The sequence below is a fragment of the Oncorhynchus tshawytscha genome, linkage group LG03, assembly GCF_018296145.1.
Source record: "Oncorhynchus tshawytscha isolate Ot180627B linkage group LG03, Otsh_v2.0, whole genome shotgun sequence".
Taxonomy (NCBI): domain Eukaryota; kingdom Metazoa; phylum Chordata; class Actinopteri; order Salmoniformes; family Salmonidae; genus Oncorhynchus; species Oncorhynchus tshawytscha.
This window is the reverse complement of record NC_056431.1, coordinates 54,849,991-54,994,169: the sequence shown is the minus strand read 5'-3', so window position 1 is coordinate 54,994,169 and position 144,179 is coordinate 54,849,991. Positions and strand designations below refer to the sequence as shown.

Sequence of the window (144,179 nt, the reverse complement as noted above, 5' to 3'; positions counted from 1 at the left end):
CTTCTCTGATTCAAGATCACTTTGAGTCTAAATGCAAGTCGAGATCTACCACTCAGATTTGTTTTAACGTGTCTGAAGTGTAAGCCTATGCAACATGAACCTATTAAAAACAGTGCTATAGCAATGAGGTTTATGCAGTAGGCTATAGGCCCAATATATTATCACCGCATATTGGCTTTGGTTGAATCGCCCTGCCAATGCTAGGACCATTTAAAAAAATATATATTTCAAAATATGAGGCAGACTATAACATGATCACACCGATAATAGATCCGTTTTTAAATCATTTTATTTTACTGGGCTTTTAAGGTCTCAATGGAGGAAGAGAGCAGCTCTCAACATCCTTCCGCTCTCCCTTTCCTCCGCTGACACCGTCTTCCAGCTGATGACAAAACTCGAGTCGCACCGCATTATTTCTGCCTCATGCACAAATTCATGTTGTTTTTCCTATTAACAGAAAAAGTATTCCTCAATATTACAAAAGACCCAAGCTGCTAATTATAATAGTGCAAGCCTATCATTACAGCTGCAGTGCTGGTTGTAGCGCAAGTGGAAGTAGGAAGAACGCACATTTTATGGTTTAGAAAAGTTTGAATAAAAGGTGTTGACAGTGCTGATGTCATGTTCGTCATAACGAGGAGACCAAGGCGCAGTGTGATATGAATACATTCTATTTTAATTAACGAATAAGCACTAACCAAAACGACCGTGAAGCTATTTAAACCGAGTGCTGACACAGGCAACTATACATACACAATAACCCCAAAAAACAAAATGGAAATGGCAACCTAAATAGGATCCCCAATCAGAGACAATGGTAAACAGCTGTCTCTGATTGGGAACCAATTCAGGCCACCATAGACCTACAAATACCTAGACATACAAAAACCCCATAGATATAGTAAAACCCCTAGACAAGACAAAAAACACACATACTCACCCTCGTCACACCCTGACCTGACTAAAATAATACATAAAACATAGATAACTAACGTCAGGGCATGACAGCTGACTAAGAACTTAAACATGAACTCACTCATAAAAACAGCATCTCTTTGCTGTATTTGTTGACAGTCTCTCTCTGGTCATGGTTTTAAACATTTTGAAATCTCATTGTATTAACTTTGCTGTAGCTTTCTTTTGCGCCTGCGACGTTACTGCAGACACAGTAATCTGAGTCATCTGATTGGCCAGTGGTAGGCCTATAGTGCACTTGATTTGCTATCTGGGCCCACCGGGAAGGCAGAGTTTGTACCTTCAGACACATGTACTGGTTCAAAATGGGAACACTTCGCCTACCCAGCGAGGGAGGCTGAATTGGTTGCACCTACCTCTAACAGCACGAGACAAAAAAAAAATAATAGGAATGCAAGGCTTCATCGTTGGGTTTTTTACAGAAATGTTTGGCGATCAACTAGGAATATCTTGGAGATCGACCAGTCAATGGAGATCGACCAGTTGATAGCGACCGACGGGTTGGTGACCACTGCTATAATGTATAAGTATTTCTCAGGGTTGTGCATCATACAATGTCTGTCCCTCTTTAGTACTAAGCTACAGTTTATAAGCCTTTCTCAGGGTTGTGGATCCTGCAGCCTTCCATTTTTATTCAGTATGTTCTTTGGAAAGGTAGGGCAGTAGTTTTGACCAGAGCGCTATGGGCCCGGGTCAAAAGTAGTGCACTATATAGGGAATAGGGTTCCATTTTGGACGCAACCAAGTTCTCCCACCTCTTCGGCCTTGGAGAGTGTTTATGTCACCATTCTCATCATTCATTACAGAGACCCATTACTCTGTCAGGCCTCCATCCCCTTTCACAGAACTGTTGTTATGGGGATTCAGACCTTCTAGAGAGCACCAATGACTTCTGTCTGTCAACCTGACACCCCATCCTGGCTCTAGTTATCTCCACCACATGTAGACACTGTTCCAACTTTCCATGTAGGTTTACACCAGGGTTGGTATGGGATGTGGATACACAGACCCGCGAGCCACTTCAGCCCCTCATGATGACCAGATTTTTTGTGGCCCCCACCCCCATCAAAGTTGCCCATCCCTGGTCTACACACTCAGGCTTTGTCCCAAATGGCACCTTGTTCCCTATATAGTGCACTACTTTGGACCTTGGTCAAAGTAATGCACTATATGGAGCCCTATGGACCCTGGTCAAACGTAGTGCACTATATAGGGTATAGAGTGCCATTTGGGATGCACACTTACAGGATACAAGAGCCTGATACATATACAGGCATGTAGCATAGCAGAACCTATACAGTACTTCCAATCAAGCCAGTACCAGTAGCAGACCTACAGTATCCCATATACAGTACAGTGACTCCCTCTGTACCGGTACCCCCTGTATATAGCCTCGCTATTGTTATTTTATCGCTGCTCTTTAGTTATTTGTTATTTGTTTTTTGTTTTGTTTTTTAAATATGATTTAAAAAATGTAACTGCATTGTTGGTTAAGGGTTTGTAAGTAAGCATTTCACTGTAAGGTCTACAGATGTTGTGTACGGCGCATGTGACAAATAAAATGTGATTTGATTTGATATGGAGATCGCTCCTACGCATGGTCTCTCTCATCTTATGTCTGTCTGCTGCACACAGTGTGACATGGGCCCACATGCCAGCCAACGACCCACTGGTATACAGTACCTCCGTATACCAAGCCCCTCTTATCCCCTCACACACATGCCAAATCTTGGTAGGAAGTGAAGTACGTCTTGGACCCAGAGTTTATTTCAGAGTACTTTTCTATTTGTTGGTGTATCAAAAGGCTAATGCTGTATTCTACCACCCCTATATGGAATGATAGAAAGGGTCATGAACTCCACCTACATGCTGTATCTACTGACATATCATCACTGTAATGCAGGATTCCCCAACCGGCAGCCCGCTGGACGAATTTCAACTGCATAGATATACTGTATGTGATCATATACAAATGTAAGCAAAGTTTGAAATGATTATGTTTTTGTTATACTGTATCTCATTTGGCCTCTTGTGGTCAATTTGCGTATGAATCTAGTTGATGATCCCTGCTATAAAACATGTAAGCCTCTATTGAATCTCCATTCAGCACTCCTCTGATCATCATCAGCAGTTGTCCTGCCTTCATACATATCTGTTCTCTTCATGTTGTGCCGAAACATCTCTTCCATAACAAAGAATAAGCTAAGCATCCATCCTCATCCCCACCTAAATAGCCACATTAAATCTCTGTATTTCCTCTAGATTCAGATTTTAAACAAGAAGCTGGACTTCAGTCACGTACAGTCAAAATGTGGATCCAAGGATAACATGAAGCATTCTCCTCGTGGAGGCAATGTATGTACCTGTACCTACCGTTCTGCTCCCACTCTCCCTTCTCCTCTCTCTGGCCTAGTTAGTCCAAACTCAGATCGTACAACTGATGCACTGATGGAGACACCCCTGGTCAAAATTGCAAAATTCATGTAATGTTCCAAAACTTTCCTGGAATTTGGGGAAAGTTCCCAGAAATCTGCAACCAACCACACAACGGTTATGCAAACTGCCATACTGCCTAGTGCATCAGTTGTACAACCTGAGTATGTACTAGGCCTCATTTTCTGTCCCTCTATTGGGAGATGAGTGGACTGTGTCCCCCTCTAGCACTCGTCCGTACAGGGGGCACCTCCACCCTCAGCCAGTATTCCAATTAGAGGGGTGTGGGGGAGACTGGGCAGCCCCTTAATAAATCAGGGTCCCCACCATAATCATTTAAATATCAAGAAAATGGTATAATTCAAACCCTGCCTCCACCCCTGCTCCTATCCTTCTCTCCAACCCCAGCCCACAGTCTTAGATCAGCCTGTCTGCCTACATGCTCAATCTGGTCCTCGGTCCTCCACATTGATTTGAACTTTTATTAGGATCACCATTAACCGACGCCAATAGAGACAGCTAGTCTTACTGGGGTACGACAACAAAAAAGACTTTATAGACCCAGAACCAAATCTGTAATGCAGTTAGCTCTGAGATGTATCAACTCCCACTTTGGTATGTTCACACAACTCTCCAATCTGACTGTGAGTGATGATCTCTCCTGGTCTCTCCCTTGAAGAGCATACTGTATCTATCTAGCTACTGTATCTATCTAGCTACTGTCTAGCTACTACTAGCTAGCTAGCTACTGTCACGGGAGTATAGTTCCATCGTTATGTGCACAAGACTAAAACTACACAAATCACTAAATCCCTTTCCTGAGCACTTTGCCCTGTATGGTTCAGTATCTTATCTGAACACCCTGATGATCAAAACTGAAGTCTCCACTTCTTGTTCGTCATTCATTTGTAATATATACCCACTCTAGTGATGGATATATATATATATATATATATATATATATATATATATATATATATATATATATATATATATTCACATGCAACAATGAGGGTGTTGATGCAGTATCATCAACACTTGTGCATCAATCTTCCATGCAGAGTCCACGTACTTGTGCTCCGAATCCAACAATCATTTGTACCTCGCTGTACCTGTTATGAGATGGAACGCAATATGGAATATTCAAACCTAGAGAAGTATTACAACTTCACAGTATTGGCCTTAAAGTGGCGTAGGCCTGTAGAGACTATGCATATGTATAAGGATGTGTGTTGTAAGCATACGTGGTATATAGAGAAGTACAACACGAGAGGATATATCCAAATGTTTGTATTGTGGTGAGAGAAATGCAACAGGAGGAAAAATGTGTTCTACTTGTTTGCTGTTTCTATGAGGCTCCAGCTGTGACCGCCAACCAGATTACCCCGTTGCCTATCTCTCTCTTCTTCCTCTGCTCTCTCTAACTTTTTCTTTCTTTCTTTCACTCCGCTTCAATCCACTGGTCACTGTTTCTCTTCTTCTCTTGACAATCTGCTGGCCTCTGACTTTCCTTTCGGTTCTCTTCCCCACTCGCTGCATGTCAAGCGTGATACATGTTATGAATGTTGTAAATGTCTTAAGATGTTTTGTACTCCGCAGCCCGACCAATCCTGCTATTTCATGTTTGTTTCGCAATCAAACTTGCCTTGTCTCCTTACAGCTATAGCAGGCCCGGCCCGGCCCGGCCCACAAACTGTGACTGTTTTAGAAAGAAATCCTGTGCCTTAGCCATTTTTGATGCATCCCAAACATCACCCTATTCCCTAAATAGTATACTACATCTGACCAGGACCCATAAGGCCCTGGTCAAAAGTAGTGTACTACATAGGGAAAATGGTGCCACTTGGGTTGCAGAGCAGGCACAGTCTCTGTTTGGAACAGACAGTCTGAGTAATCGTGGCAGATTCAGCACCTTGTCTCCCTGCTGACAGGCATACAGTACATACAGCATGTCAGGGGATGTTACTTTACACGCATAGAATTAGATTCACTAGAACGGATCCATCCCCATTTAAGTCAATTGCTGTGCTCTCAGGGGCTTTTTTCCTATTCTATTCATTGTACTGTATATCTACAGTATGTTTACACTAGCTAGCTTTCCCTGAGGATCAGACTAGCTCAGCTGTAGACACAAGGCTCAAAGATCACCATTGGTTACATAAAGAAAGCAAACACAAAGTGTCATGGCCGTCAGTGAGAGACAAACGGGTCTCTCTTGGCTGATATTTTCTAACTGTAAAGATGTAATGACCATGCTAGCCATGGGGAAGTAAGAGGGGCTGTGTCTGATGTCAGCTAATATGAGACAGTACTCTGCAGGAGGAGGAAACGTGAGTTTCTTACTCCTAATACACTTGGTGTCTCTCCTCCATCCATCCCTCTCTCACAAACACACACAGCATATGTTTTACTATTCTCGTGGGGACCTAAAATTGATTCCCATTCAAAATCCTATTTTCCATAACCCCTAACCCTTAGCTTTACCCTAACCCTAATTGTAACCCTACACCTAACCTCTAAGCCTAAGATAGCCTTTGTCACCATGGGGAACTGGAAAATGTCCTCACGAGAGAGAATTGTTCTTGTTTGACTATCCTTGTGGGGACTTTTGGGGATTTCCAGTACCCACTTGGATAGTACCCACTTGGATAGTGAGCCCCCCCCAGCACACACATTCCTGTTCTCTCGTTGTAGTATGCACTCTCTTACACACATACCTCCTCTCTTTCTTTGTGTTATGGTACCCCTTTCTCTCTCTCTCTCTTTCTCTCTCTCTCTCTCTCTCTTTCTCTCTCTCTCTCTTTCTCTCTCTCTCTCTCTCTCATTTTATGGTATCTCTCTCACACAGTCACCCATTAGAGTGCTAGGGAGATGCAGGACTGGGGACTCCAGGGTTTCTATTCTGGTCCCAGACTATGTACAGCATCTCAAAGAATCACAACCTATTCCCTATTTAGTGCACTACTTTTGACCGGGGCCCATAAGACACTATATAGGGAATAGGGTGCCATTTGGGATGTGACCTGTGTTCACCTTTTCACCTGGTTCTACCTGGCATTGACACCTCTATGAAATTGTCATGCCAGACTGTTTGGCTTGACAGTGAAAGCAATGGAGTTGGAAAGAGCACAAACAGATCTGAGACCAGCCTATCTCCTTTACAGCTGTAATTTCTGTTTCTTAGAGGTGAAAGGGCTAGCTAGTGTAAACAATGTGAAAATGAAAAGATTGATGGGTAGATTAGTTATGCAGAAGCCAGCCAACTCACACCCATTGTTTTCACTAACACAGCTCCTTCTTTTTCAATACATTCACTAGCATTCTGCATGGTCAGGTTCTAGTATAGCGTGTGTCTATCAGGTACTATTGCAACCCAAGCCTACATGCGTGACGGTACAAGATTAGAAAACAGGTAAATTGATGGTAGACCACACAGTAGTCATGCTCTATTAAATCATCTTAATGTTTCCCTTCTGATTTGTCACTGTTTTATTGACAGATGCGTATGCTTCTGTTGTGCTTGCTTTCCCATTCACTCATTCACTCACTCATTCACTCATTCACTCACACTGTATCTGTTGTGCCTGTTGGATGTTGGTTTCCTTCCTTCCTTCTCTCTCTTCATATCACTTATGTGCATAATTGCTGCATAACCTCTTCTGTGTCTTTGCCTGTGGCTAATTCCAGATGTGCATTTTTATTGGCTAATATTCTATGGCTAATATTCTGCACTTTTGTCTTTTCAGCCTCAGTTTTCACAGATAAAGCCAGAAGTAAAATGTCTCTTTTTCATTCCTGACCGCGGTTGGGTTGGTTGTCATACGGCAACAGCTCTTCATAACAGAATGAGAGGGTTGTCGTAAATTGTCTTTATGTGCACCTGACGTTTACTACAAACGGATAATAGTCCGTGCTTGACTTGGGCTGATAATAATACATACACTGAGTGTACAAAACATTAGGAACACCTGCTCTTTCCAGACGGACCAGGTGAATCCAGGTGAAAGCTATAATCCCTTATTTGTGTCACCTGTTCAATCCACTTCAATCCGTGTAGATGAAGGGCAGGAAACAGGTTGAAGGAGGATTGTTAAGCCTTGAGACAATTGAGACATGGATCGTGTATGTGTGCATTCAGAAGGTGAATTGGCAAAACAAAATATGGAACGCTTTCGACACCTTGTAGTCCATGCCCCGACGCATTTCGGCTGTTCTGAGGGCAAAAGGGGGTGCAACAATTAGGAGGGTATTGATAACGTTTTGTACACTCAGTGTATTGTAGTAGATATTAGGTTTTGCTACACTCTTGTCTCTGATGTAAATGACTGGATCTACCCATCTATGTATCCAGTTGACTAGCTATGTAACACCTGTGGGAATGAGAGACATCTACACGGATTGAAGTGGATTGAACAGGTGACACTAATAAGGGATCATAGCTTTCACCTGGATTCACCTGGTCCGTCTTCACAACACTGTCTATGTGGGTGGACCAATTCAGTTTGTCCGTGATGTGTACGCCGAGGGACTTAAAACTTACTACCCTCTCCACTACTGTCCCGTCGATGTGGATAGGGGGATGCTCCCTCTGCTGTTTCCTGAAGTCCACGATCATCTCCTTTGTTTTGTTGAGTGTGAGGTTAGGTTATTTTTAGAACCTAAAAGGGTTATTCGACTGTCCCCATAGAAGAACCCTTGGATGAACCATTTTTGGTTCCAGGTAGAACCCTTTTTGGTTCCATATAATACCCAGACCACACAGAGGGTTCTAATAACCCTTTTGTAATCGATTTCTCTATGAGTGTGGGAATGTGGACAACAACTGAGTATGTAGGTCCACTTTTACCAATACCACTGTTACTTAGCTGGATAGATCCAGTCCTTTTCTTCATAGACGGGATGGTAGTGCAGTTCTTCAGTGGATGGTAGTTCTCTTCCTCTTGGTCCTCCCTACTAGGACCATGGGTATGATGATGCTTTTAACCACTGAGTGCTGGGCCAGTAACTGAAAGGTTGCCAACTAGGTGAAAAATTTGTCGATGTGCCCTTGAGCAAGGCACTTAACCCTAATTGCTCCAGGGTCAATAATGGCTGATCTCTGGTCGTGACCCCACTCTCCTAGGATATTTCAGAGGGAGTGGGATATGCAACAACAACAAAAATAGAACAAATGTAAGCACCCACCCACCTAAGCCATAGTATAACTGTCTAAAACACTGTTACTTAACTAGTCAACTGGGTAGTCCCGACCTTTACAGCATGTCAGAGACAAGAGATGGTAGTTCTCTGTCTCTTATCCTCCCTCATAGCACAATGTGTATGACGAGTAATCATACGATCAGGAACCAACTCTATCACAGATCATTCTCACAGGCCTTACATTGCTAGTCAACTGGATAGATAGATGGGTAGATCCAGTCATTTTCTGTAGTTCTTTGAGGTCGTTGCCTCTTGATCCTCCCTCGTAGGATAATGGGTAAATAGGTGATCACCAGAACCAGGCACCGCTGACCAGGTGTTCCTCTACAGGTGCAGATCCAGACCAAGAAGATTGACCTGAGTCATGTGACCTCCAAGTGTGGATCCCTGGACAACATTCGCCACCGGCCAGGTAAACAACCTGCTCTACCTGTGTACCGGTATTATAGGTGTATGTGATGTGTTTCTGTTGATTATTTATGTGATGTGTATTATGTGATGAGTATTTTATATTGGAGCAGCAGTGCTTGTATGTCCAAGGCATATTTCTCTGTCTTGGACAATAAAGTTGGACAAAATATTGATCTTATCTACCTTGGTCACCCCACACTGACAGTTGAGATATATGGGAACCTACAGTCAATCTACAACGCACTAGAGCCATGTTAGGCTTGTATAGGAATTAGACTTCTACCTGACTGTAGATAAAGGAAAGAGTGATAGAGCATCATAGGATGCATCTCAAATGGAACACTAATTCCTATATCCAAATCAAATCTAATCTAATTTTATTTGTCGCATGCAGATGTTAATGCGAGTGTAGCGAAATGCTGGTGCTTCTAGTTCCGACAATGCAGTAATAACCAACGAGAAATCTAACCTAACAATTCCACAACTACTACCTTATACACACAAGTGTAAAGGGATAAAGAATATATATATAAAGATATATGAATGAGTGATGGTACAGAACGGCATAGGCAAGATACATTAGATGGTATCGAGTACAGTATGTACATATGAGATGAGTAATGTAGGGTATGTAAACATTATATTAAGTGGCATTGTTTAAAGTGGCTAGTGATACATGTATTACATAAAGATGGCAAGATGCAGTAGATGGTATAGAGTACAGTATATACATATGAGATGAGTAATGTAGGGTATAAAAACATTATATTAAGTTGCATTGTTTAAAGTGGCTAGTGATACATTTTACATCAATTTCCATTATTAAAGTGAGCTGGAGTTGAGACAGTATGTCGGCAGCAGCCACTCAACGTTAGTGGTGGCTGTTTAACAGTCTGATGGCCTTGAGATAGAAGTTGTTTTTCAGTCTCTCTGTCCCTGCTTTGATGCACCTGTACTGAAATCGCCTTCTGGGTGATAGCGGGGCGAACAGGCAGTGGCTCGGGTGGTTGTTGTCCTTGATGATCTTTATGGCCTTCCTGTGACATCGGGTGGTGTAGGTGTCCTGGAGGGCAGGTAGTTTGCCCCCGGTGATGCGTTATGCAGACCTCACTACCCTCTGGAGAGCCTTACGGTTGTGGGGGGAGCAGTTGCCGTACCAGGCGGTGATACAGCCCGACAGGATGCTCTCGATTGTGCATCTGTAGAAGTTTGTGAGTGCTTTTGGTGACAAGCCAAATTTCTTTTGGTGACAAGCCTCCTGAGGTTGACGAGGCGCTGTTGCGCCTTCTTCACAACACTGTCTATGTGGGTGGACCAATTCAGTTTGTCCGTGATGTGTAGGCCGAGGGACTTAAAACTTACTACCCTTTCCACTAATGTCCTGTCAATGTGGATAGGGGGATGCTCCCTCTGCTGTTTCCTGAAGTCCACGATCATCTCCTTTGTTTTGTTGACGTTGAGTGTGAGGTTATGTTCTATATAATGCACTACTTTTGGGTATGGGTATATGGGTATGGGCTGTAGTCAAAATTAGTGCACTATAAGGAAAATGGTGCCATTTAGGATGCGTACGTACAATAAATCACGTGTAGTGTGTGATGCGGACAAATCCCCCCCTGCTCTGAGAGAGTGGTGACTGACTGCTGCGTCAGAGTCCTACACCGCCATCTGGTGGTCATACTGATGATCAGTATCAGTATGTTCAATATAATACATTCACACTGCTACACTCAATACAATTCAAAGGGCTTTATTGGCATGGGAAACATATGTTTACATTGCCAAAGCAAGTGGAATAGATAATAAACAAAAGTGAAATAAACAATAAAAAATGTAAAGTAAACATTACACTCACAAACGTTTCAAAGGAATAGAGACATTTCAAATGTCATGGTATGGCTATGTACAGAGTTATAAAGATGTTAGTGGTAATTAGTAGTAATAGTTCAAGTTTAAAAGGGAAAATAAATAACCATAAATATGGGTTGTATGTACAATCATGTTTGTTCTTCACTGGTTGCCCTTTTCTTGTGGCAACAGGTCACAAATCTTGTTGCTGTGATGCACACTGGTATTTCACCCAAATGATCAAATCAAATCAAAATCTAATTTTATTAGTCACATGCGCTGAATACAACAGGTGTAGACCTTACAGTGAAATGCTTACTTACGAGCCCCTAACCAACAGTGCAGTTTAAAAAAATATGGATAAGAAATAAGAGATAAAAGTAACAAGTAAATAAAGAGCAGCAGTAAAAAATAACATTATACTGTATAAAGGGGGATGCCGGTACAGAGTCAATGTGCGGGGGCACCGGTTAGTTGAGGTAGTATGTACATGTGGGTAGAGTTATGGGAGTTTATTCAAGTTCTATTTGTTTTCAAATTCTTTGTGGGTCCGTGTAATCTGAGAGAAATATGTGTCTCTAATTGGTCATACATTTGGCAAGAGGTTAGGAAGTGCAGCTCAGTTTCCACCTCATTTTGTGGGCAGTGTGCACATAGCCTGTCTTTTCTTCAGAGCCATGTCTGCCCACAGCGGCCTCTCTCAATAGCAAGGCTATGCTCGCTGAGTCTGTACATAGTCAAAGCTTTCCTTCATTTAGGGTCAGTCATAGTGGTCAGGTATTCTGCCACTGTGTACTCTCTGTTTAGGGCCAAATAGCATTCCAGTTGGCTCTGTTTTTTGTCAATTCTTTCCAATGTGTCAAGTAATTATCTTTTTGTATTCTCAGGATTTGGTTGGGTTTAATTGTGTTGCTGTTGCTGTCCTGGGACTCTGTAGGGTCTGTTTGTGTATGTGAAGAGAGCCCCAAGACCCGCTTGCTAAGGGGACTCTTCTCTAGGTTACGTGAAGGCTTTGTTATGGAAGGTTTGGGAATCGCCACCTTCCTTTTAGGTGGTTGTAGAATTTAACTGAACTTTTCTGGATTTTGATAATTAGCGAGTATTGGCCTAATTCTACTCTGCGTGCATTGTTTGGTGTTTTATGTTGTACACGTCTCAAATTGGTATTTGATCCATTTTGTGAATTCTTGGTTGGTGAACGAACCCCAGCCCTCATAACCATAAAGGGCAATGAGTTATTTAACTGATTCAAGTATTTTTTTGCCAGATCCTAATTGGGATGTCAAGTTTTATGTTCCTTTTGATGGAGTAGAGGACCCTTCTTGCCTTGACTCTCAGATCGTTCACAGCTTTGTGTAAGTTACCTATCGTGCTGATGTAGGTTGAAGAGTTTTTTGTGTGCTCTAGGGCAACGGTGTCTAGGTGGAATTTGTATTTGTTGTCCTGGTAACTTATGTTTTTTGGAACACCATTATTTTTGTCTTACTGAGATTTACTGTCAGGGCGCAGGTCTGACTAGGTACTAGGTTCTTCTGTAGGCCCTCCTTGGTTGGGGACAGAAGCATGAGATCATCAGCAAATAGTAGACATTTGACTTCAGATTCTAGTAGGGTGAAGCCGGGTGCTACAGACTGTTCTAGTGCCCTCGCAAATTCATTGATATATATGTTAAAGAGGGCGGGGCTCTGTGGAAAGAAATGTGTGCTTTTTGCCTATTTTAACAGCACACTTGTTGTTTATGTACATGGATTTTATAATGTCGTATGTCATTCCCCCAACACCACTTTCCATCAATTTGTTTAGCAGACCCTCATGCCAAATTGAGTCAAAAGATTTTTTGAAATCAACAAAGCAAGAGAAGATCTTGCCTTTGCTTTGGTTTGTTTGTTTGTCATTTAGGTTGAGCATGGTGAATACGTGGTCAGTCATACAGTCATTTGGTAAAAAGCCAATTTGACATTTGCTCAGTACAATGTTTTCACTGAGGAAATCAGTGGTGGTCAATGCCATTTAAGATGAGGCAGGATGATTCTTTTTTTCTCATGAGCATGGCCTTATTTCTATTACAGCATAATGGATGATTGTCATTCATATTCCATTCAACCAGTTCAATGTAACATCGATAGGTTTATGCTACTACATGATACTCAAATTTTCCCTAAACCCATCATGAGGTTGCTACAACCTAGCCTATGAATGAAAGTTTACAGCGAAGGTGCACACAGGCCGAGAGGAAAATGTTAGTGACACGTTCAATATCGCCTTGCAAACTTTTGCCTGCATCTAGCTGATCTTGTTTTTTTAACTGCCTTATTGATTAGGGGCTCGAAGGTAAACATTTCACTGTAAGGTACACCTGTTGTATTTGGGCGCATGAGACTAATACAATTTGATTTGATTTGTTTTACACCTGGTAATTTGGTGGATGGGACTACCAGTTCTCTGTAACCTAGAGGGCAACAAATGGGTCCGTCTCCTCTATACAATGTGTCTTGTAGGATGACATTGTCTGAATTTCCCTGTGTCCTAATTAACCCATAGAGGTAATGATTTATTTCTGAAGCACATTTTCAATTACATTATCAAGTGATATATTGGCAGGGTATGGACCCCAGGAAGACTATAATCATGGCAACAGCTAATGGGGATCCTGATAAGGACTAAGGGTCTCGTCTGTCTTTTCATTGGTTTGACTAATTATTGATGATAAAGTAAAATGATTTATTGGAACACCTCTCTTTCTCTCTCACCATCTTACCCTTGTCTTCTTGGGTCTTTCTCCCCTTCCCTCTGCCCCCCCTTCTCCCTCTCTCCATCTGCTCCACTAGGGGGAGGTAACGTGCGCATAGAAAATGTGAAGCTGGACTTCAAAGACAAGGCCCAGCCCAAGGTGGGTTCCCTGGATAATGCACACCACACCCCTGGTGGAGGCCTCATTATGGTAAGTCCCATCATACTGTCACCTCATCACAACGAAGATTGTGTGAGTCCCAAATGGCACCTTATTCCTTTAAAGGGCCCTATGTGCTCTGGTCAAAAGTAGTGCTTGATAAAGGCAATAAGGTCACATTTGGGAAGCACACTGATCAGTCGGACATCAGTCTCAAACAGTCTCCTCCAAGGTTAGCACCACTCGAACCCTCCATATGATATCTGTGTGGGTATCCCTCACTTGTGTGTGCATCTGTCTGTCTATTCCCAACCTGTGTGTTTGTGCTTATCCCCAACCTGTGTGTGTGTGCATATCCCCAACCTATGTGTTTGTGCTTATCCCTGTGTGTGTGTGTGTGTGTGTGCGTGCATATCCCCAACCTATGTGTGTGTTTGTGTGTGTGTGTGTGTTTGTGTGTGTGTGTACCTCCTGTCTATCTCAATTACCCTAACTCCTTGTAGATCGAGAGCCACAAGCTGTTGTTCCGTGACACGGCCAAGGCCCGGGTGGACCACGGGGCGGAGATCATCATGACCCAGTCACCGGGAACGGGCATGTCAGGGACGCTGTCCCCCCACCGCCACAGCCACCTGTCCTCCTCCGACAGCATCAACTTGCTGGAGCCTCCACAGCTAGCCACTCTGGCTGACGATGTCACCGCTGCCCTGACCATGCAGGGTTTGTGAGAGCCTTGACAACCTCTACCTGGATACTTTGACCCCCACCCTGCCTCCAGTCAATCCCAGCCCAGATATCCAGGCACCCAGACACCCCAGGCACCGGCCACCTTCACCCTTCCTCCAGCCACCATATCCCCCAGGCCTGGACCCCCCTCACCCCGTCCTGCCTACAGTCTCCTTCCAGTCCACCCCAGCCCTGAACACCTTCCCCCTGCCTACAGTCTCCCTCCAGCCCACCCCAGCCCTGAACACCTTTCCCCTGCCTACAGTCTCCCTCCAGTCCATTCCAGCCCTGAACACCTTTCCCCTGCCTCCAGACGACTAATCCCAGACTCCTGACACCCTGAACTTGCTTCCAGTTTAACCTGACCCCAAGCCTCGGACTCCCTCACTTTCCTCTAGTCCAACCCAGGCTCCCTCATCAAGCCTCCACCCAGCCTTCAATTTCCCTCAAGTCCACCTCTAGCCTCGGGTACCGAACAGCCCACCCTGCCTCAACCCCACTCTGCTTCTAGTCCACTCTGCTTCTAGTCCACTCTGCTTCTAGTCCACTCTGCCACTAGTCCACTCTGCCTTCCCTTTGCCTCCACTCAGCCTCTACTCTTCCTGCTAGTCCATCCCAGACACCCTCGCCCCACCCGACCTCCAGTCCACCCTAGACTCCCTCACCCTGTCCCAGCCCTCAGACTCAGACACCGCCATCCTGCAGCAGCCTCATATCCGCCGCCCGATGGAGCTGCCTACCCTGCCCTATGTCATCAAGATAAATGAAGAAACAACAACAACAACCCCGAGGGAACTACAGATTATTTAGAAAGTACTTTTGGTCCATTTTTGTTGATATTTCCATTCCAAGTACCTGTATTTGGTGTATTTTTATTTATTTATGCTGCATATAGATAGATAGGTATATAAATAGTTAGATGGTGTCGAAGCACTGACCCCAAATCGGCTTTAGCTGTTTGCACAAAATAATCTGGGTAAGGGCCAGGTATAGAGTGGGGTGGTCTCTGTTCAGTGCTTAGAAGCAGCTTTTTCTTGCCATAGGTAGAAAGTCACGTGGCCATGCCCATACAATACCCGTGCCTACTTGCCAACACGTCTTGTTTTTCTCAGTAAAGTGAATGGATGCCAGACTCAATATTCACCATACATCAAGCATCCTTGAGGCAAATCATGCTTGTCCAACATCCAATATATAATAAATATATAAACAACTATTATATATATAGTACCAGTCAAAAGTTTGGACACATCTATTCATTACATTTGATTTTTTTTAAACTATTTTCTACATTGTAGAATACTAGTGAAGACATCAAAATGTTGACATAACACATATAGAATCATGTAGTAACCAACAAAGTGTTACAAAAATGTATTTTATATTTGAGATTCTTCAAAGTAGCCACCCTTTGTCTAGATGACATCTTTGCACACATTTGGCATTATTTTAACCATCTTCATGAGGTAGTCACCAGGAATGCATTTCAATTTACAGGTGTGCCAATTAACAGGTGTGCCAATTAACAGGTGTGCCAATTAACAGGTGTGCCAATTAACAGGTGTGCCAATTAACAGGTGTGCCAATTAACAGGTGTGCCAATTAACAGGTGTGCCTAATTTGTGGAATTTCTTTCCTTCTTAATGCGTTTGTGTTGTGACAAGGCAGGGGTGGCAAAAGACCAAGTCCATATTATGTCAATAACAGATCAAATAAGCTAAGAGAAATGACAGTCCATCATTACTTTAAGACATGATGGTCAGTCAATCCGGAAAATGTCAAGAACTTTGAAAGTTTCTTCAAGTGCAGTCGCAAAAACCATCAAGCACTATGATGAAACTCTAACGAGGACCGCCACAGGAAAGGAAGACCCAGAGTTACCTCTGCTGCAGAGTTCATTAGAGTTACCAGCCTCAGAAATTGCAGCCCAAATAAATGCTTCACAGAGTTCAAGTTAATGATACATCTCAACATCTACTGTTCAGAGTAGACTGTGTGAATCAGGCCGTCATGGTTGAATTGCTTTAGAGAAAACTCTACTAAAGGACACCATTAAAGAGAGAAAAAACTTGATTGGGCCAAGAAACATGAGCAATGAACATTAGACTGGTGGAAATCTGTCCTTTGTCCTGATGAATCCAAATTTGAGATTTTTGGTTCCACTCTGCCATGTCTTTGTGAGACATGGCAGTAGGTGAACGGATGATCTCTATGTGTGGTTCCCACCGTAAAGCATGGAGGAGGAGGTGTGGGGGTGCTTTGCTGGTGACACTGTCAGTGATTTATTTACAATTGAGGTGAACGGATGAGGTGAACGGATGATCTCCATGTGTGTGGTTCCCACCGTAAAGCATGGAGGAGGAGGTGTGGGGGTGTGGGGTTGCTTTGCTGGTGACACTGTCTGTGATTTATTTACAATTGAAGGCACACATAACCAGCATGGCTACCACAGCATTCTGCAGCGATACTCCATCCCATCTGGTTTGAGTAGGTGAATGGATGATCTCCATGTGTGTGTGGTTCCCACCGTAAAGCATGGAGGAGGAGGTGTGATGGTGTGGGGGTGATTTGCTGGTGACACTGTCTGTGATTTATTTACAATTGAGGTGAACGGATGAGGTGAACGGATGATCTCCATGTGTGTGGTTCCCACCGTAAAGCATGGAGGTGGAGGTGTGATAGTGTGGGGGTGCTTTCTGGTGACACTGTGATTTATTTACAATTGAAGGCACACTTAACCAGCATGGCTACCACAGCATTCTGCAGCAATACTCCATCCCATCTGGTCTGTGCTTAGTGGGACTATCATTTGTTTTTCAACAGGACAATGACTCAAAACACACCTTCATGCTGTGTAAGGGCAATTTGACCAAGAAGGATGAGATGGTTTGGGATGAGTTGGACCGCAGAGTGAAGGAAAGGCAGCCAACAAGTGCTCAGCATATGTGGGATCTCCTTCAAGACTCTTGGAAAAGCATTCCAGATTAATCTGGTTGAGAGAATGCCAAGAGGGTGCAAAGCTGTCATTAAGGCAAAGGGTGGCTACTTTGAAGAATCTCAAATCTAAAATATATTCTGATTTGCTTAACACTGTTTTGGATACTACGTGATTCCATGTGTGTTATTTCATAGTTTTGATGTCTTCACTAATATTCTAACATGTAGAAAATAGTTTAAAAAAAATAAAAACTTAAATGAGTAGGTGTGTCCAAACTTTTGACTGGTACTGTATATATATATATATATATATATATACACATGCCAGCTCTTTGTCAGCAACAACATCTCTTCAAAAAATGATTTTAAAAAAGTGATAAGTCCTTTAAGTTTAACTTATACCTGTACAATTGCATTACTGCAAGCACTAGATAATGGTATGATGAGCATGTATCAATTCTAGTTACGGAAAGAGGCTATTTTCTATTTCAAATAACAGGATTTGAGTAAGTTATTTACTGAATCATTGGATAAAGATATGAACACTTCTTCATGTTTTTGTAGATATTAGTTGACTAGTATGTTATGCTTGTTGAAGTTGACTTCAGACAACTGTGCTGATATTGTTAAGAAGTGCATCTTTCAGGCCTGCAATAGAGTACTAAAGGCCCTGTGGCAGATTAGCTTCCTGTCCAGGGGGTGTACTTGTACATCAAGCTGCCTCACACTACAGAAACAGGAGTTAGGCTCCTGCCCATGTGGGCCATTCTGGCTTGAACAGGGCTTATTTTACTTACAGAGTATTAAATGTACCCTAACTATGTTACTTATCTATCACATTGTCCGAGAGCCCGTGGATTTCGATGATAAAGAGTCAGGTTACAATCAAGATATTTTTTAGAGTTGAATCAATCCAAGCTGCAGCAGCACATACTTTAGTAGCACAACACATTAGAGGCTACATCTCCATTACTTCACTTCTCTGTCACTCACACATCTCTCCCGTGAATCCTCCTCACACTGCAGGTGAGTCTGGGAAGGGTAGTTTCATATTAAGAGTCCCAACATAAAATCTCAATGGCAATGCCATAATACAATTCTCAGATACACATGACATATTTCTGATTATAAAATATATTTTACTTTCAGAGTACTAAATAATGCTACTCTCAAGAGTTCTCTCTGTGAGTTTTTCTTCTAGAAGGCTGGTTTGCCAGTCCTGGTTAAGTTTAAGAGGATGCTGCAGTGATTCTCAGTTCAAAAGAAACTTTGATATAGCTGAAAGCTCACAATCCATTCACTAACGCTAGCTACAGTAGGCATTGGATGGCTGTAAGATCCTTTCGTCCAGAGTGTTTGATGAACAAACCCAAGGCTCTTAGAGCAGGCTGAGAATGCACTCAAGAGGGCTTGCAGTTGTCTGAACAATATTGTGAATGAAACTATGACTATTATTTAAATATTCAATTTAGGAAGCAGCTGTGGAACTCTGGACCCTGTGTCCTTACAGTTCACTTCTAGATGCTAGGTTTGTTTTGTGTAAAACATTTAGGGTGGGGAAATAAAGGGGGAAAATGCATTAAAAAAATACATTTCATATAAACAAACTTAAGAAAAGGAAACTCAAATATTGTTGCATCTGTTTGATAAAGTGTTACGGTGTATTTTTTCTGTTGCCATTGTGGTATTTAGCCCTCCTTGTATTCCTGATGTTTGTTTGCTTCTATGTACTTTCTGCATCCCCCGATCTCCTATCCTCTACCCCAACCTACAGCAACTGTTAATGTCATTAAAATTAGATGTACACAGTTTTTTCTCCTGTTGATAAGGTACTAATAAAAAAATGCTCTTAACAATTAATGACAATAAAAAAACTACGAAGAACACTCTCGTTTTGAGTACTTCCAAACTTTGCTGAACTTATAGTTACCACCAATATTATAGTAAACTAAAACTGAAACATACAAAAACTAATCATGAAAAACAATTTGAGTCATGTCTTTGGTCACGTTTGCGTGGGTCAAACAAAATGACCCTAATGACTGGTTGACAAAGTCTCCCACAATGCAGGCGATGGCTGCAGGACGACTTTGGCGAAGAGCAGCTGCAGAAACCTCCAGTCGACTGCAGACAAAACTTCATGAGTTTTGATCACGCTTTTTTGTAAAGTTCATTCAGTCTTGTTACAGTTTTCTTGTGTCGAAAGAGAGGAGGACCAAAATGCAGCGTGGTTATCTTGAAACATCTTTAATAAAGATAATACCGAACAATACAAAAACATACCGTGAAAAACCGAAACAGCCCTATCTGGTGCAAACAAACACAGAGACAATCACCCACAAAACACTCAAAGAATATTGCTGCCTAAATATGGTTCCCAATCAGAGACAACGATAAACACCTGCCTCTGATTGAGAACCACTCCAGGCAGCCATAGACTTACCTAGACAACTCTACTATACCACAATCCCATAACCTACAAAAACCCCAAGACAAAACACACCACATAAATAACCCATGTCACACCCTGGCCTGACCAAAATAATAAAGAAAACACAAAATACTAAGACCAGGGCGTGACAGTCTACCTGTTTTTTATCTCCAGAATGCAACAAACTTCGAAAGGATCCACCGACTTGACAAAAAGGATCCGCTCGAACGCGTCCATTGAAATGAGCAGATGCAAGACTGCTATCACACATTCACACATAATATCTGCGCATGTGCACGGGTGCGCTTCATGCTGTTACAACATGGTAGCTACGGGACCTAAACTGTGGAGAAGTTTAGTCTCGCACTTCAACGCTTCTGGTTGTTGTGGAAATTGACCCACTACTACTGTTAACTTGTGGATCTACGTCAGTGGTTCTCAATCCTCTCCTCTGGAACCCCCAGATGTTTCACAAACCAACCTGATTCACCCAGTCAAAGCTCTTGATGATTAGGTGACATGTTGAATCAGGTATGCTACCTGTGGAATAGTTGAAATACATGGAACGGCTGGGGGTCTCTGGGGAGAGGTTTGAGAACCCCTGATCTACATTATCTCGACGACTGTATCTTTAAACCGAACCTATGACCTGACCCATCACCTTATGCATTACTGCCCCACAGTGGCAAGAAATGACATCCCAAAAAACACAAACACTATACAAAACATAAAAGGCTCCTAGTCTTAGGCTTCTTTCTGTCCCTAAAACTGAAACTAAATCATATAAAAATGAAATGTTTTTGTAAAACTTTAACTAAACAAAATCTAGTAAAGTGGATCTGAAACTGAATTTCAAACAAAAATCTTAAAACTAATAGAAATAAATAGGAATATAAAAATAAAAATAAACTATAATAACTTTGGTTACCTCCCTCTAAAGTGCAGGACCCATACTTAAAAAAAGAGAGTGACACATGTTTTTAAAATCTTTTAATCATTATTTGAGATGCAACAAGAAAACAAATGTTTCGGCTGCTAGGCCACCATCAGTGTTGTTCTGTTTTAACCTCTACCCTGTAGCTACACTGAAGATGCATCCCAAAGGGCAGCCTATTGGGTACTGGTCAAAAGTAGTGTACTATATATGGAATAGGGTACCATTTGGGACATAACCTCACTGTCTGCACTCTCCCGCAGAGCAAAGAATAAGAGCTGCGACACCAGAGGGTTTTTGAAAAGTTTATTATTTGAAATAGCAGAGGAGATAAATAAATGAAGACTGAGGGGATAGATAGGGAGAGTGAGTTTTGATGGCCAGTCTTGAGCAAAGCCAGTCACCTCTACTGGCCCAATCCAGGCAGTAAGTAAGTGATGGAAGGTTTAGCTTAACTACTGCAACGTTTCAGTGAGTCATCCCTACCTCTTTTCCCTCACCGACCCACGGTGGAGAGGCATACCAGGGGACAAGACAACAAGAGCATCTGACGGTTGGCTGGAGAGAAAAAAGGACAGCTTCCAATGGAGGAAAATAGAGAGCAGAGTCGGAGGTCGGAGTCAGACCAAAAGAAAAAGAATGAAACTAACAACAAAAATTACATCTCATAGTCCATTTTCCCCCTGTCTCTTTATCAGGTGGTGGTGAAGAACCGTGGGGGAGTGGATGTCCTGACACCGTTGGGTCTGCAGATAACACGTTAGCTTCCTCGTTAGCCACTGCAGCTGGAGGATCCTTAAATAGACATGATGTGCTTGACAAAGGCTGCAGGGTTGAGGAGGAGGGAGGAGTGAGGGGAGGCAAAGGAGGGGGGGGAGTAGAGGGGTGAGGAGGGAGGGTTAGGAGGTGGTCACAGGGGAAATAAAAAAGATTGAAACAGAGGAGTGAGTAAGCGCATATATATATATATATATATATATATATATATATATATATCAACAAGTAAAATATATATATATATATATATTTTTTTTTTTTTTACTTGTTGGACATAAAAGACTGTAAAAACACCAGCAAATCAGCTCCAAGTGATTTTAATTTAGGAAATCTCTTCCAAAGTATTCCCACACATAATATAGAATCAACGTGATCGTATACACATGTATGCAAAGTTTGAAATGATAATGTTTTAGTCAAATAATATATCTGTTTGAGCTTCTTCCAGTCAATTTGCAGTCTACAAATGATGTGTCATTATGTTCAGGCCCCCTGACCTTCCATGAAAGAACAAATCATCCCACGGCTGAATCCAGTTGATGATCACTGCTTTACACTTTACTTGCTTGTTTTGTCACATAAACTGAAATCAAAACTAGACGTTGAACTGACGTCTGTGCCCAGTGGGAAGTCACCGACTTATAATGCATATTGTTGAAGAGAAGTATCAAATCACGCTGCCAGATTATAATGAGGTTTATGGTAATTGTTTGACATTGGTTTGGCACTACGAAAATGTCTCCCTATATATAATAGGGTGCCATTTGGGATGTGACCTAATACTTGGAAGACTTGAAAGCTTACCCTCGAAGTTAATACTGCCGTTCTCGTCCTCCTGTCCTTGCATGAGGCCATCAATCTCAGCCTCGCTCATCTTCTCACCTAGAGGGAGGGAGAGGTGAGAGAGGTCAGGTCACCAGCTGGTCTGGTGTCATATAATATACGCAGACAGGAACGCATGCACTCATACACACACACTTCATGTTACAACTAAACCAAGGCAGCCACTCACCCAGTGTTCCAAGAACAATACGCAGCTCAGCTCCCATCACGGTGCCGTTGCCCTCCTTGTCAAAGACGCGCAGACCCTCAACGTAGTCATCGAAGGTTCCCTTGTTTGGGTCGTTGACAATGTGCTGGAGCATGGGAAGGAAGGCCTCGAACTCCAATCTCTTGGCGGCCATGTCTGTGTGCAGCCAGAGTGAGAGGAAATGCACTATAAGTATACAGTACGCTCCGGGGTGAAGTTTCGCCTAGGTACAGACCTTGGATCAGCTTTTTCTCCCCCTATCCTAACCTTAAACATTAGTGGGGAATATGACAAACTGACTCCAGATCAGTGTGTGGGCAACTTCACCCTGGTCCACATCATACAATACACTACTAGCAGTTATACCATTAAGACTAAACTCTCTGTGTGTGTGTGTGTGTGTGTGTGTGTGTGTGTGTGTGTGTGTGTGTGTGTGTGTGTGTGTGTGTGTGTGTGTGTGTGTGTGTGTGTGTGTGTGTGTGTGTGTGTGTGTGTGTGTGTGTGTGTGTGTGTGTGTGTGTGCGTGTGTGCGTGTGTGCGTGTGTGTGTGTGTGCGTGCGTGCGTGCGTGCGTGCGTGTGTGCGTGAGTGCGTGTGTCAAAATATAAGTACAAACATAGATGGGGCGGCAGGTAGCCTAGTGATTAGAGCGTTGGACTCGTAACCGAAAGGTTTGCAAGATCGAATCCCTGAGCTGACAAGGTAAAAATCTGTCGTTCTGCCCTTGAACAAGGCACTTAACCCACTGTTCCTAGGCCATCATTGAAAATAGGAATTTGTTCTTAACCAACTTGCCTAGTTAAATAATGTTAAAAAAATATTTAAAAAGATACTGTACATACATAGTGAAATAACATAAAGGTATATCACGTTTCACACTGGCAGGTATTGTAACCCTACTTCAAAGACCTTCTGCAGCTACTCAGGCTTAACAGCACCGATGGAGGGATCTGTCAGCTATTCAGGCTTAACACCACCAATGGAGGGATCTGACCATCATGACAGGTGCTGAATTGTTACAATGTGCTATAAAATGGATCTGACAAATGCCTAGTCCATTGACTATGATAGACATCGCATCGTTATATCTGTCCCATTATGGCGTCTGTGAGAGCACGAGCAGAAACGGTAGTCAGCTTTCTCCTTCTACTACTTCTATGAGTTGGCAAACAAACTGAAACGGTGCATACTACCTCCGAAGTATGTTGTTTGAACAGGTATAAAGCCAAGGTTGGTGATTTACTACCACCTGCAGTTGTGGAATGTTTGCTCACGAGTATAATTCATTGGCTGATCCCTCCTGATAACCTCGGTTGAATTATATGATCCTTTCCTAACCCATAGGAAGTCATACTCAGTTGACTACTTCAAAATGGTGGAAGTCCTCAATGGCGCAGCCCATACCAAAACCGTATTTTGTCTTCTATCTATCTCTATGGTGTGGTTACTTACTGAAGGACATGTTCTCCTCCCTAGTGTGCTATATAAGGACAAACGTGTGTGTCCTTGTATCCGTTTGTGTATGTGTGTGTGTGCGTGTGTGTATGCCTGCACTTGTGTGTCCTTGTATCCGTTTCCGTATTGTATATGTGTGTGTCTTACCTTCATCGGAGGGGTTGCCCAGGACTTTGCGCACCTCCTTGTTGGTGGGGTTCTGTCCCAGGGCGCGCATGATATCAGCGACCTGGTTGTAAGCCACCTTCGAGTCACCCACCCTGTCAAAGAGACCGAAAGCCTCCTTGTAGTCTGTGGTGTGGTGAGGTGAGGTGAGATGAGATGAGAGAGAGAGAGAGAGAGAGAGAGAGAGAGAGAGAGAGAGAGAGAGAGAGAGAGAGAGAGAGAGAGAGAGAGAGAGAGAGAGAGAGAGAGTTTTATTATCCTCAGAGTACCTGGGCTAGAGGCCAACAGAAGCTATTATAACAAACCAAGAGATCTATGAAACAAACATGCAGACCATTTGGTCTTTGGTGTTTTTGCAGGGATTATTGTAAATATCTCAAATCAATGATGAGAGTTTCGTCCTATACTTTTTATTATTGTATCTTGATGTAGAATTGCCTCCTGTTTATATTTGATTTAACCTGTAATTATCCAGGAAGTCCCATTGAGGTCAGAATACCTCTTTTACAAGGGATACCTGGCCAAATATATCATTTCAATCAAGCAGAGCAGGTAATGTTTGAGAATGGATCTAGGTAAATGGAGAGAAATATCTTTGTAGGGCTGCTTTCTGTGTCAGCACATGCGCACTTGCGCAGCAGCAAGCTGTTGCACTTATCTACTAGGTGGGGTGCGCACTTCACTCTTCATCCTCACTAACAGTGGTGGAAAAAATATTATATTGTCATACTTGAGTAAAAGTAAGGCTTTAATAGAAAATGACTCAAGTAAAAGTGAAAGTCACGCAGTAAAATACTACTTGAGTAAAAGTCTAAAAGTATTTAGTTTTAAATATACTTAAGCATCAAAAGTAAATGTAATTGCTAAAATGTCATTAGGTATCAAAAGTGAAAGTATAAATCATTTCATATTCCTTATATTAAGCAAACCAGATTGCACAATTGTCTTGTTTTTGTTATTGATGGATAGCCAGGGGCACACTCCAACATGCAGACATAATTTACAAAGGAAGCATTTGTGTTTAGTGAGTCTGCCAGGTCAGAGGCAGTAGGGATGACAAGGGATATTCTTTTGATTAGTGTGTGAATTGGACCGTTTTCCTGTCAAAATGTACTTTTGGTTGTCAGGGACTATGTATGGAGTAAAAAGTACATTCTTTTCTTTAGGAATGTAGTGAAGTATAATGTAAAAGTTGCCAAAAATATAAATAGTAAAAGTAAAGTACAGATACCTCCCAAAAACTACTTAAGTAGTACTTTAAAGTATTATTACTTAAGTATTTTACACCACTGCTCACTAACAATTGCACACGTGCAATGGGGAGAGACAACACCAGCACCGGGAGAAGATAACAAGAGTTACCTACCTAGCCTAAACATTTATATGGGCTTATGATGGAAATTTACATTTATATGGGCTTGTGATGGAACTCGATTGAAAGTGATCCGTTGAAAGATTAATAGTTATATTGTGATTTCCTGCTCCGCGCGAGCCCCAGCTGTCTCTTTCTCTCTATTTCTTGCGGGCCGCACAGGACGGGACCAACTTGGAATCGATACTGAAGAGAGAATATGAGCCCCGCTCCTTTATAAGGCAATGCTGTGAATGGACTGAGTAAACCAAGAGAATGCTGACAGTAGCGTAACCAACAACCAGCCAGGGCGATGACTGCGCTATCGCCTGCTGACGATGGACGTGAACAGGGTGCGGTGACCAAAGTTGAACTTTATGCAAATATTCCACAACATCGTTTTACTATTGACCAATCGAAGCTCACTATAGTTTCCAGCCCCTACTGGATTGGCTGTTGATATCTAGCACTACCTAGCGTGCTTGCTAGCTTGCTAGCACCAACATGAGGGCGAAGCAACTATGGATTTCCGAATTTAGGAGTTAAAAAGGATCTCAGTTGGCATCCTCCAGGGCATTCTTTGGTAATGAGCTCAGCTTTATCAAAGGGTGACAATATGAGACAGGAAGCATTTAAGTCTTTGACATTTAGAATGTCAATGAGAATGGAATAAATAAAAAAAATGGAAATCCTACATGTGTTATTAAGCCTATGGATTAAAAAACATTCTGTTCCATATTGCTTGACAACTTTAAAACATTTTACTGCTGTGAACTAAATCAACGTGGGTTTAACACATGGTTATTGGCTTAAAAAAAGAGCATGCCTGTACCATGTCAGATATAGAGTTGAAATGTATTCAATTTTGAGTTTGCATCCCAATATGACACTTTATATACAGTACCAATCAAGAGTTTGGACACTCCTACTCATTCAAGGGTTTTTCTTTATTTTGACTATTTTCTACATTGTAGAATAATAGTGAAGACATCAAAACTATGAAATAACACATATGGAATCATGTAATAACAAAAGAAGTGTTTTTATACTTGAGATTGTTCAAAGTAGCCACCCTTTGCCTTGATGACAGCTTTGCACACTCTGGAATGAGTTGGTGTGTCCAAACTTTTGACTGGTACTGTACATCACAGAATACTTTAATATCACAAAACCAATTAACATAGAAACACCGGATATTCAGCGTTTAAAAAAATAATAATGTTAATTAATTATGAAATGATTACAAATATTTATAACATTCCATCCATGAGGCCACTGGGGGGGCGATTTGGTCAGTTGACTGCAACTAGCCTTATGTTATAACAGGTTATAACTCATTGTGACAGTTTATAACGGGTCAAGTGGTGCCCTAATCTGTGGTGCCGTAATCTGTGGTCCAAACAGATATCAGATACCATGAATTTCATTGAATAGTTTTGTTGTTTGTTTATATAATATATCAGGCTTTTTTGCCCCGTGTTAATTTAGCCATAATGTTTTTACATTCATATAGAGGGGTGAACTGTGTCCTGAGAACCTTAGAGGATTGACCATTGACATTTTGGAACATTTATTGAGATTGGCTGCAGGTGCATGTTATTTGAGAACATTCACCTCTATAGGAAATATTAAGTTGTAAATACCCTCCCGAGGTTGTTTAATGTTACAAGTTCTTTGGGTTATTCAGATCAAAAGTAAGCCTAGTCAAAATATTACTATTGCATTTTATTTGGTATTTGTTATATTTTTAAACACTACTTAGTCCAGGTGTAGGAAAAGTAACATTGAGATAGAAATCAGTGGCAGCTAATCCATGTTGGATAAATACTATGTAAAAAGACCTAAAGTGGATTTTTTATAGTGGGTTTTATTAGCCGTCAGAGGTACAGCCCTGGGTTCAAATACTATTTGAAATCTTTGCTCTAGCCTGCCTGGAGTACAAGGTGAGCGAGGTTTGCGGTTCTGGGATTATTCTATTGGTCCATTCAGCCAGGCACGCTCAGAAAAAGTATTTGAAATGATTTCAAATAGTATTTTAACCCAGGTCTGCGAAGGTGCAGTGTTAGTGATCTCTTTTACAGCAGTGATAGTGATAGTGATAACGTTTTACAGCAGTGACAGCGATATCAGATTTTTTATATTTTTTTTACAGTAATAGTAATATGGCCGATTTTCACGACACATATTTAGCTTATAGTATTGGCCTAAGAAACACTTTCAATAGATAATTTAACATGCCTTTTAAACTGTCCCTTAGTAATATGGTTTAGTGAACATACCCTCATGCTGGTCGGGAGTGAACTCCACCTAAAGAGGAAAGTAGAAAAAAACAATCAGAACATTGAAAGAAAGTGGGGGCCCACTTTGGAACATTTACAGCCAGTGTAGTAATACCATCTCGGCACAATTCCACTGTCTGCTATATCAGATCTGAGACTTTCTATGGACTTAAACCCTCCTATTATACTGTCTAGGGAAATTGATGAGTAGCCTTGACTACAGCCTTTCTATATCTCCCCAGAACAGTTTCTCTCCTAACCTGATTCTGTAACGAGAGTCTTGGTATTGCAAGAATACCAGTGTAGTAGGCTAACTCCACTTTACTTAACTCCACTTCCTGACTTACAGGGGGCTTGGGTCATCTCCTTACTATTTTACAGTCCATCTCACACACCAATGAAACAGAGTGCCATAAGAAGGGGATGGGGTTTTGGGGTACCCGTCTGCAATAGTCTCCCAGTTTTACTTTAGGTCTCATACTGTCTAAAATGTGGGGCAATCTGCTATTGGGCTGTTGGAGTAGGCCTAGGCTATACACACTAGGCTCACTACCTTGAGATCAAACACATAACATGTTCAAGTGATTATGTACCAGTAGATTTCCCTTTGACTCCTTACAATGTAGAAAAACATTTGACAATAATTTTGCAAATGACTAACTGCAAAAGGGATATATAGCCTAATATGCATCTCTTAATCTTGTATTGCTGCTTAAACAATACTGATTGTATTGTAGGTTATTTTGACAATTGGATTTTGCTTGAAAATAACACAGTCAATTGGTTTATAAATTGGACTAATCCAACAAAAACACCACATATCCCACTCTGCAAAGACATAAATCGATTCCACATGGGTTCAAAGTAATTTCGTTGAAATTATGTGGAAACAACGTTCATTCAACAAGCGTGGCCCAGTGGAAAGCAAGTTAAAAAATGTTAAAGAGTTATGCTCCCATCAGCTAAGAAATATTACCCCTACAAATCCTCGAAACAAAATTAGCTCCACAGCTATACTGTCATGATGGTACTCGGTCTTTGAGGTCCATCTTTAGATACTTGAACATGTCCACATTTGGTGACAAGTTCCATTGCCATTTCACCTTGTTACAAACTCGTACAGCCTATCAGGGGAGCCGAGGGGCATAGGGCGTGGCTTATATGAGCGAGAGCACCGAGTCTCCGGAGCTAACATTTGCCATAGAATACATTATGGAAAACATGACAAAATAATCCCAACATAATTATTTGTCAAAATACAACAGTATGCCTACTTTGTTCAAGTTAATTAAACTATTTCAAAACTGTGGTAACTCCATAGGTTGAAATAGGTAGCCTAATAAGTAATATTGGCCTACAATATCCTAACAGCACACAAATATATTGGTTATCAATTTGTATATTTCAATTTAGTAGAGATTTACATTCCCATATAATATGTAGTCTAGGCCCATATGATTGTAGCATCAAGCATGTAGTGATAATGGCCCTTCACTGGCAACCATACCATACTGTAGCTTCAGAAAAACACACTCCCAACGAACGACCAGGCCAAACACCGGCTACATCACACATATGCAACGGAGAGACTATAAAGAAGCATAGTAACAAATAAAGCCTAGTAAATGTAAATATTTTAATTACACTGGGACTCATGAAAGAATAGCATAATCAACCTTTTTATTTAGCAGACAGACAAAGTACCCTATAGGATAGCGGGAGGATGCAGGGCATATGCTAGGGGAGGCAGGGTAAGGCAGAAAGAACATAGTTACCTTGACTTTGGACAAGTCAAGTGCAGGGGGAGCAGCTACCACATCAGGCTCGGGTGCGGGAGCAGGTGCGGCTGCCTTTGCAGGCTCGGCTTTCTTGGCGGGTGCCGCCTTAGCGTCCTTCTTGGGTGCCATTTTAGCAGAGAGTAAGTTAGTTAGCTACTTCACCGATAATTCAGACAGTTCCCGCGTAAGCTTGGAGAAGACTCGGAGCATGAAGGGAGCATCTGGGCGTATATATATGAGTATATTTTACAAAGTACCCTCATCAAAGCAGCCCAAGGGACGGGATTGGACAGCACCAGGAGAAGCGTGGGGGGCTGTTCTATACAAGGAATAGGGACACCCCATGTAAGTCGCGGCCGAGGATGAGCGTCAGAAGATGTTTATTTAAAACGATGCTAGCTGTGGAAAAAAATAAAAACATGGGAAGCGGTGAGTGAGGTCCTCCGGGGTTACCCGGTAGCCTAAAGGGCAGCCGCCCGGTAACGATAGACTAATTTTTACAGCCACTGTTTAATATCGGCTGAGCCAAGGAATGCATCAGTCTTGTGTGTGTGATGACACACAACATCGCTCAATATCTTTCCCGTGTCTCTCGTTATGAGGAAATGTATCTATGGGGGCTATCAGTGACAATAAGATGGTTCAGTTTTCAATGTTAATAAAATGTAAGCTTTCTATTCTTCCAGTCAGGTGTGGGTTATATGCATGCAGTGAGATGCACATTTGTTTATCTCTGACCGTTTTCTCATTCGTGCATTTTCCCTATAGTCAAGGCTACTTGATGAACAGAATATAAATAGAATAGAATAGAAAGCATTACAATAAGTGGGAATAGAATATAACTTTTTGACCAGCCAAGGGTGGATTTCTTTCATGGGCTTCACCAAACCTTAATTTTTCAAAACTACATAAGATAGAGAATAGAGTCAAATAGGCCCAAGTAGAGAATAACAAATCAGGGATATGACTACTTCTAATGTGGTCTATATCTGATGTCACTGCCCCTGTTATGTTATCACTTCTAGTGTAGCCTAGGCTATTTTCATGTCTTGAGACGAAATGTAAAACCGGAATGTAAATGCCTACTCCCCCCCTCTCTCTCTCTCTCTCACGCACACACACAAACACGCACACACAGTCAGAGACATACAATCCCACATTCGGTGACACATCTTATATCTCTCTATGATAAATGACAGTGAAATCAGCTCCTCACTCAGTCATGCTTCATGTGTTGTCAAAATGATTATGTGTAGGCAATCACTCTACTTGGTAGAAATCAATCAGAAGACCTCAGTTTTAAAAAAGGAACAGTTTCTATTTGTAGCTGACCTAATGACAGGGGCATGGCACTTCCTGCAGTTGACCTGAGGGGATGATGGGGGAAATGGGGGAGTGGGTCACACAAGTAGGTCTAGGCTACCAGTATGTGCAAATGTCTATTTCAACTAGATTTTTATGATATTATGTTTGTATGGAGTTCACAAACTGTGTCCTTTATCTTTATTGTAGACTATTAGTTTATCTTTGAAGATAAGAAAACACACTAACACACATAGTAGATTTTAAAAAAATTAAAAAAATGTAATGGTGTCCAGATAGAGTAATACATGTTTTAGACACTTGCTGCAATGGAAGAGAGTTTCATCGGTACATTTTGATAGCCTGTGAATGGGGTAATGATCCACCTCAATGATCTGTCTTCTGGGGATGAAAGTTAAGAGGGTGGACAGGGTAGGCTAGTAATCTGGCAACCCAGAACCAAGACTAGGGTTATGACCCAAATGACACCCCTTTATAGTGCACTACTTTTGGACCAGGGCCATAGTCACCCATGACTAGACCAGGGGAGGCAGGGGAGGATTAGCCAGCTCCCTTTGAATGATCCCATATGGGGTCGCAAGGCAAGGGTGGGGGTCAGAATGACCACTGAGCTTTGGGTGTCCTCCATGTCTGGGAGATGTGCGAGGTATTAGGGGTAGGAGCCTCAGCTGCCGATGCCAGTAACTAGGAAGGACCAACCGAGCGAATTCTAGCTCCTTCCTCTTGTCTATATTAGTCCGAAAAGGCCGGTTGGGGCATTAACCCCACCCTCACCCATTACAAGGGCCTCGTAAATACGATACTGAAGAAATACCTCCACCCTTCACCCTCCGCCCCCTGCTCACCCGCTTTCCCTGACCCCATGGCTGCATGGAGGCAGAGCCAGAGAAAGGCTCACTCCCTCAGCTGTCATCAGTCCTCTCCCCTGGCATCCTACAGCACCTTACTCCAACAGGATCCCCACCTCCACCACTCCCCCAAACCTTACCCCCTCTCTCCCTGGCCTGCACCTGTCCCTAGGGTCAGGGGGCAGCGCAATGGGGGGGGTAGCGCATTACAAACTAGAGCCTCCCAGACTATTAATGTGTTATGTTAAAAATGTCTTTACTTTTATTCAATGCACTGAGGGTGGTTTTGTATGATTGTTGCTCAGCCTGAATTGTCTTGATATTTTTTAAAGCCCTGAAAATAATACAGCATTCGCATACCATCTGTTAGGAAGTTATTTACTGTTACTTTGTAGTTACTTGATTCTTTTAATACCTTTGAAGAATCAAGTGTCAACCATCAATAAACATCCTATAAGTAGTAAACATAGTATATTCTTTAAGATACATATTCATAAGCAACACTGCTCCTCCTTCAGTACTCATTCAAGGGTTTTTCTTTATTTTTACTATTTTCTACATTGTAGAACAACAGTGAGACATCAAAACTATGAAAATAACCAAGAAAGTGTTAAACAAATCAAAATATATTTTAGATTTGAGATTCTTCAAAGTAGCCACCCTTTGCCTTTATGACAGCTTTGCACACTCTTGGCATTCTCTCAACCAGCTTCACCTCAAATGCTTTCCCAACAGTCTTGAAGGATTGTTGGCTGCTTTTCCTTCACTCTGCAGTCCAACTCATCCCAAACCATCTCAATTCGGTTGAAGTCGGGTGATTGTGCGGCCAGGTCATCTGATGCAGCATTCCATCACACTGCTTCTTGGTCGAATAGCCCTTACATGGCCTGTGGGTGTGTTGGGTCATTGTCCTGTTGAAAATCAAATTATAGTCCCACTAAACGCAAACCAGATGGGAAGGCGTATTGCTGCAGAATGCTGTGGCAGCCATGTTGGGTAAGTGTGCCTTGAAGTCTAAATAAATCACTGACAGTATCACCAGCAAAGCACCCCCACACCGTCACACCTCCTCCTCCATGCTTCACTGTGGAAACTCTCACGAAGACAGCGGTTGGACTCAACCGACCAAAGGACAGATTTCCACTGGTCTAATGTCCATTGCTCATGTTTCTTGGACAAGCAAGTCTCTTGTTCTTATTGGTGTCCTTTAGTAGTGGTTTCTTTGCAGCAATTCGACCATAAAGGCCTTATTCACGCAGTCTCCTCTGAACAATTGATATTGTGATGTCTGTTACTTGAACTCTGTGAAGCATTTATTTGGGCTGCAATTTCTGAGGCTGGTAACTCTAATGAATTTATCCTCTGCAGCAGAGGTAACTCTGGGTGGTCCTTTCCTGTGGCGGTCCTCATAAGAGACAGTTTCATCATAGCGCTTGATGGTTTTTGCGACTGCACTTGAAGAAACTTTCAAAGTTCTTGAAATCTTCCGGATTGACTGACTTTCATGTCTTAAAGTAATGATGGACTGTTGCTTCTCTTTGCTTATTTGAGTTGTTCTTGCCATAATATGGACTTGGTCTTTTACCAAATAGGGCTATTTTCTGTATACCACCCCTACCTTGTCACAGCACAACTAATTGGCATTCCAGGTGACTACTTTATGAAGCTGGATGAGCGAATGCCAAGAGTGTGCAAAGCTGTCATCAAGGCAAAGGGTGGCTACTTTGAAGAATCTCAAATATAAAATATATTTGGATTTGTTTAACACTTTCTTGGTTACTACATGATTCCATATGTGTTATTTCATAGTTTTGATGTCTTCACTATTTTTCTACAATGTAGAAAATAGTAAAACAAAGACGAAAAACACCTTGTGTTCAAACCTTTGACTGGTACTGTATATGCTTATTTCGGATCATGTAAACTATTCTATTGTGTTACAAAAGGTTTACAAAATAAAAAGTGTTCCTGATTGACAAGACAGTGTCTCTTTGAAATCATTACTAATTTGGCGCTTTTAAAGGGCTACAGCACTTCTTGATTTGGCCTTGTTTTTTATCAAAGCTCATTAAGAATTGCTAGTGGCTATGACTGTGTGGTTTGATGTGGACATTTATTGGGTGTGTCTTTGCCATTCAATTACAACAAACAAGGCCAGTAGTGAGTACAGTGAGGTAAACTGAACTAGCTTTGCTATGGAGAGAACAAAGTTTTGAAGTTGACGACCTCCCCTCTTGAGTCGCCGTCTCACGATGGTCTGCTAATTCATCCTAAAGCATGCGCTGACCTTGTGTTTAGCAAAGCTGATAGCAGTTGTAGTTGTACTCTACACACAACTCATTTTTTGTTGCTACCCAAGCTGATAGCAGCTAGCTAGCATAGCTTGGTGATAGCTGCAGCTGGCTATCCTATCTATCTGATATTTCTCTGTCAAATCAGTTATGGCTCGATGGCAAGAGTCAATGTCTGGAATGTGTTTCATAAGACACTCCTTCTACAACACCTTGCTAGAAAAGTATGCTTATAAAGACAGTATGCCTACACTTACCTTATCTTGGCCAGGTCGCAGTTGCAAATGAGAACTTGTTCTCAACTAGCCTACCTGGTTAAATAAAGGTGAAATAAATCAATCAAATGAAAATAAAGGGCTACTGACCAATTCTAAGAAGCTTTGCATCGGACAGTGTCCTACAGAGTTTTATGAGAAGAGAGCAATTGCTGAATTCATGTAGATATTCTAAACTAAGTGTTTCATTAACTTTCAAATAAAATAAAATGTTATTGGTCACATACACATATTTAGCAGATGTTGTTGCGGGTGTAGCGAAATCCTTGTGTTACTAGCTCCTATCTAGCAATTCACAACAATACACACAAATCTAATGTAAAAGAATGGAGTTAAGAAATATATACATATTAGGACAAGCTATGTCAGAAGGGCATTGACTAAAATGCAGTGTATAGAATACAGTATATACATATGAAATGAGTAAAGCAGTATGAAAACATTAAAGTGACTAGTGTTCCATTATTAAAGTGACCAGTGATTCCATCTCTATGTATATAAGGCATCAGCCTCTAAGGTGCAGAGTTGAGTAACTGGGTGGTAGCCGGCTAGTGATGGCTAGTGATGGCTAACAGTCTGATGGTCTTGAGATAGAAGCTGTTTTTCAGCCTCTCGGTCCCAGCTTTGATGCACCTGTACTGACCTCGCCTTCTGGATGGTAGCGGAGTGAACAGGCAGTGGCTCGGGTGGTTGTTGTCCTTGATTATATTTTTGGCCTTCCTGTGACATCGGGTGCTGTAGGTGTCCTGGAGGGAAGGCAGTGTGCCCCCGGTGATACGTTGGGCAGTCTGCACCACCCTCTGGAGAGCCCTGCGATTGCGGGTAGTGCATTTTCCATACCAGGCGGTGATACAGCCTGACAGGATGCTCTCAATTGTGCATCTGTAAAAGTTTGCGAAGGTCTTAGTGGACAAGCCAGATTTCTTCAGCCCCCTGAGGTTGAAGAGACGCTGTTGCACCTTCTTCACCACACTGTCTGTGTGGGTGGACCATTTCAGATCGCAATTAATGTGTATGCCGAAGAACATGATGTGTTGTTTCCTACCTTCACCACCTGGGGGAGGCCCATCAGGAAGGACCCAGTTGCACAGGGCATGGTTTAGACCCAGGGCCCCCTAGCTTGATGATGAGCTTGGAGGGTACTATGGTGTTCAAGGCTAAGCTATAGTCAATGAACTGCATTCACAGTCGGTGGCACTGTGTTATCCTCAAAGCAGGCGAAGAAGGTGTTTAGCTTGCCTGGAAGCAAGACGGCGGTATGCAAGGCGTGGCTGGTTTCCCTTTTGTAATCCGTGATTGTCTGTAGACCCTGCCACGTACGACTCGTGTCTGAGCAATTGAATTGCGACTCCACTTTGTCTCTGTACTGACGTTTTGCCTGTTTGATTGCCTTACGGAGGGAATAACTACACTGTTTGTATTCAACCATATTCCCAGTCACCTTGCCATGGTTAAATATGGTGGTTTGCAGTCCGTGTAACAGTATAACTTTAGACCGTCCCCTCGCCCATACCCGGGCACGAACCACACACACATTCTGCACACATCAACAACAGTCACCCATGAAGCATCGTTACCCATCGCTCCACAAAAGCCCCGGCCCTTGCAGAGCAAGGGGAACCACTACTTCAAGGTCTCAGAGCAAGTGACGTCACCGATTGAAACACTATTTAGCGCACACCACCGCTAACTAAGCTAGCGTTTCACATCCGTTACATCCACGTGATCAAAGCAATCTTGAAACATGGATTCCGATTGGTCAGACCAGTGTTGAATAGACCTTAACACGGGTACTTCCTGTTTGAGGGATGAGCATAATGGAGTCATGATCTGGATGGTGTGCACGCCTCCTGAGTCGGATTATAAGTCCACTCCAAGGTAAGTTCAATTACCTTGGGGGGTCGGAACAAAGGATCCAAATCGGGAAAGTCGTATTCCTGGTCGTAATTACCACCACTCTGACATCCAAAAGTTACTTACGGCTGCAAGTAATGTAAGAAATACCACACAAAAAACAAAATATGGCAAAGTTGCTTAGGAGCTAGAAGCAGAGCTGCCATGTCTGTCTGCGCCATCTTGACCAATATCTTATAGTATGTCTATTTGTCTCGTGTAACAGTTCCATGTAGAATAAATCACACTTCACATAATACTGTAGCCGCAGTGGTCTGCTAATATAACATTGTGCAAATAATATACCTCTCTGTATAGTGTCCCATATAAAACAGATGTTCCCTGACATGTTTGAAGATAGTACCGTTCCATTCAATAATAACAAAAGACAATAAAAAGTAATAGATGTGTCTTGTATCATTTTAATACTGAGTGCAAGGTCTCTCCTAATTCAGACATCAGTATCAACCTTTCTTTCAGTCAGTGGATTCCATTTCAAAACTATCTCTTCTGCCCATCTGTAGAAAAGCGAGGTGGAGTTGATGAGTGACACCTATTGAAAGAGTGATATTACTAAACACGTGTGATGTACTGTCTTATAAGTAATCACCTTTTGTCCCTTCGGTGGTGTTTGCCAACGCCTGACGGGCATGGCTGCATAGATCAGCTCCAGTCCCTTCTCGTCACAGATACTGGTAATAATAAGCCCGACCTTGGCCCCTATATCTGACCCAGCTCCTGTATCACAGAGGGATAGGGAGAGTGTGAGAGAAAGACTGTTACCATACAGTCATGGATGCTAACAGTAACAGTTGAACATAGCCAATCAGAGATCCTGATTCACAGCTATCAAGTGCCACTGTTTTTTGTGAGGGGGTGGTCTCAGATCATGTGGTCTCAGATCATTTTGTATTATTCTATATGTACACCCGAGACTCTCCATTGAAAATTATATGTTACATTTCGTATTTTATGTATTCATTTGTGGAAGACCATCATCCATTTTTAATGATATGTTATGAATTACAATTTGTATGATATGTTACGAATTGTAATTTTGAAAATATGTTGGGAATTGCAATTTGTACAATGTTTTTTAAATAATTTGCAAAACATATATTATGTTATGAATTCCAATTTGTTGTGGCTAACGTCATCAACTTATGTATGAATTTTAACCACTTTAAAATGGACATACATCAATCATGTCAAAGCTCAAAAACACATACTGTACAATGATCAAAAATATAAATGCAACATGCAACAATTTCAAAGATTTTACTGAGTTACAGGTCTTATAAGAAAATCAGTCAATTGAAATAAATAAATTAGGCCCTAATCTATGTATTATGGATCCCCATTAGTTCCTGCCAATTAGTTCCTCCAACTATCCTTCCTGGGGTCCAGCAAAAATAAGGCAGTTTTGTCACGAGTACCTCTCCTTGTTCGGGCAGTGCTCGGCGTTCGACGTCACCGGTCTTCTAGCCATCATTGATCAATTTTTTTATTTTCCATTGGTTTTGTCTTGTCTTCCCACACACCTGTTTTCAATCCCATTCATTACCTGTTGTGTATTTAACCCTCTGTTTCCCCTCATGTCTTTGTCAGAGATTGTTTATTGTCAGTGTAGTGGTTTTTTTGTATAGGTGTGCGGCGGGTCTTCATACCCATATTTGTTTATATTCATTTTTCTTATTAGTGTTATGGAGCATGTTACTTGGACATTTATTAAAATACTCAATTTTACACTCCGTTTGACTCACCTGCGCCTGACTTCCCTGCCACCTATACACATATTTCTGACAGAATCTCTGACCCTAAATTATGAAGTCAGCAGGAGAGGACACTACGCTCATGGAGGTGGAGGAACGCGTCCGGGAACAAGCAGAGGAGATTGACTGTTTAAGCTCCGTCATGGATCGCATTGTCCAGAATATGGATCGCTGGGAGAGACGGAGTTTCTCCAGCGCCAGCGCCACCACCACAACCGGAATCTCCCTTGAACGCTTTTTCCCCTCCGGAACCGAAGATCCATTTATCCCTACCCACGGGATACAACGGAGATACTGCCGGCTGCCAGGGTTTCCTACTTAAACTGAATTTATATCTAACCACGGCCTCCCCAGTACCATCTGACCGTGAGAAGAGTTACGCCCTCGTCTCATGCCTCACCGGGAAAGCCCTGGAATGGGCCAGCGCTGTGTGTAGACAGGAGGATGCGGCGTTGGACCATTTTGAGGAGTTCACCCGCCAATTCCGGATAGTATTCGACCATCCACCCGAAGGCAGACCGACGGGTGAGCGCCTCTATCATCTGAGGCAGGAGACGAGGAGTGCACAGGAGTTTGCTTTGGAGTTTAGGACCTTGGCTGCCGCTGGATGGAGCGACAGGGCCCTGATCGACCATTACCGTTGTAGTCTACGCGAGGACGTCCGTCGGGAGCTGGCCTGTAGAGACACCACCCTCACCTTCGACCAGCTGGTGGACATGTCCATCAGGCTGGACAACATGCTGGCTACTCGTGGACGTCTAGATCGGGGTCTGGTTGTTCCATCCTCCCGCACCCTCTCCCGAACCTATGGAATTGGGAGGGATGGTGCGCAGGGAGACCGGAGGGGGTTCCCGCTCGAGCATCATTCATGGTCGCAGAGGGCACACTGCTGGTCGGTGCCGGGTTGGTTCCTCTGGGAATAGAGAAGGCAGGCAGGGCATTCTGGCATCACCCCAGGTGAGTAGGCACCATTCTCATCCAGAGCCCTCTGTTGCACTAATGTTTGTCTCGGTCTCTCTTCCTTTTTTTTTATCCCCTGCATTCCCAGTATAAGGCGCTAGTAGATTCAGGTGCGGCTGGGAATTTCATTAATAAAAGTTTTCTACCGAAGTCGTTGCCTTCTTGTTCGGGCGGTGCTCGGCGTTCGACGTCACCGGTCTTCTAGCTATCATTGATCCATTTCATTTTCCATTGGTTTTGTCTTGTCTTCCCACACCTGTTTTCAATCCCATTCATTACCTGTTGTGTATTTAACCCTCTGTTTCCTCATGTCTTTGTCAGAGATCGTTTATTGTCAGTGTAGTGGTTTTTTTTGTATAGGTTCGGGTCTTCGTACCCATATTTGTTTATATTCATTTTTCTTATTAGTGTTATGGAGCATGTTACTTGGACATTTATTCAAAGACTCCATTTTACACTCCGTTTGACTCTCCTGCGCCTGACTTCCCTGCCACCTATACACATATTTCTGACAAGTTTATACAATTTTAAAACATTAAAATACATCCACAGATTTCACAACACACTGTGTGCCCTCAGGCCCGTACTGCACCACTACCACATACCACTGCCACACACCACTACCACATATCTAAAACCTTCCCCAACCAGAAACTGTGGATTGAAAGAGCAACCACTGCTTTTAATCAGGGCAACCGGAAACATGATCGAATACAAACAGTGTAGCTATTCCCTCTGCAAGGCAATTAAACAAACTCAGCGTCAGTATAGAGACAAGGTAGTCGCAATTGAACGGCTCAGACAGAGGCATGTGGCAGTGTCTACAGTCAATCACGGACTACAAAAAGAAAACCAGCCCCGTCGCGGACACCGATGTCTTGCTCCCAGACAAACTAAACAACTTATTTGCTCGCTTTGAGGACCGTACAGTGCCACTAGCACGGCCCGCCACCAAAACCTGCAGGCTCTCCTTCACCGCAGCCAATGTGAGTAACATTTAAACGTGTTAACCCTCGCAGGGCTGCCAGACCAGACGGCACCCTAGCCGCATCCTCGGAGCATGCGCAGACCAGCTGGCTGGTGTGTTTACGGACATATTCAATCAATCCCTATCCCAGTCTGCTGTTCCCACATGCTTCAAGAGGACCACCATTGTTCCTGTTCCCAAGAATGATAAGGTAACTGAGCTAAACCACTACCGCCCCATATTACTCACTTCCGTCATCATGAAGTGCTTTGAGAGACTAGTCAAGGATCATATCACCTCCACCCTACCTGAGACCCTAGACCCACTCCAATTGACTTACCGCCCCAATATATCCACAGACGATGCAATCGCAATCACACTGCCCTAACCCATCTGGACAAGAGGAATACCTATGTGAGAATGCTGTTCATCGACTACAGCTCAGCATTTAACACCATAGTACCCTCCAAACTCATCATTAAGCTCGAGACCCTGGGTATCAACCCCGCCCTGTGCAACTGGGTCCTGGACTTTCTGACGGGCCGCCCCCAGGTGGTGAGAGTAGGACACAACATCTCCACCCCGCTGATCCTCAACACTGGGGCCCCACAAGGGTGCGTTCTCAGCCCTCTCCTGTACTCCCTGTTCACCCATGACTGCGTGGCCATGCACGCCTCCAACTCAATCTTTAAGTTTGCAGGTGACACTACAGTGGTAGGCTTGATTACCAACAACGACGAGACGGCCTACAGGGAGGAGGTGAGGGCCCTCGAAGTGTGGTGTCAGGAAAATAACCTCACACTCAACGTCAACAAAACAAAGGAGATGATCATGGACTTCAGGGAACAGCAGAGGGAGCAGCCCCTATCCACATCAATGGGACTGTAGTGGAGAAGGTGGAAAGTTTTAGGTTCCTCAACGTACACATCACGGACAAACTGAAATGGTCCACCCTTACAGACAGTGTGGTGAAGGCGGTGAAACAGTGCCTCTTCAACCTCAGGTGGCTGAAATTCGGCTTGTCACCAAAAGCACTCACAAACTTTTACAGGTGCACAATCAAGAGCATCCTATCGGGCTGTATCACCGCCTGGTACGGCAACTACTCCGCCCACAACCATAAGGCTCTCCAGAGGGTACTGAGGTCTGCACAATGCATTACCGGGGTCAAACTACCTGCCCTTCAGGACACCTACACTACCCGATGTCACAGGAAGGCCAAAAGATTGTCAAGAACAACATCCACCCGAGCCACTGCCTGTTCACCCCGCTATCATCCAGAAGGTGAGGTCAGTACAGGTGCATCACAGCTGGGACCGAGAGACTGAAAAACTGTCACTAACATTGAGTGGCTGCTGCAAACATACTGACTCAAATCTCTAGCCACTTTCATAATTAAACATTGGATGTAATAAATGTATCACTAGTCACTATCAACAATACCACCTTATACCCTACATTACTCATCTCATATGTATACACTGTACTCTATACCATCTACTGCATCTTGCCTATGCCGTTCGGCCATCGCTTATCCATATATTTATATGTACATATTCTTGTTAATTCCTTTACACTTGTGTGTATAAGGTAGTTGTTGTGAAATTGTTAGTTAGATATTACTGCATGGTCGGAACTCGAAGCACAAGCATTTCGCTACACTCACATTATCTGCTAACCATGTGTATGTGACCAATAAAATGTGATTTGATTTATCTACAGTACTAAATCCATGTGTATGTATAGTGCATATGTTACCGTGTGTGTATGCATGTTTCTGTGCCAATGTTTGTGTTGCTTCACAGTCCCCGCTGTTCCATAAGATGTTTTTTAAATCTTATTTTACTGCTTGCTTCAGTTACTTGATGTGGAATAGAGTTCCATGTAGTCATGGCTCTATGTAGTACTGTGAGCCTCCCATAGACTGTTCTGGACTTCGGGACTGTGAAGAGACCTCTTGTGGCATGTCTTGGGAATACATATATGCATCTGTTGGATCGGTATTTGTCTGTGAAGAGCACTCTACTCCAGCATGCCAGTGGCCATCGAAGGTGAGCATTTGCCCACTGAAGCCAGTTACAACTGCAGTCAGGTAATAATGGCGCCGGAGGAGATTTGTACCGTCTCTTATGACCGAAAAGAGCTTCTGGATATCAGAATAGCAATTACTCACCTCATACTGGACGAAGATTTTTTCTTTAACAAGGCAGACGCAAAGAATTTACTTCAGATACCAGGCAAGGCTCAAATCCCCATAATTTTCATACAGAAGAGAAGGCAATATAGGGGTCATAGGTCGGGGTGCCTTGTAAAAATAAGACGGTGAGTTGGTAACCCGCCTCCACCATCCCTCCTATTAGCCAACGTGCAATCATTGGATAATAAACTGGATGAGCTGCGATCAAGACTATCCTACCAATGGGATATTAACAACTGTAATATCACCGATTCGTGGCTTAAGGACGACATGGATAACATATAGCTGAGTTTCCGTGCATCAGCAAGATATAACAGCTGCCTCCGGTAAGACAAGGGGTGGCGGTCTGTGTCTATTTGTTAATAACAGCTGGTGCATGAAATCTAATATTAAGGAAGTAGAGGTAGACTATCACATGATAAGCTGCCGACCACACTATTTAACAAAATAGTTTTCATCTATATTTTCATAGCTGTCTATTTACCTTTACAAACCGATGCTGGCACTAAGACCGCACTCAACGAGCTGTATAAGGCCATAAGAAGAAAGAAAATGCTGATCCAGAGGTGGCTCTCCTAATGGCCGGGGACTTTAATGCAGGGAAACTAAAATCTGTTTTACCTCATTTCTACCAGCATGTTACATGTGCAACCAGAAGAAAATAAAACCTTTACTCCACACACAGAGACGCGTACAAAGTTCTCCCTCGCCCTCGATTTGTCAAATCTGACCATAACTCTATCCTCCTGATTCCTGCTTACAAGCAAAAATGGAAGCAGGAAGTACCAGTGACTCGCTCAATATGGAAGTGGTCAGATGACGCAGATGCTAAACTACAGGACTGTTTTGCTAGCACAGACTGGAAAAAGTTCCAGGATTCTTCCAATTGCATTGAGGAGTACACCACATCAGTCACAGGCTTCATGAATAAGTGCATCGATGACGTCGTCCCCACAATGACCATACGTACCCCAACCAGAAGCCATGGATTACAGGCAAAAAAGCTCATCACTAAGCTAAGGACCCTGGGACTAAACACCTCCCTCTGAAACTGGATCCTGGACTTCCTGACGGGCCGTAGCTAACAACACATCTGCCATGCTGATCCTCAACACGGGGGCCCCTCAGGGGTGCGAGCTCAGTTCCCTCCTGTACTCCCGGCTCACCCATGACTACATGGCCAAGCACGACTCCAACACCATCGTTAAGTTTGCAGATGACACAACAGTGGTAGGCCTGATCACTGACAACAATGAGACAGCCTATAGGGAGGAGGTCAGAGACCTGGCAGTGTGGTGCCAGGATACCAACCTCTCCCTCAGTGTGAATAAAACAAAGGAGATGATTGTGGACTACAGGAAAAGGAGGGCCGTGCATGCCCCCATTCTCATTGACGGGGCTGTAGTGGAGCAGGTTGAGAGCTTCAAGTTCCTTGGTGTCCACAACACCAACAAACTATCATGGTTCAAATACACCAAGACAATCGTGAAGAGGGCATGCCTATTCCCCCTTGGAGACGGAAAAGATTTGGCATGGGTCCTCAGATCCTCAAAAAGCTCTACAGCTGCACCATCGAGAGCATCCTGACTGGTTGCATCACTGCCTGGCATGGCAACTGCTCGGCCTCCGACTGCAAGGCACAACAGAGGGTAGTGCATACGGCCGAGTTCATCACTGGGGCCAAGTTTCCTCCAGCCACCCTAGTCATAGACTGTTCTCCCTGCTACCGCACGACAAGCGGTACCGGAGTGCCAAGTCTAGGTCCAAGGGGCCTCTCAACAGCTTTTACCCCAAAGCCATAAGACTCCTGAACAGCTAATCAAATGGCAGTTGGTGCAGAACTTCTTCGGTTGTGCAAACCCACAGTTTCATCAGCTGTCCAGGTCGCTGGTATCAGACGATCCCGCAAGTGAAGAAGTCGGATGTGGAGGTCCTGGGCTGACGTTGTTACAAGTGGTCTGCAGTTGTGAGGTCAGTTGTACGTACTGCCAAATTCTCTAAAACGACGTTGCCACCTGGCAACCTTCACACGTTGTAGAGTACATGCCCTGATGAATTGTTCTGAGGGCAAACAGGGTGCAACTCAATATTAAGAAGATGTTCCTAATGTTTTGTACACTCAGTGTAAGTAATCCATACCCAACTCTCCAGTAAGTTGTGACAAACTAATTTACAAAACTCTGTTTTGGATGAGACTGATCAAAATGATCCTATTTACACTTTGGTCAATTTTGACACTGGAATGAAAGTGTTTGACTCGAGAAGTTGGTTCTTAGGGGCAGTTGACATTTAAGCAAACAATATCTTGGCGCTTTTAGGGTTAAGACACAATGGTGAACACCTAGCCTGGTCCCAGATCTGTTTCTGCTGTCTTGCCAACTCCTTGTCACTCATTGTCACACCAATGTTTGGAGGAGAGCAAGAGAGCAGAAACAGTCCGGCATCCAGGCTAGTGAATATCAGGCTAGATGAAAAACTTGTATACCAAGTTACCAACCATGCAAGCAAAACACCAAACTCGATTTGAGTGTACAGTACAATAAGGACTAGACGAGTCAGCAGTCAGCCCTCTATCTTTGTTGTGTTGAGTTGTTGGTGGTGAGTGGTGGGTATATTGCTGTATTGCTTTTGGACTGTGTTTCGGTTCTCCCCCCCTGCCCTTCCACCACCACCACCTGCCTTCATGTCCCCCATCAACTCCCAACTCCCAACCCCAAGCCATTCAGGCACTCCAAAATGAATGAGGCTGTAACTGAGTCTAGGGGACAGATGGGACCTATTTATAGGGCACTGCGGAGAGGTGTGAAGTTTCTTGGGATTTCTAAGAAAGGGACCATGACTCCTTAAGGGGGCTGAATGATGCAGTCTCTCTGGCCTGCTGTAGGGCTGGTGGCTCACTGTGACACTCACAGCCCCTCAACTGGCCAGACAGTGATTAAACAGGGCCAGGCTAAACAAAGTACAAATCTGCCCTTAGCCTGTGACTGACAGAGAGAAAAAGAGAGAAGAGGGGGGAAGAGAGAGAGAGAGCGGTGGGGAGGGAGGGATTAAAGCCAATTAGAGATTAGACACAATTAAACCCAAACAAATCATGAGAAAACAAAAAGATAATTACTTGACACATTGGCAAGAATTTACAAAAAAACAGAGCAAGCTAGAATGCTATTTGGCCCTTAACAGAGAGTACACAGTGGCAGAATACCTGACCACTGTGACTGACCCAAAATTAAGTACATCTTTGATTCTGTACAGACTCCGTGAGCATAGTCTTGCTTTTGAGAAAGACCTGCATGGCTCACAAGAGAAGACAGGCTATGTGCACTACCCACAAAATGAGGTGGAAACTGAGCTGCACTTCCTAACCTCCTGCCAAATGTAAGACTATATTAAAGACATATATTTCCCTCAGATTACACAGACCCACACATAATTCGAAATCAAATCACATTTTGATAAACAACCATATCTATTGGGTGAAATACCACAATGTGCCATCACAGCGGCAAGATTTGTGACCTGTTCCCACAAGAAAAGGGCAACCAGTGAAGAACAAAACCATTGTAAATACAACCTATATTTATGTATATTTTCCCGTTTGTACTTCAACTATTTGCACATTATTACAACACTGTATACAGATATAATAGGACATTTGAAATGTCTTTATTCTTTTAAAACTTTTGTGAGTGTAATGTTTACTGTTTCTTTTTTATGGTTTTTTTCACTTTTGTTTATCTATTTCACATATGTTTCCTATGCCAATAAAGCCCTTAAATTGAAATTGGGTGGGGGGGGGGGTGGGGGGCAGTGGTAACCTAACACTAAACTGAGGAATGGTCGGAGGGAGGGACATCCACCACCACAAGGGATTTTATCTTTCACTCCAAGAACTACCTGAGGTCCTTTGGGTATAAATGATGTCCTCTGGATGCTTCCCTTGATGTTATCCTCCAGTCACCACACAGGGCTTGATCCTAACTTTATGTTGGCTCATGTACAACTCAGACTTTCACAGAAATCCAAGGTTTGTTTTAGTGGTACTTGTGCACAAGTTAGAAGATAAGAGAGGCTCTCCATTCAATCACTTAGATTTTTTTTATAGAACCCTAATGATCATGAAAAACAAACAATGAAACACAATTAAGAGGAGCATGAGACACAAGTATGCAGCTATTGATAGTATCAGCTGCTGCAGGTACTGAAAAACTATTGCAACAAGTAAGTAAGTGCAACTAGGCCCACCAGTGAGACATCATAGTGTTAAGAGTACCTTATTTCTGCCAGGTTAAAGTAACACTGGATCTTCACAGGATGCTGCCTGCTTTTGCACCGGTCTCACCTGTTGTGGTGCAGTCAAACCAACCCTAACCGACAACAGGCCTAATCTAAGTGCTGCCATCTAGTGCTGTACATCAGTCCTGTATCAGATGGTTTCAGTACTTAGAGAAGTAAAAGCTACTTAAGTTATACTCATACCCGTATATGGGTTGAAAATGGCAGATTTGGGCACTGATAAGCACCTAAATTGGAGCACAGTGGCTGTACGGTAACATGCGATAAATGACATCAGAGCTCAGGCTCTGCACTTCACAGCTCTGTAGGGGTTTTGACTGACAGCTGTTCTGAACTTGAGCACCGCACGCAACAAGAAGTTGCAACCATCCCTCTCACTAATTGGGCAACCTTTGCAGGGAAATGCTGTAAATTAAAGCCTAAAACTGTAAGATCATGTTTTATAACTTAGCTAGCTATGTTGGAAATAGAACAAGCTTTCAAATGATTCCCCCCTGACCCCGTTTGTGATTTAAAATGGGTTGTTTCTGGATTGTGTAAACAACAGTAATTGTGTGATGACGGGATGCAGGGTTGTGTTCTAAACAAAACAAATACAAGTGTGCTTGCTCTAGTTCCCCAACAGCACAGCTATAGGCTAGTTTAAAAAAGAACCGTATGGTTTAAGACTCTTCTTTGAGTAACAAAAGTGCATTGGAATTACTTAGAAACTGTACAAACTTTGGAGAGGTGTGTGGCTACTTGAAGACACCAGTTAGTCCTCGCACCCTGGTAATTTATTTGTCTTACGTTGCACTTACCCCGCATTGTCCGAGAATATTCTTATCATGTTACTGAATGTATCCAGAGTATTTTCAGATTTAGTTATCAACAATTATGGCGAAAAGTACAGTAAATGTAAAATGCACATCAAATCAACAGTCAGAGCCAGTCTTGTGTCAGGTGAAATGTTGTGTCTTCAATTTTGGTCTAATACTTTTCCCATAATCTCCAAACGGTTCCCTGTCAGTTGCTACCATGCTTAACCAGATATTATCCTTGTGCAAGTTTCCCCCCTGCCGTTACATTCCTGTATTGTCTTCAATAATTGTCTACTATTCATATAACTTGAATTCATGTTCAACCTGAATTTCCTTCCTGAAATTAGGGAAGTTATTGAAAAGTAGGCTAAATGTTCTATGAGACGTCAAATGATGGTGTATTATACTGTAATACCTGCTGTTATGTATGCTGGTGAAATGTCCTGTCTCTGAATTTGTATAATTCATGCCAAACCCAGCAGCAAAATGGTCAGAGAGGGAGGAAGACGGGGATAGAGGGGATTAGGGAGCTTGTTGTTGAGCGGAGAGCAGAACATAGCAGAACATACCACAGAGTATTGAAGGCTCTCTTCTCTACTCCCTGTTGCTGTTACTATTCTACTATTATCACTGTGACTGTACCCTATGTCTGTATCCCTTCTCTGCATCCCAGGTGGCATACTTTTGACCAGGGTTTTGACCAAAACTAGTGCACTACATAGAGAATAGAGTAACATTTGCGACTGAGCCCTTCTCTACCAGCAAATTCAAGGCTGGCCATAATGCTGCTCATAAGATGGAAAATTGCTTAGTGACTGGATGGAGAACATGAGAAGGATGAGAGCTGAAACGCATAGGGCATTTACTGACTGTAGGACCTGTGTCTAGATGGTATCATATTCCCTGCAGTGCACTACTTTTGACCAGGGCCCATATACTGTATAGTGCACTGGTCAAAAGTAGTGCACAATGTAAGGGATAAGGCACCATTTGGAGGAAGCCTAGCTGTAATTAGCAACTGTAAGCAATGGACGGATCCCCCTGTGTTGATTGGTTGGCCTTGGTGCTAATGAGGGTCCAGTGTCTTATTGGAGGCCCCTTCACATTATCTGTCAGCCAAGTTACAGTTTTCAGATGTCTGTCATGCGTGAGTGCCTGAAAATAAACCAGGGTAGGCTTGTTCCTCCTTGTTGCCAGATTTCCTAGCACTGCCTTGTCTGGTGTTGGAGAAATGGTAGATGAGAAGGTAGGTTTGTGAATGTTTTACGATGATTTAGTATTGTCCCAAGATAGTAAAACATAGCAGTATGTGGAGAGATATAATTAAAACTCATTTTTCTACCACTCCACAAAGTTCTTGTTAACAAACTATAGTTTTGGCATGTTGGTTAGGACATCTACTTTGTGCATGACACAAGTACATTTTTGAACAATTGTTTACAGATATATTATTTCACTTATAACTCACATTATCACAATTCCAGTGGGTCAGAGGTGTGCATACACCAAGTTGACTGTGCCTTTAAACAGCTTGGAAAATTCCAGAAAATTATGTCATGGCTTTAGAAGCTTCTGATAGGCTAATTTACATCATTTGAGTCAATTGGAGGTGAAGCAACATCTCAAGACATCAGTCAGGAAGTTAAAGCTTGGGTCTTCCAAATGGACAATGACCCCAAGCATACTTCCAAAGTTGTGGCAAAATGGCTTAGAGGCAACAAAGTCAAGGTATTGGAACAAATTTGTGGGCAGAACTGAAAAAGCGTGTGTGAGCAAGGAGGCCTACAAACCTGACTCAGTTACACCAGCTCTGTCAGGAGGAATGTGCCAAAATTCACCCAACTTATTGTGGGGAGCTTGTGGAAGACTACCCCAAACGTTTGACAATTTAAACAATTTTAAAGTTAAACAAGTTAAACAATTTAAAGGCAATGCTACCAAATACTGATTGAGTGTATATAAACTTCTGACCCACTGGGAATGTGATGAAAGAAATAAAAGCTGAAATAAATCATTCTCTCTGCTATTATTCTGACATTTCACATTCTTAATATAAAGTGGTGATCCTAACTGACCTAAGACAGGAATTTTTTTCCAGGATTAAATGTCAGGATTTGTGAAAAACTGAGTTTAAATGTATTTGGCTAAGGTGTGTGTAAACTTCCGACTTCAACTGTACCTTACAGTCTTAAGTATGAAGGGAAGGTCCATGTGCAAATCTGTCCTAGTGACAAGCTGGCAGCTATATAAGTAGCCTCTTCATTTTCACCCTATAACTCATTAATCTACTTATCTTTACATCTCTTACTCTACTTTTCTTTACATTGCTGCCATTGTACCCGACAGTGGCCAAACTGACCATTCGTTATTTAGTCCTCTCCGAGAATGGCCACTGGAGGACACTAGTGCACTACAAGTGAATTGACTCCATTTGCATCCCAAATGGCACCCTATTCCCTTTATTGTGCACTACTTTGGAATAGGATGCCTTTTGGGACTGAATCCATGTGGATAAACTTAGATACAAGGGGAAACCTGACCTGTGTAGTGGAAGTCTACTAGGGTTTATAAATGATCCCATGTCTCTAGAGGTCCATAAAAACTGTTTCTGAGGGAATGGAAGGTGGACAGTAAATGAGAGGAGGTTATTAAGGATGCAAGGTACATTTTGAGTGTATTGACATTTATATAGTAACTAATACCAGATAGTGTTGGTGAATTGAATCTTTCTTAGCCCTTTTTTATTCACTCAAAGTAGGTGTGAGAGCAAAACATGGAGGATTGTATAGGTGAGTCACTCAGATTTTATTTGGATGTTCGTTGTCCATCTGTTTTGGAGTGGATCTGAACGAAGAAGGAGGGAGCAACTTTTGAATCTGCAACTGATATATTGGAACTTGTTTCTTATCATCATGATGTCTACCTAAGGGTCACTGGTCAGGTGACCTGGATTGGTGACCAGGTGACCTGGACCAAAGGGGGTCACTGACCACTCATTGTCCTGAGTGTCTTTCTTCTTCTCTCTTTCTGTCTCCCTCTCTACCTTTGTCTCTCTCTCTCACTCTTTCCAATCTCTCTCTCTTTCTCCTGTCTCTTACTCTTTCTCTCTCCCCCTCCCTCTTTAAAACAGGGTTTAAAGAAAAGGATGCACTTGCAAATGGCCAAAAAGGGGCCTTGCAGAGGAGCACTTATTCTGGTACAGTCCAACCTGTTTTAGGACCATGACCATTCATACTGTACTGAATACCCGTGTGACTGTTAATGTGGATATATTATATTTAACAACCATTTTGTACTCTGCTGCTGTATGATTCATGTCCTAATATTTTCTCATTTCCCCTGTGTCAGGTTGTTAAAACTGCTGCTTTACATACTGTATGGTTTGAAACTTAATGTAATATTGTCAACTTATAATACAGTTATTATACTGTAATAATAACCAACAACATACACAGTTAAAAACTGTTCCAATAAAAAAAGTAGGTATGAAAGGTCAAACTGAAAAGAATCAATCTCCACACTACATAATGATCCAAAAATAAAATATAATCATGGCTGCCTCTGCCCTGCATGAAGTTAACACATGAATGACACCCTCTAGATCAGGGATGGCCCCCTCTTGACAGGGGAGAGAATTTATTTTAGTTTTACAGTTCATTTCTACACATTTTGTCATAGGGTGGAGAGAAATGTTTGCAGTTTTTAATATGACCCAAAAAACTATGGGGGTACCCCGGTCGGTAATCCGACCATGATTGCTACAAGTTTAGTACCCTTTAAGCTCATCATTAAGCTCGGGGCAATGGGTCTGAACCCCGCCCTGTGCAACTGGGTCCTGGACTTCCTGATGGGCCGCCGTCAGGTGGTGAAGGCAGGAAACAACACCTCCACTTCGCTGATCCTCAGCTCAGCCCTCTCCTGTTCACCCTGTTCACCCATGACTGTGTGGCCTCTCACGCCTCCAACTGAATCGTCAAGGCCTACTACACAACAGTAGTAGGCGTGATTATCAACAATGACGAGACAGCCTACAGGGAGGAGGTGAGGGCCCTGGGAGAGCGGTGCCAGGAAAATAACCTCTCACCCAATGTCAACAAAACAAAGGAGCTGATTATGGGCTTCAGGAAACAGCAGAGGGAGCACGCCCCTATCCACATTGACGGGACCCCAGTGGAGAAGGAGGAAAAAGCTTCAAGTTCCTCGGTGTACACATCCCTGACGACAGTGCCTCTTCAACCTCAGGAGGCTGAAGAAATTTGGCTTGGCCCCTAAAACCCCCACAAACTTTTACAGATGCACAATTGAGAGCATCCTGTCAGGCTGTCTCACCCTCTGGCACGGCAACTGCACCGCCAACAACGGCAGGGCTTTCAAGAGGATGGTGCGGTCTGACCAATGTATCACCGGGGGCAAACTACCTGCCCTCCAGGACACCTACAGCACCCGATGTCACAGGACGGCCAAAAAGATAATCAAGGACATCAACCACCCGAGTCACTGCCTGTTACCACTATCATCCAAAAGGCAAGGTCAGTACAGGGGCATCAAAGCTGGGACCGAGAGACTGAAAAACAGCTTCTATCTTTTATTTATTTATTTTACCTTTATTTAACCAGGTAGGCAAGTTGAGAACAAGTTCTCATTTACAATTGCGACCTGGCCAAGATAAAGCAAAGCAGTTCGACACATACAACGACACAGAGTTACACATGGAGTAAAACAAAAATACAGTCAATAATACAGTATAAACAAGTCTATATACAATGTGAGCAAATGAGGTGAGAAGGGAGGTAAAGGCAAAAAAGGCCATGGTGGCAAAGTAAATACAATATAGCAAGTAAAACACTGGAATGGTAGTTTTGCAATGGAAGAATGTGCAAAGTAGAAATAAAAATAATGGGGTGCAAAGGAGCAAAATAAATAAATAATTTAAATACAGTTGGGAAAGAGGTAGTTGTTTGGGCTAAATTATAGGTGGGCTATGTACAGGTGCAGTAATCTGTGAGCTGCTCTGACAGTTGGTGCTTAAAGCTAGTGAGGGAGATAAGTGTTTCCAGTTTCAGAGATGTTTGTAGTTCGTTCCAGTCATTGGCAGCAGAGAACTGGAAGGAGAGGCGGCCAAAGAAAGAATTGGTTTTGGGGGTGACTAGAGAGATATACCTGCTGGAGCGTGTGCTACAGGTGGGAGATGCTATGGTGACCAGCGAGCTGAGATAAGGGGGGACTTTACCTAGCAGGGTCTTGTAGATGACATGGAGCCAGTGGGTTTGGCGACGAGTATGAAGCGAGGGCCAGCCAACGAGAGCGTACAGGTCGCAATGGTGGGTAGTATATGGGGCTTTGGTGACAAAACGGATGGCACTGTGATAGACTGCATCCAATTTGTTGAGTAGGGTATTGGAGGCTATTTTGTAAATGACATCGCCAAAGTCGAGGATTGGTAGGATGGTCTGTTTTACAAGGGTATGTTTGGCAGCATGAGGGAAGGATGCTTTGTTGCGAAATAGGAAGCCAATTCTAGATATAACTTTGGATTGGAGATGTTTGATATGGGTCTGGAAGGAGAGTTTACAGTCTAACCAGACACCTAAGTATTTGTAGTTGTCCACGTATTCTAAGTCAGAGCCGTCCAGAGTAGTGATGTTGGACAGGCGGGTAGGTGCAGGTAGCGATCGGTTGAAGAGCATGCATTTAGTTTTACTTGTATATAAGAGCAATTGGAGGCCACGGAAGGAGAGTTGTATGGCATTGAAGCTTGCCTGGAGGGTTGTTAACACAGTGTCCAAAGAAGGGCCGGAAGTATACAGAATGGTATCGTCTGCGTAGAGGTGGATCAGAGACTCACCAGCAGCAAGAGCGACCTCATTGATGTATACAGAGAAGAGAGTCGGTCCAAGAATTGAACCCTGTGGCACCCCCATAGAGACTGCCAGAGGTCCGGACAGCAGACCCTCCGATTTGACACACTGAACTCTATCAGAGAAGTAGTTGGTGAACCAGGCGAGGCAATCATTTGAGAAACCAAGGCTGTCGAGTCTGCCGATGAGGATGTGGTGATTGACAGAGTCGAAAGTCTTGGCCAGATCAATGAATACGGCTGCACAGTAATGTTTCTTATCGATGGCGGTTAAGATATCGTTTAGGACCTTGAGCGTGGCTGAGGTGCACCCATGACCAGCTCTGAAACCAGATTGCATAGCAGAGAAGGTATGGTGAGATTCAAAATGGTCGGTAATCTGTTTGTTGACTTGGCTTTCGAAGACCTTAGAAAGGCATGGTAGGATAGATATAGGTCTGTAGCAGTTTGGGTCAAGAGTGTCCCCCCCTTTGAAGAGGGGGATGACCGCAGCTGCTTTCCAATCTTTGGGAATCTCAGAAGACACAAAAGAGAGGTTGAACAGGCTAGTAATAGGGGTGGCAACAACATCTCAAGGCCATCAGACTGTTAAAAAGCCATCACTAGCCGGCTTCCACCCGGTTACGCAACCCTGAACCTTAGAGGCTGCTGCCCTATATACAAAGACTTGGAATCACTGGCCACTTTAATAATGGAACACTAGTCAATTTAATAATGTTAAAATAATGTTATCATACTGTTACTCATCTCATATGTATATACTGTAATCTATTCTACTGTACCCAAGCTTTTTTAGTCAATGCCACTCCGACATTGCTTGATCAAACATTTGTATATTTCTTAATTTCATTCTTTTAATTTTAGATGTGTGTATTGTTGTGAATTGTTTTTGATACTACTGCACTGTTAGATCCTACTGCACTGTTGGAGATAGGAACACAAGCATTCCGCTACACCCACAATAACATCTGCTAAATATGTGTATGTGACCAATAACATTTGATTTGATTGGAGTTTTAATAGCTGGTTGGACTATTTTACCAATCTAAACACATTTAGCTGACAAGGGCTAATTGAGTGACTGTCAGTGACTAACATAACAAGAGAAAGACTCCCTATGCAGAACCAAATGTCAAAATTGCACCTTTTTTTCCCCCCTGATTGAGTTGATTGGGTGGAACCATTTTACCGGCTTCTAACATGGACACACACACACAGATACAGGGAGAGAGAGACTGCTGAACCCAGCAGAGTGGCAGGCAGAGGCAGCTCTCTCTAGTGACTGACTGACTGGCCATGTTCAACAAACCCAGTGAGGTACCTCCCCCCATCCTGCTTCAGACCAGTGGTCAGTGGTGGTGGTGGCTCTTCATTGCCAGACAGCAGCTGGGGGCTATAGAGAAATGACCAAAGGTTGGTGGAAAAAGTAAAATGCAATTTATGTCAAAGCACCAAAGCAGTGTTAATAATATATGGTTAATTGGGCTTATTTTCTTGTTATCTGCTCCATTAGAATATAGCCGATGATTCCCCATGGAGACGAACCATCCTGAAACGCAATCACATATAAACATGTACCACACATGTAATAAAGTGCCATGTTTGATGGAACTCACTAAATAAAGAAGAAACCTTTCTGCTCTTAGGTTATACTCAGATGTAGGATCTTAATATTATCACTCTTTTGTTGCTGAGAAATGTCCTGCACAGCAGGAGATGTAAACCTGTAGTGTATTTTAGTTTTAAAAGGGCTTCTAAAGTTTGTAATGACCACTTTGATATTTCAGACTGGATTTTTAAAATGTATTTTATTTAACCTTTATTTAACTAGGCAAGTCAGTTAAGAACAAATTGTTATTTACAATGACCGCCTACCCAGGCCAAATCCTTCTCTAACCCACTGGGCCAATTGTGCGTCAGCCTATGATTTGACCTAACAAACCCCTAACCCCTACAAAAGTGTCCATTAATTATAATCCAGATAATAATGAATATTTCCTGTGGCTGTAGAGTTATTTTCCTGCTAGGGTTGCAAACTAGCTCAAATTAAATCAGCATCTGTAACCTAAACCTATCATAAACCTATTATATGGAGCAAATGGTCAAGTTAGTCATGTTACAGTGAACTGAGTTCACATGAAAGTAATATTTTCCTCGGGAGTTTATGCATACTAGGAATATGTTGGAACGTAGTCGTAGAAGAGCATGCTGTATATAATACAAATATTCTGTGACTGTGACATATGCATCATGCAAAGCAAGCATGGTTGGTTCAACGCTAACAGCGCAGAATTCTTTACATGGTTTCAGCCACCATGTTCACCGATTTGCGGCCAATCAAAATGATGAGCGGAAAGAAACGCGCAGAAGAAAACAACGTGGCAGCCAATTGCAGCCAACCCACGTTGATCGGCTCTTTGCATTCGGAGTTATCTGTCTGGAATCCTTTGGATGAGACACGCGGGCTGCTTGAGCCCAAATTCATTCATTTCAGTGGACCGCTCTTTCTCAATAGAACAACTTTGACAACAACACATTCTGCACGGATTCATTTTTCCCTTGTAGGACAACATCTAACAGAGTCAGAATAAGTGAATTAAAGACGGAATATGACAAAAATATTGACAGCCTGCAACGTCGTCAAATCACTGAGGCAAGGATGGCTCGCAGCCAGAAGAAGCAGCAACCCTGCTTGCTTGAGGTCTGCTAGGCTCTTCAGTGTTAAGGTAATACATTCGCCAGCTAGCTAACTAGCTATATTGCTTTTCTTTAATTCTAAAACGTTAATTGAGCAGTAAACAACTTATTTTTACCGGCTTGCAATAGTTTGCGAAAGTTTTGTCATTGACCATGAATTATAGCTAGCTAGGAATAAGCTAACGTAAGTTGTCATTCATTGTCAATAATAGCTAAAACAATTTATTGTCGAGGTAACTAACGTTAGCTAGCTAGCTAGCTATCCCACTAATAAAGCATGCTCGAACTTGCTTCAGTCAGCTAAATGCAGTTGACAACAGGTCAACGTTCTTTTGCATTTTGAGAAGAAACACATGTCATGGAAACAGTCGTGTTCTTGAGTTGCAGTGGGGCCAATAAAATGAATGGATGCATATGGTGGCCAATCCCCGTGTGGTGTTGCGTCATGTTGATTTACTAGTTTGGGGTGCAGTTTGGCAAATCTGGCTAAGCAAAGATATTTCTCAACATTGCATGATTACTCAATGCAATATATTTCAATCAACTTTATTAGTTATTGGCATAACATTAAATGCCATTTTGTGATTTTTATAAATATGTGTAGGATACGGTATTGGGCTTTAACACCACACGGTCTCACGCGCACACACACACACACACACACAGTGGATAATCCTAGGCTAGGCCAGGAAAAATAGAACAAGAGAATAGTCTACCTCAGCATTCACTACTGACCAGGAGAATATGGCCCCTCATTGAGTGGGTCAGGGGCTGGTGGTAGATAGCTACCTCTAGTTTCCTTTGTTATCGGTGAATTAGGCTAAGCCTTCTCTCATACCGATTTAAGATAGCATGTTACTGTCTATCTAAACAGAAATGTTCCTTGCATCGTAAAAACACCTCATACAAACAGTAAGGATTACCTACAGTGCATTTGGAAAGTATTCAGACCGCTTAACCTTTTCTACATTTTGTTACTTACAGCCTTATTCTAAAATTGATTACATTATTTTTTCCTCTCATCAATCTACACACAAGCTATCCCATAAAGACAAAGAAATTTTTTTTTTTTTTTTTAGAAATGTTAGAAGAAAAAAAAAATCCTTTACTATGAGACTTGAAATTGAGCACAGGTCCGTCCTGTTTCCATTGATCATCCTTGAAATGTTTCTACAACTTGATTGGAGTCCACCTGTGGTAAATTCAGTTGATTGGCCATGATATGGAAAGGCACACACCTGTCTATGTAAGGTCTCACGGTTGACAGTGCATGTCAGAGCAAAAACCACGAGGTCAAAGAAATTGACCATAGAGCTCCAAGACAGGATTGTATCGAGGCACAGCTCTGGGGAAGGGTACCAAAAAATGTCTGCAGCATTGAAGGTGCCCAAGAACACAGTGGCCTCCGTCATTCTTAAATGGGAAAATGTTTGAAACCACCAAGACTCTTCCTAGAGCTGGACGCCCCTGGCCAAACTGAGCAATCGGGGAGGTGACCAAGAACCCGATGGTCACTCTGACAGAGCTACAGAGTTCCTCTGTGGAGATGGGAGAACCTTCCAGAAGGACAACCATCTCTGCAGCACCAATCAGACCTTTATGGAAGCCACTCCTCAGCATAAGGCACGACAGGCCGCTTGGAGTTTGCCAAAAGGCACCTAAATGACTGACCATGAGAAACAAGATTCTCTGGTCTGATGAAATCAAGATTTGACCCTTTGGCCTGAATGCCAAGCATCACATCTGGAGGAAACCTGGCACCATCCCTGCGGTGAAGCATGGTGGTGGCAGCATCATGCTGTGGGGATGTTTTTCATCGGCAGGGAATGGGAGACTAGTCAGGATCAAGGGAAAGATGAACGGAGCAAAGTACAGAGAGATCCTTGATGAAAACCTGCTCCAGAGCGCTCAGGACCTCAGACTGGGGCGAGGTTCACCTTCCAACAGGACAAAGACCCTAAGCACACAGTCAAGACAACGCAGGAGTGGCTTCGGGGACAAGCCTCTGAATGTTCTTGAGTGACCTAGCCATAGCCCGGACTTAAACCCTATCGAACATCTCTGGTGAGACCTGAAAATGGCTGTACAGCTACACTTCCCATCCAATGTGACAGAGCTTGAGAGGATCTGCAGAGAAGTATGGGAGAAACTCTCCAAATACAGGTGTGCCAAGCTTGTAGCGTCATACCCAAGAAGACTCGAGGCTGTAATCGCTGCCAAAGGTGCTTCAACAAAGTACTGAGTAAAGGTTCTGAATAAGGGATGCACACTATATCAGTGAACATATCAGAATCTGCCGATATTAGCTAAAAATGCCAACATTGGTATCGGGCCGATGTCTAGTTTAACGCCGATGCGCAAAACTGATGCCAAAGCTGACGTGCATACCTATTTGACACCACGTAGAAAGTTTCACTACACGTGCAACACAGCGTTCCTAACCTAGCCCACAATGTCTGCTGTGTGGATGAGCAGTTAACAAGTCGAGCAGTCATTTGAAAGAGTAAGAACATTTCAGCCAGACAACTCAAAAGGCGAAATTCATTAACGGCAAGATAATGGAATTCATTGCACGATGTTGGCATTCATAACTGGTCTAGCACCGGTACACACTACCAAGTGCGCTATTTTTCAGATGTTGCTCTACCGGAGTTACACAGTAATGGCATCACTGCTATTACCTTCACGACATACTATGGAACGCCTTTTTGGGTCTTTGCGTGTCAAAAAAGATACACGTCAAATAACACGTTAAATACGCTTTCAATTTGACACGTCAAATAACACAGTTTTATTATAGAATGTTGTTTGTTCTGAATTTGCACGTGCAAGCCAAGCGTCACCACTACTATCAGTAGCACTGTCATAGCTGTACAAAAAAGTCTGCCAACACCGGCCATGAGCGATGTGTTTACAATACCGCATTGGTAATAAAGCATTATTTGTTCAACCGCAACTGCTGTGGTAGCTTTTAGTTTGGTACATAACTAGCACCAATACAACCAGCCTGCAATCCACCAGGAGACTGCGTGGCAGGCTGACCACCTGTTACGCGAGTGCAGTATCAAAAGGACCTGTGGCTGCAAGGAGCCAAGGTAAGTTGCTAGCTAACATTAAACTTATCTCATAAAAACAATCTTAACATAATCATTAGTTAACTACACATGGTTGATATTACTAGGTTAACTAGCTTATGTTAGCATATTAGCATATGTTCTCATGTTCTGAGCAAGGAACTTAAATGTTAGCTTTTTTACATGGCACATATTGGACTTGTACTTTCTTCTCCAACACTGTGTTTTTGCATTATTTTAAACCAAATTTAACATGTTTCATTATTTATTTGATATTGATTTTATTTACGTATTATATTATGTTAAAATAAATGTGTGCATTGTTCATTCAGTATTGTTGTGTATATATAAACATCGGGCGATTTTAATCAGTATCGGCTTTTTTTGGGGGTCCTTCAATAATCGGCATCGGCGTTGAAAAATCATAATCGGTCGACCTCTAATCTGAACTATTTACATTGATTTTACACTGCTGCTACTCCCGCACATTGACATGTATACCGGTACCACCTGTATAAAGCCTTGTTAATGTTAGTTTTTATTAATAAAAAAAAACTTTAGGCTATCTAGTAAATGTTTTCTTAACTCTTTCTATAACTGCGTTGTTGGTTCCACAATTCCTGACACTTAATCAGAGTAAAAATTCCCTGTCTTAGGTCAGTTAGGATCACCACTTTATTTTAAGAATGTGAAATGTCAGAATAATAGTAGAGTGATTTATTTCAGCTTTTATTTCTTTCATCACATTCCCAGTGGGTCGGTTATTGGGTCACCTAATTAGTATTTGGTAGCATTGCCCTTAAATTGTTTAACTTGGCACAAACATTTCGGGTAGCCTTCCACAATCTTCCCACAATAAGTTGGGTGAATTATGGGCCATTCCTCCTGACAGAGCTGGTGTAACTGAGTCAGGTTTGCCTTGCTCGCACATGCTTTTTCAGTTCTGCCCACACATTTTCTATGGGATTGAGGTCAGGGCTTTGAGATGGCCATTCCAATACCTTGACTCTGTCTCTAAGCCATTTTGCCACAACTTTGGAAGTATGCTTGGGGTCATTGTCCATTTGGAAGTCCCTTTTGGGACCAAGGTTTATTTCCTGACTGATATCTTGAGATGTTGCTTCAATATATCCACATAATTTTCCTCCTCCATGTTGCCATCTATTTTGTGAAGTGCACCAGTCCCTCCTGCAGCAAAGCACCCCCACAACATGATGCTGCCACCCCCGTGCTTTACGGTTGGGATGGTGTTCTCCGGCTTGCAAGCCTCCCCCTTTTTCCTCCAAACATAACGATGGTCATTATGGCCAAACAGTTCTATTTTTGTTTCATCAGACCAGAGGACATTTCTCCAAAAAGTACAATCTTTGTCCCCATGTGCAGTTGCAAACTGTAGTCTGGCTTTTTTATGGTGGTTTTGGAGCAGTGGCTTCTTCCTTGCTGAATGGCCTTTCAGGTTATGTCGATATAGGACTTGTTTTACTGTGGATATAGATTATTTTGTCCCTGTTTCCTCCAGCATCTTCACAAGGTCCTTTGCTGCTGTTCTGGGATTGATTTGCACTTTTCGAAGTACGTTCATCTCTAGGAGACAGAACGCGTCTCCTTCCTGAGCGGTATGATGGCTGCGTGGTCCCATTGTGTTTATACCTGCGTACTATTGTTTGTACAGATGAATGTGGTACCTTCATGCATTAAAAAATTGCTCCCAAGGATGAACCAGACTTATGGAGGTCTACAATTATTTTTCTGAGGTCTTGCTTGATATCTTTAGATTTTCCCATGATGTCAAGCAAAGATGCACTGAGTTTGAAGGTAGGCCTTGAAATACATCCACAGGTACACCTCCAATTGACTCAAATGATGTCAATTAGCCTATCAGAAGCTTCTAAAGCCATGACATAATTTTCAGGAATTTTCCAAGCTGTTTAAAGGCACAGTCAACTTAGTGTATGTAAACTTCTGACCCACTGGAATTGTGAAAATGTGAGTTATAAGTGAAATAATCTGTCTGTAAACAATTGTTCGAAAAAATTACTTGTGTCATGCACAAAGCAGATGTCCTAACCAACTTGCCAAAACTATAGTTTGTCTTACAGGAAATTTGTGGAGTGGTTGAAAAATGAGTTTTAAGGACTCCAACCTAAGTGTATAAACTTCCGACTTCAACTGTAAATACTTTTATAAACGACTTAACGTTAGTAAATTACTGTAAAGTAACAATATTAATATAAAAAAATCAATATAACAACTAACAACAGTTCTAACATAATTTCACCTCTGTCCTCTCACTCCATCATACACACTGAGTGTACATGAACCCCCGCTCTTTCCATGAAATATGCAATAACGTTATGTTGGATTACATGGAAATGATATCCATATTTGTGAGTCCATTTCTGTGGCACCATCTTAATACATTGAATTGCATGAACAAAACAACAACAAAAAATCAAATTTAATTGTATTATGACAGGAGATGTCTGGGAAGGGAAAGGCCCAACGAGCCCAAGAAACCGCACTGCTACACCCTTGAACAGCTACAGGTTCCTTACAGGGAGGTGAGGGCAGGGAGCAGCCTGAGGGAGGTGACCTCATGCCTCCTGTCAGTACCTGTTTACAGGGTAGCCAATTGTCCAAAAACATTCCACATAGTTACACAACTATTGCAGTTGGGTAAACATGCCTTTTGGAAGTTCAGTTCATTTTCTTCACCTGTGCACAATCAAGAGCAGAAAGAGAGGCACGCAGGAATGTGGCGTCTCAATTTGGGTTTGAGCATAACATTTGCAAACAAGTTTAATAGATAGCACCCTTTAAGATTTTGGGACATGAGTTATTGAGATTTCACAATTATTGAACACACAGCTCTCGTGAATAGGTTGGCACAGCAAAGATATTTCAAAAAGTTAACACAGCAAACGTGAGAGCAAAAAATAAAATCTCTTGTTTAAATGCAGATCAGAGGATGGCGCAGTGGTATTCTTTTTAAGATTCTGCACATCAGTCTTATGCAATTCATTATTTATTGATTCAGTGTATGTGTAATTGATGACCACATTGCTATTAGCACACAACTCATGACAAATTATTAATATTAATATTTAACTGCCTTGTTCAGGGGCAGAACGACAGATTTTTACCTTGTCAGCTCGGGGATTTGATCTTGCAACCTTTTGGTTACTAGTCCATCGCTCCAACCACTAGGCTACCTGCCACCCCTGAACAAGGCGTTAATGGAATATTAGCCATAATAATATTAATACTAATATAAGTTATGAATAATGAAGGTTTGTGCAGCGTTTTATGGTTAAGCATGTTTTTAATCTGGGAGAGAAGCACCACCCCTGGTGGAAAGACGCTGTTCGGCACACAATGAGCGTCAGAGGGGTCAGTTTTTTTTCATATTTCCTCGAATACTATTGGTCCGTTACCATGTCGATCAACGCATGAATGGAAACATCTACCTACACACAGGCAGTCTCTCTTTACTGTGTCGCCACCATGCTCGATGCTAGGTACAAAGACCACCACTTCGATGCAGACAAGAAACCGGGTTTACGTGAAATGTTAGACACAGCTGGACAAGATGGAAATGGACCCAGTGACAGTGCACACCAAGGACAGACAGAGCTGTAGCTTCACTGCTTGACATGTATGATGAAATCCTGGTTCAGAATGAAATGACTGAACAAATGAACAATGAAACAGCACAGCAAGTAAGTGAAAGAAATAGGTTTTGATGATGTTTTACTGGTAATGGGGACATAAGTACATGCAAACAAAATAACTTTTTGGTCAGTGTGGCGTGTGTGTGTGTTACCTTTTTATTTAACTAGGCAAGTCAATTAAGAAGAAATTCTTATTTACAATGACGGCCTACTCTGGCCAAACCCGGAGGACGCTTGGCCAATTGTGCGCCGCTCTATGGGACTCCCAATCATGGCTGGATGTGATACAGCCTGGATTCGAACCAGGGACTGTAGTGACGCCTCTTGCACTGAGATGTGGTGCCTTAGACTGCTGCGTCCGTGTGTGTTTGTTTAACTATATAACTATTAGAATGCTTAAAGGCCACAAAATTGTTTATATCAGGTATGTTTTGTTTTTATGCCAAGGAAAATATCGGTATCGGCCAAAAATGTAATATCGGTGCATCTCTAGTACTGTTAGGTACCAGTAACATAACACAATTTGGAAAGAGTCAAGGGGTCTGAATACTTTCTGAATGCACTGTGTAGCCTGGCTCAGTGGCCTTGTGATTAAAGTGCCCACCCTAAGGTTGGGAGTTTGATCTGATGCGTCTCTGCTTGAGACTCAGCATTAAAGAGAGAGATGGGAGGTAAGGCCCTGCGATAAACTACTGTCCTGTCCAAGGGTGTACTTGTACATAGGCTCCTGTTCCTATGAGCTGTTCCAGCTAGCACAAACCAAGGCTTGTGCAAGGCTGGCTACTTTTTTACTATAGCCTGACCTGGTTCTATTGAATTATTAACAAAGGGTCATTGTAATATAAAAAGGTGCCACTGCCATATAATAGGTCTGTGAATGTATCATAGTAGTTTTTCCACCACGTTCTTGTATTTACTCAGTAGCCCAGTTACCAGTCCAACTCTTGGATGTGTTCTGTACTGTGTAGGCTAATGTGAAGAGTAATATACCAACGGTTTCTTCTTTTGTCTTCATCCTTGTCTCTCTCCTGCTCCTCCTCCTTCACCTCCTCTCCCAGGCCCAGATAGCCCACCTGGTCCTGGAGGATGGTACCCGGATGAAGGGCTTCTCCTTTGGGGATGAACGATCTGCTGCTGGGGAGCTGGTCTTCAACACTGGCCTGGTGGGGTAAGAGATCAGTCTTGTCTAAATCACCATTAACAGTCATCATCATTGCTAAAGTGCATGGATCACAGTATGTTTACATTGTGGGGAGACAATTTTGTCTCCCCACAATAGGTTACCTATGTATATCTATAATAACTACACATTTCTGAAGGTACCCAGAGGCTTTGACTGACCCCAGCTACAGAGGTCAAATCCTGACCCTGACCTACCCCATAGTGGGGAACTACGGCGTTCCAAACACTCAGGAGCTGGATGAGCTGGGCCTGAGGAGGAACATTGAGTCAGACCGTATACAGGTGGGTCTGTTATGTTATCGTGTGTGTGTGTGTGTGTGTGTGTGTGTGTGTGTGTGTGTGTGTGTGTGTGTGTGTGTGTGAGCATGTCTGTTTTAGTGATGTGTGGGTTGACTCATAACCCACAGTCCCAGTGGGTATATCCGCGGGTGGATGGGTTTAGGGTCATGAAATATTGTGTTTATGAAGGGCAGGTGGGTGGCAGGCAGGTTCAATAAAGAGAAAAATATCATAAATGTATAATTGTGGGCCTCCCGAGTGGCGCAGCGGTCTGTGTCACAGCCGGCCGTGACCAGGAGACCCATGAGGCAGTGCACAATTGGCCAAACGTTATCCGGGTTTGGGGAGGGTTTGGCCGGCTGGGATGTCCTTGTCCCATCGCGCTCTAGCGACTCCTTGTGGCGGGCCGGGCACATGCATGCTGACTTCGGTCCCCAGCTGTACAGTGTTTCCTCCAACACATTGGCACGGCTGGATTCCGGGTTAAGCGAGCAGTGTGTCAAGAAGCAGTGCAGCTTGGCGAGTTTGTGTTTCAGAGGTTGCATGGCTTTCAATTTTCGCCTCTCCTGAGTCCGTACGGGAGTTGCAGCGATGGGACAAGATTGTAACTATCAATTGGATATCACAAAATTGGGGAGATAAAGGGGTACAAAATGAAACAAAAATTAATTAATTAATGTATTATTCTGGGGCCTCCTGAGTGGCGCAGTGGTCGAAGGCACTGCATTGCATTGCAGTGATGATGCGCCACTAAAGCCGGGAGCACCACAATTGGCCCAGCGTTGTCTGGGTTAGGGGAGAGTTTGGGGGATTTCATTGGCTCATCTCGCTCTAGTGACTCCTTGTCGGGCCGACCGCCTGCAAGCCGATTGGTTTGGCTCGCTTCCGGGTTAAGCAAGCCGTGTGTTAAGAAGCAGCGAGGCTTGGCGAAAATGCACGCCAAATGCTTTTGGGAATTTGGGCAGAAAAAGTTAACGTTGATCCACTGAGGCAAAAAGGACAATGTCAAGAGTTTAATTCAATAAGAGAAAAGCTGTGAAATGGAGAATTGAAATTAAATAGGAGGGCCAGAATAGTATAGTTTCCCAAATAGTAATGTTTGGGAAAGATGTGGTAAAAGAGCAGTGTTATGTTATGCTATATTTTAAAGTTGACTGCTCCTTTGCTTCGCTGTTAGTCAAGTAAATATTTTAGGGTATTTAAAGTGCATATTACAAGGTCTCTTTACAGAGGAAATAAATAATAGCTTTATTAGGTTGATAACTCAAGTGTTTGGTTTGTGTTGTGACTCATGTTGGGTTTGTGTTGTGATCTCTGTAGGTATCTGGACTCTTGGTGCAGGATTACAGTCATGAGTACAGTCACTGGAACTCTGTCAAGTCCCTGGGACAGTGGCTACAGGAGGAGAAGGTAGTAGAGACAGCATTACAGTCCCCAGCTGTACAGTGTTTCCTCCAACACATTGGCACGGCTGCATTCCGGGTTAAGCGAGCAGTGTGTCAAGAAGCAGTGCAGCTTGGCGAGTTTGTGTTTCAGAGGTTGCATAGCTTTCAATTTTCGCCTCTCCCGAGTCCGTACGGGAGTTGCAGCGATGGGACAAGATTGTAACTATCAATTGGATATCACAAAATTGGGGAGATAAAGGGGTACAAAATGAAACAAAAATTAATTAATTAATGTATTATTCTGGGGGCTCCTGAGTGGCGCAGTGGTCTAAGGCACTGCATTGCATTGCAGTGATGAAGCGCCACTACAGCCGGGAGCACCACAATTGGCCTAGCGTTGTCTGGGTTAGGGGAGAGTTTGGGGGATTTCATTGGCTTCATCGCCTGCTAACATAGTCAACATAACATAAGTCCCCAGCGTTACAGTTCTCATTAGTGGTGGGTCCGCCCTCAAAAAGGAGATTTTCTTTTTGTTAATTGAGAAATAAAATCACTTTTTTGAGTGCAGACCCACTACTAATGAATTTGATGTTTTACTTTTGGCTAATGCACCAGTTCTGATTTACAGTGGTTTAAAGAACCTTTTGAAAACATGGCACTTCGACTCATTTTCTAACAGCACAAATCTTACTGCAATTTTAATGTTGTCAAATGGCAATTAGTATTTTCTCATATTGTTTGAAAGGTCCCTGCATTGTTTGGAGTGGATACTAGGATGCTGACCAAGATCATCAGAGACAAGGTAAGTGTTTTTACTGTAAGCCTTGTCAAAGCCAGAATGGCCTATAGGGCAGGAGCCTATCTCCTGTCTATGTAGCTTGAGGCAGCTTGATGTACAAGTACACTCCCTGGACAGGAAGCTAGTCTTGTTACTGCTTTACTCTTATTGTGTTTAAAGAAACGTGACTATTGAAGAAAAAAGCTGTTTTTGACAGAAAATGTGTCTCTTTATTTTGTGACCAGGGTACAGTGTTGGGGAAGATAGAGTTTGAGGGCCATCCAATAGAGATATCAGACCCTAACCAGCAGAACATTTTAGCAGAAGTCTCAACAAAGGTACGTTCTGACTGCTATACGATCAAGTGTATGCTGTTATTATGGATATGATTCTGCTGCAAAACATATTCCCCCCTGTTGATGATGATGATATCCTTTCATTGTTCTTGTATGTTTCCAGGAGACCAGAGTGTTTGGGAAAGGTAACCCCATCAAAGTGGTGGCTGTTGACTGTGGCATCAAGCACAACATCATCAGGCTGCTTGTTAAGGTGAGAAAGGGAGACTAGAGGAGAAAGTTCACCATTGATCACTGACCTCATCTCTTCTGTCCGAGGGTTGATACAACTTAGACTACAGTAGGGCTGTCCCAACTAAATCTTGTCCCAACTAAACTAAAAAAATCTTGGTTGACTGAAAGTGGTCTGTTCTTTCGACCAATAGATTGCCTGCCAGTTATGGTTTTCATATGCACATTTTCATGAAACAGTTTCATATAATTTATAATAACTTCTCTATATCTCAATCATTGTCATGTGGTTAATCAAAATCAGATCAAAATCTAAATGAAAATGATACAAACCTAAAAAGTAACTTGTATTGCCATTGGTAACTATGTAGCCTACATAATAAAAACATTGCAGTCTGCTGGTAGAAAATATTCTGATAAAAATAAATATCCTATAAATCACATTGGCTACACATGGTCTGTCTGCAACAAACTTCAAACGTTGTATCAACTAGCCAAATTTCTTCAGCCTCCTGAGGTTGAAGAAACGATCAGCTCCTTTTGTTTAGTTGACGTTGAGTGAGAGTTTATTTTCCTGCCACCGCTCTCCCAGGGCCCTCTACCCCTCCCTGCAGGCTGTCTCGTCATTGTTGGTAGTCAGGCCTACTACTGTTGTGTCGTCTGCAAACTTGATGATTGAGTTGGAGGCGTACGTGGCCATGCAGTCATGGGTGAACAGGGAGTACAGGAGGGGACTGAGCACGCACCCTTGTGGGGCCCCTGAGTTGAGGATCAGCGAAGTGGAGGGGTTGTTTCCTACCTCCACCACCCTGGGGGTGGCCTGTCAGGAAGTCCAGGACCCAGTTGCACAGGGCGGGGTTCAGACCCAGGGCCCACAAGCTTAGTGATGAGCTTGGAGGGTACTATGGTATTGAATGCTGAGCTATAGTTAATGAACAGCATTCTTATGTAGGTATTCCTCTTGTCCAGATGGGATAGGGCAGTGTGCAGTGCGATGACGATTGCATCGTTTGTGTATCTATTGGGGCAGTAAGCAAATTGAAGTGTGTCTAGGGTGTCAGGTAAGGTAGAGGTAATATGATCCTTAACTAGCCTCTCAAAGCACTTCATGATGACAGAAGTGAGTGCTACGGGACGATAGTCATTTAATTCAGTTACATTTGCTTTCTTGGGTACAGGAACAATGATGGACATCTTCAAGCAAGTAGGCACAGCAGACTGGGATAGGATGAGATTTAATATTTGCTGGTCTACACATGCTCTGAGGATGCGGCTAGGGATGCCGTCTGGCCCGGCAGCCTTGCGAGGGTTAATTAAAACTTCTTACTGATTGTGGTCCCTGTACAGGAACCAAAATCAGCGGAAATTTCAGAGCGCCACCTGTAGTACTCGATAAAATTCAAACTTTCATTAAAACACACATGCAAGGTACTCAATTAAAGCTACACTCGTTGTGAATCTAGCCAACACGGCCGATTTGTAAAATGCTTTTCGGCGAAAGCATGAGGGAGCTATTATCTGACAGCATGCACCCCCCGAAATACCTGCACGAGACCTAAACAAAAGATTTAGCGGTAGCCGGCGCTACACAAAACGCAGAAATAAAATATAAAACATTCATTACCTTTGACGAGCTTCTTTGTTGGCACTCCTATATGTCCCATAAACATCACAATTGGGTCTTTTTCCCGATTAAATCCGTCATTGTATACCCAAAATGTCCATTTATGAAGGCCGTCTGATCCAGGAAAATTCACCTTTACAAGACGCAACGTCACTTTTTAAAATTAAAGAAGTTGCCTATAAACTTTTACAAATCACTTCAAACTACTTTTGTAAACCAACTTTAGGTATTAATAAACGTTAATAATCTATCAAATTGATCACGGGGCGATCTGTTTTCGATAGCAGCAAGTCTTGAAATCATCGTCCATTTTTTCACTTTCATAACTTCCTCTGTGCACCCCAAGACAGGAAGTGCCTATATGTCATCCCACCAAGGATAAACATGCAATGAAATGCCAGTACTGGCGACATCGTGTGGAAGCTGTAGGCATTGTAAACGGGACCTCATCTATTTTCTATCGCCTTAGACAATACAAAGACTGGCGGATGAATATTTTTTTGGTGTTTTTGGTGAACAGTTTTCCCTGAGATTTTTACTCCTAAACATGTTCTGTTATAGCCACAGACATGATTTAACCAGTTTTAGAGACTTCAGAGTGTTTTCTATACACACATACTTATCATATGCATATACTATATTCCTGGCATGAGTAGCAGGACGTTGAAATGTTGCACGATTTTTAACAAAAAGTTGCGAAAAGCTGCGAAAATTCGCATCATCCCTAACAGGTTTAAGACGCTTAAATGTCTTACTCAAGTCAGCCATGGAGAAGGAGATCTCACAGTCCTTGGTAGTGGGCCGCGTCGGTGGCACTGTGCTATCCTCAAAGTGGGCGAAGGTGGTTTAGCTTGTCCGAAAGCAGTACGTTGGTGTCCGTGACATGGCTGGTTTTCCCTTTGTGGTCCGTGATTGTCTGTAGACCCTGCCACATACGTCTCGTGTCTGAGCCTTGAAATTGCGACTCCACTATTTCTCTGTACTGACGTTTGCCTGTTTGATTACTACACTGTTTGTATTCGGCCATATTTCCAGCCACCTTGCCATAGTTATATGCGGGGGTTCGCGCTTTCAGTTTTGCAGGAATGCTGCCATCTATCCACGGTTTCTGGTTTGGGTAGGTTTTAATAGCGACCGTGGGTACAACATATATCCTATTGTCGTGTCTTTGACTGATTAAATTATATGACATGCTATTTTAGCAAATCAGTTACCTAGCATTTAATTGATTATGTGATTTAATTAAACCATGCAACAATTCAACCATTAATAACCTGGGGCACCACGGAAGCATTCATTTATATAGAGCGGTTATCTCCCGAATCCACTCTCTTAAAGATCTGAAGATCTTTTATATCAATAGCAGTCAATTATTAATCGTCACCTCGATTGGTCTCATTCTGATTGTCGTAAGTACTTGGTTATCGGCACGAACCTTAGCTAATAAGTTGAATCAGCAATACACAAATTGGCTTAATTATTTATTTACTAAATACCTAACTAATCACACAGAATTACATATATATACACAGGATAGATCACACGTCAATTACTAATCGTGTCATGAAAAGCCCCTAGTTGGCTAACCCGATATGACGGCTGGTTACACAAAGGAAGGGGTTGAGTTTGAATGAAAGTACGGGTAAACTTCGGACAAAAGGGTTGAATCTCTATCGGACCTTGAGAAGCTATGCTACAGTAAATACAGAATCTTATGCATTCTAATAACCGCCCATTCGGAAGAGGAAAATGAAAGATATATATATCTTTACTGCGCTTCGATAGATGGGTCGAAGATGGAAGATCGCCATTGTCCTTTGAATAATCTTTCTGGTGGTAGTGTTGTAGAGTGGATACGTTAAAGTACTCTGTCGTTCTTCGGAGATTGTCCTTTCCTAGGCCACATACGTTTACAGCTAACTCGCTGTCTAGGATGTATCACTTCTTTAGTGAATAATTGTTCAAAGTTCATACCATGAATAGAAGAATACAATTGAACAAAGCTGAATGAAATAGAAAGGATATTTTCTCTAAACGATTTTCTCCAGCTCATGCTGTATTCTGGCTGGTCTAGTTGAAATTCACCATTCCAACGTGGTGATCGTTGCCTCCACGTTGAAATTTGCCCTTTTAAACGTATGGACACCAGTCATCACGCGGTTGGGAACTAAATGTTAATTTTGTTAGGTTGTAGTTGTAATTAGCCCTTTTAAACGTATGGACACTAGTCCTTACGTCATCGGGAACTGAGTTTGACTTCTGTCAACTGGCTTTTGTACTGGAGAAGGGAAGGGCGTGTTTTGTAGTTCTCAACCAATGTCTGTTCACTTGGGCGGGGCCACTGAGTGGGCCTATGTTTTACTATGAAACAATTTTCTTATTTAGGAAGCTAAAATTACATTTGATCTTTTCACAAATAGTTTCATATTTAAACATTTAAATTGCACAACAATTCGATGTGAATCTGATAACTATAATATGTAGACTTCCCAAGATACAATTTATGTCACCCTATCATCAGATATAATGTCCCAGACACTAACTGAGATCTGACATAATTTTCTTTAAGTACCAACGGACACTTTCAACTGGTTGAGAAAGGGAAATATTGTTCCATTCCCCAAACTTTTGATGTTACCATACTCACTCTATGTTAATAAAGGGCTTTCCAAGAGTCCATTCTGTAGAGTGGAGAGAAAAGGGGGAAAGGTATTTATGGGGCGGTCATAAACCTCACCCAACAGGGCAATGTCATGACACTATACACTTCCTGGTGTACTCCGTCACCCTATCCATGTATTCGTCAATGTTATTCTCAGAAGCTTACCCAGAACATATCCCAGTCCGCGTGATCAAACAGTCTTGAAGCTTGGATTCCGATTGGTCAGACCAGTGTTGAATAGATCTTAGCACGGGTATTTCCTGTTTGAGTTTCTGCCTATAGGAAGGGAGGAGCAAAATGGAGTCATGATCAGGCTTGCAGAAGGGAGAGCAGGAGAAGGCCTTTTAGGCATTTCCAAAAGTTGAGTAGCAGCTGTCCAATGTTTTTCCAGAGTGAGTACTACAGTCATTGTGTTGGTAGAACTTCGGTAGCGTTTGCTCAAATTTTCTTTGTTAAAATCCCCAGCTACAATAAATGCGGCCCCAGGATATGTGGTTTCCAGTTTGTATGAAGTCCAGTGTAGTTCTTTGAGGGCCGTCGTCGTATCGGCTTGACAGGGAGAATACATGGCTGTGACTAACCGAAGATAATTATTCTGGGAGGTAATACGGTTGGCATTTGATTGTGGTGGTATTCTAGGTCGGGTGAACAAAAGGACTTGAGTTTCTGTGTGTTATCACAATCACACCATGAGTAGTTAATCATGAAACATACACCCCTGCCTTTCTTCTTCCCGGAGGGTTCTTTATTCCTGTCTGTGCAATGTACTGAGAACCCAGCTGGCTGTTTGGACGGGGACAGTATATCCTGAGAGAGACATGTTTTTGTGAAAAAGAGTATGTTACAATCCCTGATGTCTCTGAAAGAAAATCCATCGCCCTGAGCTCGTCTACTTTATTATCCAGAGACTGAACATTAGCGAAAGAGCTGGAAAGATTTTTCAAATACGTTGAGGAACTATTGTAATTCTCATTGGATGCTCAAATTTGTGCATCTAAATTTGCGCCAGGCCAGGTAGCCTATAGGCCTACTTCTATGCGAGTGCGTCCTGACTCAATATTGACAGGAGCGCTCCAAACAAACGACAATGACTAAATTGACAAAACTTGTAAATGGAATGAAATAAACCAAATGTAATGAACATGAGGGGAGACATAGAGCTGGTTTCAAGCACAGGGCGCAGCAGGTGTTTATTGTAAAGGACCACAGGAGGAGGCAAGTCCAAAAAGGCAACAGTACAGGCAGGGAAAAGGCTAGTAACGTAGTCCGGGAGATCAGGCAATAGCTAGATAACAGGAAATCTGATAGGCTAAAGTACAGGCCGGGAATAGGCAAAAGGCGTCGTTAGTTTTTGCCTGCCTCACTATCATACACGGGAGGTTTCAATTACGGGAAAAACAGAGCTCCGAATAGAAGTGTGTCACAAAACATAAAATACCTCACGGTGATGGGGTGCAAAGAACTGAACTAAATAGTGTGTGATAGTGACATACAGGTGTGTGAACAGGTGATTTGAATTCAGGTGTTTGGGATCTGGAGTGTGAGCTGCGTTCAGGGATCTAGGTGTTTGAGAGTGTGAGCTGGAAGCAGACCTTACACCAAAACTTGTTTCTCACAAGTGTAGCATAGGTTGTGCAACCTGCAAACAATGTGTCCACTCCCACAATGAGAACAGAAAGACTGGAAAAATAATGTTGAATGCATTAAAATAAATTACCATAGCCAAAGTAATATGCTGTAGATTAATTCCAAATGGTAAATGTACTACTGGAATTGATATACCACAACAATTCACACAATGAAGCTATGAAACAATGAATGTGCACAAATTACCTGGAGAGAGCGCATTCTGGAGAGAGAACTGCATTCTGCATCTGGGCGCATGTCAATCCGACGTCTGCATTGGCCATGCAGCATTTACTGTGATAGTCAGGGCATTCATACTTCTTGCTCATTGCAGAGCAGTGCAGCGCTATTGTCAAGTACGTGAGTTTGTGGTTATACAGGATGCACCGCCCCCACCTACTGTCAACCAATCATGTCAATCTGGAGCTATACAGAGCCTTCCGCATAAAAAAATGTGGCGATGCGGTACGGAGCTCGATACGGCCTCTGCATGCCCCTGGAGGCTCTTTAATTGTGTCTCACCCTCCATATGGAGCCTCTGACCACATTTTCGGATAAATAAAGTCTAGGCCTCCGCAATGGATTAGTTCACTGAGATGGGCGCAAATAAATATATACACTACCGTTCAAAAGTTTGGGGTCACTTAGAAATGTCCTTGTTTTTGAAAGAAAAGCACATTTTTGTCCATTAAAATAACATCAAATTGATCAGAAATACAGAGTAGACATTGTTAATGTTGTAAATTACTTTTGTAACTGGAAACGGCAGATTTTTAACGGAATATCTACATAGGCGTAGAGGCCCATTATCAGCAACCATCACTCCTGTGTTCCAATGGCACGTTGTGTTAGCTAATCCAAGTTTATCATTTTAAAAGGCTAATTGATCATTAGAAAACCCTTTTGCAATTATGTTAGCACAGCTGAAAACTGCTGTGCTCATGAAAGAAGCAATAAAACTGGCCTTTAGACTAATCGAGTATCTGGAGCATCAGCATTTGTGGGTTCAATTACAGGCTCAAAATTGCCAGAAACAAATAATTTTCTTCTGAAACTCGTCAGTCTGTTCTTGTTCTGAGAAAGGAAGGCTATTCTAGAGAAATTAGAAATTGCCAAGAAACTGACGATTTCATACAATGCTGTGTACTACTCCCTTCACAGAACAGTGCAAACTGTCTCAAACAAGAATAGAAAGAGGAGTGGGAGACCCCGGTGCACAATTGAGCAAGAGGACAAGTACATTAGAGTGTCAAGTTTGAGAAACAGACAAGTCCTCAACAAGTCTCAACGTCGACTAATTGGGGTCAGCCCTAGACTACATAGTATGACCCTGTGGGTTTGAGTGTGAAATAAAGAATGAAAGATGTTATTTTAGAGAACCATAAATACTGACCCTGGGCTAGTCACTAATAGCAGCATGAATAGAATTGATGATAATAAATGTCTCTCTCTGTCTGTATGCTGTAGCGTGGTGCTGAGGTCCATCTGGTGCCCTGGAACCAGGACCTGATGAGTCTGGAGTACGATGGCCTGTTCATCTCCAACGGCCCTGGGGATCCCTCTCTGGCAGGAGACCTCATACAGAACGTCCGCAAGGTAACATAACCAGCTGCCCATTGCACTAGAGGGAAGAGAATTAGATGAAGAGAACAGTTTACAAAGGACTTATAAAACCATTTAGGTGTGAAGTGTTACCATGATAAAAGATGTTAGCATTACCAGATGGAATTTCATCCAAAACATCCTCAAGGTACCAGCTGCCCATTGGACTACAGAGCAACATTTGTGTTGCGATTGCTCAAAATACATCTGAGTCATACTTTATTAGTATGTGCTTGCCACCTTTTGATTTCTTTTAAAATAATTGTTGTAAACTAGTTGGAAAGGGGTTTCATATGACTACATTATTCTCATTATTGCTCTCCCTCTGGTCTATTCCCCTTCATCTTACCACCTCCCTGGCTGTGTTGTTCATCGCTAGGTTCTGGAGAGTGACCGGCCACAGCCTGTCTTTGGTATCTGTATGGGCAACCAGATCACAGCGCTGGCTGCAGGGGCCCAGTCCTACAAACTGCCCATGGGTAACAGGTAAACTACACATGCATTGCAGGTAGGGCTGTTGCAGTGACCGTATTACCGACAGTCATTAGTTATGACCGCATTCAAGTTCCATGTGACCGTTGAGTCAGTGTTCTCCTCTGACTCAATGGACATGTGTTGGTCGTACCCAATGACCATCATGTCGCTAATGGCCTGATACTGAGGGCTCCACTGTCCCTGTAACCCAGGGATGGGCAACTGGTGGCCTGCGGCCCCCCTTTTGAAGGCCCTCTGATCAATTCCATGACCACCGCAGGACACGTATTAGTGTCCTTCTTGCCAGCTGATTCTTTCATTAGGGTCTTGCTCTGTTGAAGTTAACCCTCTACCTTAGGGGAATTGAAGAGATATTAGAACTCTATAGGCTGGTTTCCTGGACCTAGATTAAGACAAATTCTGGACTAAAAAGCACTTTCAATGGAGATACTCTATTTAGCATTATTTTTAGTGTTGGAGTAGATTTCATCTTGGTCTGGGAAACTGGCCCTCTAAGTCTGTGGCTAGATATAACTACATGTAATTTGTAATTATGTTTATTGTTCTCCAGAGGTCAGAACCAGCCTGTACTCAACGTGATGACGGGTCAGGCCTTCATCACAGCCCAGAACCATGGTTATGGCATTGACAGCACCTCTCTACCACCAGGATGGAGCCCGCTGTTTGTTAACGCCAACGACGGAACCAACGAAGTCTGCTTTGTGTTCTTAATTACTTACTTAGGGGGCCCATCACTCTTCAGGGAGCATAGGCCACTGATGACACGAAACACACTCTCTTGGGTTTTGTGATAGATACAGCATGATTGTTTTGAATGATTAGGTTCAGTTGTATTTATTTGTCTTTAGCTCCGTACTCTCTTGGAAACACTGTTACCGAATGGCTGGACTACACTGGTTAAAGAAAGATGAAGTGAACTTGTACCTAAGTTTATAGCTATGTTCTTTTTACAACAAACTTAGTCGTTCAAAACGTTATCTTCTTGTTGTGTCCCAGGGTATCATGCACGACACCAAGCCAGTCTTCACGGCTCAGTTCCACCCAGAAGCTAAAGGAGGACCTACAGACACTGAGGTAAAGCTGCTCTACAAACGGATACAATTAAACTATTGATCACTGCAAAACACCTCTGCATCCATTATAAGCCCCTGTTGTGCCTTGGCCTGTTAAGTACACAGGAAATACTTTTTCCTGCGGAGGATGGACAGTCCACAGTAGAATTCAGACAAAACTATATTTTCTGTGATTCATAGTTAATTTTCACTGTCTTTTTTGCAGTTCCTATTTGATGTGTTCATATCCCTGATAAAGAATGGGAAGGAGGCCAACATTGTGTCAGTCATGCCCAAGAAGCCTGCTATCCCACCTAGGACTCAGGTAAGATACTAACTAATGAAAGGTACAACACAATCAAAAATGGTTCTACTTCATCAAGATAGAAGCCCAAAAATCTGTATCATTTTTCATGAGCGATTCTACTTTGTGGCTCAGTTGGTAAGAGCATGGCGCTTGAAATGCCAGGGTCATAGGTGAGGGACGGCTCACATTAATGGCTGGAACGGAGCAAATGGAAACCATGTATTTGATAGCATTTCACTGATTCCGTTCCACTATTACCATAAACGCATCCTTCCCAATTAAGGGTGATGTCCAGTATATAAACATACTAACATGTATGTACTAATACTCAGTGCTTGACTTGGACTAAAATAGGTGCCGTTAATCATTTTGGGTGTGGGTACTGTGTATATTTAGGTGCAGGAGCTCCACAATACTTTTGAGCTAATATTTTATAATAGGTGCAGAAACTCAAGCAGTTAGAACATTTGAGGTGTCTGAACTCCACTCCGGTGAGCTCCTGCCCAAGTCAAGCGCTGCTAATACTGTATTATTAATGTGTCTTTGTGGTTTTCTTAATGCAGGTTTCCAAGGTGCTGGTGCTGGGGTCTGGAGGTCTGTCCATTGGTCAGGCTGGGGAGTTTGACTACTCTGGATCACAGGCCGTCAAAGCCATGAAGGTGAGAGGGCCTAGGAGAGCCAGTCATGAGAGGCTGAACCAGATCTAGTTGAGACAGTCAGGAGAGGCTGAACCAGATCTAGGAGAGACAGTCAGGAGAGGCTGAACCAGATCTAGGAGAGACAGTCATGAGAGGCTGAACCAGATCTAGGAGAGTCAGTCAGGAGAGGCTGAACCAGATCTAGGAGAGACAGTCAGGAGAGGCTGAACCAGATCTAGGAGAGACAGTCAGGAGAGGCTGAACCAGATCTAGTTGAGCCAGTCAGGAGAGGCTGAACCAGATCTAGGAGAGCCAGTTGCAGAAAAAAACAATTGTTACTTTACAACAAACAAAGAAGCAGAGGCTCACGTGCATTCGTAAAGTATTCAGACCCCTTGACTTTTCCCAAATTTTGTTACGGTATAGCCTTATTCTAAAATTGATTAAATATTTGTTTTTCTCATCGATCTACACCCCATAATGAAAAAGCTAAAAACAGGTTTTTAGACATTTTTGCAAATGTATTTCAAGTTTTGCTAAATTTTAAAAAGGAAATATCACATACATAAGTATTCAGACCCTTTAGTCAGTACTTTGTTGAAGCACCTTTGGCAGTGATTATATCCTTGAGTCTTAGGTATGAAGCTACAAGCTTGGCACACCTGTATTTGGGGAGTTTCTCCCATTCTTCCCTGCAGATCCTCTCAAGCTCTGTCAGGTTGGTTGGGGAGCGTTGCTGCACAGCTATTTTCAGGTCTCTCCAGAGAAGTTCGATTGGGGTTCTGGCTGGGCCGCTCAAGGACATTCAGAGACTTGTCCCGAAGCCACTCCTGCGTTGTCGTGGCTGTGTGCGTAGGGTCGATGTCCTGTTGGAAGGTGAACCTTCGCCCCAGTCTAAGGTCTTGAGTGCTCTGGAGCAGGTTTTCATCAAGGATAGCTGTCCTTTGCTCCGTTCATTTTTCCCTAGATTCTGACTGGTCTCCCTGTCCCTGCCACTGTACATCCTCCCCACAGCATGATGCTGGCTCCACCATGCTTTACCATAGGGATGGTGCCAGGTTTCCTCCAGATGTGACGCTTGGCATTCAGGCCAGAGTTCAATCTTGGTTTCATCAGACCAGAGAATCTTGTTTCTCATGGTCTGAGAGTCCTGTAGGTGCCTTTTGGCAAACTCCAAGTGGGCTGTCATGTGCCTTTTACTGAGGAGTGGCTTCCGTCTGGCCACTCTACAATAAAGGCCTGATTGGTGGAGTGCTGCAGAGATGGTTGCCCTTCTGGAAGGTTCTCCCATCTTCACAGAGGAACTCTGGAGTTTTGCCAGAGTGACCATCGGGTTCTTGGTCACCTCCCTTACCAAGGCCCTTCTCCCCCGATTGCTTAGTCTGGCTGGGCGGCCAGCTCTAGGGAGAGTCGTGGTGGTTCTAAACTTATTTAGAGTCTCATAGCAAAGGGTCTGAACACTTATGTAAATAAGGTATTTGTTTTTTGATAGATTTACGAAATGTCTAAAAACCTGTTTACGCTTTGTCATTATGTGGTATTGTGTAGCTTGATGAGGAAAAATATTTATTTAATCAATTTTAGAAAAAAGCTGTAACTTAACAAAATATGGAAAAAGTCAAGGGGTCTGAATACTTTCCGAATGCACTGTATTTTACTTGTTTTTTAGGCTGGTTTGTTTGTGCAGTACAGCCAACTCCTATAGTCATTGGCATGATAGCAGAGAATACAAACTTAAACCAGGCTATGTGTGTATGACAATCTCCACAAATGTCTTCAGTCAAAACGCACATCAACATTTCTGTGTGTGTGTGTGTCTTCCCTCCTTGCGTGTGTGTGTTCCAGGAGGAGAACGTGAGGACGGTGCTGATGAATCCGAACATAGCATCGGTGCAGACCAACGAGGTGGGGACTAAACAGGCTGACTCTGTCTACTTCCTGCCTGTCACGCCTCAGTTCGTCACAGAGGTCATTAAGACCGAACGACCTGACGGAATCCTTCTGTCTATGGGAGGACAGACCGCTCTAAACTGTGGTGAGTTAGGGGTGTGTGTGAGTGGACCTGGACTGGAGCGTGGCGCGAGTATCCCAAAAGCTGGAGTGTTGGCCTTCTCGCCCGCTCCAATTTCACTCCAGTTCCACTCCAGTAGCACTCATTTCACTTCAGGAGCTCAGGGCATGACCGGCACTGCTTGCATTTGTAGGCTACTTGTGTGCTGCTATAGCCCCTTGCTTTAGCTACAGCCATGGATTTCACTAAATATTTTCATAAAGAAACTGATAAAACACACAGGTGCAAAATGAAGACGAGTTAATAAGATGAGGACCAAGAGAAAGAGCGAGTGGTGATGTAGTGTCCACAACTAAAGAATCATTGGGAATCTGAAAAGACACTTATTGTAAAAGCATGATGTTGTATTACATGCTAACAGAAAGGAGCAAGGTGGGTAGCTAGCTAAGTGTGTCATTGTAGCAAAATTATTTATAAACAAGCAATCGGATCTCTTAAGTTTCGTTCATTTTTGTTCTATTATCTATACGATAGTCTATCATTGATTTCTGCCCAGTAGGCCTGACATATTACCTCTTTCAAGGAGCTTTCTGTTTTGATAGGGTTAGGTAAACTTTAGGTCTACCTATAGAAAAAATAAATCTAAGCAACTATGTAAGCACTGAGAGGATATTCTCCACTGCTGACCTGCTCTCCAGGCACCATCGCATGAGCCTGAAGCTACAGACTGGCCAAACTCATGTTTCTACAAGTGAATTCAAATTCATTAAGCCTAATTAAGCCTTTGTTTCATTTTTATTTAATTCTAAGTAAGTCACAGCCTATATGCGCAATTTATAAACTATAATTATTTAATACAATGCTGAGCTTTTAATGTTCCTACCAGCCTAGTGTGTTGCACTCGTAAATGCTTCACAATGTAATTCTTTGTCGGCTATAGCCTTGAACTAATAGGCTAATAATGTAGCCAAAACAATTCATTTTCTTTCATTCTCCTGACTTATTTAGTGTTTTATGTGCTGTTTTAATACAACATGTAGCCTATGTGAAATGATGAGCGCTTCTCATCATAATTTGCAAGTAAATTCATTAAAAATCCTACAATGTGATTTTCTGGATTTTTTTTCTCATTTTGTCTGTCATAGTTGAAGTGTACCTATGATGAAAATTGCAGGCCTCTCATCTTTTTAAGTGGGAGAACTTGCACAATTGGTGGCTGACTAAATACTTTTTTGCCCCACTGTATGTGCCTTCTATCTGACTATTACACCTACACTCTGAAGTCACATGCATTCTCCCATATGTTTGCTCACGTGTGTGCATGTTTCCCTGTGTGTCTGTGTGTATGTGTAGGAGTGGAGCTGTTCCAGAGTGGGGTACTGCAGAAGTATGGGGTGAAGGTGTTGGGGACCCCTGTAGAGTCCATTATGGCTACTGAAGACAGACAGCTGTTTGCTGACAAGCTCAACGAGATCAATGAGAAGATCGCTCCCAGCTTCGCTGTGGAGACGGTGAGGCTTCTGGACAAACACAAGCCACATCAACAACAATGTTCAGGGGTAGATCTCAAAATTCTTCCCTCTTTCCTTGCATCCACTCTCATCTCCTTGCTTCCCTTTTTGTGAAAGGGAGGTGAGGAGAGGACGGCGGAAAGGACACGAGGAAAAAAATGTGAGATTAAACCCAGGTGTAGGCATTTTATAGCTGTAAGGTGCAGACCTGGGCTCAAATACTATTTGAAATATTTTGAATTAGCCTTTCCAGGGTGCCAAATGTGTAGCATTTGGAGTTCCAGGACTTGTCTATTGGTCCGGTAAGCCTGTCAAGCACAGCTAAAGTATTTTAAATGATTTCAAATAGTATTTGAACCCAGGTCTGGTAAGTTGCAGATCGGAGTTGAATAGTATAGTGTGATGTAAGGACGTTGTTTGTCCTATAGGTGGCAGATGCCCTGAAGGCAGCGGATCAGATAGGCTACCCGGTCATGCTACGTTCTGCCTATTCCCTGGGCGGACTGGGCTCAGGACTCTGTGCCAACAAGGACAAGCTGGAGGAGACCGCTCGGAAGGTAGGTCAAAAGACTTGTTGAGGACACAAGACCCATTCAGGCCTCTTAGGCATGCATCTTTTTGACAAGCAGGCTAGGCCGGGCATATGAATGGCAAACCGTCTACTCAATCTACTCAGTAGGTCAAAGATCAATTCAGTGTTAGCCTAATCATGAATGCTGGGTTGTGTTCAGGCGGTCACAATGTAGCAAATTGTTTCAAAAAGTTATGAAGTAGAAAACATGTGTATTTGTATGACTAGGCCCTGGCGATGAGCTGTCAGATCCTTGTGGAGAAGTCTCTGATGGGTTGGAAAGAGGTGGAGTATGAAGTAGTCAGGGACATCGCTAATAACTGTGTCACTGTCTGCAACATGGAGAACTTTGACCCCCTCGGCATTCACACAGGTATTACAAGCACATGCGCGCACGCACGCACGCACACCCACACACAGACGACGAGACAGACGAGGAGGAGGTCAGTGATCTGGCAGTGTGGTTCCAGGACAAAAACCTCTCCCTCCATGTCAGCAAGACAATGGAATTGATCGTGGACTACAGGAAACGGGCAGAGCACTTCCACATCGACAGGGCTGAAGTGGAGCGGGTCGAGAGCTTCAAGTTCCTCGGTGTCCACATCACTAAGGATTTAACATGATCCACACACATCAACACAGTCGTGAAGGCACAACAACACCTCTTCCCCCTCAGGAGGCTGAAAAGTTTTGGCATGGGCCCTCAGATCCTCAAAAAGTTCTACAGCTGCGACATTGAGAGCATCTTGACTGGCTGCATCACCGCTTGGTATGGCAACTGCTTGGAATCACTGGGGCAGAGTCCCTGACACCCAGGACCTCTATACCAGGTGGTGTCAGAGGAAGAACCTAAAAATTGTCAGACTCCAGCCACCCAAGTCATACACTGTGCTCTCTGCTACCGCACGGCAAGCGGTACCGATGCACCAAGTCTGGAACCACCAGGACCCTGAACAGCTTCTACCCCAGACCCATAAGACTGCTAAATAGTTAACCAAATAGCTACCCAGACTATCTGCATTGACCCGTTTTGCACAAACTCTTTTGACTCATCACATATGCTGCTGCTACTGTATCGATCCTGTTGCCTAGTCACTTTACCCTTAACTATATGTACATATCTGCATCAATATAGCCAAGTTATCTTTACTCATTGTGTGTTTGTTCCTTGTGTTATTATTTGTACATTTTTCTCTCTGCATTGTTGGGAGTAGTCCGTAAGTCAGCATTTCACTGTTAGCCTACACCTCTTGTTTACAAAGCATGTGACAAATACAATTTGATTTTGACAGACAGACACACACACATTCTTTCCACTCTAAATCAAATAAAATTAAATGAAATTGTATTTGTCGCATGTGCTGAATACAACAGGTGTAGATCTTACCATGAAATGTTTATTTACAAGCCCTTAACCAACAATAGAGTTAATAAAATATTTACTAAATAAATTAAAGTTTTAAAAATTAATTAAATTAACACAAGAAAATTACGTAACCATATCAAGGCTATATACAGGGGGCAAGCGGGGGTAGAGGTTAGTCGAGGTAATTTGTAAAGTGACTATACATAGAATCTATCCTCTCATTGGTCTGTTTGTCCACTCTTCCTCCCCCAGGTGACTCTATTGTGGTGGCCCCCAGCCAGACTCTGTCCAATGAGGAGTACCACATGCTGCGTGAGACAGCCATCAAGGTAGTGCGTCACCTGGGCATCGTGGGGGAGTGTAACATCCAGTACGCCCTTCACCCTGGCTCTCTAGAGTACTGCATCATAGAGGTCAACGCTCGCCTCTCACGCAGCTCTGCCCTCGCATCCAAGGCCACCGGGTAAGACGCTTGTTCTGCCTGATCACTAAAAATAGAAGGAAAATATATCGAAATCGTTTACCCCAATTAGGGTAGGGTTAGGGGAAAATAAAGTCAAATAAATTTTTAAATGTATATTTAAAATAATAAATATAGTTACAAAAATATATATGGGGGATTGGAAATGATGCAGACAATTACATTGATGGAAGCCCCAATCTAGCTACAATATTAATGCTGACCCCCCTGAAACAAAGGGTAATCCATAAAATATTAATTTCACAGTGCTCTACTTTTGACCAGGACCCATAGGGTCTATCTTAAGTGCAGTATCGCAGTACAACAGTATCTCAACTCTCTCCTAACCCACTCCCCATGCCCCCTCAAGGTACCCCCTGGCGTTTGTTGCAGCCAAGCTGGCTTTGGGAATCCCTCTGCCGGAGATCAAGAACACGGTGTCAGAGAAAACCACAGCCTGTTTCGAACCAAGCCTGGATTACATTGTCACTAAGATCCCTCGCTGGGACCTTGACCGATTCCAGGGCATGTCCCGAGAAATAGGCAGCTCCATGAAGAGTGTTGGAGAGGTACGGGACACACACACGCTCCGCTTCAAGGGGGATATTACCATGTTGCTTTCACACCTATTTTATCCTCTCATATCTACATGTAGTGCTTAGGGGGTAGGAGCTAGGGGTTGATTTGGGATTCAGGGATAGCCTACTTAATCTTGACTTACTTCTGTTCAGTTTACCTTCCATTAATAGATGTAGGGAGTGATAGAGATGACTCTAAATGAAACCTGTCTGTCACTTTATCTTCTAGTTTTAACGTCTCTCTCTCTCTCCCCTGTCCTCTCAGGTGATGGCGGTTGGGCGTACGTTTGAGGAGAGCATGCAGAAGGCTCTAAGAATGTGCCACCCCTCTGTGGATGGGTTCATGCCCCGCCTGCCCCTCAACAAGCCTTGGTCTGCTCAGCAGGACCTACACCAGGAGCTGGCTGTACCCTCCAGCACACGGGTTTTCTCCCTGGCCAAGGTAGAGACACCACATACAGTGCCTTCAGAATGTAGTCACACCCCTTGACCTTTTCCACATTTTGTTGTGTTGCAGCCTGAATTAAAAGATGATTCAATTGAGATTTTGTGTCACTGGCCTAAACACAATACACTATAATGTCAAAGTGGAATTATGTTTTTAGACATTTTTGAAAAGGTGAAATGTCAATAAGTATTCACTCCCTCTGTTATGGCAAGCCTAAATAAGTTCAGGAGTAAATATTTGCTTAACAAGTCACATAATTACTTGCATGGGCTCACTCAGTGTGCAATAATAGTGTTTAACATGATTTTTATGTCTACCTAATCTCTGTAAGGTCCCTCAGTCGAGCAGTGAATTTCAAACACAGATTCAACCACAACGACCAGGGGAGGTTGATCAATGCCTCACAAATAAAGGCACCTATTGGTAGATGGGTAAAAAAAAAAAAATCAGACATTGATGATCCCTTTGAGCATGGTGAAGTTATGATTTACACTTTGGATTGAATATCAACACACTTTGTCACTACAAAGATACAGGCATACTTCCTAACTCAGTTGCCGGAGAGGAAGGAAACCGCCCAGGGAATTCAGCATGAGGCCAGTGTTGACTTTAAATCAGTTTTCTTGGTTGTGATAGGAGAACTCAGGATGGATCAATTGATCAACAACGTAGTTATTCTACAATACTAACCTAAATGACAGAGTGAAAGAAGGAAGCTTGTACAGAATAAGGCATCCTGTTTGCAATAAGGCACTCAAGTAAAAAAGAAATACACTTTCTGGCCTGAATACAAAGTGTTATTTTTGGGGCAAATCCAACACATCACTGAATAGCACTCTTCATATTTTCAAGCAGGGTGGTGTCTGTATCATATTATGGGTATGCTTTCATCGGCGAGGACCACAGAGTTTTTTAGGATCAAAATGAAGGGAATAGAGTTCAGCACAGGCAAGAACTTCCGAGAGGAAAACCTGGTTGTCTGCTTTCCAACAGACACTGGGAGACAAATTCACCTTTCAGCAGGACAATAACCTAAAACACAAGGCCAAATCTACACTGGAGTTGCTTATCAAGACGACATTTAATGTTCCTGAGTGGCCTAGTTACAGTTTTGACTTAATGAAGAATAAATAAATAAATAAAAACAATATTAAAATAATAATGGAACTTGTACAGCAAAGTAAAATGGTGGCAGTCTGGAACCCTGGTGTATGTGTGGGAGAGGAACAGAGTGAGGAATCCTTCATTGAGTGCAGGATGAAATGATTGATGCTTGTACGATGTATTAAGAAGTAATGGGCCCAATCGTATCACGCTATGAGACGCCAATAACACTCAAGGTTAGCCTGGCAGCAGAGTGTGTGTGTGTGTGTGTGTGTGTATGTGAGAGATTTCAGCATTTTTTTCTCTCAGTGCCTAATTTCATTGTGAGCTGGTTATGTCTTCTATTAAACAGCCTGTCCATGTGAATCACACATGGCTGAAAGGCACCACTTAGTGCTGCGTGTGTCCTTCTGTCTTGTACTGCGTCCCACACATGCCCAGGTAACAGACAGAGAACGTGTGTGTGTGTGTGTGTGTGTGTGTGTGTGTGGGTGTTGGAGCTGGGCCCGTCACGCCTCATTGGGCCCTGCTTTATATTCCGAAGGCACCGCAGCAGACACAGCTCACAATTACACTGCATCATTCCCTGTATGAGAAGGACTCCACTCAACAATGCCTGATTACTCCATCGCACAACTCAACTGAATGTTTTCTTATGTTCTGCAATAGGTTGTGTTTTTATCATCATGGTATTCATGCAACTTACTTTGTCAGTCATGAGACTTGAATGTCTCATCATAATTGATTGACTGGTTGTTCTTACCAGCAGTTGGTAGCACATTTAAAAGCACAGGTGTTAGAACAGGTTGAATTGTGTTATTATCATGACTGCTTAGAATGATTTGATTCTCTCTCTGTGTGTGTGTGTGTGTGTGTGTGTGTGTGTGTGTGTGTGTGTGTGTGTGTGTTGAGAGTAAAGCAGAAAGTAAGGTGATATGAGTAAAACCGTATTGTATTGACTGACCCTCTCCCGGTATCTCTCTAGGCCCTTCACAGTGGTGTGACTGTAGACCACATCCACCATCTCACTGCTATAGACAAGTGGTTCCTACACAAGCTACGACACATCACAGAGTTGGAGCAGCACCTGAGCCAGTTCAACAGGTAGGAACACACACATGCATGCGCACACACACACACGCAAACATACATGTGCATCGTTGCACGCACACACTCATGCATGCAAACACGCATGCATGCATGCATGCACACACACACACACACACACACACAAACTCACAAATATCACTGTTATGAAAAAAAACTTGATGCATTTAACACTTCTACCACTAGGTGATGCTATGAGGGCACAGTTAAACTGAGACTGTCAGTCCAATGGGGATGTGTTCTTGATGCCCCTTAGCAGCTCACCCACTACTCTATCCCTCCTGCTGTAGAAATATACTCCTACTCCCTCCTCTCAGACAGTCCACCTCTCCTCCTCCAGTCTCTGTCCTCCTCTCCTCAAGTGTCTTAGCACCTCTCTCCACTTCTTTTCTCTCTCTCCACTAATCGTCTTCTCCAGTCTGTCTCATTCCGTCCACCTGCCGTCTCAATCGTCCATTCATATTTGTATGACCCTCCTGCCATGGCTCTGCCCAGGTTGGAGGGATGCTAGAGAGGAGCGATGGAGGGATAGAGGAGATTTTGGGCCCTGTGTGGGAGGAGTGCAGAGCAGACACGTCAATTACCTTAGTCATATAACCCATGGCCTGGCTGTTTGTGTGTGTGTGTGTGCTTGTCTGTACTCTACCAGCAGATAGTAACTATATACACACACCCACGAACGGCCACAATCCTACACAGAAGAAACACACACCATACCATCAGGGCTATTCTCATCGTGTACTCTTAAGCACATCTTGTGATTCACTTATTATTTTCTTTACCTTTTTTTTAGATTTTTTTTCTCTGGACATACAGTGCATTTGGAAAGTATTCAGACCCCTTGACTTTTTCCACATTGATGAGGAACAATAAGGCTGTAACGTAACAATCTAAACACAATACCCCATAATGACGAAGTGAAAACAGGTTAAGCAATGTTAGCAAATTTTATAAAAAACTAAAAACAGAAATACCTTATTTACGTAAGTATTCAGACCCTTTGCTATGAGATTCGAAATTGAGCTCAGGTGCATCCTGTTTGCATTGATCATCCTTGATGTTTCTACAACTTGATTGTAGTCCACCCGTGGTAAATTCAATACATTGGGCATGATTTAGAAAGGCATACACCTGTCTATATAAGGTCCCAAAGTTGACAGTGCATGTCAGAGCAAAAACCAAGCCATGAGGTTGAAGGAATTGTCCATAGAGCTCATAGACAGGATTGTGTTGAGGCACAGAGCTGGGGAAGGGTACCAAAAAATGTCTGCAGCAATGAAGATCCCCAAGAACACAGTGGCCTCCATCATTCTTAAATGGAAGAAGTTTGGAACCACCAAGACTCTTCCTAGAGTTGGCCGCCTGGCCAAACTGAGCAATCGGGGGAGAAGGGCTTTGGTCAAGGAGGTGACCAAGAACGCGATGGTCACTGACAGAACTCTTCCTCTGTGGAGATGGGATAACCTTCCAGAAGGACAACCATCTCTGCAGCACTCCACCAATCAGGCCTTTGTTAGAGTGGCCAGAAGGAAAGCCCCCGAGTAAAAGGCACATAACAGCCCGCTTGGAGTTTGCCAAAAGCCACTTAAAGGACTCTCAGACCACAAGACACAAGATAGCTTTTGTACTTAATGAACAGCAAAGCACTAGCCTGTCAATCTACTATCCCCCATATTGTGGATACATTTTAAGAAGTTATTTGGCCACTTTAGTTGTGATACAAACCTAATGAAAACATATTGGCCTATGGGCTAGGCTACAAGTCGCAAAAAAAGTTATGCATTGCTTCTTGCCTTACTATGGACATCATTCACAAGTGATAATATATAATTCACAAGTGATAGGGTAATATTGTCATCAGAGTATTCTTGATTTAATCTCGTCTTTACATATACTAAATAATATGTGACATGTATTTTTATATAGAATATTGTGCACCTGTCTCGAAACAGGGGCAGCGAGAAAAAATACATGTCATCTATGCACTTAAATACCGAATGGAGGACTCTTTTCCCTGTGGTTAATTTTCATGCCAGCCAGGTTGGCTATACTCCTGATGTAAAGATAAATAATGTGCTTAATATTTGGAAAGTTGAGAAATAAATATAATAGCCTATAGAAATCTGATGGGATCCTCCTTTTAATAGAGGCCATCACTCTTGTTTTCTCAATTTGCAATTGCATAGCCTATAGAAATGTTGAGCAACATGAGCTCATGGGCTCTCATGAAGTGTTTGATTAGATTTTTGATCACATTTGCATGGATGTCAGAGTGATTAGAGGGACAATAGAGTGCTGTGTACCAGGCAGTTAGCAAGTTTAGTAGGCTACTAATGACAAGCAGCAGCATCAGAGCTTGGAGAAGCCTAGTTACCAGGACTAAAAGGTCTCGTGGAATTTGACTGCCTTCTTGACTGCCGGTGTGGCTCAGGACCTCAGACTTGGGTGAAGGTTCACCTTCCAACAGAACAACGACCCTAAGCACACAGCCAAGACAATGTAGGAGTCGCTTCGGGACAAGTCTCTGAATGTCCTTGAGTGGACTTGACCCCATCAAACATGTCTGGATAGACCTGACAATAGCTGTTCCAACCTGACAGAGCTTGAGAGGATCTGCAGAGAAGAATGGGAGAAACTCCCCAAGCTTGTAGCATCATACCCAAGACTCAAGGCTTTAATCGCTGCCAAAGGTGCTTCAACAAAGTGCTGAGTAAAAGGTCAGAATACTAACGTAAATGTGATATTTCAGTTTTATTTATTTTTTATACATTTGCCCAAAAAATTTAAAAACCCTGTTGTTGCTTTGTCATTATGGGGTTTTGTGTGTAGATTGATTGGGGGGGGGACAATTTAATCAAATTTAGAAAACTGTTGTAAAGTAACAAAATGTAGAATAAGTCAAGGGGTCTGAATATCTTCCTGAATGCACTGTACAAAAACAATACAAACTTCCTTTAGATCTGTTTTTCAATGAGCTAATGAGCTAATTGGCATAATGCCAAAAATATATAAATAGTTTATTATTAGTTTTTTATTCTAAATCAAAAAGCTTAATGATCCACGGTATGACCATCTTAAAACAATTTCATATGTTAGCTAAGTAGAACCATCCACCGGTTTAGACTAGAGGGTTAAACGGCTCCAATCACTGACCTGGTGCAGAGGGAGGGGCCCAACACACACGTTTTCCAAGTGCTACATTCAGTGTGTATATGTATTTAACCTTTAAGCTCAGATCTTGGTTTCTCTCCTCAGTGCAACATTACCCCAGACCCTGCTGCTGAAGGCTAAACAGGACGGCTTCTCAGACCGCCAGGTGGGCCAGGCCCTTGGCTCCAGTGAGGGGGAGGCCAGAGTGTTGAGGCTGGCTCAGAACATTAAACCCTGGGTGAAACAGGTGAGCAGCTGCCCCTGGGTCCTGGTCCATGTCATGCGTCCCAAATGGCACCCTTTTTACTACCCTACATAGTGTACTTCTTAAAAGTAGTCCACTATATTGGGAATAGGGTGTCATCTGGGACTCGTTGAGTATTTCCCACAGGAGTTTAAATGAACTTTCAGGCTAACAACGTCCCTCACCTCCACGTGACACCTCTCTGACATCGCTCTCCTAGCGACAGACCCTCCCTTACCTTGGCCTACTAAATAAAAGCATTGTACACAGACATATCACATTGTCACGTGTTCATAGTATTCTAATAAGTAGGTTCTGTATTGTAGGAGACATCAGTTTTTCTTTTCTGTTCAGATTGACACCCTTGCTGCAGAGTACCCTGCTGTGACCAACTACTTGTACTGTACCTACCATGGACAGGTGAGTCCTTATCCTGCTTAACCGATGTGAAAATGTATTTGTCCAATGTCCAGTAATTTCTTGGTGCCGTACGTTAGCTCCTGAATTAGAAAAATGTTTTAAGGCCAATCTGCAGTATAAACAACAACAAAGTGGACACCCCGCCACTTTTTTGGTAAACGGCTGAGGGATGTAAACACACTGCCATTTTTAATAGTATAAGCAATACCTTTATTTGAGAAGATATGAGTATTTGGTCCTTAATGGTTTTTTCCCATGCTTTGTGTTTGTCAAAGTTAGACACTTTTTTCAATCTTTCTAACCTGTGTCATTGTGTCCATTCAACAGGAGCATGACTTGGAGTTCAAGGACCAGGGTGTCATGGTGCTGGGATGTGGTCCCTATCACATTGGTGAGATGTATTATCATGGTGTTTTCAACATACTAATGAATGGTTTACTCTAGCCTGGTGGTAGCAGACATATTTCTATTTGGTCTTTTTTTAAACCTTTTCTATGGTAGCAGATCTGTTTGCAATTCGCCAACTCCTCTGTCATGTGTGTTCGTTGTCGTAACTAACATGTATCAAAACAAAATAAATTAAATCAAATCAATATTTGAAAGTTGTGAGTTAAAGTAATGCAATAATTACGTTTTTGTTATCCCTCCTGTCCACTAGGGAGCAGTGTGGAGTTTGACTGGTGTGCAGTGTCCAGTATCCGAGCCCTGCGTCAGATGGGCATGCGGACAGTGGTGGTAAACCACAACCCTGAGACTGTCAGCACGGACTTTGACGAATGTGACCGCCTGTACTTTGAAGAGTTGACTCTGGAACGCATTCTGGACATCACACAGCAAGAGGTGAGAAGTCAACACACACACATGAACGTTCAGAGACTCACAGATGCGCACAAGCACACACACGTATACGCACACACATTAGTGATGGGGGGGGGAATCAATAGTTGCATATCGGGATGTTATTTTTGACGATATCAAATCAAATTTTATTTGTCACATGGTTAGCAAATGTTAATGCGAGTGTAGCGAAATGCTTGTGCTTCTAGTTCCGACAATGCAGTAATAACCAACGGGTAATCTAACCTAACAATTTCACAACAACTACCTTATACACACAAGTGTAAAGGGATGAAGAATATGTACATAAAGATATATGAATCAGTGATGGTACAGAACGGCATAGGCAAGATGCAGTAGATGGTATCGAGTACAGTATATACATATGAGATGAGTAATGTAGGGTATGTAAACATTATATTAAGTGGCATTGTTTAAAGTTGTTAGTGATACATTTTTTACATAGATTCTTCCATTATTAAAGTGGCTGGAGTTGAGTCAGTATGTTGGCAGCAGCCACTCAATGTTAGTGGTGGCTGTTTAACAGTCTGATGGCCTTGAGATAGAAGCTGTTTTTCAGTCTCTCGGTCCCTGCTTTGATGCACCTGTACTGACCTCGCCTTCTGGATGATAGCGGGGTGAACAGGCAGTGGCTCGGGTGGTTGTTGTCCTTGATGATCTTTATGGCCTTCCTGTAACATCGGGTGGTGTAGGTGTCCTGGAGGGCAGGTAGTTTGCCCCCGGTGATGCGTTGTGCAGACCTCAGTACCCTCTGGAGAGTCTTACGGTTGTGGGCGGAGCAGTTGCCGTACCAGGCGGTGATACAGCCTGACAGGATGCTCTCGATTGTGCATCTATAAAAGTTTGTGAGTGCTTTTGGTGACAAGACAAATTTCTTCAGCCTCCTGAGGTTGAAGAGGCGCTGTTGCGCCTTCTTCACCACGCTGTCTGTGTGGGTGGACCAATTCAGTTTGTGTACGCCGAGGGACTTAAAACTTACTACCCTCTCCACTACTGTCCCGTCAATGTGGATAGGGGAATGCTCCCTCTGCTGTTTCCTGAAGTCCACGATCATCTCCTTTGTTTTGTTGACGTTGAGTGCGAGGTTATTTTCCTGACACCACACTCCGAGGGCCCTCACCTCCTCCCTGTAGTCCGTCTGGTCGTTGTTTGTGATCAAGCCTACCACTGTAGTGTCATCTGCAAACTTGACGATTGAGTTGGAGGCGTACATGGCCACGCAGTCGTAGGTGAACAGGGAGTACAGGAGAGGGCTCAGAACACACCCTTGTGGGGCCCCAGTGTTAAGGATCAGCGGGGTGGAGATGTTATTACCTACCCTCACCACCTGGGGGCGGCCCATCAGGAAGTCCAGTACCCAGTTGCACAGGGCGGGGTCGAGACGAGTTTGGAGGGTACTATGGTGTTAAATGCTGAGCTGTAGTCAATGAACAGCATTCTCACATAGGTATTCCTCTTGTGGGTTAGGGCAGTGTGGTTGCGATTGCGTTGTCTGTGGACCTATTGGGGCGGTAAGCAAAATGGAGTGGGTCTAGGGTGTCAGGTAGGGTGGAGGTGATATGGTCCTTGACTAGTCTCTCAAAGCACTTCATGATGACGGAAGTGAGTGCTACGGGGCGGTAGTCGTTTTGTAAATTTTATTTTACCTTTATTTAACCAGGCAAGTCAGTTAAGAACAAATTCTTATTTTCAATGACGGCCTAGGAACAGTGGGTTAACTGCCTGTTCAGGGGCAGAACGACAGATTTGTACCTTGTCAGCTCAGGGGTTTGAACTTGCAACCTTCCGGTTGCTAGTCCAACGCTCTAACCACTAGGCTACCCTGCCGCCCCGGTTTAGCTCAGTTACCTTAGCTTTCTTGGGAACAGGAACAATGGTGGCCCTCTTGAAGCATTTGGGAACAGCAGACTGGGATAAGGATTGATTGAATATGTCCGTAAACACACCAGCCAGATGGTCTGCTCATGCTCTGAGGACGCCGCCTGGGCCTACAGCCTTGCGAAGGTTAACACGTTTAAATGTTTTACTCACGTCGGCTGCAGTGAAAAGGAGGGCCGAGCACGCCCCCATTTTCATTGATGGGGCTGCAGTGGAGCAGGTTGAGAGCTTCAAGTTCCTTGGTGTCCACGTCACCAACAAACTAACATGGTCCAAGTACACCAAGACAGTCGTGAAGAGGGCACGACAAAACCTATTCCCCCTTGGAGACTGAAAAGATTTGGCATGGGTCCTCAGATCCTCAAAAGGTTCTACAGCTGCACCATCGAGAGCATCCTGACCATCGAGAGCATTACTGCCTTGTATGTAATGGCTCGGCCTCCGACCGCAAGGCACTACAGGGGGTAGGGTAAACGGCCCAGTACATCACTGGGGCCAGGCTCCCTGCCATCCAGGACCTCTATACCAGGCAGTGTCAGAGAAAGCCCCTAAAAATGGACCACCTTAAAAAAAATGTTTTTAAAGACTCCAGCCACCCTAGTCATAGACTACCGAGCGGCAAGCGGTACCAGAGCGCCAAGTCTAGGTCCAAGAGGCTTCTAAACAGCTTTTACCCCCAAGCCATAAGACTCCTGAACACCTAATAAAATGACTACCCAGACTATTTGCATTGCCCCCTCCCCGCCTTTTATGCTGCTGCTACTCTCTGTTGTTATTATCTATGCATTGTCACTTTAATAACTCTACCCACATGTACATATTACCTCAACTAATCGGTGCCCCGCACATTGACTCTGTACCTGTATATAGTCTCACTGTTGTTTATTGTTATTTTTTTTGCTGCTGCTCTTTAATTACTTGTTTACTTTTATTTCTTGTTCTTGTCCGTAATTATTTCAGTTATTACAGTAAGCATTTCACTGTAAGGTACACCTGTTGTATTCGGCGCATGTGACAAATAAAATTTGATTTGATTTGGAGACCAGTGGAAGCAAAATAGCCTCATAACATCAAAGATCCACCACCATATTTTACAGGTATGTAGGTATGATGTACTTTTCTGCATATGCATTTGTTTTACAACACCAAACCCACCACTGGTATGCATGGCCATAGAGCTCTATTTTCATCTCATCTGACAATGGCACCTGACATTTTAGTCATGAACTTGGTTGCTCTGATTGGAGGCTGACACTTGTCCACAAGTAGATCTTCCAGCAAGATGACAACCCCAAGCACATATCAAAATCCACAAAGAAATGGTTTATTGACCACAAACTCAACATTTTCCAGAATTGAACCCCATTGAAAACCTGTGGTTTGTATTGAAGAGGGCAATCCATAAGTACAGATGATGAATATCAAGGACCTGGAAAGACTCTGTATGGATCCCTCCCATTGGAGAACACATTGAGGTCCCTCCCAATCTGTTCTCCAATCTCATAAAATGTTTTAGGAAAAGGCTCAGTGTTGTTATCCTTGGGTAGGGTATGGTGCTTGAGTACTAAAAACAGCGATGCCAATAATTTTGACACCTAAAAAAAAATGTTAAACAAAATGTCTTTCTCTGAGCAATTGTATTAGTATAAAATAATATAATCCCCCCTCCCCCAAATTGCATGCAATACAGCCCAGTATTTGTATAATTTATTTTATACAGCCTTTTTTTGCCCATCTTTGTCATGGGTGCCAATAATTCTGTACCTGACTGTAGTTTAGGTGTTGTTTCAATGGGCCATCGTCAGGCTGACTGCCAGTGAATGACTTGCGGTGAGGGACAGGAGGAAAACATAACCTCTTAAAACCGCTTATAACACAAATGATGTTTGTGATATTCAGATTCTAACAATGACATTGTGTTATATAGACTTGTTAAGAAAAAGTTATGGTTGAGGGGTGACATGTGACTTTAAAAATGGCAGAGTAATTAAAAAGTACATTTGTTTTTGAATCAATATGACGCTCTCGGCTCTGCTAGTTAAACCAAAGCCTTGTAGCCTGGTTTCAGTGAGCGGCTGTTATGACACCATATTCCCTATATAGGGCACTACTTTTCACCAGAGCCCTATAGGCCCGGTTCATAAGTAGTGTACTAAATGCTACACTAAATATGGAATAGGGTGCCATTTGGGATGTACCGTTGACTTTTCCCTCCAGAGGAATGTACTCCAGTTATAGTGGATATGAGATCAGCCTGGTGATTAACTGGTTGTTCATTCAGGGAGATAACATTACCACCATCCCTCCTGTCCTTTGCTCTCTTCGATGAAGGTTTATTGAAATGTATGAAACCTTTTATCAGGCAAATACAAAACATCTCAACAAGCACTCAGTAGCCTATTCAAAACCATCTTATTTCACTTATTTTATTATAAAAATAAAACACATTTTACTCTGTGATTCCAGAAACATGAGAAAAATGGCAGATTTCATTTATAGATATAAATAATGTTGTAACCTGACTAAAGTCCTACTTCTCTACCGTGAGTCTCCAGGGCTGTACAGGCAGCATCGTGTCTGTAGGGGGTCAGATCCCCAATAACCTGGCCATGCCTCTGCACCTGAACGGGGTCAAGATCCTAGGAACCAACCCCCAGCAGATCGACCGAGCCGAGGAGAGGTCAGTGTTCTCCACCATCCTGGATGAACTGGGGGTGGCCCAGGCCCCGTGGAAGGCCCTCAGCTCACTGGTGAGACATGCACACAACACAAACAAACGGTCCCCTTAGTGTCAGAAGTGCAGAGATGTGTAGATCGACTGACTTGCTGAAATGTGTCTGACTCTCCATTCCCTTAGTGTTGTACTGCTCCTGTCTCTCCTGGACCTACAGGGAGAGGAGTGGAAGGGGATAGGCTGTCTCGGCTTAGACAGGGCTATGTACTGTAGAAGGAAACAACAGTTAGCGAAGACATGCTGATATTAGAATGAAGGAAAGAGACAGAGCGAGAGAAAGAAAAACAGAGGACTAGACTTCCTCCGAGACACTTCCTACACATTCCATATTTGTTTTTTTCTCTCACACCTTCTCTCTCCCTAATTATCTACTTACTTCTTTCTAGCGCTCACTTGTATTTTAAGTGGTGAGTCGTTTTTAGACTTAGAGCCGACAGAGCCCAGTATCCCTAGGAACCAATCTGTGTCTCTGTTCATCCTACCAGGAGCTGTTGTATTATGATGGAGAAAACAAAGAGCAGCGAGAGAGAGATTGTGACAGAAAGAGACTGAGTGAAATAAAGAGAGAATGACCTAGGGTCAGGCAGACAGGCATTTGATGCTATAAATATAAGTTGTAATTAGAACCAATGCTTTAACCCTCATCTCCTCTGATTCTGTGTGTTTCAGGAAGATGCTTTTGCCTTTGCCAATAAAGTGGGCTACCCCTGTCTCCTACGCCCCTCTTACGTACTCAGGTAATCTACCCATGTCTCCTACGCCCCTCTTACGTACTCGGGTAATCTACCCATGTCTCCTACACCCCTCTTACATACTCAGGTAAGCTACACCTGTCTCCTGCACCCCTCTTACGTACTCAGGTAATCTACCCCTGTCTCCTGCGCCCCTCTTACGTACTCCGTTAAGCTACTCCCGTCTCCTGCGCCCCTCTTACGTACTCCGTTAACTTCTTGTGTCGAGCCATCCCGGATCCGGGATCATGAATACAGCCTCAAGCTCATTACCATAACGCAACGTTAACTATTCATGAAAATCGCAAATGAAATGAAATTAATATGCTAGCTCTCAAGCTTAGCCTTTTGTTAACAACACTGTCATCTCAGATTTTCAAAATATGCTTCTCAACCATTGCAAAAATAAGCATTTGTGTAACAGCTAGCGCGGCTAGCGTAGCATTTAGCGTTAGCATCAGCAGACAACATTTTCACAAAAACCAGAAAATCATTCAAATAAAATCATTACCTTTGAAGAACTTCAGATGTTTTCAATGAGGAGACTCTGTTAGATAGCAAATGCTCAGTTTTTCCTGAAAGATTATTTGTTTAGGAGAAATTGCTCCGTTTGGTGCGTCACGTTTGGCTACCAAAAAAAAACGAAAATTCAGTCTTCAAAACGCCAAACTTTTTTCCAAATTAACTCCATAATATCGACTGAAACATGGTAAACGTTGTTTAGAATCAATCCTCAAGGTGTTTTTCACATGTCTCTTCATGATATATCGTTCGTTGAAAGCCTCCTCTCTCCTCTCAATCACTGGATGACTGCGTGCAGCTTGTAGATTACGCACCAAGTTAGACAAAGGACACCGGGCGGACACCTGGTAAATGTAGTCTCTTATGGCCAATCTTCCAATGATATGCCTAAAAATACGTCACAATGCTGCAGACACCTTGGAGAAACGATAGAAATGGCAGGCTCATTCCCGGCGCATTCACAGCCATATAAGGAGACAATGGGAAACAGAGCTTCAAAAATTCTGCCCATTTCCTGGTTGAAGTTTCATCTTGGTTTCGCCTGTAGCATGAGTTCTGTGGCACTCACAGATAATATCTTTGCAGTTTTGGAAACCTTAGTGTTTTCTTTCCAAAGCTGCCAATTATATGCATAGTCGAGCATCTTTTCGTGACAAAATATTGTGCTTAAAACGGGCACGTTTTTTTATCCATAAATTAAAAGAGCGCCCCCTATATCCAAGAAGTTAAGCTACTCCCGTCTCCTGCGCCCCTCTTACATACTCCGTTAAGCTACTCCTGTCTCCTGCGCCCCTCTTACGTACTCCGTTAAGCTACTCCTGTCTCCTGCGCCCCTCTTACGTACTCAGGTAAGCTACTCCTGTCTCCTGCGCCCCTCTTATGTACTCAGCTAAGTGTTGGGGTGGGGACAGCACTCTCATAACCATAGGTTGGAGTCAACTCCATTTCAAATCAGTAATTGCAATTTCAGTTTACTTCCTGTATGAACTGAATTGAAATGGAATGGACTAATCTTTCCTTGTTTATGTTGGCCAGGCCTCTACAGTATATCCACAGTAATGGGATGTATTTTCTAATATGATAACTTGTTTATACAGCGACACCATATGTCCAACTAGAAAACACATTTTTGAGTAATTGAATGCATCTCAGAAGAATAAATAAATACGACAGTCAGCGTGAAGAAACGCAAAATGAAATATGGAAGGGAGGGTATAAAAAACAGCAAGAGACTGATTAGCTAAAGCAGAGGCTCAATTTAGCCTTTAAAATGTTGTCACGGCTACCACTGTGATGCTACTCAATTACCAGAATGAAAAGATAGCCTACATCCTGAGAAGAACACAACACAACTTATTACAGTGTGTGTGTGTGTGTGTTAATGCGGTGCTGGTATTGGGGAGGTCTGGATTGCTAATTTGCACAAAATCAAGCAACAGCGTTGGTTTTGAAAGTGTATTGAAAGCATATTGGGTGGCTAATTTTGGTACTCGAGTCAACACAGCTCACACACACACACAACCCCCCCAGCTCACATGCTTAGGAGAAGAGCAGCATCAGACAGATGGGTTAGGCTGTTAGGCTGCTGCTTCTTGTTTTAGTTTGCAAACAGTCATCCATGGTGGAGGGATTAGGAATCTCAGGTCCCCAATGGCTGTCTATGGGCTTGTAGGAACTGGAGGCACCACCCTGTTAACTGTATTACCTTATTGGTTTGTGTACATGGAGAATGAACCTCTCCCCTCACCTCCCTTCCTCTTCCCTTTCTCCTCTCCTACCTGACTGCCTGGCTGTCCATCTGTCTTTCTCTATTATGTCATTGTGCATAGTGTGTTTGGGCCTACCTCTCATCAGACCATTACTAATTATGATTAGCTTGGAAGATGATTGATCTCTAAATGCAGTTCAGCCACTCACACTAGATATCCATTGATTGTTTGAGTATGTTGTTATTCAAAGAATGAACTCACTAAGCCAATGATTGCGATATGCCCATTTAGCCAATGATTTTGTCCAAAGCGATTACAGTCATGCGTGCATGCATTTTCATATGGGTGGTAGTCCCAGCGGTATTCAGACCAACAATCCTGGCGCTGCAACCAACTGAGTCAGAGGAATATTTTTTCCTTGAACCCCGTATAATGTCCATGGCTTTTTAAAGACAGGTGTGGTGTCTGGCTGTTTGGCCATATGTGTGCCTTGTAGCAGTCAGGCCAAAGGAGGTAGGATTTGTGACTGAGCCTGACCCTCCCCTGTCCCTCTAGTCTATGCCTGTGTGCCAAATGGCACCATATTCCATTTATAGTGCATTACTTTTGACTAGGGCCTATAGTGAAACCCATAGGGCTCTGTTTAAAAGTAGTGCACTATGTTAGGAATAGGGTGCCATTTGGGACAGAGACTATCCACTCTCCCTCTGGCTGCGTTCAGGAGCATGTGGATGCCCAACTAGCCGGCCAAAAGAAGAAGGGAGAAAAACATAAATACCCCGAATACTTATTTTTTAATGACTCAGCTCAGAAAGCGAACTCATTCTGTAGAGCCTGGAGTGTTTGCTGACCTACATCTTTCTTTTTCTTTTTCTCCACTTTTTTGTTTTGCTGTTTAAAACCTTTCTTCATCTTGATTATAATGATGCAACTGGGAGATATCAACATTTGAGCTAAAAAACCTTGTTATTTTTCTAATTATTTTCCTCTTTCGCTCTCTCTTCCTCTTCAGTGGCTCAGCAATGAACGTGGCATACGGTGAAGAAGAGATGAGGGGCTTCTTGGACGAGGCTACTCAGGTGTCTCAGGTGATCCAGGGAACTTTATTATCTGTGTTCCGACTTGAACCCTATTCTCTATATGGTGCACTACTTGAAGTAATCAGTTGAAAACCTCTTCCTACTCAACATACAAAATCCTTTTAACACATGCACACTCAGACTCACCCACCCTGTGAGTTACAAATACAATTTCTTCATTATGCACACACACATATATAACCCCCTCTCTTATAAAAAGGCTTACACTTCATTTCTCCATGTATTTGTTCTCCCTAGCCAACCACAGATAAAACTATCTCGTTGTGTCCCAAATGGCACCCTGTTCCCTATATAGTGCACTACTTTTGCACTACAAGACCATTGGGTCTTGGTCAAAAGTAGTGCACAACATTGGGACTAGTTTGCAATTTGGGATGCAACCTTTGTCTAATGTCTACTCACACACACACACACACACACACACACACACACACAGTTCCTCTGAGCTCAATCAGCTCGTGCCCCTCACTGGCACCTTCTCAGTATGGATGAGTGTAGTATGTTGGCTGTGGGGCAGAGCTGATTTTGTTGTTTACCTGTCTCTCTGCCCACACTTACAAACACACTCCCTCTGGGTGCTGGTGGTCCACCTGGCCCCTCAACATGCCCTTGCCTGGGGCTGACAGAGCAGCCGGCCTCCCTGTCATGCTGCTCACACTAAACCAGTCCTGGTCATATGCACACACAAATACACACGTACACCTCCCCTTGCTTACTGTCAGCTAAGCAGCACTTCTCTAGCCAGGAGGAGGAGAAACAGCCCTCTGGCCTGTGACCTGAATAGACATGGCCTGCCTGGCTTTTGACAGAACACAGCATCACACACCTGTCTCTCAGGGGCAGCACACACACACACATACCACTCATCACGCCAAGAGGAGCTCTATCACAGGAGGTTGGTGGCACCTTAATTGGGGAGGACAGGCTTGTGACAATGGCATCAAATAGATCAAACATATGGTTTCCATGTGTTTGATGCCATTCCATTCACTCCGTTTCAGCCATTATTATGAGCTGTCCTGTCCCCAGCAGACTACTGAGCTCTACTCTACTCGACTCACCGTGCGCATCCGGCTAGCTGTACAAATCACACGTGTAACTGGTATAATAGTATGTATAAGGAAGCTGGGGAGCTGGGCTGCTGTAGAATCCCAATATAAACAGGATGCAGACCCCTACTCCAACATAATTGCAGTGTGCTCTGCTGCACTGTGCATCCAAAATGGAATCCTATTCCCTATATAGTGCACTATTGTTGAGAGCCCTACGGACCCAGATTGAAAGTAGAGCACTATATAGGGAATAGGTGCCAATTGAGAGTTAGATATCTGATGTTGTTATTTTTCCTACAGGAGCATCCAGTGGTCATCACCAAGTTCATCCGTGGAGCCAGAGAGGTGGAGGTGGATGCAGTGGCCAAGATGGGAAAAGTAAGCCAGTTTGATATGCCTCACACACCTCACATCATTATGCTATGTGCGCTATATGCTACTTAGAAGACACTTGCTTTCAGTGCCTTTCAGTACAGTGAGTGCATGTGCATATTTTCAGTATGTGTATGTGATTCCTGCTGGAATTGAACCCATTACCTTTTTTGAACCCCTTTTATCAAGTGAGCCATACAGGACCTAGATGTGTTATCTCTCTGCCTCACGTGATGGAGCAGGTGGAACACGTGGGGGGCTTTTATAGGAGCTCTCCTCCTCATCCCCCTCCTCCCTCCTCTCCTCTCTTATTTCCTGAATGAAGGGCAAGGTGAATTATTTGCTTCAGCAAGCAAAACACTCACAGGCTATATTACTTAGCATCACATTTAGACTGTAATGAATTTAATCAGTTCTACATCAACATAGTATGTCCTAATCCTAGTACTAAAGCAGTTTTGTACTTTTACCTTCACATTTGTCTCATTATATCTTCTTACATTCATGACTCAGTCTTTAGTATGTGGATGTGACCTCTGGGGGAATTTAACCCCACGACCTTGCATTTGCTAGCTCCACGCTCTTACCAACTGAGCCACGCTGGAGCATTACTCCACTCTGCTTTAATGTAGCATTTTATTCCTCCATTATATTACCTCAGTCTGATGAGGCCAAGTTCCAAATGGCACCCTATTCCCTACATAGAGCACTACTAGGGCACTCATCAAAGGTAGGGCACTATTTTAGGATGCAACCTAAGTAGACACTAGATCATTTCTCCCATCCTATCAGCAGGGAAACATATTACAGCTGCTTTGAAAGGAACAGAGGATTGGCAGATACATATCAGACAGACAGTGGAAATGGAATATATTCAATTGAAAGATGGGTGGGGGAAAACAAATTTCAAAAATCCTGGGGTGTTTTGTAGGTTGTGTAAAGACTACTGAAAAGTATTTTGGAGTCAATTAACCTTTTTATAACATTTTGAGGCCAGTTCTTAAAAGAAACTGCATAATAATGTTCTCCATTGACCTTTGATCCAATAAAGCCTTAGATTTGACCACTCTCTCACTCACATACTGTACGAGGGAAGATAGACCAACACGAACATTCACATGAACACCTGCTGGATGCTGACAAACTGTGGTGATCAAACATGTACAATGGCGCCGGAAGAAATGGCAGCCGTTTTCCAGGCGCCTAACCGATTGTGCTATTATGTGTTTTTTTTCCAGTTTTTGTAACTTATTTTGTACATAATGTTTCTGCCACTGTATCTTACGGCAAAAAAAGAGCTTCTGGATATCAGGACAGCGGTGACTCACCTCGGATTAGACGAAGATGCACAGGATGTACTTCAGACACCCGACATGGTCGAAATCCCCGTCATTGGCAAGAGAAAGAGACGCAGGTATAGAGTACACAGGGCGGGGAGCCTCGTAAGGATCCGCCGACGGTGAGTGGGAAATCTGCCCTTACCATCAATATTACTGGCCAACGTATTGGACAATAAATTAGACTGCCTGGTACGGCAACTGCTTGGGGTCCGACCGCAAAGCAGTACAGAGGGTAGTGCATACGGCCCCGTACATCACTGGGGCTAAGCTGCCTGCCATCCAGGACCTCTACACCAGACGGTGTCAGAGGAAGGCCTAAAAATTGTCAATGACCCCAGCCGCTCCAGTCATAGACTGTTCTCTCGGCTACCACATGGAAAGCGGTGCCGGAGCGCCAAGTCTAGGACCAAAAGGCTTCTCAACAACTTTTACCCCCAAGCCATAAGACTACTGAACAACTAATCAAATGGCTACCCGGACTATTTGCATTGTGTCCTGCCACTTCCCACTCTCGCACACGACGCCGTCTGCCCGGTACAGTTTGAAACCTTGGCTTAATCCGTGAAGAGCCCATTTCTCCAGCGTGCCAGTGGCCAATGAATGTGATAATTTGCCCTTTGATGCCGGTTACGACGCCAAACTGCAGTCAGGTCAAGACCCTGGTGAGGGCGACAAGCACCCAGATGAGCTTCCCTGAGACGGTTTCTGACAGTTTGTGCAGAAATTCTTGTGCAAACCCACAGATTTTATCAGCTGTCTGGGTGACTGGTCTCAGACGATCCCGCAGGTGTATGAGCCGGATGCAGAGGTCCTGGGCTGGCGTGGTTACACCTGGTTTGCGGTTGTGAGGCTGGTTCGACGAACTGCCAAATTCTCTAAAACGACGTTGGAAATGGCTTATGGTAGAGAAATTAACATAAAATTCTCTGGCAACAGCTCTGGTGGACATTCCTGTAGTCAGCATGCCAATTGCATGCTTGCTCAACTTGAGACTTCTATGGCATTGAGTTGTGACAAAACTTTACATTTTACCCCCTCCAGGGGGGGGGGGGGTTTACCCCCTCCAGGGGTGGCCTTTTATTGCTTACAGCACAAGGTGCATCTGTGTAATGATCATGCTGTTTAATCAGCTTCTTGATATGCCACAACTGTCGGTGGATGGATTATCTTGGAAAAGGAGGAATTCTCACTGACAGGGATGCAACTTAATTTGAGCACAACATTTCTGAGAATATGCTTTTTTTGCAAATGGAACATTTCTGTAATCTTTTATTTCAGCTCCTAAAACATGGAACCAACACTACATGTTGATTTTATATTTTTGTTCTGTAAAGAAAATAATTAAACTAAATAATGAGGATTTCTATCAGCCTAATCGAGGTGTAGAGTACATGTCACATTCCAATGTTCATTCCAGTGGCATAATGCCAGGAGCCGTTTGTGGATTTGACAGCTCTAAAGCAGTTCCACCTCCGACATCACGAATACAACCACTTAAGAGCCCTTATTAGACATGTCAAAGCTAGGGATTGGTTAAGAAGTTAACATGGTGCCAGGGAGATAGGTATGAGTTAATAAGCCTTAGTTCAACCTGAAGAGCTCATCATTATTCCCTTAGTTTCATGTTTCTAAATTGGATCTGCCATTGTAATATTTTAATGTTGAAACACGATTAAGAAAAAAAGCATCACATGGATGGATCCAATGCAATACATTTAATAAATACTGTTTAAGTTTTGACTGCTCAGCTGTGCTTATATATGATTGAGACCCTGTATGGACATGTTTAGATTTCTGATTGTAGCCTAAATCCTAACAACTATCAAGGAAAGAGTAGTCATATGTTCTATATACATGGTAATCATCTTCTTCTCCTCCTCTCCCTTTTTTTCTCTTTTGTATATATCCCTCTTTGTTTCAGTCTGTCTCTTTTACACAAAAACTAGCTTACAGATGAGTCCATCAAACAACATTACTTGCATAATTTCAGATCCCACTTTTTTTTACTCTACCACCCCCTCCTCTGGTTGGAGGACCTGGTGTAAAACATAAACATTCAATATACATTACCAGTCAAAAGTTTGGAAAAACCTGCTCATTCAAGGGTTTTTCTTTATTTTGACTATTCTCTACATTGTAGAATAATAGGGAAGACATCAAAACTATGAAGTAACACGTATGGAATCATGTAGTAACCAAAAAAGTGTTAAACTAATCAAACTATATATTTTAGATCTTCGAAGTGCCACCCTTTGCCTTGATGACAGCTTTGCACTCTCTTGGCATTCTCTCAACCAGCATCATTAATTGGAATGCATTTCAATTAATAGGTGTGCCTTGTTAAAAGTTAATTTATGGAATTTCTTTGCTTCTTATCAACATGTTTGAGCCAGACTTTGAAGAATCTCAAATATAAAATATATTTGGAGTTGTTAAACACTTTTTTGGGTTACTACGTGATTCCATTTGTGTTATTTCATAGTTTTGATGGCTTCACTATTCTACAATGTAGAAAATAGAAAAAATAAAGAAAAACCCTTGAATGAGTAGGTGTGTTCAAACTTTTGACTGGTACTGTACACTGAACAAAATATAAACGCAACATGTATAGAGTTTGTTTCATGTGCTGAAATAAAAGATCCCAGTTTTTTCCATGCGTACAAAAGATTTTGCACACAAATTAGTTTACATCCCTGTCGGTGAACATTTCTCCTTTTTTGTGCTGGTTACAAAAAAAGGTCTCCCTAAAATGTGCAGTTTTGTCACACAACACAATGCCACTGATGTCTCAAGTTTTGAGGGCGCGTGCAATTGGCATGCTGACTGCAGGAATGTCCACCAGAGCTGTTGCCAGAGAATTGAATGTTAATTTCTCTACCATAAGCCATCTCCAACTTATTTTTAGAGAATGTGTCAGTATTTGGATGATCCAGAAGAAGATTGGGAGAATGTCATATGGTCAGATGAAACCAAAATATAACTTTTTCGTAAAAACTCAACTCGTCGTGTTTGGAGGACAAAGAATGCTGAGTTGCACCCAAAGAACACCATACCTACTGTGAAGCATGGGGGAAACATCATGCTTTGGGGCTGTTTTTCTGCAAAGGGACCAGGACGACTGATCTGTGTAAAGGAAAGAATGAATGGGGCCATGTATCGTGAGATTTTGAGTGAAAACCTCCCATCAGCAAGGGCATTGAGGATGAAACGTGGCTGGGTCTTTCGGCATGACAATGATCCCAAACACACCGCCCAGGCAACGAAGGGGTGGCTTCGTAAGAAGAATTTCAAGGACCTGGAGTGGCCTAGCCAGTCTCCAGATCTCAACCCCATAGAAAATCTTTGGAGGGAGTTGAAAGTCCGTGTTGCCCAGCAACAGCCCCAAAACATCACTGCTCTAGAGGATATATGCATGGAGGAATGGGCCAAAATACCAGCAACAGTGTGTGAAAACCTTGTGAAGATTTACAGAAAACGTTTGACCTCTGTCATTGCCCAACAAAGGGTATATAACAAAGTATTGAGAAACTTTTGTTATTGACAAAATATTTATTATCCACCATAATTTGCAAATAAATTCATTAAAAATCCTACAATGTAATTTTCTGGATTTGTTTTATCTCATTTTGTCTGTCATAGTTGAAGTGTACCTATGATGAAAATTACAGGCCTCTCATCTTTTTAAGTGGGAGAACTTGCACAATTGGTGGCTGACTAAATACTTTTTTGCCCCACTGTATGTCAGTTATGTTTACGGGGGGTCAATTAAGGAAGACATCCTCTTTTGCGAACCACTGGAAACCAGGACAACAGGAGAGGATATGTTTAAAGTACTGGACAGCTTTGTGACATCAAATGGACTTTGGTGGTCAAGATATGTTGGTATCTGTTCTGGTGGCGCAAAAGCCATGACAGAGAGACATTGTGGAGTGCAAGCAGTTGCTCCCGATGCCACTTGGGTACACTGCAGCATCCACCGAGAGGCTCTTGCTGCCAAAGGATTGCCTGACAGCTTGAAAGACGTTTTGGACACTACAGTGAAAATGTTTAACTTTGTTAAAGCAAGGCCCCTGAACTCCCGTGTATTTTCTGCACTATGCAATGATATGGGAAGTGACCATGTAACACTTTTACAACATACAGAAGTACGCTGGTTAACGAGGGACAAAGTCTTGACACGCTTTTTTGAATTGAGAGACGAGCTTCAAGTTTTCTTTACTGACCATCATTTTCACTTGTCTGACCGCTTGCATGATGACGAGTTTCTCACATGACTGGCCTATCTGGGTGATGTTTTTTCTCTCTTGAATGATCTGAATCTAGGATTACAGGGACTCTAACTATATTCAATGTGCGGGACAAAATTCAAATCAAATCAAAATCAAATTTTATTTGTCACATACACATGGTTAGCAGATGTTAATGCGAGTGTAGCGAAATGCTTGTGCTTCTAGTTCCGACAATGCAGTAATAACGAACAAGTAATCTAACTAACAATTCCAAAAAACTACTGTCTTATACACAGTGTAAGGGGATTTAGAATATGTACATAAGGATATATGAATGAGTGATGGTACAGAGCAGCATAGGCAAGATACAGTAGATGATATCGAGTACAGTATATACATATGAGATGAGTATGTAAACCAAGTGGCATAGTTAAAGTGGCTATGATTAAGAAATTGGAGCTCTTTGTCTGCATTAACAATCGAAACGGATGACACAAATGACTGGATTCGTTATCCCTTTCATGCCCTGCCTCCAGTCCACTTACTGATATCTGAACAGAAGAGCCTCATCTAAGTTGCAACGAGCGGTTCTGTGAACTTTTTATTTAATCAGAAGCCACTGCCAGATTTCTAGATTGGGCTGCGCTCAGAGTATTCTGCCTTGGCAAATCGTGCTGTTAAGACATTGATGCCCTTTGCAACCACGTACCTATGTGAGAGTGGATTCTCTAGCATGAAAACTAAATACAGGCACAGACTGCGTGTGGAAAATGATTTAAGACTGAGACTCTCCAATACAACCCAACATTGCAGAGTTATGTGCATCCTTTCAAGCACACCCTTCTCATTAACCTGTGGTGAGTTATTCACAATTTTTAATGAACGAATAAGGTTTTATATGTAAGATGGTTAAATAAAGAGCACAATGATTATTATTATTTGTGCCCTGGTCCTATAAGATCTCTGTCACATACCATGAGCCGGGTTGTGACAAAAACTCACACTCATTCTAATGTTTAATAAATGTATTGTGTGTGTGTGTGTGTGTGTGTGTGTGTGTGTGTGTGTGTGTGGCAGGCTTACAATGATGGCAAAAAACAACATTTGACAGTGCGCTGACCCTGGTACTGGAGGGGGTACGCAGCTGGAGGTTGAATGTTTGAAGGGGTACGGGACTATAAAAAGTCCCGTGTTTAGAGAGAGACCCAATCTGTAATAAAGTACACTTGCCATAGTTAGGTTTTAACCCTGATAAATTTGATAAATTATCCAATTCCTCAATAAGGCCCTTCAAGGTTGAAGGACTCAAGAGAACTTGAATCATTTAGTCCCTTAATGTTATCATCAGACCTTTATCGCTAACACTTCAAAGGCCATAATAAATAGGTATGGTGATAAAGGGCAACCTTGTTTTACACCTCTTGACAGCTAAAAACTTTCAGAGAAGTATCCGTTGTTGATTATTTTGCATAAAGGGTTGTTGTACATTACCTTTACCCATCTTATGAGAGATTCTCCAAAGTTAAAAAAAAATCAAGGCACTCATAAACAGATTCTAGGCATACTGTATCAAAGGATTTCTCAATCTGCTATAAAGATTATATCTGGTTTCCTTATATTCTGTATTTGTCGGTCTTCTCTTTTTCCTCCCACATTACAGATCCATCCATTGACTGAATGCCAAATAGGGCTCATTATTCTGTGTGTGTGTGTGTGTGTGTGTGTGTGTGTGTGTGTGTGTGTGTGTGCATGCGCGCGCGCTCTTTCATATGCATTCCCCCGTATTAACTACAGGCTTTATCAAGTGTGTGTGTTCCTCCAGGATTGTGTGTGTTCATCAATTAGTGTGTTGCTAATGAGTGCTGCAGTTATCGGGGGTTTAATATGTACTAACGACAACGCAGTTCATTGAAACACTACTCCCTTTTGATTGGTGGGAAGGGGAAGGGGTGGGAGTCTCAAGTGTAGCATACCAAATGGCTCCCGATTATAGTCCACTACCTTTGACCAGAGCCCTTTCAGCAATTCATCCATTTAAGGTTTTATATTAACGTATTACCTGCTATCAATTATATAGTTTATCTATTGATGAATTCCTTTATACACTTTTGTGTGAAAAGGGCTGCTTATCGTAATGACTTGAAATAATAGTGTTACTTTTGCATATATAGTGTATGTATGTGGACACCCCTTCAAATTAGTGGATTCAGCTATTACTGAAGAACTCAGTGACTTTCAATATGGCACCGTCATAGGATGCCACCTTTCCAACAAGTCAGTTTGTCAAATATTTGCCCTGCTAGAGTTGCCCTGGTCAACTGTAAGAACTGTTATTGTGAAGTAGAAACGTCTAGGACCAACAACGGTAGGCCACACAAGCTCACAGAATGGGACCACCGAGTGCTGAAGCACTTAAAAATGGTCTGTCCTCGGTTGCAACACTCACTACCTAGTTCCAAACTGCCTGTGGAATAGGGCTGTTGCGGTGACCGTATTACTGCCACCAGCAGTCACGAGTCATGAACGCAGTCAAATTCCACATTACCGTTTTGTCACGGTAATTAGGCTTCTCCAAGCTCTCTTGCTGCTGCTGGTCATTAGTAGCCTACCAAACTTGCTAACTGCCTGGTACTCAGCACTCTATTGTCCCTCTAATCACTCTGACATCCATGCAAATGTATTAGAAAATCTAATCAAACACTTCATGAGCTCATGTTGCACAACATTTCTATAGGCTATACAATTGCGGGAGAAAACGCAGTGATGGCCGCTAATAAAAATATGAGGATCCCATCAGCTTTCTATAGGCTATGCTTACTATACTTATTTCTCAAATGTCCTAATGTTAAGCACATTGTTAGCTTTACAACGGGAGTATAACCTACCTGGCTGGCATGAAAATAAATCACAGGGAAAAGCGTCCTCCATTCCTATCTATTTTCTCCGGCTGCCCCTGTTTCGATACAGATGCATGATAACTGTCCATTCTAAATCAAAACAAATATCACACATATATATTATTTAGTATATGTTAAGATAAGATTAAATCAAGAATAGTCTGATGGGTGACAATATTAGCCTATTACTTGATATATTATCACTTGTGAATGATGCCCAGCATAAGAAACAATGCTTTTTTTTTTATCATAGTCGCTACTTTTTCTAATCATAGTCGCACACATCTTGTAGCCAACCCATGGGCCTATATGTTTTATATGGGATTGTATCACAACTAAAGTGGCCAAATATCTTCTTAAAATGAATCACATTTATCCATTTTACAATGGGTGTAGAGCCTAACTGGCATATGTAAGCAGTCTGTGAGTTTCAAGTTTGGGAGAGATCATTTTCACCATAAAAATTGAACATTTGCGCTTATAGCCTACTACCATGTGCACATTGCTAGTGGTTTGTAATAATTTGGGATCTATCGCATCCCACTACTATCCCAGACTATGTTTGGAATATTTATTTATCACACAGAATAGAATAGGTTGACTTTTGTACTATGGAGGATAAAAGATTGACATAGGCTAGTGCTTTTGCTGTTCGTAAGGCCCATTCACTTTGTTGGCTGACAAAGTAAATGTGGTCAGTTCTTCCAATTTAGTCAATATGCACCTTGGAATTGGATAAGGACACGCGCAACTGTGTCCCCGATGTGTATGTCTTCACTTGTAGCCTGTTAGAAAGATCCAATCACGTGACTGAGAGCCATGTGAATGAGAGGCGATTCGGGTTGCGCAGCACACTCAGGGAGAAGGGCACAACGCAGCACTCTGGGCCGCAAAAGGCATGGATAATTTTTATTGGGTGCATTACGGCCACAAAGGGTATGCCGCCGGGAAATTCGAGGCATTATCAAGTGCTTGTCAAATTGTGAATGAGAGACTATTGTAGTGTGTACAGCCTGCGTACAGCAGAGCGCATGCCTTTCAAGTGATGTTTTTCAAATCATCATTAGTCTCATCATGCAGCCTTACAATGTATTAAAAATCAAAACATATAGCCCAACATTTGTAGAACAAGTAAAGTTTACATTAATAACTCTAAATTAAGCATATAGGAGGACCTATTTCTTTGTTAACCGCTCAACACAGAATAGCCACGTGTCCGCACTCCCTCAAATCATTTGGGAAAAATATCCTTTTATTTTATTCCTTTATTTTATTCAGCTTTGTTCAATTGTATTCTTCATACTATAAAATAATTCCACGGAATTATAAGCAAATGTTGTCTGCTAAATGAACTAGTGTAGCCCACAGCCATTTGGCATAGCCACATCAGGACCTAACATAAGGACAGCTCGTGTATGCTATTCTTTTCTTCTGAAATAAACTACATTTTCTTCATATCATGCTTCTTTAGACCTGTCTAAAATAAATAATGGATTTATTGTGAAGGTGTAGGCTATATTACATGGATTTATTAGACTTTTTAAAATGGCTTGTAGCTATGTGTGGAAGCCAGGAGATGCTAAATATGTTTATGTTAATTAACAGTCAATTACCGTGAGACCGACAGTTATGTGCTTGACAATCACCAGCTGACAAAATTTTGTGACCGCCACAGCCCTATTCTGAAAGCAACGTCAGCACAATAACTGTTCGTTGAGAGCTTCATAAAAAAGCAGACTGCGAGCCGGTCCTAATCGCCCAAACTCACCAATGCTCTTGTGGCTGAAACAACACAGAATAAAACAATAAGACTCATTATGGTAGTGACTGCCCATTACTGCTTATCACTTGTTAACCACAATTTATTTAATTTACTTTAATAAAATATGTAAGTTGTTGTCTATATTATATTACATTTGTTTTATTTGATGAATTTATTATTTAATTCAAAGTCATCTTCTCATCTCTATAGTTTTGCTGCCTTTGCTGCCTGACAAAATCCCTATTTTTAGCAGTTCTTCAAAGTAAATAAGGCATACTTTTATAATATATGCCATTTAGCAGTCACTTTTATCCAAAGAGACTTAGTCATGCCTGCATACATTTATACATTAGTTATACATGTATGACTTTATGTATTTTCAGGTAAAGATACCTCCCTCTTGGTTGTCACTAGTTACCACAGCCACATAGTCATAAAGCCTGCATATTTCTACAATTTATCTTCTTAAAATGTAATTTTAAACCTAACCCTAATCTTAACCACACTGCTAACCTGATGCCTAACTAGTGGAAACCCTCCCTCTCTGTGACTGCCCCACATAGACCGGACAAGTAAGCGCGCAATGGATTGCAGTTAAACTATGTAGAATATTGGCCTGTTGAAAACTACAACTCCCTACTACATTGCACAGTTCGGGATTGATCTGAGTTCTGTCTAGAGAAACTGTGCATTGATCTCACAGAAAAACCCCCCAGAACAAAATCAAATGTTCAAATAATTGATCCAACGTTGATCAATTAGTTGTTTAAAAAACTGAAAATAATAATTTATGTTAATCGCTCAGCACTAGTTATAACCTCTTCTCAGGTGCTGTGCCATGCTATAACAGAGCATGTGGAGGATGCTGGGGTCCACTCTGGAGATGCCACCCTCATGCTACCTACCCAGAGCATCAGCCAGGGGGCCCTAGAGAAGGTCAGTGTGTGTGTGTGTGTTGTATCATGCTGTTTTTTTTACCCACCTACTAGGGGCTGACTCACTCAAAACATGTCTCACATCAATCATGAAAGTGTGCATCGTTATGAAAAGTTTCCACATTTTATTCGTTAGACTGTTAGTCTGTTGGCCTGCCTATATTTAGGATCACTGACTCCTGACAGGGTAATTCATTATTGGGCTGTGGTTTATATTGATTTTTCACTACTGTAATCCATTGCCCAGGCTGTGAATATGTAAATAATTTATACTGAGTTATAGGTTCGTCTTTGATGGAAGCTTCATATTTAGTATTTGTCCTCCATTACTCTCAGGTGAAGAGTGCCACACGGAAAATTGCTAAGGCGTTTGAGATCTCTGGTCCATTCAATACTCAGTTCCTAGTGAAAGGCAACGATGTCATGGTAAGTGTGTGTGTGCGTGTGTGTGTGTGACGCATGACGGAATACGTTAGAGAAAGCTATAAATGATCACTTGACGTTTTCAAAGTCGTAAAAAAAAAAGAAGCAATTTGGTCATGAATTGAAATACAGAATCTCAGTGTGGTGTGGTCACAGTGAATTCCAAAGATGAAAAGATGGATACAGTGCCTTCAGAAAGTATTCATACCCCATGACTTAATTCACATTTTGTTAACAGCCTGAATTCTCAGCCATCTACACACAATACCCAGTAATGACAAAGTTAAAACATGTTTTTAGAAATGTTTGTTAATTTTATGAAAATTAAATACAGAATTATGTAATTTACGTAGGTATTCACACCCCTCAGTCAATACATGTTAGAATCACCTTTGGCAGCGATCTTTCTGGGTAAGCCTGTTAAGAGCTTTGCATACCTGGATTGTACAATATTTGCACATTTTTCTTTTAAAAATTCTTCAAGCTCTGTCAAGTTGATTGTTGATCATTGTTAGTCTTGCCATGGATTTTCAAACCGATTTAAGTCAAAACTGTAACTAGGCCTCCCGGGTGGCGCAGTGGTTAAGGGCGCTGTACTGCACCAGCTGTGCCACCAGAGACATGGGTTCGCGCCCAGGCACAATTGGCCCAGTGTCGTCTGGGTTAGGGAGGGCTTGGCCGGTAGGGATATCCTTGACTCATCGCGCATCAGCGACTCCTGTGGCGGGCTGGGCGCAGTGCGCGCTAACCAAGGTTGCCAGGTGCACGGTGTTTCCTCCGACACATTGGTGCGGCTGGCTTCCGGGTTGGATGTGCGCTGTGTTAAGCAGTGCGGCTTGGTTGGGTTGTGTATCGGAGGATGCATGACTTTCAACCTTTGTCTCTCCCGAGCCCGTACGGGAGTTTTAGCGATGAGACAAGATAGTAGCTACTAAAACAATTGGATACCGCAAAATTGGGGAGAAAAATGGTTAAAAAAATCTACAATTTTTTTTTTTTTTTAAACTAACTAGGCCACTCAAAAACATTCAATGTCATCTTGGTAAGCAACTCCAGTGTATATTTGGCCTTGTGTTTTATGTTATTGTCCTGCTGAAAGGTGAATTTATCTCCCAGTGTCTGTTGAAAGCAGACTGAATCAGGTTTTCCTCTAGAATTTTGCCTGTCTATTCTGTTTCTTTTTATCCTTAAACTCTCTAGTTCTTGCCGATGACAAGCATACCCATAACATGATGCAGGACCACCATGCTTGAAAATATGGTGGTTTTTGATTTGGACCAAACATAAGGCTTTGTATTCAGGACATAAAGTGCATTTCTCTGACAGATTTTTTTGCCTTATTGCAAACAGGATGCATGTTTTGGAATATTTGTATTCTGCACAGGCTTCCTTCTTTTCACTCTGTCATTTAGGTTAGTAATGTGGAGTAACTACAACGTGGTTGATCCATCCTCAGTTTTCTCCTCTCACAGCCATTGAACTTTGTAACTGTTTTAAAGTCACCTTAAGCTTCATGGTTAAATCCCTGAGCAGTTTCCTTCCTCTCTGGCAACTGAGTTAGGAAGTAAACCTGTGTCTTTGTAGTGACTGGGTGTATTGATGCACAATCAAAAGGGTAATTTGTAACTTCACCATGATCAAACCATATTCAATGTTGAACATAAAAATAATAGTAATTTAGCAGACACCCTTATCCAGAGCGACTTACAGGAGCAATTAGTGCCTCACTCAAGGGCACATCGACAGATGTTTTTACCTAGTCGGCTTGAGAATTTGAACCAGCAACGTTTTGGTTACTGCCCCAACACTCTTAACTGCTCTTTAACCACATTCCATTGCTTTATGGGTTTTCAATTCTCCTTGACTGTCTATCTTTTATTTTGGTTATCAGAGATTATATTATAAAAAATAAATAGGTCCATTATTTTTTCTAAAAACCTGTTTTCACTTTGTCATTATGGGGTATTGTGTGTAGATAAGGATTTTTATTTATTTAATCAATTAGAATAAGGCTGAATACTTTCTGAATGCACTGTATTTGGTTTACACTGAAAGCGTTTTTCCATTCCAAAAATTATTTATTTATGTATTTTATTTTTTACACTGTTTGGACTTAGGTGACTTGGGGGAAAAAGATTAGGCGGATTAAAATGGCATAAAAATCCCAGATTGAGATCATAGTTTCTTTCTTGAAATGTTATTTTAGGCATTCGATAAACATGTAAAAGCAACAAAAATAAAATGTGAAGGCAAGAGGTGACGTAATACTCTTTTCACAGCACACTATAGCAGTTTTCCCCAAACTACTGGGGCCCCCGCTGGGTGCACATTCTGGGTTTTACCCTAGCACTACACAGTTGATTCAAATAATCAAAGCTTGATGTGTGGAAATAGTTAGGACACATCATTCAATTAATCAATGAAATTGGGCCTTTTTTACAGTTGCCACTAAGTGCTTAATGGTAATAGTAACTCGGCCCATCCTCCTCCAACTGTACTGGTTTAGAATGAAAATGTCAGCAAGTGACAAGTGTGTGTGTGCGTTCCTCCCCGCCAGGTGATAGAGTGTAACCTGCGAGCATCACGCTCCTTCCCCTTCGTATCTAAGACCATCGGTGTGGACTTCATTAGTGTGGCTACACGGGTCATGGTGGGTGAACCCCAGGATGAGGCTGCTCTGCCCTCTCTGGAGAACCCCATCATCCCCGTTGACTATGTGGGAATCAAGGTGAGGCTCTGTGACTACAGGGCTCTGTCCCAATATCCATACTACCACACTACTTAGAATGAAGCAATAAGGGGAGACTACAGAGCTTTGTCCCAATATCCACACTAGCACACTACTTAGAATGAAGCAATAAATCATATATTTTTTGCTATCATAGGTGTTTTACTATGCAATAGACTAAAGAGTAGCAGAGGGACCCTGATTAAAAGTGGTAATAGCACCAACCTCTCCTATTGCCATTTTCACCTATTATACCCTCCATAATAGTCTTAATAATGACCATATCTTCTGTGGCCTGGCCTGCAGTAAACTGTGGGGGGACTATTGTACTGCTTTAGGCATGGTAGAACAGTCCCGGCCCACACAGGGAGGAGGGTGATATATGTACAATAAGTATGATTAGCCATATGAAGCCTATTGTTTAGGCCCTGTGTTTTGGTTAATCATGTCACATGACCTGGAGTTTAACCTTTTATTTATAGAGATTTTTCACCAAACAGTCTCATTTTCTTTTCATGACAATTGCTTTTATTTTTGGTCTAATTCTAATTTTGGGAAAGGCTAAAAATAAAGTTTAAATCCAGGTCATGTGACAACCTAAACACAGGCACCTTCCAATAAATATGGGGTGGAAAGGAGAAACTCGCTCTCGAGTGGCGTCACTACAGTCCCCGGTTCGAATCCAGCCTGTATCACATCCGGCTGTGATTGGAAGTCCCATAGAGCGGCACACAATTTTCCCAGCGCTGTCTGGGTTTGGCCGGGGTAGGCCATCATTGTAAATAATAATTAGTTCTTAACGGACTTGCCTAGTTAAATAAAAGTTAAATAAATACATCTCTGTAGTTTAGTGCTGAATTGCCTAGACCCTAAAGATGCTTCCCAAATGGCACCCAGCCTATTCCCTGTATAGTGGACCCAATGGGCTCTGGTCAAAAGTAGTGCACTTATATAGGGAATAAGCTGCCAGGGACATGGTTGAAAATAGTGCACTATATATGTAATAGGTTGTTAAGACTTGTTAAGTGTTATGGCAAGGACCTAAAACTAAATTTTTTGTCTACCAGCCACTGTAGCAGGTAGATACAATAATCCAGGGGCCACTCAGATTTTTTATCAGCCAAAATATTTTCTCATTAATTACACCAAAAAAACACAAAACAAAGTAGATGAGAATGCTTAGTAATGTTTCTCAAACAAGTAATGTATTACTAGTAAGAAGTAATGTGATATTTGAAATTGTGTTTTTTTACATTGGATAAAAGTAGAGACTCAGAGCTAGAAATTGTATGTCATACACTGCAGTTGAGGAACAATGGGAAAGTTGATAAACTTGTAACCCCACTTTTGAGAAAATGGCCATTGAATGAATGTTGATAAACTTGTAACCCCACTTTTTGAGAAAATGGCCCTTGAATGTTTTGGTAAACCTACTGGAGAGCTCTTCTTTGTCTACACCCATCAGCATCGTTCACACCCGCTTAAGCCTTAGCCCCAACCATCTCTTTAAGGATTCACATGTGAGGCCATGTGGTAAACACACTATCAAATTAAATCTATGTTTATTTGTCACATGCACAGGATACAGAAGGTGTAAACGGTGCAGCGATAGTACTTGCATAGTAGCGATATCAAAAACAGTGTGTCCAGATAAAAATATTTTATAAATATTTGATCGTTATTAGATGATGCTTACCTGACACACTTGTTTCCTTCATGTGGAGGAAATGCTATAACCACCCCTCACCCACATCTAGCTAAGTGGATGTGTCACTATTGTCTAGTTATGTACTCTTACTCATATACATGGATGAATGCTTCACTGCAGACTGGAACCATTTAACTCCATTTTGTTTGTAGCTACATCTTGTTTGGCCAGCTTTGTGTCAAGTCACTCCGGTTCACACTGACCGTGGCGTGTGCAGAAAGTAGCCCATCACTTTATCCTACTGCTCTGTCGATAGCACTTGCTAAATTCAGGGCATCAAATGTTGTTGAGAAAAGTAGCAAAACGTTTGTAGTTCTCGATGGCTAACGTTATATCTTTCAAAAACGGCAAGGTAGAAAGGGCTGTCAACACATACTGAACAGCTCACGTTATATACAGAAGCGCGCTGCATCTCAGTTCAATCCAAACTCCTCTCCCGGAATGTCCAGACCATACATTATCTCAGCCAATCATGGCTGGTGGGAAGGTTCCTGTTTTTTACCCCTGGCTAAACCAACTAGGCTTGTAATTTAATGTAATGTTTATTAGTATTTATGGATGGAATACAAGTTTGTTATTAAGGCACATGAAGTTCACATATTCCAGAAGGCATTTCTGAAAAAAGAAAACGCATTTTGATTAAAAATATATATATTTACGTTTAAATGCTGCTCCTGTGAAGTAGTGACGTGCGTCATACGCCTAGTTTCCTGAAACGAGTCACACATTGCTCAATTTAATGTAATATCTTGTGACCTGAGTCTTTTAACCAAAATATCACAAATGAGACGGCAATGTTCAGCTGCCCATTTAACATTACCGTTGTCATGACTCTCTCTCCTTGATGAGGATCAAAGGTGCCATATCAGCTTGGCACATGGCTGACAGGTAGGGAGGGAGGGGGGCTGGTTTTATGACTTAACAGCCGACCATAAATAGTTTGCAGAAACGTTCTCTTTCTTGCATCTGAAACTCCTTTGTTACAGAGAGTGTGGCCAACCTAAACTCTAAAATAAAAAGATTAGACATTGGAACATTATTTCTGAAATCCAAATGTTTGGAATGGTTGGTGGGGACTTAAATAATAATCATGTCACGTTGTTTATTATTTTGTGATGTCATTAAGGATGGTATATCAAGGTAATGGTAACTCAAAGTGTACACTTTCTATGTATCAGGTTTACATCTAAATGTTGTAATAATGATATGATTAAATATGAGAATACTTTTTTGAAGACAGCAATGTGATTTTATCCTTCTAAATGAGAGGTTTTTTTTATAAACTTGTGCCCAGTCTGTAGCCACGCCCAAGTGAGCTCAGAGTTCAGAATGTCCCTGTGGCCAGAGTGCTTTAAAGGACTCGCTAAGAATTAACATACAGACTAGAAAGCGTAGAGAGGTGGCTACACGTTGAAATGGTTAGAAACGTTGTACTGACGCCAGACTGCGTGGAGCAGTGGCTACACAGCTGAAAATGGTTTGAACTCTACAGACCAGCCGACATACAGCGCGAGCTGAACTTTACGAAATGGTTACAAACTCTCAACACAAGTGAAGAAGGTAGACTAGACCAGAACATTCACAGTCTGCAGCTGTGTATGAAAAAGTGGTCCTAGAACTTTGACTAAAGACACGAGGAAGGAAGACAATCCCCACTGATACAACTGTTGGTACGTCTGAACTGTCTTTTCTAACGAACACTCCAAGACCAGAGAAGTTCTACAACTAAGAAAGACATTGTGACCTCTGACCTCTAGACAACCAGAACCTTATATTGAGCCACTACCCATAGACGGATCGATTGGTTTCAACAGAGACGACAGAGAAAGACGTCTATGCATAAATATATATTGCATTTCTAATCTGAATGAGCAGTGGTTAGGGGGCTAAGTATTCTGGTTACTCTGACGGTAGTTTTCAAATGTATCTTTCCCCACCGCCCTTCCATTGTGAAACAAGCCGTCATATCGTGTCAGTCCACTAGGGACTTTTATCTCATGTAAGTGTGTATTGTATTGTGTTATTAGTTAGTTAATAAATAAATAATTAAATCAATTTGTGTAGTACTGAATATTCAAAAGGGCTAGGGTTCTTGCGGGTCCACGGATTATGCGACATTCAGAATAAGACTGAGGTAATAATTAATAATGGACTATTATTGATGTAAGAGATATACAGATATCTTTAGAGTTTAAGTCGGGAGATAGTAACTCGTTAAACAACTTTTCCCATGGTGCCCCAAATTCGTAATGAGTTAATTGTTACATGATTAATTTAATTGAGGAACAATTAAACATAGTTTGTTTGATTCAATAAATAACAGTCATCAGATTAATGATAGTCACGACAACGTGGTAACGGGGTCACTCGAGTGGTCACTGTGCCTTTGAGAATCTTGACTAGTTGAGGCCGACGACATCTCTTCGATAGCAGTGGAAGCAAACTCAAACATTTAAAAACAACCTAACTTGTAAACAACACAATGTAAATAGCCAAGAAAGCCAAGGATAAAGTCTAACTTTAGAATACTGAACAAAAATATCAACACAACATGTAAAATGTTGGTCCCATGTTTCATGAGCTGAAATAAAAAATCCCAGAAATGTCGATATTGGCTTTATATGAAATGCTCGCACTGTTAAGCCCTGAGTCTGACCACCCGCCAACGTGGCTGGTGAATTAGACATTCTTACCCGCCAGTGGCAAAAATATACCCGCATTTGGCGGGTCTTAATTTTAGGCCCTGGTTATGGCAGTGACTAACTAAACTGTTACTGGTAGATTGAAATGTGTGAGTGGAGTCAGCCAGCCAGCTGGTGCTTGAACGCTGTTTTCTCCCAAAGTAATTTCCTGTTGTAATTACAAAGGAGAGGCAGCACAATAGCTGTGGTTGGGGGAGGGGGCAATGGGCTAGGTATAATCCCTGTCTCCTCTCTGTAACTTCTCAATATCCAGGCTTGCGTAGAAGAGAATATTAAACAGTAGTGAATAGTCTAGTCTCGTCTGCTGTCTATACGTGAGCCAAGCTCTAACTTCTTACATTTACATCAGAGTTGAGGGTATGACAATTCTGTGTCGCTCTCTCTAACACCTTTTCTCTCTTTCTATCTCTCTCTCGCTCTCTCTGTCTCTCTGTCTCTGTCTGACTCTTTTTGGTGCAGTCACAACAAAGATTCAGCAACCGTAGCTTTGAATAACCATCAGTTGACACGGGTTGATAGGGAATAACCTCTTGGCCAAGTGGTAAAGATGTTGACATCACGAGCGGGAGGCTGGGGTTTAGATCAACATGGTTGATCCGGGGGTTTGAGAGATTTTCCACCTCTAGATGGCAGCCTTGTCACAAAACCTGTTTTGATTTGAAGCACTAGTCCTGATGCTCCATTTCCTCTCGGTTGTTGAGTGTAGCAAAGTGTGATTGAATTTCCAACCAAAGCAACATTTCTCACTCACAGGTAGTCCCATGTCTTTTTATCAATAGCTTTCTGTAGACACATCCTTTAACACCATTAAAAATGTATTATAATGCTGATATAAGGATTTAAATCACCAGAACATATGTGATTGCAGAAGAAAAGTTTGCACTGCTTTTTTCAGTAATGCCTATACTTTAGGTTACACTAAACACATTTGATACCTTTCCATCCATTCCATTCTTCCAGCCACAATATAGGGTGACGTTGCCCCTAGACACTGATCCTGGGTCAGTTTAGCATTTCCCCCACTGATGGTTAAGATCAGGGTTGGGGGAGGTCTCCACCACTGAGCTCCACAGGGTAAAATACCAAAATGGTCTGTCTGTTTATCTTCTCTGTGATAGGCTCCTATGTTCTCCTGGCCTCGCCTTCGTGATGCCGACCCAGTCCTGCGCTGTGAAATGGCTTCCACAGGAGAGGTGTGTGTGCGTGCGGACACACACACACACACACACACACACAAACAACTATGTATAAACAAACACACACATATATAGGCACTAGCACACATACACATACATTACACAGACACACACACAGACACATGTACGCACACAGACGCGCTCGCACACACATGTATGTACATGCACACACACGCGCATATATACACTTAACAGGTGTCTGTGTCCCTCCTTGCAGGTGGCTTGTTTTGGACCAAACATCTACTCTGCCTTCCTCAAGGCTATGCTATCCACTGGCTTCAAGCTGCCTACAAAAGGAATCCTCATCGGGATCCAGGTCTGTGTGTGTGTGGTTCAAGAGAGTACACATCAGGGTTAACAAGCCTCAGTCCACTGACACTTCCCTTTTTCAAACACTCTCAAATGGTTTAATCCATAATCTCACAATTGTCAGGATTTGTTTTTTCTTCACAAGTCTCTTGCCAAAGTGCTTTGCTCTGTAAAAAAGCTGTTTTCAGGTACATGTCAGATACTAAAACAGAGTAGACAAAAGCGGTTGACACCCTATTCCTTATATAGTGCACTACTTTCGACCAGAGCCCTATTATCCTGGTCAAATGAAGTGCACCATATATGAAATAGGGTGCAATGTGGGACGCAGGTTAAAAAGGTTGCTGTTTCTCATGTGTGTGTCAGAAACAGCCATGCGTGTGCAGCTAGTAAGATTAATGTAGTGTTCATGTGTAATACGTAGCTAGCGCTCTTCAACGAGCCAGTCAGTGGGGTTATGAATGAGTGCCTCAGGCCTGCTCCTAGCTAGCCACACTAAAGCTGAATAGCAGGATCTGTAAAAGGCTGATGCATTCATATCATAAATGATCATCGATCCACGGACTGGTCTCCCATGGCTACGACAGCACTTCTGATGGAAAGTTAAAAGTGTGTGTGTGTATGTCTGTGCCTCTGTGTACATCAGATACTTACATAGATGTCTTGTATTGAGAGAGGAAGGTCTTGTTTATAAAGTCTTCTGTGTCTATGTTTTCATCGGGTAGAGAGATATGGATAAACAGGGCATTATGAGCTCTCTGTAGAGTTCCCACATCCTCCTCTCTTCCTTCGCCCTCCCTCTCACCCCCTCTCGCTCTTCCCCCCTCTCGCTCTTCCCCTCTTTCTCCCTCCTCTCCTTTCACTCTCCTTCTCTTTTCCCTCTCTCCCTCCTCCCTTCTCTTACCCTCCCCCTGTCCTCTCTCTCTTCCTCCCTGTCTCCTCCCTCTCTCTGGTGACAGACTCTTCTCTCCTTCTTTCTACTTCCTTTCACTCTCTCCTTCTCTTTTCCCTCCCTTTCTTCCTCCTCCATTCTCTTCCCCTCTCCCCCTCTCCTCTCACTTGTTCTTCCTGTCTCCAGTGACAGACTGTCTGTGTGTGAGGAAGTCCTTTGAGGGCCAGATGAAAGTTGACAGTGGTTATTTCTCATCATGGCATTCAGCTCCACATGTCACAAGTGCTCAGTGCAGGTCTGATGGGAGAATATGTCTAGCACTATGAAGGCCTGCTACCCACCAGGAGAATATGTCTTGCGTTATGAAGGCCTAGTAATGGGGGAAGAAATCGATACAGTTACATATCAGGATATTCTTTTTGACGATATATATCGTATAGTTTTGACTATAGTTTTGAATATTATTTTTGTGCTAGTTGGCTGCACCTGCACCAAAACAGTATTTTCTTCATAGCTTGTTTCCCATCCTCTTTAAATAGGGAGCCAATTTGTTTTCAGTACTTTTATTTCCATTACTGATCAACATTTTTCTCATGGCTCTGTCTTGTCCCTCTGCAGCAGACATGGTGAGCACTATGTTTTGAACAGCGAATTGCAGTGGCTTAGTGATCCACTATAGTCAGGGTTAGAAATGAACACCCACCATATAGGGTATATTTTTACATTGGCGGGTAAGAATGTCTATTTCACCAGCCACGTTGGGTGGTCACACAGAGCAAGGCCACATGTAGAGGTTTGGTCAAATTGACTAGAAAGGCTTCTAAAGTGTGGCTTCGTCCTCGTGTTTCTTGGCCAGATACAGTGCCCTCCGTAGTAAACCATTTTTTCTTATTTTTACTCTATACTTCAAAAGTTTTGATTTGAATTCAAAGAATAACTATGAGGTTAAAGTGCAGACTGTGAGCTTTAATTAGCATTTTCATTCATATCAGGTAAACCATTTTAGAGGAGCAAAAGTATTGGAGAATATGTGCTGATGTGTATTAAAGTAGTAAAAAGTTGACTATTTGGTCCCATATTCCTAGCACGCAATGACCACATTAAGCTTGTGACTGTACAAACTTGTTGGATGTATTCGCTGTTTGTTTTGGTTGTGTTTCAGATTATTTTGTTCTCAGTAGAAATTAATGTAATTTTGGAGTCACTTTTATTGTAATTAGGCATGCAATATGTTTCTAAATACTTCTACATGAATGTGGAGGCTACTATGATTACGGATAATTCTGAATGAATCGTGAATAAGGATTACTGAGAAAGTTAGATGCACAAATACATTATATATACAAAAGTATGTGGACACTCCTTCAAATTTGTGGATTTGGCTATTTCAACAACACCCATTGCTGACAGGTGTATAGAATTGAGCACATAGCCATGCAATCTCCATAAACAAACATTGGCAGTGGAATAGCCTTACTGAAGAGCTCAGTGACTTTCAACGTGGCACGTGGCACCTTTAAAAGGTCAGTTAGTCAAATCTCTGCCCTGCTAGAGCTGCCCCGGTCAACTGTAATTGCTGTTATTGTTGTTGTAATTGCTGTGAAGTGGAAACGTCTAGGTGCAACAACGGCTCAGCTGCGAAGTGGTAGGCCACACAAGCTCACAGAACCTGACCACTGAAGTGCGTAGAGCGTAAAAAATAATCTGTCCTTGGTTGCAACACTCACTACCGAGTTCCAAACTGCCTCTGGAAGCAACGTCCACACAATAACTGGCCGTTGGAAGCTTTGTGAATTGGGTTTCCATGACCGAGCAGCCGCACACAAGCGTAAGATTACAATGCGCAATGTCAAGAGTCAGCTGGAGGTGTGTAAAGCTCACCGCCATTGGACTCTGGAGCAGTGGAAATGTGATCTCTGGAGTGATGAATCACGCTTCACCATCTGGTAGTCCGACAGACTAATCTGGGTTGGGCAGATGCCAGTAGAACGCTACCTGCTCCAATGCATAGTGCAAACTGTAAAATTTGGTGGAGGAGGAATAATGGTCTGGGGCTGTTTTTCATGGTTCTGTCTAGGCCCCTTAGTTCCATTGAAGGGAAATTTTAACGCTACGGTATACAATGACATTCTAGACAGTTCGGTGCTTCCAACTTTGTGGCAACAGTTTAGGGAAGGCCCTTTCCTGTTTCAGCATGACAATGCTCCCGTGCACAAAGTGAGGTCCATACATAAATGGTTTGTCGATATTGGTGTGGAAGAACTTGACTGGCCTGTACTGAGCCCTGACCTCAACCCCATCGAACACCTTTGGGATGAATTGGAACTCCGACAGTGGGCCAGGCCTAATCGCCCAACATCAGTGCCCGACCTCACTAATGCTCTTGTGGATGAATTGAGGCAAGTCCCTGCAGCAATGTGCCAACATCTAGTGGAAAACCTTCCCAGAAGAGTGGAGCAAAGGGGGGACCAACTCCATATAATGCCCCTGATTTTTGAATGTGATGTTTGACAAGCAGGTGTCCACATACTTTTGGTCATATAGTGTATCATACCCCCCAAAAACATGCTATCCTCCCCTGTTATTGTAAAGGTGAGAGGTTAGCATGTCTTGGGGGTATGATATTTGTGCATCTGTAACTGTAACAAAAAGTAGAAAAAATGCTTTACCGTCCCAATAATTACAGAGGGCACTGTATATCATTTACTTCACACTCTACATTGTTTTTCAATGTTAGTTTGAGTTTGCTGCAACCGTCTGCTGCTAGGAAGACATCGCAGTCTGAGATTATTTTCAGATAAAACCAGTAATGACGTCATTCACGAGGCAGTCTATTCGCTGAGGCTAATAATTAGGGCTCCCGAGGGGCGCAGCGTTCTAAGGCACTCAATCTCAGTGCTAGAGGCGTCACTACAGACCCTAGTTCGATTCTAGGCTGTATCACAACCGGCTGTGGTTGGGAGTCCCACAGGGCGGCGCACAATTGCCTTGTTAAATAAAGGTTCAATCAAAATAATGATAATTGGATCATCTTTGGGAGAAACATGAGAGAGTGACCAAATAAGGGAATGAATAGAAATCAACATGTTTTGCGTTATTGTTTGTATATTATCACAAACAAAGTAAAGTAAAGTAAAGGGTAGTGAATTGATGTTAGCTTTAGCTAGCAAGGAAAGTTAGTCTACAAGCTGGAAGTCACCGGTATCATCTTCCGTTGTAAAGCCTGAACATAGTTTTCCGAACTTTTTAATTAACAGTTTCAACATTTCTACATGGCATGTCGCATTATTCCAGACTGTGTTAACTTCTGTGCAGCATTACCGGGGACCTACCTGCCTCCCAGTGCAGGCTAGCAATGAGTAAGTGGACCTAACATGATGCAGCCTCCCAGTGCAGGCTAGCAGTGAGTAAGTGGAGCAGGCACAGCGCACGCTATAATAAGGGGTCCACTGTGCTGATTGACCGGCATGATCCGTCAGACACATTCAGAATTACCGAAAGTAACAACCTTTCTATTATCGAAGAAGTACCGAAGTTTCAGTACACCGTGCCACGCTAGTCCACTGTATGATAGGCTGGAGTAAAACTGACTAGGCAATCAGGATAGATAATAAACAGAGTAGCAGCAGTGTAAAGGAAATGGGGATACCTAGTCATTTGTCCAACAATGTATTCAACTGAAATGTTTCCTCCGCATTTAACCCAACCCCTCTGAATCAGAGAGGTGTGGGGGCTGCCTAAATTGATATCCACGTCTTCGGCGCCCAGGGGACAGTAGACTGTGTGTGTGTGTGTTGGAGTGTCAGTGTGTGGTTAGAGTCCAGTGAGTATACGTAGAACCAGTGCAGAAAAATTTATAGAGAGGGGGGGTCAATGCAAATAGTCAGAGTAGCCATTTGATTATCTGTTCAGCGGTCTTAAGGCTTGGGGGTAGAAGCTGTTCAGAAGCCATTTGATCCCTGGCTTGGCACGCCGGTACCGCTTGTCGTGTGGTAGCAGAGAGATGACTTGGGTGGCTGGAGTCTTTTAAAATGTTTAGGGCCTTCCTCTGACACAGCCTTGTATAGAGGTCCAGGATGGCAGGGAGTTTGGCCGCAGTGATGTACTGGGCGTACACACTACCGTCTGTACCGACTTGCAGTCAGATGCCAAGCAGTGATGCCAAGCAGTAATACCAAGCGGTGATGCAGCCTGTCAACATGCTCTTAATGGTGCAGCTATATATCTTTTTGAATATCTGAGGGCCAGTGCCAAATCTTTTCGGCCTCCTGCAGGGGAAGAGGCATTGTCATGCCCTCTTCACGACTATGATGTTGTTTGGACCATGATAGGTCCTTTGTGATGTGGACACCGAGGAACTTGAAGCTCTCGACCCACTCCACTACAGCCCCATCGATGTGAATAGGGGTGTGCTCGGCCCTCTGTTTCCTGTAGTCCACAATCAGCTTGTTTGTCTTGCTGACATTGAGACAGAAGTTGTTGTCCTGGCACCACACTGCCAGGTGTCTGACCTCCTCCTGTAGGCTTTCTCATTGTTTTTGGCGATCAGGCCTACCACGTTGGCAATGTTGCCATCTTGTGCGGCCACGCAGTCGTGGGTAAACTGAGGGGACTAAGCACACACGCATTGAGGGTCAGTGTGGCGGATGTATTGTTGCCTAACCTTCACCACCTGGGGGCGGCTCGTCAGGAAGTCCAGGGTCCAGTTGCAGAGGGAGGTGTTTAGTCCCAGAGTCCTTAGCTTGGAGGAAACAATGGTTTTGAATGCTGAGCTGGAGTCAATGGAAAACATTCTCATGTAGGTGTTCCTTTTGTCCAGGTGGGAAAGGTCACTGTGGAGTGCAATAGAGATTGCGTCATCAGTGGGTCTGTTGCGGCGGTATCTGAATTGGAGTGGGCCCAGGGTGTGTGGGATGATGGTGTTGATGTGAGCAATGACCAGCCTTTCAAAGCCTTGCATGGCTACAGATGTGAGTGCTACGGGGCGATAGTCATTTAGACAGGTTATCTTAGCATTCTTGGGCACAGGGACTATGGTGGTCTTCTTGAAACATGTAGGTATTACAGACTCTGTCAGGGAGAGGTTGAAAATATCAGTGAAGACACTTGCCAGCTGGTGAACCTGTTTAAAAGTCTTACTCACATCGGCAACGGAGAGTGTGATCACACAGTCATCCGGAACAGCTGGTGCTCTCATGCATGGTTGGTTCAGTGTTGCTTGCCTCAAAGCGAGCATCGAAGGCATTTAGCTCGTCTGGTAGGCTCGTGTCACTGGGCAGCTCGCGACTGGATTTCACTATGTAATCCGTGATAGTTTGCAAACCCTGCCACATTTGACGAGCTTCAGAGCCGGTGTATTAAGTGTCGATCTTGGTCCTGTATTGACGATTTGAATGTTTGATGGTTCCTCAGAGGGCGTAGTGGGATTTCTTATAAGCGTCCAGATTAGTGTCTGTAAAACGGCTGCAGGATATTATATTGCAACAAACACAACATTACATTTGGAAAACATTTTCCAAGAGAACTAAATGAAACAAAACACTTGCAAACTGGTTTAAACCGTTTTTGTTTTACTTCAATGAAAAAGGCATCCATCTTCACAAGAAACAGTAGCCCGAGGCTCCTCTCTTGCTCTCACGCTCCATCATCAGCAGCAGGCGCATAAGGCAGCGCAGAAGACAGTGAGAAAATGGTGCTGAAGCACGAAATCGGCATGTATGATATGCTGCTATGGACAATTTGGCCAGCTACAATTTTATTTATCGACTTTTCATTTATTTTATCGGCCAAAAGCCGCCAATTACCGGCTTACGGAAACCCTGCAAGAGAGGGCGAGAGATGGAAGAATGAAGGGAGAGAGAGGAATGAAGAGAGGTTGTTATAGGGTCATCGTCCATGTCCGTCTCTAATAAGACTTTAACAAAGGGTGGACACTAGTGTGAAATCGGAATATCTGTGTGTGTGTGTGTGTGTGTCTGCAGGTACTAGGGACAGAGCGGAGGGTGGTGTGAAATCAGAATTAGCGACCGAGGCTGTGTTTCTCTTCTACCTTTCCCTCCTAATGACCAGCCTACATGGCTGTGAATCTGACACGCCTTTACAAACCTGATTACTTGGTCCTGTTTAACACAGTGTGATGACACAACTAGGCTGTTGATCTGGCTCACAGAGAAGAGGAGGAAAGAATGTACAGATTTAATCTTAGAGAGGTGTTTCTTCTGTTTCTCCTCTATTGATGTTCAAAAGCAAACGCTACCAAGGGTCAGAGACTCATATGCGTCCCAAATGGCACCCTATTCCCTATGTAGTGCACTACTTTTTGACCAGGGCTTAGTTTGTGATTCTGATTAGATTTTTACCTCTCTCAGCATTCGTTCCGGCCCAACTTCTTAGCCACAGCACACCAGCTGAATGAAGAAGGCTTTAAGGTGAGTACTACTGTTCGTTCTCAATTACTACTCCTCAAATGAAAGTTTATTGGTCACATACACGTGTTTAGCAGATGTTATTGCGGGTCTAGCAAAATTCTTCTCTCCTATTGGAAGTTCAGTCATGAGTTAGACTGCTAGTCGACCTGATAGTCTATGCACAACCCAAAACAACACACCAAAACACAGAGGAACTGAAGAGAAAGAGAACACACTGACATTTGCTTCTCTCCCCCTCTGTGTGTGTGTGTGTGTGTGTGTGTGGTCTCTCCTCCAGCTCTTTGCTACAGAGGCCACCTCGGCCTGGCTCTCTGTCAATGACGTGCCCGCCACCCCTGTGGCATGGCCCAGCCAGGAGGGAGGAGACGCCAGCTTGCCCAGTATTATCAGGTGAGAGGGGATAAGGGCAAGGGGCGACTGTCTGGAATAGAGGGATGAAGAGAGGGAGGGATAAAGAGTAAGTTGTATTAGTCGTATGTACAGGATACGCATGGTATACATCGTCCAATGAAATGCTTTCTTGCAAGTTCCCAATAAAGCAACAGCAATAAGAAATAATAAAAGATAAGAATATGAACATAAAGTAAATGTTTCAATAGAATAAACATTTTAGCATAATTATAATACAGGATGGTACAATTTCTAGTCCAATATTAACATGTGTATTGGGGAAGAGGGGGAATGGGGGGCCAGTGTATAAACTGAGTCTGGTAGCAGCAGTTGTGAGGTGTGTGTGTGTGTGTGTGTGTAGTATGAATGTATATGTGTGTGGGTGTGTAGTATGAATGAATATGTGTATGTATGTCTGTGTGGTTGTGTGCATGAATGTATATGTGTGTGTGTGTGACTGTGTGTGTGTGTGTGTGTGTGTGTGTAGTATGAATGTGCATGTGTGTGTGTAGTATGAATGCATATGTGTGCGTGTATGTCTGTGTGGGTGTGTAGTATGAATGAATATGTGTGTGTGTATGTCTGGGTGTGTGTAGTATGAATGTATATATGTGTGTGTATGTCTGTGTGGGTGTGTGTGTAGTATGAATGTATATGTGTGTGTGTATGTCTGTGGGTGTGTAGTATGAATGTATATATGTGTGGGTGTATAGTAGGAATGTATAGTGTGGGTGTGTAGTATGAATGTATATATGTGTGTGGGTGTGTAGTATGAATGTATGTGTGTGGGTGTGTAGTATGAATGTATATGTGTGTGTGTAGTATGAATGTATATGTGTGTGTGGGTGTGTAGTATGAATGTTTATGTGTATGTGTGTGTAGTATAAACATATATGTGTGTGTGTGTGAGGGTGTAGTATGAATGTATGTCTGTGTGGGTGTGTAGCATGCATGGTATGTATGTGTGTGTGTGTATGAATGTATATGTGTGTTTGTATGTGTGTGTGTGTGTGTGTGTGTGTGTGTGTGTGTGTGTGTGTAGTATGAATGTATATGTGTGTTTGTATGTCTGTGTGTGTGTAGTATGAATGTATATGTGTGTTTGTATGTCTATGTGGGTGTGTAGTATGAATGCATATGTGTATGTCTGTGTGGGTGTGTGCATGAATGAGTGCATGTGTGCTAAGGTGTGTAGTAACAGAGCAGGTGGTCAGTCCAATTCAAGTAGTCTGATGACTTGTAGATAGAAACTGTCTCTGAGCCTGTTGGTATCATACCTCATTCTCCAATTCCATCATCATTATGGAGAACAGCTTGTTTCTGGGGTGTGTGGGGTCCTTGATGATGCTGCGTGCCTTCCTCAGGCACTGTTTTGAGTAGATGTCCTGGATGGGTGGGAGCACGGTCTCAGTGATGGACTGGGCCGTCTTCACCACCCACTGGAGGGCCTTGCGGTCGTGAACGGAGCAATTCCCGTACCAGGCCGTGATGAAACAGGTCAGGACGCTCTCGATGATGAAGCGGGAGTATTTGGAGAACACCCGGGGCAGCATACCAAATTTCCTTAGCCGTCTTATGAAGTAGAGACACTGGTGCGCCATCTTGTCAAGAGTGGTGGTATTGTTGGTCCATGACAAGTTCTCTGTGATGTGGACACTGAAGAACTTAAAACTCGTGACTCTCTCTACTGCAGCCTAGTTTGATGTGGATCGGGGCACCCTCCTTTTAAACGTTATTAATCTACCTTCCGAAAATACCTAATCTTTTGTGACAACTGATGCGTCCTCTCCTTCAGTGTGGAATAAAGCATGTAACTGTGTTGACAGTCATTGATCAACAAGTCATTTTGCATCCCGAACAACCCCAGGCAATTAAATCAAATGTTATTGGTGTTTAGCAGATGTTATTGTGGGTGTAGCGAAATGCTTGTGTTTCTTGCTCAACGAACAATTACACACACAGACATGGGGGGGGACAGAGGATAATATATGCGTAGAGAATGAGGGGATGTAAAACAGGTGTGCGGATGAACAAGACAAAACAAATGGAAAATGAAAGGTGGAGCGGCGATGGCTAGAAGACCGGTGACGTCGACCGCCCGAACAAGGAGAGGAGCCGACTTCGGCGGGAGTCGTGACAAGAGCGGCATAGACTAAGATACAGTAGATACAGTGTATTATTATTTTATTTTTTTAATCTTTATTTAACTAGGCATGTCAGTTTAGAACAAATTCTTATTTTCAGTGATGGCCTAGGAACAGTGGGTTAACTGCCTTTTTCAGGGCCAGAACAACAGATTTTTACCTTGTCAGCTCGGGGGATTCGATCTTACAACCTTCCGGTTACTAGTCCAACGCTGTAACCACCTCTAGGCTACCTGCCGCCCCACTAATATACATATGAGATGAGTAATGCAAAATATGTAAACATTATTAAAGTGACTAGTGTTCCATTATTAAAGTGGCCAGTGATGTCAAGTCTATGTATATAGGGCAGCAGCCTCTAATGTGCTAGTGATGGCTATTTAACAGTCTGATGGCCTTGAGATAGAAGCTGTTTTTAAGTCTCTCGGTCCCGGATTTGATACACCTGTACTGACCTCACCTTCTGGATGAGAGCGGGGTGAACAGGCAGGGACTCGGGTGGTTGTTGTCCCTGATAATCTTTTTGGCCTTCCTGTGACATCGGGGGCTGTAGGTGTTCTGGAGGGCAGGTAGTTTGCCCCCTGTGATTAGTTGGGCAGACCTCACCACCCTCTGGAGAGCCCTGCAGTTGTGGGCAGTGCAGTTGCCGTACCAGGCGGTGATACAGCCTGACAGGATGCTATCAATTGTGCATCTGTAAAAGTTTGTGAGGGTTTTAGGTGCCAAGACAAATTTCTTCAGCCTCCTGAGGTTGAAGAGGCGCTGTTGCGCCTTCTTCACCACACTGTCTGTGTGGGTGGACCATTTCAGTTTGTCGGTAATGTGTACGCAGAGGAACTTGAAGCTTTCCACCTTCTCCACTGCGGTCCCGTTGATGTGGATAGGGGGGTGCTCCCTCTGCTGTTTCCTGAAGTCCACGATCAGTTTTGTTGACGTCGGGTGAGAAGTTATTTTCCTGGCACCACACTCCCAGGGCCCACACCTCCTCCCTGTAGGCTGTCTCGTCATTGTTTGTAATCAGGCCTACTACTGTGTTGTTTGCAAACTTGATGATTGTGTTGGCGGCGTGCGTGGCCACGCAGTCATGGGTGAACAGGGAGTACAGGAGAGGGCTGAGCACGCATCCTTGTGGTGCCCCAGTTGTGAGGATCAACGAAGTGGAGGTGTTGTTTCCAACCTTCACCACCTGGGGGCATCCCGTCACGAAGTCCAGGACCCAGTTGTACAGGGTGGGGTTCAGACCCAGGGCCTCGAGCTTGGAGGGTACTATGGTGTTGAATGCTGAGCTGTAGTCAATGAATATCAGTAGCCTACTATAGTAAAACTGTGCACTGTGCCCAGCTTCACACACTGACCAACGCGAGGTAGGCGGCCTGATCTTGAACATCTGCACGGCACCTTCAGCATTCAAATGCTAAATTGGCTTGCGCGATATTCCAAAGTTATATTCCAAAGTTGGCTATATATTAATTGGCTATGTCATAGCTCATTTGTAAACGGTAAATATTGATACAATACTAGCTCAAACACTTAATCTGCAAAAATGACACGTTAATTTAGTGGGTGATGGTGATTTCAGAACCGAAGTGGGGGGACTAAAAACATGTTGCTCCCCACTAATCTCATATTGGTAGTGAGGTGGTGCCTAGTTTCCCTTATGGCTCAGCTCAGGTGCCAAAATAGTAGATACACCCTAGACATGCATCATTTACACACACACATACACACACGCAGAAGTCAGTTCAGACAGATCTAACGAATGTTAGTGCATCAAACTGAATCGCAACGATTTGTTCTCTAATCAAACCGAATCCCACAAATCGTTTCAAGCTAAAAACATATCAATCTTGTATTGTATCGTATCGGAGCCCATGTACAGTATCTAGATGCGTATGGAAATGTCTTGAAAGGGAAAGATGCACATCCCTAGTATTTTGCTAACATCTCACTCCTTACAGCTCTTACTGCTTCATCACTATAATATATTTGGTGTGTGATCAAACTCTGAATAATGTCTCAGAACACACAGTCCAATTACACAGAATTATAAGGAATTATGAAATATAACAACGAGGAGTGCACACACACACGCACACACTACTCCTCCTTACACAGTGCTGCTGTCAGCCTCAACAGTGTGATTGTGGACAGAGGATTTGATGTCACCTTTGTTTTAATGTGGTTGTCATCTGTGTCCCCTCCATATTATCATTAGCATTCCATCCTGATGTGTCTCTGTCTGACAAAAGGCTTCGGATATAAATGTATCTTTAGATGCTTTACCTCGTCTGTTTATCCACAGCCCTGTTTTCCTCTTCTCCTCATACTTCCTCCTCTCTTCTCCTCTCCCTTTCTCTCTTGTCCTATTCTCCTCGGTTCACTGTAACCTTTCTCTGTGTATGTGTGTAGGCTGATCAATGAGGGCCACATTGACCTGGTGATAAACCTTCCCAACAACAACAGCAAGTTCCTCAGGGACAATTTCCTGATCCGCAGGATGGCTGTGGACCACGGGGTGCCTCTCATCACCAACTACCAGGTACACAGACACAGTGACAAGACACACACACACACACACACACACACACACACAGAGGGACAAATGCAGGTACACAAACATGCATACTCCACGCCATACACACACACACACGCAGGGACACACACACAGAGACACATGCAAGCTCACACACACACACACACACAAGCTCACACACACACACACACACACACACACACACACACACACACACACACACATTCAAAGCAACATACAGTACTTACAAAAATTGAACTGACAATCATGTCTTAAACAGATTGAGACACCTTTCCAGGGTCAGTTTCATTTCAATTTAGGAAGTTAACTGCAATTCCAAGTTTTACTCATAGAAAAGCATTATTTGGAATAGAGTACTTCCCGAATTGAATTGACCCCATCACTGAACCTTTCCCTGTGGTCCCGTCAGGTGGTCAAGCTGTTTGCTGAGGCCATAAAGTATGCCAGCGAGTTGGACACCACCAGCCTGTTCCACTACCGCCAACGGGATGCTGACCGCCAACGGGACGCTGACCTCGAAAAGGAAGCTGACCGCCTTAGGGACGCTGCCGCCGGACTGCAGAGCTAGAGCTGCACCCCCTCCCCCCTTCTCATCTCTTCCACTATCCCCGACCCTATCTCTGACCCTCCCTCTCTCCCTCATCCTCCTCCCCCACAGGGCCCAGACACAGCACAGCTCACTCCATCAGGGTCCTCCAACACCAGGAAAGACCATGATGACCCTTGACCTTTCACGTGACATGCTTCTTTACAGAGTAGAGGTGTATTTGTCCTCTTTCCCCTGAAGTGTGCACTCACACACTCCTCCCCATTTATTTTAAAGTGTTGGATTGGTGTAAGAATGTTGGGCCAGAGGGAGTTTCCACCATATTTCTTACATCAGTCAACTCCTCTGAAATCCATGAAGGGAAGCAAACACTTTAGGAGAAAGGACAGAGATTTGGACACAGGGCTCGGCTCTTCTTCCATGACAACTGTTGCTGCCTGTCTCTTTTCCTCTGTGATGTCTGGCGGATACTGTACCAAACATAGTTACTGTACCAAACATAGTTACTGTAGCATAGATAGTTACTGTAGCAAAGATAGTTACTGTACCAGAAGTTAAAGGGGGTAAACCATTGTTATTGACACCTGTAAATGTAGCCCATAATTATATGCCAAATCTTTATACATGTGTTTTAAAGACATTTCACATCTAGGGATAGAGGACATAGTATGTTTGTTTGTGATCTCATTTAACCACATCCAAGGGCAGTATTTTTCCTGTTTACACTCCACAAACACATTTTTCTTTATCTTAGTATGGCTGTATTTTCCTCATACTGAAAACACATAAAACACCTTTGATATTTTGTTCGCCAGTTCAGAAGCCTTCAACATTTTAAAGTCTAAAACAGACCTCGCTGACAAACTTTTAAAAGCAGCGGGTGGCCATCCTATTATCTCTGACCAGAACATTGGGCATAATTTTCTGTTCCAGTGACTCTACATGTTGACTCACCACTGATCTTCTCTAACTAACCCACCGCGGCCAGCCGCTGCTTTCAGCCGTTGGTCGGCACGGTGTGATTTGTACGTAGTAATGCCTGCTACATTAAATGACTCAGTTTGGGCAGTGACCCACACTACTGCTTCATGCATTCATGCATTTTGGTTATGGACTAAAGATGGTGCTATGGACCCAACTAGGATTGTATGTGTGTGTTGAGTGCAGTGTTGGAAAAAGTACTCAATTGTCATACTTGAGTAAAACTATAGATACTTAGAAAGTTACTCAAGTACAAGTGAGTCACCCCCCTTAAGTAAAAGTCTAAAAGTATTCGGTTCTAAATGTACTTAAGTGTCTAAAGTTAAGGTAGAAATCATTTCAAATTCCTTATATTAAGCAATGCAGGCGGCATCATTGTCTTGTACCAAAAATGTACAGATAACCAGGGGCACAACTCCAAAACTCATTTCCAAAATATGCATTTTTGTTTAGTGAGTCCACCAGATCAGAGGCAGCAGGGATGACCACGTGTTCTCTTGATAAGTCCGTGAATGGGACCATTTTCCTGTCCTGCTAATAAGCATTCAGAATGTAACGAGTACTTTTGAGAGTCAGGTAAAATGTACATCATTTTCTTTAGGAATGTAGTGAAGTAAAAGTTGTCAAAAATATAAATAGCAAAGTAAAGTACAGATACCCCCAACAAAAACTTCTTAAGTAATACTTTAACGTATTTTTACTGAAATACTTTACACCTCTGGTTGAGTGTGTGTGTGTTGAGTGTGTTTTACTAGGCACCCTTCGTCATAACTTGATATCGGCCTCAAAATATAGAAGCTATGAATTTATCCAAAGTGCTTCTCTCTTAAAAAAAACAACTATCTGAAAGTTTTGAGTTGTTTTGGGGACAATTTTAGTTAACGATCCTAACAGCTGATTAGTTATATTTTACATGTATTTGTGTGTCCATGTTTATAAATAACATGAGCTTACATTTCAAAGTACTCTCCCTTTTCTAAACATCTGCATTCTGCATACATACAAATCTAATAAAAGCAGTATTCACCATGTTTTAGCTGCAGTCTATGTTTATTTGACTGTATCCCTGGGTTTACCCTGCTGTATAGAAGTTAGACAGTTATAGTGCCCTAGGGAATCAGGTTTTGCAGGACCATAGAGGGCTGTTTTAGTCTCCCTGACCTGGAATTAACACTACTAATCAGGTGAGTACATGTTTGATTGATTGATTGGGTTTAAATAGCACTTTTTCAGTTGCACAAAGCGCTAAGTGGGAACACCTTGTGATTTGTTTTGTTTGTCTTTCAGATGTTTTTCAAAGACTTTTGTTTACCACATGTAAATGACTGTACTTTGCCTGGGGCTTGGAGGAGATCACTGTATCACTTTAGCTGCTTTTAGACAGGCAGCCCAAGTCTTTTGACCAATCACAGGAGAGTAGGACAGGGGGGGAGGGGAACGTACTGTACATGGAGTCTTGCCGGGGCCAGCCACAGAGATGGTCTCTGCTTTTTGCAGATCTGTTGCATGCTATACTCTTTATGAATTAAAACATATTAAGAGGAAATTAGATACATGTAAGCTATTTGTGTGAGGGTACAAATTACTAGATACAGTGGAGAACAACCTCTGACCTCTTCAATAGCAGGTTAGTCACACACTCAGGCCTTAATGACAATTTAATACAACAGCATGAAGATTACATTGCCTGTAGTGTTCCATGTGGCTTTTGTTGTCAGTCCCTGTGTGAGTCTTGTTATGCTCTCAGTAAATACCTCTTTTGCTGACAGACGCTAGTCACACTGACTTCAGACGCTAGTCACACTGACTTCAGACGCTAGTCACACTGACTTCAGACGCTAGTCACACTGACTTCAGACGCTAGTCACACTGACTTCAGACGCTAGTCACACTGACTTCAGACGCTAGTCACACTGACTTCAGACGCTAGTCACACTGACTTCAGACGCTAGCCATGAGCTTTGATGCTTTTACCCCAGCAATGATGATTGCACGCTTATAGTGTGTTCCGAATGGCACTCTATAACCTATATAGTGCACTATTTTTGACCAGGGCCCTATGGTTAAGTAGTGCACTATAAAGGGAATAGGGTGCCATTTGGAATGTAGACGTTTCCCCAGCTGCCATAGGGTTAGACTTTCCATCACATTTACCTACGCAAAGGGAGGTTTGCCATATGCCTGTCTCTGCTGTAACAGCACAGCCACCTGCTGTTTGACAGGTTATATTGAGCTCAACCTTACGTTTTCTGCCATCGTTAATAACACACACACACACACACTGACCCTAAGCTCTGCAAATAATAACACTGAGCTAAGATCTAACATAAACCATAGTGTATGTACATGTATGATAAGAACATCTGTATGTGTTGGGAATTCAATTCATCTAAATACATTCCTGTTTGTCTTAAGTATATGGGTCCTATTGGCCCTGGTCGAAAGTAGTGCACTGCATAAGGAATAGGGAGCAATTGGGAAGTTGCTGGGTCTTTTTTTTCTCCCAAGCTACGATTGTGGGAATCAGAACCATGGTGGGAAGCTCATTGAGGCTACATTTATTTATGACAGTCTAAAACCCAACCAGTCTCTTGACGCCTTTTTGTCAAATCTACATGTTACAGGATGGCGAATGGGTGAACCTTTGTAATAGACCACAGCTGCCTGTTCCATGTGTATCCTTTCTGCTACTGAGCTGAACTCAGCCCATCCAGATCCATATACAACATCCCTCGAATTCGCTAATCTGGCTTCGTCCCAAATGGCACCTTGTTCCCTATATAGTGCACTACTTTTGACCATAAAGTAGTGCACTATTTAGAGAATGGGGTGCCGTTTGGGATGCCCGCACTCTTTGTTCACATGTTACTGTAATTACCTCTGAATCATCATACCTAACTACCATGTTCTTTAGCATGCTTGACTTGAACACTTAAACTACTTGTCTTTTCAAATGACAGTCTTTGTGTTTACGTTCCATTCTAATTAGCTATACTTTGTGCAGAGAAAAGGGAGAAGATGCGTTCAGCCATTTCCCTTTTTAAAGTTTCAAGGGGAGTTATTTTTTTATTGCGAATTTTGCAATTTGCATAACAAAACATTGCTGGGGTTTGATCAAGTCCCTTGTTTAGCTGGATAAAGTGCAATTACACATAATAGAGAATGTTTTTTTAGTATTCAGATGACTGGAGAGACAGATTTCCCTACACACTCCTGTAAGGCCTTACCTCAAGCCTCCCCTGGAATGTCAAAGACCAGCTGTGTTCTGTATTCTCTGTTCTTAGTTCTAGCAATGAGGGCCGGTACTGTGTAAAATAGTTACATTTAATCTGGTAAAACTGCGGTAGTTCTATTGATTCTGATGAAGGTTATTACCGGCCAACATGACATGATTTTAATGTCTAGATAAAGTCTAAAATTTAGATTAAGTCTAAAAAAGCCTACTGTCCTGCTCACTGGTTAAGTTCTTTATTTCTCTTGCTGCCATCTCACGACCCAGCACACTTGAATTGTACTAGCTCTAATTTTGATGGTAGTGAGGATCATCTTTAAGTTCTTGCTGTACAGATCTGTGTATGTTTCGAGAGGTACTATGCAGGTAGTTTGAGGACTCGTTGTCTTGAAATTACAATAATGATACAATTGTGGGAATCAGTTCCATGGCTGAGAAGCTCATTTAGAATACATTTATTTATGACAGTCTAAAACCCAACCAGTCTCTTGACACCTTTGTAAAATCTACATCTTACAGGAGACTAGAGGGTGAATGGGTGATAATGTCATCATTGGGAGAATGTGTGGAATGAGCTCAAATGCAGAAAATACTACTTTGTGTAATACTACTTTCAGCGCCAGTGCTGAGTTTAGAACAACACCAGATCATATTAAATATTCAACAGGATCCCACTTACGTAACTGGCAAAAGTAAGCATTTTTCTTTTTTTACTCATTAGATATGAATCCAGGACAAGTAACTATTTTACCGACCATAGGATACTGTTGTCTGATCTGTCCCTCCGTGCCTCTCTCTCTTTGTCTCTGTCCCTCCGTGCCTCTCCCTCTTTGTCTCTGTCCCTTCGAGCCTCTCCCTCTTTGTCTCTGTCCCTTCGTGCCTCTCCCTCTTTCTCTGTCCCTCGGTGCCTCTCCCTCTTTGTCTCTGTCCCTCTGTGCCTCTCCCTCTTTGTCTCTGTGCCTCTCCCTCTTTGCCTCTGTCCCTCTGTGCCTCTCCCTCTTTGACTCTGTCCATTTGTGCCTCTCCCTCTTTGTCTCTGTCCCTTTGTGCCTCTCCCTCTTTGTCTCTGTCCCTCCGTGCCTCTCCCTCTTTGTCTCTGTCCCTTTGTGCCTCTTTCTCTGTCCCTCCATGCCTCTCCCTCTCTTGTCTCTGTCCTCTCCCTCTTTGTCTCTCCCTCTTTGTCTCTGTCCCTTTGTGCCTCTCCCTCTTTGTCTCTGTCCCTTTGTGCCTCTCCCTCTTTGTCTCTGTCCCTCCGTGCCTCTCCCTCTTTGTCTCTGTCCCTCCGTGCCTCTCCCTCTTTGTCTCTGTCCCTCCGTGCCTCTCCCTCTTTCTCTGTCCCTCCGTCCCTCTCCCTCTTTCTCTGTCTCTCCGTTCCTCTCCCTCTTTCTCTGTGCCTCTCCCTCTTTGTCTCTGTCCCTCCGTGCCTCTCCCTCTTTGTCTCTGTCCCTCCGTGCCTCTCCCTCTTTGTCTCTGTCCCTCTGTGCCTCTCCCTCTTTGTCTCTGTCCCTCCGTGCCTCTCCCTCTTTGTCTCTGTCCTCTGTGCCTCTCCCTCTTTGTCTCTGTCCCTCTGTGCCTCTCCCTCTTTGTCTCTGTCCCTCCGTGCCTCTCCCTCTGTCTCTGTCCTTCCGTGCCTCCCCTCTTTGTCTCTGTCCTCTGTGCCTCTCCTCTTTGTCTCTGTCCCTCCGTGCCTCTCCCTCTTTGTCTCTGTCCCTCTGTGCCTCTCCCTCTTTGTCTCTGTCCCTTTGTGCCTCTCCCTCTTTGTCTCTCCCTCCTCTGTCCCTTTGTGCCTCTCCCTCTTTGTCTCTGTCCCTCCGTGCCTCTCCCTCTTTGTCTCTGTCCCTCCGTGCCTCTCCTCTTTGTCTCTGTCCCTCCGTGCCTCTCCCTCTTTGTCTCTGTCCCTTGTGCCTCTCCCTCTTTGTCTCTGTCCTCCTCTCCTCTTTGTCTCTGTCCCTCCGTGCCTCTCCCTCTTTGTCTCTGTCCCTCTGTGCCTCTCCCTCTTTGTCTCTGTCCCTCCGTGCCTCTCCCTCTTTGTCTCTGTCCCTCCGTGCCTCTCCTCTTTGTCTCTGTCCTCCGTGCCTCTCCCTCTTTGTCTCTGTCCCTCCGTGCCTCTCCCTCTTTGTCTCTGTCCCTCCGTGCCTCTCCCTCTTTGTCTCTGTCCCTCCGTGCCTCTCCCTCTTTGTCTCTGTCCCTCCGTGCCTCTCCCTCTTTGTCTCTGTCCCTCCGTGCCTCTCCCTCTTTGTCTCTGTCCCTTGTGCCTCTCCCTTTTGTCTCTGTCCCTCCGTGCCTCTCCCTCTTTGTCTCTGTCCCTCTGTGCCTCTCCCTCTTTGTCTCTGTCCTCCGTGCCTCTCCCTCTTTGTCTCTGTCCCTCCGTGCCTCTCCCTCTTTGTTTGTCCCTCTGTCTGTCCTCCGTGCCTCTCCCTCTTTGTCTCTGTCCCTCCGTGCCTCTCCCTCTTTGTCTCTGTCTTGTCTCTGTCCTCCGTGCCTCTCCCTCTTTGTCTCTGTCCCTCCGTGCCTCTCCCTCTTTGTCTCTGTCCCTCCGTGCCTCTCCCTCTTTGTCTCTGTCCCTCCGTGCCTCTCCCTCTTTGTCTCTGTCCCTCCGTGCCTCTCCCTCTTTGTCTCTGTCCCTCCCTCTCCCTCTTTGTCTCTGTCCTCCGTGCCTCTCCCTCTTTGTCTCTGTCCCTCCGTGCCTCTCCCTCTTTGTCTCTGTCCTCTGTGCCTCTCCCTCTTTGTCTCTGTCCCTCCGTGCCTCTCCCTCTTTGTCTCTGTCCCTCTGTGCCTCTCCCTCTTTGTCTCTGTCCTCTTTGTCTCCCTGTCTCTGTCCTCTGTGCCTCTCCCTCTTTGTCTCTGTCCCTCCGTGCCTCTCCCTCTTTGTCTCTGTCCCTTTGTGCCTCTCCCTCTTTGTCTCTGTCCCTTTGTGCCTCTCCCTCTTTGTCTCTGTCCCTTCGTGCCTCTCCCTCTTTGTCTCTCCCTCTTTGTCTCTGTCCCGCCGTGCCTCTCCCTTTTTGTCTCTGTCCCTTTGTGCCTCTCCCTCTTTGTCTCTGTCCCTCCGTGCCTCTCCCTCTTTGTCTCTGTCCCTTTGTCCCTCTTTGTCTCTGTCCCTCCGTGCCTCTCCCTCTTTGTCTCTGTCCCTCCGTGCCTCTCCCTCTTTGTCTCTGTCCCTCCGTGCCTCTCCTCTTTGTCCCTGTCCCTTGTGCCTCTCCCTCTTTGTCCTGTCCCTCTGTGCCTCTCCCTCTTTGTCTCTGTCCCTCCGTGCCTCTCCCTCTTTGTCTCTGTCCCTCCGTGCCTCTCCCTCTTTGTCTCTGTCCCTCCGTGCCTCTCCCTCTTTGTCTCTGTCCCTCCGTGCCTCTCCCTCTTTGTCTCTGTCCCTCCGTGCCTCTCCCTCTTTGTCTCTGTCCCTCCGTGCCTCTCCCTCTTTGTCTCTGTCCTCTCCCTCTTTGTCTCTGTCCTCTCCCTCTTTGTCTCTGTCCCTCCGTGCCTCTCCCTCTTTGTCTCTGTCCTCTCCCTCTTTGTGTCCTCTCCCTCTTTGTCTCTGTCCCTCCGTGCCTCTCCCTCTTTGTCTCTGTCCCTCTGTGCCTCTCCCTCTTTGTCTCTGTCCTCCGTGCTCCCCTCTTTGTCTCTGTCCCTCCGTGCCTCTCCCTCTTTGTCTCTGTCCCTCCGTGCCTCTCCCTCTTTGTCTCTGTCCCTCCGTGCCTCTCCCTCTTTGTCTCTGTCCCTCTGTCTCCCTCTTTGTCTCTGTCCCTTCCGTGCCTCTCCCTCTTTGTCTCTGTCCCTCCGTGCCTCTCCCTCTTTGTCTCTGTCCCTCCGTGCCTCTCCCTCTTTGTCTCTGTCCCTCCGTGCCTCTCCCTCTTTGTCTCTGTCCCTCCGTGCCTCCCTCTTTGTCTCTGTCCCTCCGTGCCTCTCCTCTTTGTCTCTGTCCCTCCGTGCCTCTCTCTGTCTCTTTGTCTCCCTCTTTGTCCTGTCTTTGTGCCTCTCCCTCTTTGTCTCTGTGCCTCTCCCTCTTTGTCTCTGTCCCTCCGTGCCTCTCCCTCTTTGTCTCTGTCCCTCCGTGCCTCTCCCTCTTTGTCTCTGTCCCTCCGTGCCTCTCCCTCTTTGTCTCTGTCCCTCCGTGCCTCTCCCTCTTTGTCTCTGTCCCTTTGTGCCTCTCCCTCTTTGTCTCTGTCCCTTTGTGCCTCTCCCTCTTTGTCTCTGTCCCTTTGTGCCTCTCCCTCTTTGTCTCTGTCCCTTTGTGCCTCTCCCTCTTTGTCTCTGTCCCTCCGTGCCTCTCCCTCTTTGTCTCTGTCCCTCCGTGCCTCTCCCTCTTTGTCTCTGTCCCTCCCCTCTCCCTCTTTGTCTCTGTCCCTCTGTGCCTCTCCCTTTGTCTCTGTCCTCTCTCCCTCTTTGTCTCTGTCCCTTTGTGCCTCTCCCTCTTTGTCTCTGTCCCTCCGTGCCTCTCCCTCTTTGTCTCTGTCCCTCTGTGCCTCTCCCTCTTTGTCTCTGTCCCTCCGTGCCTCTCCCTCTTTGTCTCTGTCCCTCTGTGCCTCTCCCTCTTTGTCTCTGTCCCTTTGTGCCTCTCCCTCTTTGTCTCTGTCCCTCCGTGCCTCTCCCTCTTTGTCCCTCTGTCCCTCCCTTTTGTCTCTGTCCTCTCCCTCTTTGTCTCTGTCCCTCCGTGCCTCTCCCTCTTTGTCTCTGTCCCTCCGTGCCTCTCCCTCTTTGTCTCTGTCCCTCTCCCTCTTTGTCCTCTCCCCTCTTTGTCTCTGTCCCTCCGTGCCTCTCCCTCTTTGTCTCTGTCCCCCTCTGTGCCTCTCCTCTTTGTCTCTGTCCCTCCGTGCCTCTCCCTCTTTGTCTCTGTCCCTCCGTGCCTCTCCCTCTTTGTCTCTGTCCTCCGTGCCTCTCCCTCTTTGTCTCTGTCCCTCTCTCCCTCTTTGTCTCTGTCCCTCCGTGCCTCTCCCTCTTTGTCTCTGTCCCTCCGTGCCTCTCCCTCTTTGTCTCTGTCCCTTGTGCCTCTCCCTCTTTGTCTCTGTCCTTTGTGCCTCTCCCTCTTTGTCTCTGTCCCTCTGTGCCTCTCCCTCTTTGTCTCTGTCCTTCCGTGCCTCTCCCTCTTTGTCTCTGTCCCTCCGTGCCTCTCCCTCTTTGTCTCTGTCCCTCCGTGCCTCTCCCTCTTTGTCTCTGTCCCTTCGTGCCTCTCCCTCTTTGTCTCTGTCCCTTCGTGCCTCTCCCTCTTTGTCTCTGTCCCTCCGTGCCTCTCCCTCTTTGTCTCTGTCCCTGTCCCTCTTTGTGCCTCTCCCTCTTTGTCTCTGTCCCTTTGTGCCTCTCCTCTTTGTCTCTGTCCCTTTGTGCCTCTCCTCTTTGTCTCTGTCCCTCTGTCCTCTCCCCTCTTTGTCTCTGTCCCTCCGTGCCTCTCCCTCTTTGTCTCTGTCCCTCCGTGCCTCTCCCTCTTTGTCTCTGTCCCTCCCTCGTGCCTCTCCCTCTTTGTCTCTGTCCTCCGTGCCTCTCCCTCTTTGTCTCTGTCCCTCCGTGCCTCTCCCTCTTTGTCTCTGTCCCTCTCCTCTCCTCTTTGTCTCTGTCCTCTCCCTCTTTGTCTCTGTCCCTTGTGCCTCTCCCTCTTTGTCTCTGTCCCTCCGTGCCTCTCCCTCTTTGTCTCTGTCCCTTTGTGCCTCTCCCTCTTTGTCTCTGTCCTTTGTGCCTCTCCCTCTTTGTCTCTGTCCCTCCGTGCCTCTCCCTCTTTGTCTCTGTCCCTCCTCTGTGCCTCTCCCTCTTTGTCTCTGTCCCTCCGTGCCTCTCCCTCTTTGTCTCTGTCCTCCGTGCCTCTCCCTCTTTGTCTCTGTCCCTCCGTGCCTCTCCCTCTTTGTCTCTGTCCCTCCGTGCCTCTCCTCTTTGTCTCTGTCCTCCGTGCCTCTCCCTCTTTGTCTCTGTCCCTTTGTGCCTCTCCCTCTTTGTCTCTGTCCTCCGTGCCTCTCCCTCTTTGTCTCTGTCCCTTTGTGCCTCTCCCTCTTTGTCTCTGTCCCTTGTGCCTCTCCCTCTTTGTCTCTGTCCCTCCGTGCCTCCCTCTTTGTCTCTGTCCTCCGTGCCTCTCCCTCTTTGTCTCTGTCCCTCCCTCTCTGCCTCTCCCTCTTTGTCTCTGTCCCTCCGTGCCTCTCCCTCTTTGTCTCTGTCCTCCGTGCCTCTCCCTCTTTGTCTCTGTCCC

At 43.3% G+C, this 144,179-nt stretch overlaps 3 protein-coding genes across 18 annotated transcripts in view; 2 read left to right on the top strand and 1 right to left on the bottom strand.

Annotated features, from left to right (window-relative positions):
* The window catches only part of map2 (microtubule-associated protein 2), a 134,690-nt gene extending 118,919 nt beyond the window's left edge, over positions 1-15,771 (top strand). For 12 of the 16 annotated variants that reach the window (XM_042319673.1, XM_042319677.1, XM_042319685.1 and 9 more), the window contains 4 exons: positions 3,238-3,330; positions 8,938-9,019; positions 13,695-13,807; positions 14,260-15,771. In XM_042319673.1, the coding sequence (XP_042175607.1) occupies positions 3,238-3,330; positions 8,938-9,019; positions 13,695-13,807; positions 14,260-14,484 (513 nt within the window). In that variant the 3' untranslated portion in view covers positions 14,485-15,771. The remainder of the gene's footprint in view (positions 1-3,237; positions 3,331-8,937; positions 9,020-13,694; positions 13,808-14,259) is intronic. The other 4 variants (XM_042319683.1, XM_042319681.1, XM_042319678.1 and 1 more) reach the window with 2 other exon arrangements.
* A 5,305-nt stretch (positions 15,772-21,076) lies between these two features.
* On the bottom strand, positions 21,077-29,836 carry myl1 (myosin, light chain 1, alkali; skeletal, fast). Its single transcript, XM_024407437.2, has 6 exons — positions 29,616-29,836; positions 27,841-27,868; positions 24,193-24,336; positions 22,574-22,747; positions 22,366-22,443; positions 21,077-21,609 (listed from the first exon to the last, which is right to left on the bottom strand). The coding sequence occupies exons 1-6, from the start codon at positions 29,745-29,747 to the stop codon at positions 21,581-21,583; spliced, it is 585 nt and encodes a 194-aa protein (XP_024263205.1). The 5' UTR covers positions 29,748-29,836; the 3' UTR covers positions 21,077-21,580.
* A 25,666-nt stretch (positions 29,837-55,502) lies between these two features.
* On the top strand, positions 55,503-135,815 carry cps1 (carbamoyl-phosphate synthase 1, mitochondrial). The gene is made up of 38 exons (XM_024407428.2): positions 55,503-55,820; positions 63,595-63,704; positions 63,856-64,000; positions 65,318-65,407; positions 66,128-66,184; positions 66,406-66,498; positions 66,620-66,709; positions 74,067-74,195; positions 74,581-74,687; positions 75,247-75,388; positions 75,693-75,770; positions 75,975-76,073; positions 76,619-76,714; positions 78,539-78,728; positions 80,058-80,215; positions 80,644-80,772; positions 81,015-81,159; positions 82,405-82,615; positions 82,983-83,181; positions 83,456-83,632; positions 85,728-85,846; positions 89,105-89,246; positions 89,598-89,663; positions 89,991-90,054; positions 90,322-90,503; positions 94,955-95,149; positions 95,803-95,870; positions 99,108-99,183; positions 100,548-100,625; positions 111,676-111,783; positions 112,119-112,208; positions 114,763-114,933; positions 120,462-120,536; positions 120,757-120,855; positions 128,109-128,168; positions 128,446-128,558; positions 133,112-133,241; positions 133,666-135,815. Exons 1-38 carry the CDS (start codon positions 55,704-55,706, stop codon positions 133,822-133,824), a joined length of 4,557 nt encoding a protein of 1,518 aa, XP_024263196.1. The 5' UTR covers positions 55,503-55,703; the 3' UTR covers positions 133,825-135,815.
* The last annotated feature ends 8,364 nt before the right edge of the window (positions 135,816-144,179 follow it).

Coding starts and splice junctions, on each gene's coding strand:
- myl1 (XM_024407437.2), bottom strand. CDS start 29,747: ATGGCACCCAAGAAGGACGCTAAGGCGGCACCCGCCAAGAAAGCCGAG. Junction 27,869..29,615: donor TTGACTTGTCCAAAGTCAAG/GTAACTATGTTC, acceptor TTTCCTCTTTAG/GTGGAGTTCACTCCCGACCA. Junction 22,444..22,573: donor TATTGTTCTTGGAACACTGG/GTGAGTGGCTGC, acceptor CCCTCCCTCTAG/GTGAGAAGATGAGCGAGGCT.
- cps1 (XM_024407428.2), top strand. CDS start 55,704: ATGACAAAAATATTGACAGCCTGCAACGTCGTCAAATCACTGAGGCAA. Junction 95,150..95,802: donor GGAAGGCCCTCAGCTCACTG/GTGAGACATGCA, acceptor TGTGTGTTTCAG/GAAGATGCTTTTGCCTTTGC. Junction 120,856..128,108: donor GAATCCTCATCGGGATCCAG/GTCTGTGTGTGT, acceptor TACCTCTCTCAG/CATTCGTTCCGGCCCAACTT.